This window comes from Oreochromis aureus, linkage group 23 (assembly GCF_013358895.1).
Source record: "Oreochromis aureus strain Israel breed Guangdong linkage group 23, ZZ_aureus, whole genome shotgun sequence".
In the NCBI taxonomy this organism is placed as follows: domain Eukaryota; kingdom Metazoa; phylum Chordata; class Actinopteri; order Cichliformes; family Cichlidae; genus Oreochromis; species Oreochromis aureus.
In genome coordinates this window covers 27,116,389-27,260,567 of record NC_052963.1, presented here as the reverse complement: position 1 = coordinate 27,260,567, position 144,179 = coordinate 27,116,389, and the positions used below count along the sequence as shown (strand labels likewise).

Below are 144,179 nucleotides of genomic sequence, written 5' to 3'. Positions count from 1 at the left end.
TTCATTTTAGCAATTATCTCTAGGGTTATAAATTATATTATGACCACCTTCCATTTAAATTCTCTCCACAGCCCAGAATTAGTCACAAGATGGGCTTCACCAACACCTCTTCCCAGGTGTCCTCTGAGATTTGAGTGCCAATCTCAGCTTCCCACCTCGCCTTAATATTCAGAGTTGCACTTGTATTGAAACTCATAAATGCGTTATAGAAATCACTAATCAATTTTGGGGAGGAATTAGTTTGATATATTTTTAGAAATATTTCCTCAATGGGTGAGGCTCCAAAATTTGCCTCCATTCTTTATGTTTTGTCAAAAAACTTCTTAGCTGCAAAAATCTAAAAAAGTCCGAAGAAGGAAGTTGAAACTGACCTCTCAGCTGTTCAAATGAACTCAGGTGCCCATTGTTAACAACATGACAAATTATTTGACCATGTTTTGAAGCCAGTGTCTTCCACAATAGGAACAAAACCCTGCAGGGAGGAAAGGCTTGATAAAATCGAAATTTCTTTTGGAAGACCAAATGATTGTTTGATTCTATGCCAAAGCTTTACTGTGACCCTTGTCCATTCCCCCATATGCACATTTTTAAGTGAAATGTTAGAAAAAAGCAGGGATTCCAATGATCTTTCGCATATTGTCTTCTCAATGTTTAGCCACTGAGTTTCAGACAGATCCCGTATCCATACAGTCAGGGGTCTCATCTGAGCTGCCCAGAAATAATATTTCAGATTTGGAACAGCCAATCCCCCCTGCAGTTTTGACAGTTTTAATGTTTGAAACTTGATCCTTGGACATATAAATAAATTTGGAAAAAATCTAAATTATCAAATGTAGAGTTGGGAACGTTTATAGGCAACATCTGAAAAAAGTATAAAAGTCTTGGTAATACATTCATACGTATACTCTCAATCTGACCCAGGAAAGACAGAGGTACGACTGTCCATCGCTCTAAATCTTTTTTTATGTTTGCAACTATAACTTCATAATTTACTTTAAACAAGTCTGATAATAAGTGAGGGATTTGAATTCTTAAATACTTGATACTTTTGTTTGGCCATTTAAAACCACTTTGATCCTTGAATGTTTGTGAGATATTTCCTCCTATATCCATAGCCAATGTTTTGTCAGTATTAACTTTATACCCAGAAAGGTAACCGTATTTGCTGATAATTTCTTTCAAATGAGGTACACTAACTGCAGGATTTTTAATGTATAAAAGTATGTCATCTGCATAGATGGACAATTTATGCTGTTCTCCATTAATTGAAAGGCCCTAAATTTCATGTGCATCTCTAATTAACTGCGCCAGAGGCTCAATACTTATATCGAACAGCAGGGGCAACAGTGAGCATCCGTCTACACCCACGTTCCAGTGGAAATCTGGATGATATTGTTCCATTTACCCGTACAGCCGCCATTGGGTTAGAGTAAAGAATCTGTGTCCATTTAATGAAGTTTGGCCCAAATTTAAATCTTTCAAGTGTTGGCCCAAGTTCTGCCACGACACTCTGTCAAATGCTTTTTGTGCATCCAAAGACAGAATCATTGTTTCTTCTTGTTTGGTCTTGTACAAAGACATTAAGTTCAGCTGTCTATGAACATTGTCCCCATAGTGCCTTCCTGCAATGAAACCCGTTTGATTTGGATTTATAACACGTGTAATAATTTTACTAACTCCTTTGGCTAAGGTTGTGGTGAGAATGTGCAAATCAGTATTGAGTAATGAAATTGGCCTGTATGATTGACAATTTGTGGGACCCTTGCCCTCTTTATGAATTACAGCAATTGTAGCATCATTCCAAGAAGGCGCCATAGTTCCAGTCTGCAGTGGTAAGCTTTTAGTAATAAGGGGGCAACTTTTTCCTTAAACTTTTTATAAAATTCATTAATAAAACCGTCGGGGCCAGGACTTTTTTTAGTGTAAAGGTTTGAAATCACAAGTAGAATTTCTTGTTCTTGAATTGGTTCATCTAACTCTTTTGCTACCGCTTCCGGCAGTGTTTTTAAATTGATCTTTTCTAAGAAATCAGATAGTGTATTGTCATCCTTACATGTATCTGAATTTTTATATAATGAGTCAAAAAAATTGGCAAAGCAATTTGGTTTGGTTTAGTAATTAGGGTGTGATTCGAGCTCAACTTTTGGATCATATGACAAGATTGCTGTTTCCTGAGTCTTATTGCCAGCAATCTACTAGCCCTACTACCTTGTTCATAATGCTTTTGTTCAATGTATCTTAAATTGCCCTCAATTCTTTCGTTAATTAAACTATTAAGCTCACTACGCAGCGCTTTAAGATTGGACAGCAAATTGGCTGTCTGTGCTTTTTTGTGTTGTTGGCCAGGCGGTGTGAATTTGGCCTCCAATTCACACCGCCTGGCCTCTCTCTTTTTTTTTTTCCTGGCACTTGCAAATTATATTATGCAACCTCTAATGTATGCCTTGGCACAATCCCAGAGAGTTAAGGGCGATATCTCCGGAGTTGTATTCAATTCTAAGTAAGTATTTAATTCAGTATGTATGAACTCACAAAAGTGGCTATCATTTAGGAGTGAGGCATTTAATCGCCAAAGTTTTAGTCTTGGTGTCAATCCTAAGTCCCATGAGAGTGATAGTGCATGGTCAGATAGTGTAATTGGTAAAATTTCAATATTGTTAATTCTATGTTCTTCTGTTTTGGAGGTAAAAAAGAAATCTATGCTGGAATAGGATGCATGTCTATGCGAGTAGACTCTAGGAAACCTATTTCTCCAAACATGAATTAGTCCCAACTCAGCTGTTAAGTATTTTAGAGCTTTACTCATGTGAGACGCATGACTTTTAGAACTTGGTTGTTTATCCATGTAAGGTGACAAGACACAGTTAAAATCACCTTCAAGCAGTAAAATACCAGAACACTTTCAAAGCACTACATTAAAAATTGTATGTATAAACTTTGGCTCATCCTCATTAGGGACATAAATATTGAAGAGAGAAACCAGTACTCCATCGATGGAGCCATTGCCCATAATATACCTTCCATCTGGGTCTTTATATGTAGTGAGTGGGGTGAAATTTATCTGTTTATGTACTAGGATAGCCACCCCTCTTTTCCTGCCAGATTTGTGAGATGAATAAAACACTTGCTGTGCCCATGACCTTTGTAGCTTGTCATGCTCAACATCAGTTAAATGCGTCTCCTGTCAAAAAAAGCTATATGACAATTCAAACTTTTTAGCTGACCTAGTATTTGTGGAGGCCTTTGACATTATAACTTATGACTTTAAGCAAATCCATCTTGACTGTTTAGAGTGAAGTTTGAGAGACATCTGGGAGGCATAAGTAATTTTGAACTCCATGCTGACCCGAGGTTTTTGCTTAGCATAGGACAAAACAAAAGGAACCATCAAACCAACAAACCAAAAACGAATATATAAAGCACCTTGTACAAGTTTTTTACCCACCAAATGATCCCCGGGAGAACAAGGGACCTGAACAGGGATAGCAACAACAAGACAAAAAGTCAACAAGTCCCCGAATGCAGCTAACTCAAGTTTAGATGTCTTCATATGAAATGATGAACTGAAGTTCGGGGAAAATTGCTGGGCGAGCAGTCTCAGTGCAACCAACAGATCTCAGTGCTGTCTGCTAGAACAATAGTGGAACTCAGGCCCTAAAAGACTTAGTTGCAATTAGGCACTGTGATGTAGCTTACTGACATAAAAAACTCCGAGTTACCTTCCACCTTGGTCCAGGAGATAAGACAGTCATAGTTCACCACCTGCTGGAGAAAGTATGTTTTCCTTGAGATAATCCATGGCTTTGGCAGCATCCAAAAAGTCTTTTTCAGCGTTGTTGTAAGTGACACAAAATCTGGCAGGGTAAAGGATGCCAAAGTGGACTCCTGATCTATCGTGGAATATCTTCCTCACGTCAGTGAAAGCCGCCCTGGCTTTCGCTACGCTGGCCGTGTAGTCGGGGAATATGGCAATTGCCCACATAGCAAGCAGATCTGGCCCGGATCTGGTATCAAGACAGCACTGCTGGCTGACTTCTGGCATGATAAGACGTATGTCATGCAGATATGGGCCAGGCCTGGCATAGGTGGCACTGTCTATATGATGGTATGCCACATCTGGTTCGATTGTGGTTTGGTTTATGTGGCCCAGGCTTATAGAAAACAGGTGTGGGCCAGATCTGGCATCAAGCTGGCACTTCTGACTGACTGGTGTCATGGCAGGGTGTATGTCAACCAGATGTGGGCCAGGTCTGGCAATGATGGCACTATTTATGTTCCTATTTTCCTATTTTAGTTAGAAGACCCAAATGTCATGTTGCAATGACATTTGGGTCATGTTTGGTAGCCAACGTTTAAAATGCAGGTTCGACAGGTTTATGAGTGTACACTTTATCCAAAACCTAGTAAGGATTTACTCATGTTCCCACATAGCAAAATTGGTATGGCCCAGATCTGGCCCACACAATGTGCTTACACATGGCCCACATACCGCAAAGAATGATGGCCCTTTGGTGGCCCAGATCTGGTTTACATACACTCTGCCATCACACCGGTCAGTCAGAAGTGCCAGCTTGATGCCGGATCCCAGCCAGACCTTTTTTCTATGGGCCTGGGCCACATAAACCAAACCATAATCGGGCCAGATATGGCATGCCATCACATAAACAGTGCCACCTATGCCAGGCCTGGCCCATATCTGGATGACATACGTCTTATCATGCCAGAAGTCAGCCAGCAGTGCCGGCTTGATACCAGATCTGGGCCAGACCTGCTTGCTATGTGGGTTTACCACTGGGTGGCTGCAGCTCAGGAGGTAGAGCAGGTCACCCATTGATCAGAAGGTTAGTGGTTCGATCCCTGGCTCCCCAAGTCTGAATGTGTATGAATGTCGTTAGGAAGCACTCAGTTTAGAGAAAGTGTGTGAATGTGGTATGTTGTATAGAGCACGTTGAGTAATCTGGGCGAATAGGAAAGTGCTGTGTAAGAATTGGTCCATTCACTGTCTGAACAGAGTTTCGTCATGTTACTTTTGCACTATTATGCACATGTTGTTATTACATGGCTTGATTATGGTACACATTAGGCTGACATCTGGGGCCAGAGCTGAAACTGTTCGGGGCCAGCAGTGTGTCTGCAACTGGCCTTGTGCTGGCCCATGTGTGGGCCACCTCTGGCAAAACTGATCTGGGCCACCAAAGGGCCGTCATTCTGTGTGGTATGTGGGCCATGTGTAAGGACATTGTGTGGGCCATACCAATTTTGCTATGTGGGTGGGTTTCCTTTGAAGAGTACTTTACCTCTGCGCGCTCTCCTGAGGATGTCCGCCGCATCTCCTTCGCTGTTTAATTTGGCAATGATAATGCGTGGAGTATCCCCGGGTCTCCACTGAGTCAGATTACGATGAGATCCTTCCACGCGGACCTCTCTGTTCAGCCGAAACACCTCTTTGAGGAGCGCAGAGTGAGCAGGATCCCTGGGTTTCAGCCACACCGGTAATCCAGATGTTTCCCCGTCTCATCCTTCCCTCTAAGTCTTCACATTTGTATTTAAGGGCTTTCACCTCTTTTGTGAGGGACTCCATCATCTCTTGTACAGCCACCGTTTTGTCAGACCAATTCGACAGACCCGCTTTGATATATTTCACATTAGCTTTCACCTGGTCCAGCTCGGCTCGGATAGCGTTAGTGTTGCTATTGATTTCTGCCTTCATGTCTTGCATATCCCTTTTCAGCGAGTCAAAGCTGTCAGCGAGAGCAGTCTTGACCTCCTCCTGGATGATGGCGGCGATATCTTGTCGCAAAGAGGTTAGAATATCCATCTTGAGGTCTGTCACATCCATTTAACAATCGAGGCCAACTTTGGCGTTTGACCTTTGTGTTGTCACAACTTTTACCCGCGGCTGCACTGGTCTTAGCAGTCGACGAAGCTTTGTATTTGTATTTCCGCAGATTTGCAGCCATAAACGCGACTTTCTTGAATTTGTATCCATAGGGACTTTGTTTAAGAACTTAAGACTGTCTTTAAGAGCAGATTGATAACTTAGGTGCCTATTTTTGATGCAATTTAAGCTGGAATGTTCAGCAGCTCTGAAGAAAGCGTGTTCACTCCATCACGCTCCCTACCGCCCCCCATAGTGAAGTTCTTTTGAAGTTCTTTTTGTTCTTATTCTGCATTTCTTAATTTTTCAAGGCATTAACACCAGATTTTTGTTTTGAATTTGAAAGTTTAAATACACGAAGTAAACACTGTGTGCCTCATAAACATGTTGTGCTTCATCATTTAATGGGACAATCATCTTCCTCACCGGAAGCTCTTCAGTGTGTTTCAGTGATGTTCACTGTGATGAGAAGTTTCAGTAAGCAGCTGAAAATGGACCCAAACATACAGCTACAAGAGGAGCTGCAGACATCTCATAAATATTAAAAACCAAGTTTTAAATGTTTTAATAACAATGAGTTTAGTTCGGAGTTTAGTTCAGACCTGCAGCAGCTTCCAGTCACAGTTTAAAAACTCAACTTCCCCTCTTTATGTTCTGCCAAATGTTTCAGCTGTGCTTCTGCTGTGTGATGAGTGCTGATGTCAGTGTGAGGGTGAAGTGATTCCCCTGATGGTCTGTTGACAGGTCTGAGTTGTGTATCGCTGTCTCTGAAGAGGAGAATCAGCAAGTATCAGGCAAACCTCCCTCCAGCTGGGACCAGTGAGAGGCTGGAGACTCCACAGGTAACTCAAAGTGTACAGGTGACCCTGCAGCTCCTGCTCATTGTTCTCCTTCAGTGCTACTTTGTCCTGTACTCAGTGCTGCTGTTGTGTTTCAGTATGAGGAGATCCAGCTCCCCCATCGGTCTGCTGCTACTACAGAGTGCATTTACTACAATGTTCAGCTTCCTCGCTCCACACTGCGTCGACGCTGACGGACACACCTGGACAGGTGGATGATACTTGCTGCATTCAGAACTGGTGGACAGTCAGTCTCATCAATGAAGACTTCCTGCTTCTCTATTTGACGACCATTTAAAGAAATACCTGTAAGATTAATTGACCTCAGATATGATCTGCTCTGCTTCTGAGCTGAGATGAACCCAAGAACGTGACCTTTGGCCAAACCTGCTTCAAAGTGCTTTCAAATTTGAGGTGGATAAGCCAGAAATCAAAACCACTGTAAAAACCTGATCATCTGTGAAGGACCCATGAATACCAAACCACATCTACAGGTTTAAGAACAATAGAGTATGTTTCCATTCAGACCATGTTTGTTTCAGGGAAGGTCAGGTGAAGCAAAACCTCACATTCCCACATTTATATACTAGCTGCAGGACTTCACTAACCTTTAAAGAACATGTAATCCATTCTTTGTGCACATTTTTAGGTTGATTCATTCATTCATTTGTGGTTTAGGAATTCAGATGTTGTTATATATTTCTACTCTCACCAGTGTTTTTATAGCAACACTGCAACTGTCAGGTTTCTTTACTTTGTTCTTTTAAATTTGTGTTTGTTTTAATCAGAAAATGTGGTTTGATGTACTTCTCTGTAACATTTAGTATAAACACATTAAACATGTGAGAACACCAATGCAGAGAAAACAAACCTGTCTGATGTTCTTTAAAGAAGAGTTTCACAATGTTCTGCTTCTACAGGCCTGTGTGGGCGTTCGTCGATTCAACTCTAATCAGAACTTTCATCACTCATTCTGAAAACAAACACCAGTGTTAAACTGTTTAAATTGTTTAAAACATTTTTATTGCTGTTCCTCTGTAGAATGCCACTTTCTTGTTTTCATATATTGTATGTTTTGCCCCACCCACAGGTGCAGTCACATACAGGGCATAAAGTGAACCAGAGATGCCCAACTGGCAAAAGTTTATTTCTCTACTCTGTGACCATTAGTGTTAACAACATCACCACAATTTACCTTTGCTGGATTTGTTTACTTAAAAAAGAAAAACTGCAAGCAGCTGAATTTGTGAAGGCCCACCATTAAAAACCTGTCAAGGCACAGCTTATGAGATCATGGTGAAACCTGCTGTCCATGGTCCTGAAATTATAACCTCAACATCAACTTTATTTATATTTTTATTTTCTGTAATATATCACAATATTTATATATTAGAGCTTCCTGTATTTTTTCTATATTTTGTAATATTTTATGTTGATATTTGACCTTGATGGTTACTGTTCTTACTGTCTTGAAGCAACTGTGACCACATAATTTCCTCTGAGATTAATGAAGTATTCTGATGATTTAATGTAATATTTTATTATGAAATTAATTAAATATTTATTTGAATGTAATGAAATCTTACTAAGGAAAAATGAGTTTTTCAAGTTTCTTTTAGATGTGGCTGCATTGATCAGAACAAAAGCAACAACAACATGATTATCAGGAGAGGATCCAAACTTAACGTCGCCTCCATTCTTCAGCCGTTTCTTTTTGAACCTCAAAACACAAACTGGAAAATTCCTGCAAACAAACAGCAAAAACTGAAGAGTTCCAGCAAGTTTTAGTTTTTATAGCATGACTACTTTGGCTGGAGGTCCGTCTCTGAGTTTACTGGAAATGCACACATCAGTGATCACTAAAGTTTCTGAGTTGACACTTCTTACATATCTTGTCACTGTTTGCTCTTTGTTAATTTTGACAGAGTGCTGACACGATGTGTTAATACTGGAAATTTCACCCATAATCTCTCACGCTTTCTTACTTTGAAAAATTCAATATTCACGTGTTTTTGCTATGAAACACACACAACTGTGGAGGCCTCTGACTTTAATTTGTCTAAGCAGCAGTTTCACACGGACGGCTTTCATAATGACGATGATGATCTAGCAGAGAGTAGCACCACATGTGGTTCTACTCTCCACATGTGGTATTACTAAGTCAAAAACGTACATAAAAATACGGTATGTGTCTAATTTAAAATAATTTATATAAATTTACATATTTATAGATTGTAGAACTGTAAATGAAGAAGTAGGTAAGTACCAGTTTAATTAAAAGCTATTAACTCCTCAGTAAACTTAAGGAAGTAACCGAAATAATCATAACCAGGGTTGTGGGTAGTTGAGTATTTTGGCAGCTCTGCCACTACAGTTATAGATTTAGCAGGACTTTTAGAGGGTTTGGTGATTGTTGATGCACCTTTGCAGAAGTACATTTTACCTAGTGCCACTTAGTTGAAGTTTAACTGCTATTTTAGAGAGAATACGTAATATTTGCAGTACTGTAGTATAAAAGTACTCATTGTAGTCATGTTGAAGTTTTTTTCTCAGCTGCTTTTACAATAAAGGTATCACTGTCCTCTTAGGCACAAACATGTTGTTCTATGAGTTGCTTCAGAGATCCAGCTCCCACCTTCATCTGCTGCTATGTGAGCGTTCACTCTCAAGTCCAGCTTCTTCGCTCCACACTGCATCAAAGCTGACAGACACACCACAGAATTTAAGACACATATACCAGAGCCAGAAGCTGCTGTGAAAACGTGTAAATATGTGTAGAGTTCAGTTTCATTTGTCACTTTTGAATGATCACAGCTTCAACATTACAACGAAATATGTTTGATGAGGGCAAAATTATAAAGTCACTCAGCATTTGAACATTTCTGAGAAGAAAAAAACACTAAGCTACAGTATCAGTGAAAGGGTCAGTAACAGTATTGCACATTGTACTACAGTAAGCTAAACAACAACAGTGAGACCACAAACAGTGTGGTGTGATTGGTTAAATGTTCCAGTTAAGGGACCACATTTACCAACATGCAGGCATCAGGGACCTGAATCCTGCAACTGTGCATTAAAATAAAGAGGCACAGATCATGAGCTTGTTTACAGCTTTGACTGCAGGATTGATTCTGCAGGTTTGCCTCTAAGATGGTTTAAGTTCCTCCTGAGCATATGCCCCACCTAGTGGTATCTTTAAGAAATGGCATAGAACACATAAAGTGTGGTGAAAAAAATATGACTGGGGTGTCCATGTTTTAGCTTGTTTAAAAATGTGAAGTAAACTTTAATGACCATAACTTATTAACTGTCTTTTTTATCTTTAAACCCATATTTATGTCTTAAACACACATTTTTAATCTTTTACACAAACTGGGTTAAAAAGTTTTTAAAAAGTTCTGTCGATATTTACAAAGACAGAGAGCAGCAATAAGATTGCATGCTAGAGATGAGATTTCAGAAACTGTGAGTTTTTTTCTTAAGGCATAACATAAATTCAATTTATTTCACATTTTAAAAAAAGGTTTTTGCAGCAACGTCCCGACAAACAACAGTGCCTTGTTGTGCTTGTTTATTTTGTTTCTTTTGGGGTTTTTTTTTTTTTTTCAGTTCGTTGGGTTAAGGCACTCTTGCACCAGGAGGCAGCTCCTTCCTCAGCTCCTCTAATGCACACTCACACTCGATGTCTGTCTCTGCTGTCACTATATTTAGGGAGGGAAAGTCATCAGTCACAGGACACACACACCACCTCGACGCCACCCCGAGAGCTCACTGTACCACCTCTCCACTGCAGCAGGCCAGAGACCACGCCGCTGCCACAGTCTTATTTTTGCACTTGATATGACAGCAGTTATTGCTATGTGGAGATTTAAGAGCATGTGCTAGAAGAGTGTGACATGTCTCTACTGTTATTAATTTATTTGTAATGTCAGATTAATATGTGGTAAAAACATATAGATTACAATCACTAAATTCTAAATTTGCTTGATGAACTCAGAGACGACCTGAAACTACAGGAGTCACATGGCTTCTGTACTATGGCGTTCAAATGGCTAAAACAGATGCAAAGAATGGAGGGATGATGATGTTGATATTTTCATGTTTTTGACTTGGTTTCATAATTTGTAAAATGTGTTGTTGTACATCTGAGGATGTTTTTACCTCATTTTAATAACTGTTAATGACCAGATTATCTTTTTGTTCTGACGCACAGTTTACTTTCTTTTTAACAAGACTGTATGTTATGTTTGTGCTTCTGCTGTCAAAGAAGAGCCCAGAAATCTCTAAAGAATTGTGAAATGTTTAAAGCTGACTGTCACGTATGTTTGTGGCATTGGAAGGTTACAGTATTCAGACCTCAGGTTCCTGTTTCTGCAGCAAGCTCCAAACACAAAGTTTGCATCATTGGATGTCAAATGAAAGAAAGAAAACAACCGAAAAACCACACAGAACAGAATAATGATGGTGCATTTCACCTGCTCTCAGATAAAGCCTGCAACAACAGACACCAAGAGGTACAAAATGATATTGTCTCCTCCACAATCCTACATGATCACATTCAGATATTTGCTCAGAGAGATTGCTTTGAGATATGTTTAAGTCTTTTGTTTGGAGGTTTTTCTCTTGAGGTCAATGGTAGTCCAGGATTTTCCCGTGAAGAAATTGTTGAACACAAGATAGAAACCTTTTGAACAACAAACCTTCAGACTTCATTTTCTTTGCTACAAAACACACAAAACTGTGGAAACCTCAGAATTTCATAAGACTGAGCAGCAGTTTTACATTTGTTTGCACATTTTCTGTGAACTCTATCAGCTCAGACACAGATCTGACACCATGTTCAAGTTTTAAAAGGGCTCAGTGTCATGTTTAACTGCTGCTTAGACTCAGGAAGCAGTTACTGTAAAATAAGAATAAGTTCACTCACTTCATAACAATGATTTATATGTGGTTTTACTGATGGTTAACACAGATGTACAAACACTTCAAAATACTGACACTGATCAAAACATAACCCAACATATTAAACATAAATATGTGGTAGTTGCCATGACTTATATGTGGTTTTACTAAGGTTTGATTGTGCTGAATTTCTCAATGCTGGAATGCTGAATACAAATAGAATAAATAAAAATAAATATGTTTAAGTTGACCAGTATAATGTATCAGAAAAAAGAATAACGGCGATTCTAATAACAAGTCTGACCTTGGTGTGTGTGTGGTGCAGGGTGGGGGTGAAGGGACACCCTGGAGCCACTAATCTCAGAGAATGTCTGACTTACAAAATGTATGCTGTAATAAAAGAAGCTGAATAAAATAAATACAAATAAATAAATGGTAATTGACAAACACAGTCACAAAAAGTAAAAGAAAATATTCCTCTGTATTTGACATATAGAAACAATGAATGTTCATGTGAAAATGTGCTGAGGACAAATCTGACTGACGTAGATTTACGTACACTAAGTGAAACATAAAGTGAATTTTATATCCATATGCTTTTGAATGTGAATTCTCTATGCCAAGAAACCCAGAAACAAGAAAATGTAATAAAGTGATTTTATGGTTTATAAGTTTAAACTTTGGAACTCCACATTTTCCAGCAGAGAAGCTTAAAGGATTGATCGCTGAACTGAGTTTGTCATTTTTGGCTTTCCATCTTCTCATTTTTGCCGTGTTAGATTCAGAAGGATTTTGATTTACATCATCCTTCCACTGGATGTCCGACTGCTCTTCTGTTGGGTGTTTATCATCAACACAGATCATGGGGATAAGTGCATCTTTAGGTCTGACTGTATTCATCCTTCCTCCAACCTCTCCTCACCAAAAATAAGAAATAACTCAGCATTAGCTCAGAGTAGGGTAGTTAGATCAGTATATTTTAAGTGATTTGATTGTTATATTGTGATTTTGACAATTTTATTTTATTTTTGCTTTGCTTGTGCTAAATTTCTTTATTAAAATTCCCTGTAATTAAAGTCAAATTGTAGACATTCCCTTTCAAACCTTTTGTGAAACCATAAAGGAAAAGTCTGAGTATTATTCTTTGTTGGTGCAAACACCATAATAATAATAATAATAAAGATAATCTTTCTTTGGAGCCTACTGTCCAGGCTACTGAAATCATCCCAGAAATAACAATCAATAGCGGAGCTGCTGTTAACAGGGGGAACTGATAGGATTTTTTAATCAGAGAGCTGAAACAGACTTCTTGTATAGAGGTTGTGTGTCCTGCAGATTAACAGTTTGAATCCAAAAAAATGCTCTTTTCCTAATTTTCACCAAGTAAGCTTGTGTTTAATTCAAAATCTCACCAAAAATAAAATTGAAACAAATTAAAAAGTGACAAAAAGCCAAAAATGTTGTAGACATGCTGTCGTAGGATGGCGTGCTTGTTGCTTTTATCATGTATAGTACACTTAGCATACTGTCACTTACATGAAGTTTCATTGCTAATGTAGTAAACATGTGCAAAAGTTGTGGTACAAAATGTAGTAGTCAAAGTAATCACTCTCATACTTGGAATGGAAGAGTCTCAGTGAGTATATTTGCAATGCTGTTTTTGGAGTAGATGTTGTGCTGATGTAAAGGTGTAAATATGGAGGTGAAGCAGTGTTTGAGTTACATGTTCTTCATTCATCTTACTGTTTGATTTCACCTGATGTTTGTTTCTCCTTTATAAAAGTTAGATTGCTGCACATGCAAATATTTGTCTGCAGTAACTGGCTAGAGACACAAGATGGAGCCACTGTATCAGCTCAGGCATTTATTTCAACTGCTGCAATCCTGTTCTTACTTTTGCTGAAACATTTACTGCTAGTACTGACGTCTGTGGCATTACAATCAGCGTGTCTTTTACTGCTGTTATTTTAAAGGCATCACTGTCTTCTTAGGTACAAACATGTTGTTGTATGAGTTGATGTGTTTACTCGAGTTTGCACTGGTGTGCCTAACTTTTTTTTCTTAGGTGCACCAGAACAAAAGTTAGGTGTACCCAAATTTTTCAACCACATCGCTTAACACCGCAGCTTTACATGTTCACTTTTTTTTTTAAATTGCTGTTCATACAGACAATATTGATTTGTAAATGATTAACATTGCTACAAGAAAGATAAGTTACCGTGTTTTTTGGACCATAAGGCGCACCGGATAAGAAGGCGCATTTGTCGACACGAAAAGTCAGAAAAGTCAAACTTTACTCAACTAATTCTTCTTGCTTCCTCCACTTCCGTACCATTGATCCATTAATGTTGAATTCTCTCACAGCTGCTTTATTCCCATGTTCTACTGCGTGACTGATAGAGTTTGAAATCAGTTTCGTAAGTATGTCTCTTAACAGGTACCATTTTGGGGTCCACACAGTACAGTAATATAATGTTGAAGCATGGTACGTATTACTCTGCGACATAGCTGGACTGGCCATTGTGATTTTTTTTTTTTTTTTACGGGCCAATAGGTTTTTTTTATTGTTGTTTTTGTAACGGTATAAACAATGAAAGGTGGTGGATTGGCCAGATGCTGGCTGATGTGTAAAAATAGCTCAGGTGTTTGGTGGTGGCTATGGTGGAGCTTCCACAGAGGCCAGCAGGTGGATGAAGGAAAGGGGAGGAAGGAGGAGGAGAGACCCGAGGCGGCCACCGGTCCGAGTGTCAGGTGAACTGAACTCCAGGTAAGAGGTTATGACCTGCAGTCTATCTGGGTCAGATATAAATCAAGTTTAGGTGTAGTCGCTCACTTTCACCAGAAAGAGGAAACCAGCAGATGTCGCGCTAAACAACAGCAGCACGTTTAAGATTGATCAGCTGTTGTTAATTTATTTAATATTAATTTCTAGTATCAGCTGATGTTTGCTGGAGCCACAGCTGTAAAGCTGCTGGTCATGATATCGGTTTGGTTATCTGGTGAGAGGGAAACATGCAGATGAAACCAGGAGATGTCCTTACTGAATCATCAGAGCTGAACAGGTGATGGAGAAACAGGTTTACCTTTTAGGTGACATGAATGAGTTGAAGGGAAGTTATGAACTGTTTCTGAGAGACAAATAACACCAGGATCCTTTTCTAAGTAGCTGACAGCTGGTAACTGTGCAGGGGCGGATCTAGCAAAGTTTTGCCAGGGGGTCAGGTAGGGCATTAACAGGGAAAGGGGGGCACAAAGAAATACTTTTCTTTCTTATTCTTATTTAAAATGTCTAACTTTTAATAAATAATTATCTGAATCTTACAACCAAAGTTTTCATCTGATTGGACCTGCATGAACAAACTTTCTGAACCCTTTATCATCTGCAACTGAAAATAGTTGTGGATGATTACTATACCTTTCTAATGTGACGTTGTTGTCCCCGGCTGTCTTTCTCTCTCTCTCTTTCCCTCGGGCTCTGTTCCTGTGCTGCTGCGAGTGTAACTACCGCCTCTCCCCCCTCTTCCCAGCGCAAAGCACAAGGCTCGCGTGCGGAGGCTCGAAGCGGAAAAAAGTGCGAGAGAGAGGGTGAGAGAAAGAAAAAAAAAAAACACGGCTCGTGTCATTCTCTTCAAAGAGCCAGCTCTAAGAGCCGTTTCGTTCGCGACCGACACATCACTAATTCAGTAGTCACGTTGCATAGCGTCCTTATAGGTTATTGTCTATTAGCTGCAACACATCTTTTCTCAGCTCCGGCAAGGCTGTGACCTTGCCCTACTCCCTTCTAGTAGATTTCCACTGGCAGCTAGTTCCCTGTCAGTAAGAACAAGTTCAGGTTTTGGAAGCTTTGTATTGATGATGTTTTACAATATTATAATGTTCTTCTTTCGTTTTGTTTTTCCAATTTAATTTTACTCAACATCCTGTTGTTTGGCTGACAGCTCAATTGGTAGGCCTAAAGGTCCTTCGATTAGCAGTGTGTAAGGAAAGCATTACAGAGTCATGGACCCCACTCTTTATGCCGATATTTTGTCATTTAAAACCAACAGAACCTTTTCCAGTGGGTTTTCCACCACACAAAAGTACAATTTTCGTCAAAAGGCAAAGAGCTTTGAGGTTGAAGGTGAGTTTGTCGAATGGTTTACGTCATTTTTAGCCTGCCACTGTTTGCCAGATTTGAGTTTAATTAACAGCTGCGCACAACAGCAAACCAAAGTAGGGCATCCTAGTTACGTCTCTTGGGGAATACATAATATTTGTCCTAAAACATGTATAGTGTGTTTTTTTAATTTTTTTTATCGTCAACTGACCAACGTCACTGCCATCACCAGGTGTGACAGTGTTGTAACTTGTACTGGATACGCGTTACAAGTCTACAGTGTTTAGTGAGACCAACAACATAATATTGCTTTCTTGTAATGTTGATACAAAGAAAAACACATTTTGCAAAAAAGTGAAAAACTAGAAACAGAAAAAAAGCAATTTGTATCATGATGTCCGGTCCACCAATTTATATCATCATGTTTTGAGCCGTGCTAATAATACAGGTTTTGGCAACACAACTGTGGCTCCCTGTACTGTAATTCATAATGAACTATGGTGTGTTATTCTGGAAATATTTATAATTAACCGTTAACTATTTGGTGTAGTACATTGATATGGGAATAAAATTTCTATTTAAACATACACATCATATGTTTTTGACCACGTTACAGTACTAGAATAATGCCACATTTATCAGTATATTATAGCTGATTAAAACTACTCATGTATTTCTTTGATTTCTTACAGATGGCGAGTTGTACTACATAAGGTACAAAGGCACAAATCACTGCATTAAGGCAAAAGTGCTGTGTGGGCCCAAAGAAGCCAATAAAGTGTTCCTTGACTTTCATGCCAGCAGTGGTGGTTCACACTGTGTGTGGCATCCCAGGCTAGCAGTGTCACAATTAAAAAGGAGGTGGAGTACACGCCAGTACAGGTAAACATTCTAGGTGTATTTTTTCCTGTAACTTTTTCTGGAAATAAGACAAACATTTATTAAAATTTTAAAGACTATATTGATAATAAGGAATTGCTTTCTGTGTTTGGAAGGTCACCCAGCCATTTGTGCTTTTTGGGATGGATCTGATTGGTCCACTAAAAATGACTTCAATTGGAAACCAGTTCATATGTGTATTTATTGATAACTTGAGAAAATGACCCCAAGCATATCAGTTGAAGTCAAAAAGTGCTGACGAGGTAACACAATACATTCTGAAATTCTTCTTTCAGTTTGAAGCACCGAAGTGCATTCTAACAGACCAAGGGAAGGAGTTTGTGAATGAAGTAAGTAAGAAACTACTAAAATGCAAATATGCTACTTGCAGTATAGGCAGGGCTCTAGAGTGCGACCAATTTGGTCGCAAATGCTACCAAATTTTTCAATGGTGCGACTAAAAAAAATATTTGGTCGCACTGTTCGGGTAACAAAAAAAAAAAAAAATCTCTGCAACTCTCCGTGTGGTCAACAACAGACACCTATCGTGGACTAAACCAATCAGAGATAGTCAGGGGCGGGACCTCTCTGATTGGCCGTGGTCCAGTTGAAAGTGCAGTTGGAAGAGAGAGGTGAGTAGCTTGAATAAAGCGACATCGATTCATTAAATCCTGAATTGACTTTTAAATATAAATGTATTTTGCCAGAAACACCAGATTCTCAGATTAAAGCTCACAAAACTATTTCAACAACCACCAAACAGCAAATGAGAGCAGGCACACGGACTCCACACAAAGACGTAAACACAGAGCGGACCCGACGCATCAGAATCAGCTTTCTCTTTCTCGGCTTTCTCACCCGATGGCACGTAGACAGACACACTGTCGGAGCTCACCGAGCCTGCCGTCCGCGCTGTGTTTACGTATTTTTGCGCTAATTCTGACCTGCAGGTTTTGTCTCTCCAACCAAAATTCACCGAGCCAGCAGCAAAAGAAGCAGCAAACTACGCTTCACATTTGATCAATGTCGTCATGAATTCCCTCTGACTTTTGCTGTTTTGCTTCCACCACGATAAAAATCACACGTCATGCACAGCTCTCTCTCTCTCTCTCTCTCTCTCTGTACTTCAAGAACAGTTTCCCGTCTCAAATCTGTGTTTTCTGCATTATTCATTCGCTTATTACCCACCAGTCTACCGTTGTTTACAGCGCTGTCGGCCGCTGTCTTTTTCTTATTTTTTTTCTTTTTTTCACTTAAATGACCTCGGACAAGAAAGCCTAATTTCTGCTGTTCAATACTGAAGAAATTTAAACTTTTTAAAATTATGCAAAATTGCAGAATATTGCAGAATATTTTTAAGGTTATCTGCTATAAAAAGCCAGACCAGAAAAATCTCCTTCATGTTTTTCTGTGTTTTATTCTCAGTTACTTTCACACAAAGGCATCTGCTGTGATGTTCACAATTCTGATGAAGTCTCACGTGTATCAGTACTGATAAATGATCAGAATTATAATATTTCTGACTGTCTGAGGCTAAGATGAATCGAATCAGGACTTTGAGAACCGGAATCGAATGGATTATAGAAATCAGTGATGATACCCAGCCCTAGTGAGCAGCCTAGGCCTGACAGAAGTGGATGTAGCTGTGGGTAATAAGAAAAGATGAAAAGAACTATTAATAACTTTTGTGTTAAGGCCTGATCTGTCTGAAATTCATAGCCAGCTCTGACACGGTGCCATCAATCTTTGAACGCTGAAAAAACAGCAGTGTATCCAGAAAACACATTATATGCTGCAATAAATGCACTGCCCAAGTGTCCCCTCTCCCCACTGCCTTTCAGCAGCAAACAGGTCGTCAGAGGAGCCAAGATGATGATTAAGTTGTTTGATGTGCAATTTCCCCCCAAAAAATGTGCACATGTAAAACTGCGGTGTTAAGTGATGCGGTTGAAAAATTTGAGTGCGCCTAACTTTTGTGCCGGTGCGCCCATGGCAAAAAGTTAGTCTAGAGCCCTCAGTATAGGTTACTTAGGTATAACTGAATTAACTGGCTAACACAGTGTCATCTTGTTTTACCAGTGTCATTTGATTATGTTTTTCTGAATACAGCTCAATAGAAATATTTGCAAAATCCTAAACATTCAAAGAAGCCTCTGTGCCCCATACCACCCACAGACAAATGGGTTGGTAGAGAGAATGAATGGGACCGTATAATGTTATTTACGCATTCCATATGTTTATATTTTTAATTTACTTTTCTATCATATCCTAATAATTGCTTTGTTATTTAATTTTGTAGAGCACTGTCCAAGTTGGGGAATAAAAAGCCAGAGGAATGGGACAACATTTGGACGCTGTCATGTTTGGCCTGAGAACCAAGTATTCACCTTTTTTTTTTAATGTTTGGTAGAGAGGCGAGGTACCTAGGGATGGGTATTGATAAGATTTTAACGATTCCGATTCCATTTTCGATTCTGTTTAACGATTCGATTCTTTATCGATTCTCTTATCGATTCTTGTTTTTAAAAAGGAGAACACTAAGGTCGATTAGCTTAGAACTGTTTTATATCTTCTCTTTCAACAAGATAGAAATTTAGGAGTAACATGGCCTTACAAACCCAACAGTGAGATCTTAAGAGATCCACAGCCTACGGCTCTTCAATGGGGTGTCACAGGGTCCCCGGGGAAAATTGTAAACGTAAAATAATAAAATAAATATTCTTCTGTAGCAATAACAAAGTATAACATAAATTATTCTGTAGCAATTACACAAGAATATCCAGTAATGTCCCTGCCTACAATTAAACACATTCACTTACCATCTGCTGTGGCAAATGGCTGCAAGGTTTTGACCACAAACTTAGTCACTGCTCGGTGACATTCGGGCCTGAAAAGAGACGCTACCGGTGGACTGCAGCGACAACTGCCAGCGAGCGCCAGCCAGACTCTGTCTGTCTGTCTCATCATGGTCACCTAAATGCACAATGGCAGGTTTTGTAATAAAGCAGATCGCGCTAACATAATATGCATTGTTAGTTGATTATTTACCTGCCGCATTAACGGAGATGACGTGCAAACGTTACCGCTGCTGCTGCTGGGTTGAGATTCACGAGTCCGGCGCGAATTAAAGACATTCATTTAAGTTCATCGCGTGTTTTGTGAGCAAATGCTTTTGCATATTCGTAGTGTTTCCTCCCTTAATGAAATATCTACTTTGCAAGTATTGCAAGTTGCCCTGTTGTCATCCGTTCTCGTAAAGCATAAACAAACTTTTAAGCGTTTGAGCTGCTTAGGCGCCGTGTTTCCTGCCAGGTACGCTCCGACGCTCCGCAACGTGGTGACGTCATTCGGGGCGACTGGAATCGATAAGGGAATCGTTTGCAAAAATGGCAAACGATTCCAAGGAATTGAAACAGTGGGAACCGGTTCTCAACAAGAACCGGTTTTCGATACCCATCCCTAGAGGTACCCCACTCAAATTCCAGATGAATACAGAGTGAGTTATTTTCAAAACCACTGTTGGATTAAATACATAAGATTTTGAATTTCTTACCTTGAAAATTTTTTTTAAGTTTTCATATAGTAACACATCATTTTCTACATTTTACAGGTGGACAGCAGTGTGGAGGACGTTTTGTCTGTTGAAGAGACAACAGAGGAAATTCTGAAGCTTGATGAAGTGCTTCAGACTGCTTTATCAAATAGCAAAACAACACAAGCAAAATATCATAAAAAAACAAAAGGCAGACCTATTCCAAATTTTCAAATGGACATGAAAGTGTGGAGGCTCAACATGAGGAGCCAGCAGAGGAAAGTGGACAAGTTAGATCCAAATTACCTTGGCCACTATATGATTATTTGTAACTCTAAACTCTAGTACTTCAACATTTGCTTGAATTTTAATGTTGTCTTTTCAAGGTTTGAAAAGTGCTTGAATTTCAGATGTGGTGCTTAAACGTGCTTGAAAGTGTAACTGTATTTCATTCACCACAAATAATTATGATGAGTGCGCTAACATACCTGTAGGCTGCTGTTTTAATGAGTGTTTGATTGAAAACAACAATGGCGGAGTTTGCGCTCTCTAGTCGCATGATAGGTGACTCCTAGTAAATAATTTTCCAGTATGCTATTTTTTAAAATTATGATTATTATTTTGCTAGCTTTCAAACTCGCTGGAGAAATGATTGAAATGCACTGAGTGTGATGCAGTATGGCAGCGCTATTATGAAATATGGACTTAGCTAACATTCCTTAGCAGTAATATGAGTTAATTTACTCAAGTGAAAGCTTTAAACATTAGCCCGATACATATGTAGCCAACTTAAGGATTAACCCTCTGGGGTCGACGGACCCAGAGTCTCCATTTCAACTTGGGTCGAACGTGCGGACTCCAAGCTATATAATGATGCCGTCATTCACCTCCTACATCGTTCCCTTGCTCACCTGGAGACCGCTGGGAGCACTGTGAGAATCATGTTCTTTGATTTTTCCAGTGCCTTCAACACTATTCTTCCCTCGGTTCTGAAGGACAAGCTGGAGAACTCTGGAGTGGACCATCACCTCACTACCTGGATTTTGGACTACCTCACCGACCAACCACAGTATGTGAGAACTCAGGGCTGTGTGTCGGATAGGGTCGTCTGCAGTACGAGGGAACGGTTCTGGCTCCGTTCCTCTTCACCATCTACACTGCAGACTTCTCCCACAACTCCACCCAGTGCTTCCTGCAGAAGTTCTCTGATGACTCTGCAATAGTCGGCCTCATCACTGATGGGGACGACAAAAGAGTGAGAGGACTGACTCAGGACTTTGTGGACTGGTGCCAGCTGAACTACCTCCAGATCAATGCCAGTAAAACCAAGGAGCTGGTGGTAGATTTCATGAGCACAAGCATCCTCCACTGCAACCACTGAACATCCAAGGTATGGACATTGAGGCTGTGGACAGCTACAGGTACCTTGTGTTCATCTGAACAACAAACTGGACTGGACTCATAACTCAGACGCCCTCTACAGGAAAGGGCAGAGCAGGCTGTACCTGCTGCGGAGACTCAGGTCGTTTGGAGTGTAGGGCCCACTCCTGAAGACCTTCTATGACTCTGTGGTGGCCTCAGCCATCTTCTATGGTGTGGTCTGCTGGGGAGGCAGCATCTCTGCTGGGGACAGGAAGAGACTGAACAGGCTGATCCGAAGGGCCAGCTCTGTTCTAGGATGCCCTCTGGACCCAGTGGAGGTGGTGAGTGACAGGAGAATGGCGGCTAAGCTGTCATCCCTGTTGGACAACATCTCCCACCCCATGCATGAGACTGTGACAGCACTGAGCAGCTCCTTCAGTGGGAGACTGCGGCACCCACGGTGTGGGACGGAGAGATTTCGCAGGTCTTTCCTCCCCACTGTTGTCAGACTCCACAATAAAGACTTTTGCAGCTGATCAAACACACACATCCACACATGTGCAATAGGACTGCTATATGTGGAATTCTTCTTCTGACGAAGTTGTGTTTTTATATTTTCCTACTCAGTTGTATATAGTATTTGTATTTCTATTTTATTCTATTGTATATATTATTTTATTTTATTGTATTTTATTGCATTCCAGTGTTTTCTAATTTCTGCTACATAACTTTGCACTTTTGCTGTAACAAAACAAATTTCCCACCTGTGGGACTAATAAAGGTCATCTTATCTTATCTTATCTTATATACCAGTTTTTAAATTGTTTTGATAGGTCACGTAAAACCGATGTTTTTGGGGGGGTTTTCTGAATAAAACAGTGGCGTTTACTCTGGGAAGAAACAATTAAAACAGCGTTTTCTAAGGAGTGCTAGCAAACACGCTTTGCTTGTGAGTGAAAAAAGAAAAAGAAAAAACACTCCTTCCCTATTGGTGGAAAAATGTACCATGTCGACCAATCAAAAAATGATATGGCAACATGTGGTATTTGGTTGTTTGGGAAGAGGGGGAAGTTTTAGGAGTGCCTGGCGAAAGAGAGAGAGAGAGTTTTGATGTTGTCTTGTGTAGTTAGTGTGTAGTGTAGTCGTTGTTTTGTTTTTCTGTGTCAGTTCTACTAGTGAACGTCACAGTTGCTGCAAAAAAGCCACCAAAGGCAGATTGCAGTGTAAACGCTGAGTGACACACCTGCTGTCAGACCTGCAGGTTTATCCCTGTGCTGTTCTCCTCTGTGTTATAGTGGACACAAACTATTTTTTGGAGTTGCATTAATAATTTGTGTGCCTTGTTATTTGATGCAGAACGCCTGATTGTTCTGTAAATAGTTTTAAATGGTTATATAAAAAACGTCTGAGCCTTGGCTGCATTTTTAGGTAAATAGTACCATGTAACTTTGTTGTTTACAAAACTTGTGCATATTTTTAAAAAATGTACAATTTCTATTTGCATTTCAAGTTATGAAAATGATTCATTAAACATGCTTGTGGTTTTTACTGTCCAAAATTATCACTTTCCAGTCGTATTTTAAATTTTGTCTAAATTTAGATAAACTGTGCTGATACAGTATGTCAAAATGAGAAAATAACAGATTGGCAGGATAAACAGTTTTTAAAGGTGAAATATAGAGGCCAAATCAAAAGTAGTCAAAAATGGCCAATTATACCCTGGACCCCAGAGGGTTAAAGGCTTAAAGCAAAGTCACCAAGTACTGTTTATATTTGTGTGTATTGCTGCGGCTTTTTTGAGTATTAACTTGGTGCCTTTGGGTGAAATAATGGTAATATGAGGGACCGATCCATATGGTCACAAAGAATAGCCACTTGTTTCTGTGCTACCAAAGTTCCCCGGCTTTCATTCAAAATGTGTTTATCGTCAGCACCGACACATCAAACTATTTAAACATTATAAATGTCTTCAAGCTCACACTGAGACAGTAGACACATTTACATGTGTATTTGTATATGAATATTTCATACTTTAAGGCTGCCTGTTTATTTAAGGGAGATGAACAAAATACATTGGAATTGTACATAATAATATCACAAATGATAAATTAAATAGATTTTAAGTAGATGCTTGTGCATTCTTAAAGTCTTATATGTTGAATTGAACTATGTGATCTGTTCAAAGCCTCTCAGTCAGTGCTGTTCTCCATGCCTGTCTGACTGTACATGATGTTATTAGCACAAACACTTTAAAGGTGATCATTTAGGACTTCAGAAATAATACAGATAGCAATGTAGTTAACAATAAAACAGTTAGTTTTATTGGGAATTAACTTAAAAAACAAAAAAAAAAAAACAGCAAACAAACATCTGTCTCCTATTTTTTGTCACACAGGAAAGAAGCATCAATATCTGACGAGAAGACTTATTTCTTTCTTTTTTTTTCTTTTTTTTTCAACAGGAGAAGAATATCTCTAACAAGTTGATTTGTTCACATTTTCACATCGTAATTTTTAAGTGAAATGTGCATTTTGAGTTTATACACTATATGCATATAAGGCGACCGTTTCCTTTTGCAGTATTTTTGTGTGGTGCGTTTTTCTATGTCTAACAAAAGGGGAACAAAGGTGTTTAAGTTCACCTAGGATGATTTGTTTCAGCACCACCACCCCCCGGGCGGCCGGGGGGTGGTGGTGCTGGAAAAGCTTGAAAAGAGACCTTGAAAGTGCTGAAAAAGTGCTTGAATTTGACCCTGAAAAAGGCGTATGAACCCTGCATTTAGGTGATCATACCTGGTGAGAAGAGAAGTGTTTTTCTAGACCCACTGGGTGAAAGGAAAAAGAACATCAAACACTGCCAGGACATTAAAAGATAAAGCAGTAGCACAGTAGCACAAAAACATTGCCAACTCAGACATTGAAATTTAAAGTTAACATAAAACTGTAGTAGTTGCAATGATCTTTAGAATAACCTATCTTGTGCATCCTCGTCTGGCATTTCGGAGTTGATGTATGTTGCCAAAAATATAAATACGCAGGCCAATCAGACAATCAATTTTAGAAAATATATTTTAAAAAATTCATTTCCACACGTGTTACTTTATTGTATCCAACAGTCTAGCTTACATATCACAAATTTGTCAATTACAAAAATCAGCTTTTCTTTTTGTTTCGCAGCACTGCATCTTCTGTGTATACATTATTTCAAAAATGACTTATGTAATTACATGTGTAAGTTGTTATTTTCTTCTTCTCAAATGTCATGCTTTCTTTCAACGTTTGTGGTAATTCAGTTCAATTCAATATAACAGCTGATGCTTTACACTTTAATGGTATTATTTGGTAGTAAATTTCATGTGTTGAAGCACTAATTTATATCTTGTTATTCTTTCAGCTTCTTCATGTGGAGGTCAACACATTGGATCATCTGCCTATATCTCACCTTATCCCTACATATTTCACGCCAACCCTCTGCATGTCCTGCATCATTACATCCATACATCTTTCTCTTTTTCTTCTGCGTTTCAGCTCCATTCTCATCATCCTTTGCTCAGTATGTTCACCATCCAAACCCTCTTACACTTGTATTGTTTCTCCACTTTTTTGTTTTTATTGTTTATAAAGCAAATTTAAAAACAAGTCATGTTGATAAAAACTGGTGTACAATAGAAAAAATGGACAAAAAATTAATTCACAGATTAGAATTAAGTCAAATGCACACATTAGACTTCTTGATTGAATCTGTGTAGAGCACATAAAGTAGCTTATGCAAGGGGCTGACGCCATTGCCAGCACATATACATGTATAGTGTGGGTCAACACCAACATGTAGTTACAATTTTAGGGCGGTGACATGGGGTTACACTGAAGTTCATGTCATATAGTTTCACAAGTCACTGCAGTTATGAAGTACCTGTGGCATAGAAATAACAAAAAAGTATAATTACACTCTCCAGTGGGGTCAACCATATTTGTTGCTGTGATATAGTCATTTCTAGTCCTGTCCATTCAGGGGACTCAAATTGAAATTCTTAGCATTTTCAGGTCTTCTATCTCCTGCATGGCCTTTCGTGTTTTTGTCAGTGCCACTATCTACAACCCATACATAACAGCCGGTCTTACTATCATCTTGTAAACCTTCACTTTCAATCTGCTATCCTTCTGTCACAAATCACCCCTGACACTTGTCTACGCCCACTCCACCATACCTGCACTCCCTTCTTCACCTGTCTTGTGCACTGTCTGTTGCTTTGGATGTTTAACCTCAGGTTAAACTCACACCTCTCCATCAATACCTCTACAGCTTACACCTGCCAAGCACTCATTCACACACACAAATTCTGTCTTGCTGCTACTAAACTCATTCGTCTTCACTCCATTGCATACATCCACCTCTCCAGGCTCTCTTGTAACCCATTTCTATTGTCTTTTTTACTATGTACTGTGTACATTTAAAGTCCCTATTCTGACCTCCACATTGATTGATGCATGTCTTTCTGTGACTGCCCCACTGGCTCACTCCCCCGGAACACATATAGCCCCTTCTCTTCCTCTGTTTTTTCACCCAACTCTAGCACATTCTCCACCTCCTGGTCAACAACACTGGTGTTGTTTTTGAATTTGGCCAAGATTTCTGCTGGATATCCTTCTCCTGGCTTGTACCAGTACCACACACCCACCTTGCATGTCTTGGTTTGACATGTAAATCGTTTATACAGAACAACTTGTTAATCCTTACTACATATCTGTCATGGTCTGACGACTCAGTGTTTTGTGTTTCTTTATAATATTTTATGTTCTTGCTTCCTCTGGTTATGTCTTTCGTTTGGATTTGCTATTTGTTAGGTTTCTGTTCTGTGCCTGCCCTGGTTTCACTTCTCTGTGTTCCCTCTGTCTGTCCATGATGTCATAGTGTCTGCTCGTGAATCTGTGTCTGTACAGTTCAGTGTCTACTCTGGGTTCCTTTGTCTGTTGTGTACTTCCTGTTTTACTTTGACAGTCTCTCGTCTGTGTGCGTCATGTTGTGTTTGCTCTCTTCCCTGTCTCATTATTATTAGTAGTATCAGCTGTGTTCCCTGTGTGCTCCTACATCCTTCATTAGCCTTCTGTGTATTTATGTCAGAGTCTCCCTCATTTTACACTGTGTGTTCTGTTTGCTAGCTTGCCCGCCTGTTTAGTTTGTTTTGTATTCTCAGTTTAGTTAGTTCGGTTGCTATCCAACAATAAAGCCATGTGTTTTGACTTTACGTCTGCCTCCGTGAGTCCTGCTTTTGGGTCTGCCATTTCCTGCCTGCCTTCACACAGCCATGACAATATCTCTTTCAGGTTTTTTATTAGACACAGAGGGCTTAATCTTTCAAGATGGGCATTCGACACACTGCCTCATCCTAAACAACAGGATGCAACTTCATGTGGGGCCTATGTATTGAAGGTGTGTTAGAGCATGACTGAAATAAACATAATCTTAGCATTTGAATAAAAGGCATTTAGAATCTCCAGCACTAAAGACCAGCTCTTGGACCATGAAAATAGCATATTGGATGTGCTAATTCATGACTCGACTTATATGAACAAATATATATGTTTGTTTTTTTTGTTTTTTTTAATTAATGTCATCCATTATACAAGCTATACTATAACTCTTCCTAGTAACATACTGGACTTCCATTTTCCTTGTGAACTGCCTCAATTCTTGGTGAGTGTTCTGATATCGAAAGTTATTTTAAGTTACTGTTTTCTTGGATTTGCTAAATGTTTAAATATGCGATTGTAACTCTCTGGTGCCACCTTAAAACCTGTAGTCGGTAGTAGGACATGATGTCGTCAGTAAACAGGAAGTAAGTCTGTGAATTAAGGAGAAGGCATGTGCAGCATGGTGGCCTTAGCCAGACAAATCCAGTGGCATCCACATACATCCTTTGCCTTTGGTAGCATTGTGGGTATGTACAAACTTGTTTTATATTTTGTGTGCATGTATAGACCACTTTCTTTCAAGTGGGTTCATTTTTCTGTGGGTTTGATGATGATGCAATCTTGTGCAGTTTACGCTGGCAATCGCTTGTGGAGCTAGTTGGGGGGCGAGCGACGGGCGAATTGGAGGCATTCATTTTAGCAAGACTTGTTAAAATCATAATTTGATGTTTGTATTTGAGTTAAAAAGGGAAGTAATTCATATGAACATTGCATGTCGACATATTAAAAAACTGGGTTAATATATTTTCTTCGTTATATATGTACATGGTGAATAAGTACAGTGATTATGTCTTGTACTGTTTGTTACAGTTTCACCTTTCCCTGTGTCAATAAACCTGTGAACCGGGAATCGTGTCGTCAGAGTCTTGATGTGGGGAAGGAGTTTAGCTGACTGCCCAACCATAGCAGAGGCAGTACAGTGAAACCACACTTCCTAGCGGGCAAGATAACGTGGAAATGCCGACAGATGGTAGGGAGACCATCATCACAATCAACTAATGGACAATTAGCACATCTAAGCAGAGATTCGCTAAGAAATTGTTTAGTCCAAGTCAGAAGAAACAACCATGTCAAAAACGCACTCGCACGCTCCTTCTGTTCACTCCTGTGCATCATCAACTGGGTCTGCTGCAGCCAAGGCACGAGCACGTGCAGAAGCAGCAAAGGCTCGTCTTTCTAATGCTGAGGAGGAAATAAACCTAAAACTAGAAAAGGCTAAATTGGAAGCCTCAATGCAAATGCTAGAATATAAGAAAGAAACTGCTGCAGCCATTGCGGAGGCAGAAGTGCTAGAAGCTGCAGCTGATATCAATAGTGAAAGACGTAGTTGTGACCTTGTACTAGATTCCGACCCTCTAGAAACTACTCAACGGACACAACAGTATGTTGCGAACCAAGGCAAAGTATCAGAGACAGAGCATCAGCAGCATGAAAGTGTTACGCCAATAAAATCAGAGCCATTCCCCAGCTCACATGGAGTTCAGATCTGTAAGGAAGAAGATGTTCACGAACCACGACAAGTAAGATTTGAACACAGTTCTGCTACTCCAACCCGGAATCTCGGATCTCAAAATGACTATAGTGGTGCATTTTCCTCAGCCTATCCCATTTCTCCTAACGCCAGCTATAGCAGCCCCAACTCAAATGATTTTGTGAGATATCTTGCACGCCGTGAACTTGTGTCTACAGGCTTACTTCAATTTAATGACAAGCCACAGAATTACAGAGCCTGGAAACGCTCATTTCTATCTGCAACCAGTGGCTTAGTTTTGACTGCGAGTGAAGAGATGGATCTTCTTTTAAAGTGGCTTGGCAAGGAGTCAAAAGAACACGCAGAGCAGATCAGAGCAATTCATGTCAATCATCCAGGAGCTAGGCTGGATATGATATGGGAAAGACTCCATAGAACCTACGGCTCAACAGAGGCAATAGAGGATTCTCTCTTCAAGCGCATTGACACATTTCCAAAGGTAGGAAATCGAGACTATGCTAAGTTAACAAAGTTGAGTGATCTTCTGATGGAACTTCTTTCGGCTAAGGATGAAGGAGACCTACCTGGACTTTCATTCCTTGACACAGCAAGAGGTGTCGTCCCAATCGTGCAGAAGCTCCCCTTTCGTCTGCAAGAAAAGTGGGCTTCAGCTGGTGCATCGTACAAACGGCGAGAACATGTGCCGTATCCGCCCTTTACCTTTTTTGTAGAGTTTGTTAGCCAGGAGGCTAGCATTGCCAACGATCCAAGCTTCAACTTCATCACTCAGACAGACATCAGCCCCAGGACTGAAAAGTTAGCATGGCAGCCAAACAAGCATAGAGCAATCTCAGTCTGTAAAACGGACGTATCCTCCAGAGCTAGTTCTGATTTTAGTAAGTTCTCATCAAAGCTTGATGATTGTGATAAAGCATGCCCCATTCATGGGAAACCACACCCATTACGCAAATGTCGTGCATTCAGAGAAAAACCGATTGAAGAGCGCAAGATGTTCTTGAAGGAGCACGATTTGTGTTTCAAATGCTGTTCAGCATCATCGCACCTTGCTAGGGATTGCAAGGTCAAAGTGCAGTGTTCTGAGTGCAAAAGTGAAAGGCACAACACAGCTCTACATCCAGGGCCTGCACCTTGGATAGAAGTGAAGGACCCTGCTCCAGACCATGGCGGGGAGGAAGTTGAAACTTTGCCTCAATCGGACATCACAGCCAAATGCACAAAGGTTTGCGGGGGAGATCTGATGGACCGATCCTGTTCCAAAATATGCCTCGTGAAGGTATATCCAGCTGGGAACAGAGAAAAAGCAGTGAAGCTGTATGCAATTTTGGATGAGCAAAGTAACAGGTCGTTAGTTCGCTCACAGTTTTTTGAAGTGTTTGGTGACAAAAGCCCAAGTGCGCCATACATACTGAGAACATGTGCAGGAGTAAAAGAATCATCAGGTAGGAGGGCAAGTGGCTATGAGCTGGAATCTCTTGATGGGACTGTCCGCATTCCATTACCCAGTCTCACAGAATGCAATGAAATTCCCAACAACAGGGATGAGATTCCAACCCCTGATGTCGCTCTTCATCATGCACATTTAAAGTCACTGGCACACCTTATCCCAGATCTGGACCCAAATGCCCAGATCATGCTTCTCTTAGGGCGGGACGTTATCAGAGTACATAAAGTCCGCAAACAGGTGAATGGTTCACACAACCAGCCCTATGCTCAGAAGTTAGATCTGGGGTGGGTTGTTGTGGGCAACGTGTGTCTCGGCAGTGTCCATAGGCCATCAGCAATCAGCTCCTTCTATACAAATACCACAGAGCTGCGAAGGCCATCTATCTTTAACCCATGCCCTAATGTGTTTTGTGTTAAAGAAAGGTACAGCGCCATCCAGGTTGCAGACCATCTTCCAACATGTTCTGAACAAGAGTCCACCTGCGATGTTGACCATCTTGGATGCAATGTGTTCAAGAGGACCAAAGAGGTTAACCAAGTTGCTCCTTCGATTCAGGACGCTTCATTCATGAAAATAATGAACGATGGACTACAGAAAGACACAAATAACAGCTGGGTAGCCCCTTTACCCTTCAAGAGCCCACGTCAGCAGCTTCCTAACAACAGGCCTCAGGCACTGAAGCTTCTCAAGTCTCTCATTCACAACTTTGAGAGGAAGCCTGAAATGAGGGAACACTTCCTTAGCTTCATGGAACAGATGTTCAAAACTGGTCATGCAGAGTTGGCTCCTCCGTTGGGTGAGGAGGAAGAGCGATGGTATTTACCAACATTCGGTGTGTACCATCCCAAGAAACCAAAGAAGATCAGAATAGTTTTTGACTCCAGTGCTCAATTCAATGGTGTGTCACTCAACGATGTGCTGTTGACGGGGCCTGACCTGAACAACACACTGCTGGGTGTATTGATTCGCTTTAGAAAGGAAGCTGTTGCATTCTCAGCAGACATAGAACAAATTTTCTACTCTTTCTTGGTCAGAGAAGAGGACAGAAACTTCTTGAGGTTTCTATGGTTCCGTGATAACGACCTCTCCAAAGATATCATGGACTACCGCATGACAGTCCACGTGTTCGGGAATAGCCCCTCGCCTGTAGTGGCTATTGTAGTGGCCTGCATCAATCCGTTCAGGTCAGTGAGTTCCATATTGACCCTGATGTAAAGCATTTTGTGATGCGAGACTTTTATGTAGATGATGGATTGAAGTCTCTGCCTACAGTTGAAGCAGCTATCAACTTGTTAAAGAAGACACAGGATGTCCTCTCCAGGTCTAACCTGAGGCTGCATAAGATCGCAGCAAACAAGAAGGAGGTCATGAGAGCCTTTCCTTCAAGAGACTATGCAAGTGACCTTAAAGATCTTGACCTTGATGCAGACACAGTACCGATGCAGCGCAGTCTCGGGCTCAACTGGAACCTTCAAACAGATTGCTTTGTCTTCAGTGTCTCCCAGGAGACAAAACCTTATACTCGCCGAGGAGTCTTATCTATCATTAACAGTCTCTACGACCCTCTTGGGTTTGTAGCACCAGTTGTAATACAAGGCAAGGCCATTCTGCGAGAGCTCACTGCTGAGAATGGTGACTGGGATGCGCCATTACCTCGAGACAAGGAGGAAGCTTGGACCTCGTGGAGAGCTTCACTGACAGAGTTGTCAAGTGTGATGATACCCAGACCCTACACTGAAACTTCACCATCGACAGCTGTCAACAGAGAATTGTGTGTTTTCTCTGACGCTTCAACAAAAGCTATTGCTGCAGTAGCATATCTTAGAGTCACAGACACTGCTGGAAAACATCATGTGGGGTTCGTCATGGGAAAGGCCAAGCTGCCACCTCATCCAGAGCACACAATCCCGAGATTAGAGCTCTGTGCAGCAGTACTGGCTGTTGAGTTGTCAGACCTGATCTCAGCAGAACTTGATCTTCAGCTTAATGCTGTGACTTATTACACAGATAGTAAGGTGGTTCTGGGCTACATTTGCAATGAGACCAGGCGTTTTTATGTGTACGTAAGTAATCGGGTCCTGCGCATTCGAAGATCCTCCAGTCCACGCCAGTGGCGCTACGTGGCCACAAACCAGAACCCTGCAGACCATGCAACACGTTCGGTTGCTGCGGGCACTTTAAAAGACACCAACTGGCTTAGTGGACCCAGGTTTCTGTCCAAACCAAAGCAAGACGTCCCTGACATCACCTTTGATCTTGTGGACCCAGGTTCGGATCCAGACATCCGACCGCTTGTGTCCACATTAAGCACTGCCACAGCATCCAAGCAACTTGGGTCCCAACGATTCGCCAAGTTTTCTTCGTGGCGGTCACTGAATCGTGCAATCACCCATCTGAAACATATTGCCAGTTGTTACAACATGATCACAACGAACAAACCTTGTAAGGGCTGGCATCTATGCAAGACAGGATTTAGTGTTGAGGAATCCACCCAAGCCTCAGACATCATCATTCGAACAGTCCAAGAAGAGGTTTATGGCGAGGAGATCAAATGTATCATAATACACAAAGAGGTTCCCAGAAGTAGTCCTCTGAAAAGTCTCGATCCCTTTATTGATGCACATGGCCTACTAAGAGTCGGAGGTCGTCTTCATTATTCAAGTCTTGCTCAGAGTGAGAAGACTCCTGTGATTATCCCAGGCAATCATCATATTGCAACCCTGCTCATTAGACAGTACCACGAACAAGTTCACCATCAAGGGCGTCTCTTTACGGAAGGGGCTGTCCGTGCAGCTGGGTTTTGGATAGTTGGTGGCAAGAGAAAAGTGAGCAGCATCATCTACCGATGTGTGACATGCAGAAGACTCAGAGCTCCAGTAAGCTGCCAAAAAATGGCCAGCCTTCCGGCAGATCGTCTCTCAACAGACCCTCCCTTCACAAATGTTGGCCTTGATGTGTTTGGTCCTTGGAGTGTTTCTGCACGCCGGACTAGAGGAGGCCTCTCACACAGCAAAAGGTGGGCCGTGATTTTCACATGTATGAGAGCCGTACATATCGAAGTCATAGAATCCCTCGACACATCCAGCTTTATCAGCGCATTGAGGCGGTTTCTAGCAGTTAGAGGGCCGGTCAAAAGTATTCGATCAGACAGAGGCACTAACTTTGTGGGTGCTTGTCAGGCCTTGAAGATACCTTCTAACATCGACCACAATGGTGTCAAGTCTTACCTATCAGCCCAAGGATGCTCTTGGACATTCAACCCTCCACATGCCTCCCACTTTGGTGGAACGTGGGAAAGGATGATTGGTCTGGCCAGGAGGATTCTTGACTCCATGTTCCTCCAGCTCAAGGGGCAGCTTACCCATGAAGTGTTGGTAACTTTCATGGCAGAAGTAGCAGGCATCATTAATGCCCGGCCTCTTGTTCCTGTAACAACTGACCCCGACAACTCATTCATTCTTACACCAGCTGCTCTTCTAACACAGAAGGTAAACTGTGTTCCTGCTCCTCCAGGAGACGAGGAACACAGTTCCTAAAGTTACACTGAAACCAAGCACACCATTGCTTTTCTTGTGACATTACCAATAAGTTTGATGTGTCACATGGCCCTCTTCCTATTGAAAAAACAAAAGTTGTATCCAAGATGGCCGACTTCTAAGTGGCCGCCATGGTCACCACCCATCTTGAGGAGTTTCCCCCCTCACATATACTAATGTGCCACAAACAGGATTTCAATATCACCAACCATTCCCATTTTATTACGGTGTATCCATATAAATGGCCCACCCTGTATGTCCCCTTGTGTAAGCCAGTTCTTGTCCTCTGAGTCAGTATGATATGTATTTCTTGTCTGTGTGTTTCATGTTAAGCCTCCCTTGTTGGTTCGTGTCGTGTCATCATGTTTGCTGTTCTATTTTGAAAATCTTGTGCTTCTTTGTTCAAAGTGTTTAATTTTACTCTTCTCCTGTGATGTCGTTATTTTCATTTAAGTTAGCCTTTTGCCCATGTGTTTCCACTTTCCCTGATCACCTCATGTCTGTATTTAAGACCTCTGTTTTCCTTTGTTTGCTGTCAGGTCATCTGTGTATATTACCTTCACGTCTCATCAAAATAGTCATTGTAGTCATTGTAATCGTGATAGTCATCTTAATTGGTTCAGAATTATCATAGTTTCATAATTAGTTTCCCAGTTTAGTTGTCGCTACTTTTCCGTCTTTGCTGGAGCTTTGTTCATGTTTACCAGCCTTAATAAAACCGCTTTCTTTTGGTTGTAGTCTCCACTCCGTCTCCTCCAGTGTCTCAACACTAACACTTAATATGAATGTCAAAAGGTTAATATGAATGCAATTTTTGGAAAAGCAAATGTTACTTCAAATAATGACTGCATTGTTACATATTTTATTCACAGTTTGCAGAGTGCATCTTGGATGATGTGCCAGTAAAGTTCAATAACTCAGCTTCAAGCATTGCAACCCTGAGACAAGAGATTGGCTTCTTGAGAATACAGTTATCATTACAAATATAAATTAAATGATAAACTAACTTTTAGCTTGAACGTGCTTGGAATATTTATATAGTATTGCTATAGTCTTATTATTTAGTCATGCAAACAGATTTAATGATTATTAAAAGTAAATTATTTGTTGTTCAAGATGACCTGACTGACCTGTGCTGTAACCCATTACTGTGGGAACCACGATGGTGTCAGCTGAAAAAAGGTCAGAAAAATAAATCACATAACAAAATGTAATTCACAGACCATGTAAACACTTCACTCGACTTACTGTAGTTGTAAGGCATGGTGGACTGCTTTATGATACCAGTCTTTTGCTACCTTTTACTTATTTGTATAACCATTTTAACATAATGCTTGTGTTTCTTTCTGTTGTTCAGATTGGCTGTGACATTTGCCCACAGTGGTACCACAGGAACTGTGACAAGAAGCCCCGCATGAGCAAAAAAGAAACAACATTTGTTTGTTAATCATGCCGGACAGAGGGTTGGGGTCTCGGGGTTTTGTTCTAGGGTTTGTAATTGCTTTGTGTCTTGTATCCAAATTTATTTATTTAGTTGTTTATTTATTCATTCATTTATTTATGTGTGTGTTGCTTTGTGTGTTTCAATAAATATTCCCAACGTTAGAGTTCAGCTTTGATTGCAACTGGTTTGTCGGATTATTCAATTATTTTGTGTCTCCTAATATGTTAACATTATGCTTACTGTAGGCAAATAATTTATTATACCCCTGTTTCTTTTCTGTTTTTTAGTTTAATTCCATTGGCTGTTTCTTATTTACTTTGATATAATTGTTATTGTTTTTTTTGATAGGGTTTCAATTAAAAGGTGCTGTATTGGAATGACATTTTAATCCTCTTGTGTTTTGTCTTTCCCACAAGTTTCACTTCCTGTAGAGTTACTTGGTATTTGTGGTTTGTCTAAAGGTGTTGCACACAATATAATCACCACCTGAAGTAGGAAGTGTAGAGCACTTCTGTGTCAGAGTCCATCAGAGCTGAGCTGCTTTCAGACGACTCCGTCTGTTGTGGACGCTGAAGCTGATCATGATTCTCCTGTGGATGATCCTGTTGGTGGTTCTACTCTGTGCAGAGGCCGAGAATGTGACCGAGGTCAGAGGAGAGCTGGGGACCAATGTCACTCTAAACTGCTCCAGTCAGACAACAGACACATACTGGTACATGGAGATCTACAGTCAGTTCAGAGCAGGTATCGGCCGCAGTTTTTCTTCAGCAGCTACCTACTGCTCTCCTGGTTTTGAAACCAAATTTTCAATCCTGGGAAACAAACTTGTGATTAAAAACTTCAGAGCAGAGGACTGCAGGCTTTACTTCTGTGGCATCAAGAGAGATGGCAGCATTCATTTTGTCGACACTTTCCACGTTGTCTCAGGTAAGTACAAAGTTGTTGTTTTTTTTACTGTAATGCTGAAAACTACAGAAGCACAAATATGTCCAAAGCTAAATTTCACACCTGAAGTCTCACAAGTTTGGCTACATAAGAGTTATGTTTCAGCGAAAGGAAGAAGTCATTAAATAGTATCAGCATGTCTGGATAACAACAAATTGTCCATTTTTGCACCAGTGACCCGTGGCCAGCATCTTATTTCCCAGGATCATGCTCTGTCTTGTAAACCTGAAAAAAAATCTTACACAAGAACAACTATGAGACTAACATGCATGTCTGAGACTGAAAGACGACATCATGTAGTTCCTAAAAACAAGTGTCTTCCTCGTGTTTTCCTAGTTACATTCTGTGTTTCAGTTTCAGGGATCGAACCAACCTTACGATTAGCAGGTGACCTGCTCTGCCTCCTGAGCTATAGCCACCCCGACTGTTTTAAGTGTCAGATAGGTCTAGACCTATCTGACACTGTATAACAGACTTCAAATGTCATACAGACCTCTGTGTTCTTACAACCAGGTCAATTTTGTTCCTTTAGTCAGTGTCTGAGAGGTCGTCACTGAAACTGAAGGCAGCTTGTTACAGTAACTTTGTACCTTTGTGAAACAAACAGCCCAACAGTCGCCCACACTTTGACGCTTCATAGGAACCAATTCGTTAAAAAGTGTTGACGGCTGGGCCAGTGCACAACTTTATTCTCAAACTTTTAAAATGCAGATCACAAACATCTTAATCTAATCAGCTGAAAAAGCCTCAGATGTCAGCTTGGAGTGCTTCTTTATTAGTTTCTTCATACACTCTAATTTCTTTGGCAATCTGTCTCTCTCTGCAGTCACTGACAGTAACCGCCCAGACCAGCAATCTAATAAGAATGTTAGATTGTTAGATGTTTCTTCAAACACACATGAATTTATTTTTCAGTCTTTCTCAATTTTCTTCTTCCAGATGTAACTGAAACAACTCCATCTGTCACAGTCACTGACAGTAACCGCCCAGACCAACAATCTAACAAGAATGCATTGCAGAGTCATCGTGTCGTTTTCATCTCTCTGAGCCTGAATGCTGCACTTGCTCTTGTGGTAATCTGTGAGTCTGTTTCTTTCTCTAAATCGTTGTGGTCTCTCTGCTCTTCTATTAATATCAGCACACCTCCACAGCATGCAACATCGTGGTGCATTTAGAGGTGCAGAAATGTGACCATCAGATCACATTTCAGAGAAGTAATGAAGCTATTTTTTGAAACATGTTTGAGCTCAAGTTAAAGATCTGCAAAAGATTTAGCTGGATTATTATTCTCATCACTCATAATCAGTAGTGTCCGTGCTGTGTGGATGCCGATGTCTACAATATGTTTTATGTAAAAAAATAAATTAGTGAAAAAATTACAATCAATATTTCACAACTACGGCTCTGATGATTACTACAAACTAATATAAACCACAATGATCTAAAATTGTTCTTTAGTGGTAGTTTTGTGGGGCCTAAACAGGTGTTTAACCTGTTGTAACTTAATTGGAGATTATGTAGTGCAATATCAGGAGCTGGACCACGCCTCCAAATACGCTCCTTCCGGTTCTCATCTACATAGGTTCCCCCAGTTCTGCAAGCTGTCATTCTCGTTTACGTGCCCTCCCCTCCCTCCCCTTTTCAATTCTTTAACTTCTTCATTTTTATTTAGTACATTGGGAACCTGCCAGGCCTGGGAGCCGTCGCCAGTCCCCTTCGAGGCCTTCCCCAAACGGCAGCTCAATTCATGTCCAAGCAATTCACCTTTACCTACTAAAACACTGTCAAACCTAAAATGAGGACACAGGCCCAGCTAGTGAAATACTTATTATGCTTTTCTTATTTTTCTTTAATGCATGAACACACATGTTCATATTAAAGGTGGAGCTGCAGAGATCTCATAAAAAACAAAAAACAAGTTTTAAATGCTTTAATAACAATGAATGATAGAAGCAACACTGTCGTGTGGGGACACTGAGGCGCTGCAGAGCCTGCTGGCTGAGGGAGAGTCAGAGGAAGGAACTTTTATAAACTTATCAGGTGTCACATTTTGGAGGAGGAGGAGCTGACTGAACTTCCCGAAGGCTGAAAGTTTCAGCTTTGCATGTAGTTCTTGTCTTTTATTTGGAGTGTGGGATATAAGCTCATGTTCTTTTAGAGTTTCACCTTCCAAAGCAGAGCAGCAGTTTGTTGTTTGTGTGGAAAGAGATCAGTGTTACTGTAAGTTAGAGCTCATACTTGTTTCTGATGAGTGAATAAACTGTGAATGGAAGCTGTTCAGACCTGCAGCAGCTTCCATTCACAGTTTAAAAACTCAACTTCCTCTCTTTATGTTCTGCCAAATATTTCAGCTGTGCTTCTGCTGTCCAGGTGTTGTGTCAGATATTGAAAGGTTTCTCTGCACAGTAGAGAAATGTGTTGTATGTGATGAGTGCTGATGTGAGTGTGAAGGTGAAGTGACTCACTCCCCTGATGGTCTGTTGGCAGGTCTGAGTTGTGTATGGCTGTCTCTGAAGAGGAGAATCAGCAAGTATCAGGCAAACCTCCCTCCAGCTGGGACCAGTGAGAGGCTGGAGACTCCACAGGTAACTCAAAGTGTACAGGTGACCCTGCAGCTCCTGCTCATTGTTCTCCTTCAGTGCTACTTTGTCCTGTACTCAGTGCTGCTGTTGTGTTTCAGTATGAGGAGATCCAGCTCCCCCGTCGATCTGCTGCTGCTGCTACAGAGTGCATTTACTACAACCTTCAGGTTCCTCACTTGACACTGCCTCAAAGCTGATGGACACACCTGGACAGGTGGATGATACCTGGTGGATTCAGATTTTGTAGACAGAGGTCAGTCTGATGACTCAGGACTTGCTGCTCTGCTCGTGGGAGGATTTCTTTCTTCCGGTCAAGAAAATCCACAAACTTGACAAACATCAGAAATGCAGTGAGATTAATTTCAGTCAGAAACAATCTGCTCTGCTTCTGAGCTCAGATGGACCCAAGAATGTGACAACCTTTAGCCAAACCTGCTTTAAGGTGGTTTAGGATTTAAGGTGGATATGCCAGAACTCAAAGCTGCTGTTAAAACCTTTAAATATTTATTTGTTCTTTTTATGTTTGCATCTGTTTAACAGTTTTTTTAGCTGTCTAGTTGTTTATGCTATTCTGAACACACAAATCCAGTTTCCATATAAACCAACACGATGATTCAAATGTGAACAGAGACAGAATGCAGTGATACATTCAAAGCTTAAGTAAGTCACGTTTATTTAAAGATTGGCTTTAACAGGCATCATGAAACCGCATGCTGGGAAAAATATAAAAACTATGAAAATATCTATAAAATATAATTTAAAAAACTGAGCTAATAGCAGCAAACAAACAAAACTGCATGTTCAGAATAGAAAAAACTGAACATAAAAACAATCATAACAAAAGAGTCCCAGTTCCAAAGCCTCTGTCCCCCCAGTTAGTCTGTGAGGGGCGATTAATACATTTTGAGCCTGCTATTGAAGACTGCAAGCAGCTGAGTGTTTAACAAGAAGTTGAGATGAATAGCCTGGAGATCATTCATTTAGGGCTCTTTATGCAAGTATGGGAATTGTAAAACCAATTCAAAAATTGTTAAGTTTTACATTTCTACCCTCACAAGCTCCAGGTGGTAACCAAGAGATCTAGAAGACCCAAATGGGCTTCCTCCAGAGGGTGTCTGGGTTTTCCCTTCAAGATACAGTCAGTGAATGACGCAGAGATGCTGCTCCTCCACATTGCATTGAGCTATCTGAGGTAGTTTGAGCATCTAACAAGGATTGCTCCTGGACACCTTCGAGGTGTGCTGAGAGGAGGCTCCTGAACCTACAAGAGCTAGGTGGCCGGGGAGAGGGTGGGAGGTCTGAGCATCTCTGCTTGTGTTATTTTTGGAGTATTGTTAACAATATATTGATTTTGCGGTCTTTGCAAATCATTGCATCCTGTCTTTATTTACATTTTTTCACTTTCATGGCTGAGCAGCCGGTGTGTTTAGGTCCACACTGCAAACACACCAGCTGCTCAGCCGTGACACACCCAGCTTCCAAACTTTTTTTCAGAATGGTGCTGTGTTTGCTTCAGAACATTTAAAATATATTTCTATGTGTGGCATTATTCATTTGATCTGTGAAACTACACTGGTGAGGAATGAACATGTAATCCAGTAAGTGTGAAGATTTTTTCTCTGATTGACGCATTCATCTTCGGTTTAGGCATTCAGAAGTTGTAGCCTCAGCTAGAAGTTCTCTCCAGTGTTAGAGGTGCAATTAAAACAACACTGTTACTGTCAGGTTGCTTTTCCTTTGTTTTTCTTACATTCAGTGTTTTCTTGTTTTGGAGTAGAAAATGTACGTTAATGTACTTTAATTACATGTGCTGTAATGTTTAGTGTTAACACATTAAACGTGACAACGCCACTGAAGAAAAACCAAATCTGTTTGGTGTTTTATTTTAAATAGTTTCATAAAGTTCTGCTTCTTGGGGGCTCTGTGGGTGTTTGTTGGTCACATTTGACTCAAAAACAAATCAGAACTTTGATCACACGTTCTGAAAACGACCACAAGTGATAAACTGAAAAAAAAAAAAAACGTTTTCATTGTTGCTCCTCTGTAGAATGCCAATTTCCTGTTTTCAGATATTATCACTATGTTAATCCCTTCCCATCTCCCACCAGTGCAAAACGCACAAGAAACCCCCTAGTATCTGCTGAGTGGAACAGCCAGAGCTGTCATGTTCATCTATATAAGAAGAGATGAGGCGAAAACATGCAGGTGGCAGAAAAGGAAACACATAATGATAAACAGCTTTTGTGGTTAGTTCAGATGCAACTTTGCAAACCTACACCCTGCTGCTGTGTTCCTTTTAGAGAGCAGAGGCTTTCTCCTTGCCACGCTTCCACGAAAAAAAAGGAAAAATTCTGTGCATATCCTAAGGCTCTTTTCCTGACGTTTGCCTGGGCTGGTGGCACTAATTATGCACGAGTCGTATGCACCATTCACTAGAGCTGGCTGCTCATACCTTTTAGGGCAAATCAGCTATTATCCTGCGTTGTATAGTGGCAGCACTTAAGGCAGCTCATGCTGGTTATTCAGCACTCAGTGGGAATAAATCAATATTGATCTTCAATTTGCAGGTCTGGGCCCTCAGTTCCTCCATGGGTATTTGATTTAGTTCTTGGTGCACTTCAGCATCCCCCCTTTGAGGTATCGAAGATGGTGATATGAAATGGCTTTCTCTCAAAACTGGGAAACTTCAGTTTTGAGAGATTGATTGGCCACTTCATGGGCTTTACAGAGGGGTGCTTCCCTCAGTCATTTGTGCAGCTGCGGTGTGGTTGTCTGTGTCCATGTTTTCCAGATTCTACCATCTTAATGTGGCAGCCAGTCCGTCCTTTGGGGAGCAGGTGCTGTGTGTGTCTTGGCAGTAGCTGAGACACACACAGAATATCATATTTCAGCGGTCCCCAACCTTTTTTGCGCCATGGACCGGTTTATGTCTGACAATATTTTCATGGACAGCCCTTTGAGGTGTTGCAGGTAAATACAACAAAATAAAACTAGTACTGGTACCAAAAAAAGGAAGACTTATTCATAACACACGGGAAAAAGACCCAGGGAAACAGAGTTAACGATAAAAACAATGAAAAACTAATGACAAAAACCGATAAAAATGCTGAAAACCATAAATTTCACACCCGAGCCTCAACTCTTGCGGCCCAGGACCGGCACCGGTCTGTGGCCCGGGGGTTGGGGACCTCTGTCATATTTTTCAATCATATTTAGCTGATGGCAAACACTAAAGGATCGATTTTAGGCCCTTTAATATTTAACTTGTACTGTATATTAAACACCTTCCGGTGGTGTGTGAGGAAATTCGCTTGTAAGCCAGTGACACAGTCATCTTCACATATCCGTGTGATGGTGAATAAGTAGCCAGGAAGCCATCTCATATTTTGGAAAAAGTTTCATCTTGGCTTATCCCTGATTCACACTGATTTTGCACTCAAAGCAACTTTGTCATTCACTTCACTAAGAAATACGGTGAGCGTGTGCCTAAATACTGTCATATTCTCTTATATAAACTATTGTATCTCCTGCTGGTCCCAGGTGAGTACTACAACATTAAAACCAACAAAATTCTTTACAATCAAACTTTAAAAGTCCTAGATAGGAATCCAATCTAATATTTCCATCCTTAGTAAATGTAATATTTTATGCTTTGAGAATTTAATTTGCTTTTCCGTTCGACTTTGTTGTCGTACTGTTGCCGTACACGTCCATGTCTCCTTGGTCTTAATTGACTATATTGATTGATGCTAGTCGTGCTTTGTATGGATCACCTGCAGATTATTTTCTTAGAAGCTTTCCCTCCATCGATTACTCGTACATTCTTATTTTGCTCCCCATGTGAACGGGTACAGAGGCTGTAGCTGCAGAACGCTCCTATTGGCCGATTACTATCAGAATTGAGCGATCAGTATGTAACTTTGGCTTGTCATGATCATTGCATTGCTTCTGCCACCTCCTTTTTTACTGTTAATGCTAATTTTAATTTGCATTACCAGAAGTCTGGGTCTCGGAAGGAGCCCAATGGCTTCACAGCAGAACTGCTAGTGCTTCTTTGAGCTACATTATACAAATGCTGCTGCTTTGCCTTTCCGCCCTTTTTTTTTTGCTTCACTTCATTAATGTTTTTTTCTGCATTTTTGTGCTTAAGGTGGAAATGTCTGTTGGCTAATTGGCTGTGCACTGTTAGCATTAGAGTTGGCTCTTTGTTTTAGGCACAAGCAACTTTGTGTGACCCAGAACATTTTATTTTTGTGTAATTACAAATATTCTTAGAGTATTAAAATATTGTTTGAGCAGTATGTATGAGGGATATATAGAAAACTGTTAATGTGTTTTAATCCATTGAGGTATTCATTTTAGAACAGTGTGTGCATGTTTTATAAATGGTTTATTTGCTCAAAGCTAAAGATTTATTTTGGAGGGGTTTTGTGCAGTTTGTTTCTGAATGACTGATTTGTAAAATCTTAAATTTGTGTCACCACTGGAGTAAGTCCCCCTTTTTATAGCTCCAGATCGCCAATTTATCTCTGCAATAGGATTAACTAGAGAGGGCGTATTTGATGTTGTGTGTTGGATATATTAATTACTTGTTTTTTTTATTCAGCAGGTGAAGGCCTAAGTCGAGGTGACTAGGTGCCTCCAAGTCGTTATTTAATCATCCCTGGTTTGAGCTGCACCTTAGAGCAAGTGTGTGTTTGTGTGTGTAAAAGCACGTTGGAATTGGTGTTTCTCTGAACTTGCTTTCATTTGCCATCCCATTCACCCACTGGTAAAAAGCTCATCTCTGGATAAATAAAAGACTTCACTTAAGCTTTCACACTCTCATGTTAGCTTAGAGTCAGGATTTATTTTGAATCAAATTGTGGAAAATATCAACAACCAGTTAAAGAGCAGTGTCATCTGTGCATAAACTGACTGCATGTATACAACAACATTATAACAATAAATTATGAGATCAAATAATTCGCTCTCTATTGCTAAGATGAACAGGTTTTGTTTTTCCAGAGAGCGATTTCTTCAGTTAAACTGTGGAGGAAGGTGATTTGATCTTTTGACAAGAGCAACATTGTGGTCAAGTGGTGGGAGGATGAACTGCCTGTTCTGTTGACAAAAATAAAATCACCTAAAACAAAATTAACACCTATAGCCTCAAAAGTGTTCCAGCAGCTGTGTGATATTTTTGCTGAGAGGAAAAGACTGCGTGTTTTTACAGCATTATATTATACTTTCCATATACATAAGCTGTGTAGAGATTATAGATATACTGGGTAAAGGATGCAATGTTAAAAATGTTGCTTTCATTTATCCTTTTTAAAACCCAGATATCAACAGCAGTGTCATCTGCATATAAATTGAGTCCATGAGTTTGGCATTATTACATGGTTTACTGCAAACTGGATAGAAAAAGAAAACTTCACAGTAGCAAAGATGGAGAGGTTTTCATGTAACAAAGAGCAGACATGGTTGTGCTACCTTTGAGCTGCACTGTGTGAGGGTGAGTTACAAAAGCTGTGGTGTGGTCGGGTGATAGACGGTTTAATAGTTACCAGGTGGGATTTTTCAGCCTTTGACTGCAGTAATGCTTTTGTTGGGCTTTTTTTTTTCATTTCAGAGAGCGGTGAATCAACACTGTGGTTATACTGATGAAAATATACAATGACTTCAACACCACAGAATAAAGCTGTAGAGCACTTTGTTTTCACAGCGTTTGTTTGACTAAAGCTGTCAAAGATCTTCTTAAAATGCATTAATCTCAGTTTTATTACATTTAAATGTAACTATTTGAAATATGCAAATGCAGCTCTAAAAATGAGTGTACAGCATAAACACAGTGCACCATACAGGATTTTAAAAGTAAGTTTGTGCAAGTGAAATATTTAATGAAATCCTCAAATGTGATCTTAAAGGGAGTTTATTTGGTGTGCTAGTATAAATATTAATAATAGTGATAAGGATAACCATAATAATATTAAAACATTAAAAAAATAGTTTTATTAAGATAAGGAGCTGGGGCTGTAGTTGTTCTAATATTTATATTCCAACCAGGAAAAGCAGCATTTCACAGATGTATAAATCCTATGATAATCACTGAGTGCTAAAAGTCAGCAAACATCTTTGTAAGTGAATTGAGGGTCATTTTATTTATACACAGTTGGCATTTTAAAAAAAGAAAAGAAAAAAAAACATCTGACAGAGAGCAGAGTGTGACTTCACAAGAAACATTCTGAAACCACATCCTCTTTCCCCCTCAGCCCTGAAGGAGGCTACAGACAGATGCAATCTGTTCTAAACTGGTTAGAGTTGGCACTGAACTCATTTAATCTTTATTTTTAATGTGTATTCAGTCATTTTTTTACTTAATTCCATGTTTTGTTTTATTGTTTTGGGTTGAAAATTTAAAGCCAAACACTCTTCAGTTTGTTTTTTCATGCATGAATCAGCAGCTGTCATCGCTGTCATGAGGTGAGAAACTTGCGTCTGCTTTTTAACCCAGAGGTCAGAGATGTCATCATGCAACTGAATCCTCCTAAATCCTCAGATGGAGACTTAGTTTTGCCTGTATAGCGTTGGTCCAGTTACATGGGCAGACTGTAATATGAATGTCATATGTTGTGTAACTAAATACACACTTACACTACTTTTATTGTCCAATGACCCATTATTGCTACAGAAATCTCAAAGGAGAAGATACCCCTAGGGTCTGTGAGAGCAGGGGCGGAAAAAGACCCTTTCTAAACGGATTTAATGGCACGAACAACGGAACGGTACCAACGATAAATAGATCAACCAGCATTGCTAATAATAGACCATCAATGATGGTAGGAAAGAAGCTGCAGAACTGCATTTGTGGCTGGTCAAAACTAACAACTAACATGGGCCTTAAAATCCACCAAAGCAGGAAGAAGTGCCTCAGCGAGCTGAGAAAGGGGCCTCGCATTGACACATACTTTTTAAGAAGTAAGTCAAATCAGTCAATTGAAGTCCAGAGGCAGGAGAATCCCCACAGTCCTCAGGGCATCAGCACCCCGTTCGAAGTTCATTGTCGTACAGACTCCCCCATAGTCTCCAGATTGGAACTCAGTCAAATCCAGCCAGTAGCAGTTCCCAGTCTAGAGCTTAGCCAGCCACACCCAATATTAGATTCTAGCTCAGGGCCCGGCCATTTATTATCAGCCCCTAGCTTGGAGTTTAGTCACCAACAGCTAGCAACACACTTGGGTATAGACAGTGTTGGGAAGGTTACTTTTAAAATGTATTCCATTACAGGTTACAGAATACATGCCCCAAAATGTATTCTGTAACGTATTCCATTACATTACTCAATGAGAGTAACGTATTCTGAATACGTTTATGATTACTTAATATATTATCATGCTTTTTACAACTACGTGAATGTACTATTGCTGTGTGATTTATTACTATTACTGAAGGTCCGCACCTCCGAACCGTAGTAAAGGGACCTCTGACTAATACGTCGGATTCTGTGTCGGGCTCGTAGCCGAAAAATAGCTTTACTTTGTTGTCTGGATCAACTTTGCTAGCGAGAGACAGAGAGATGCGTTGAAAGGCTGCTCCAACGGAACTTATTGTTTTCGGAGGAAAACACGAACACAGCGTACAGTCGAGTCTTAATAGCTTACTTACAGCTGGGCTCGTCAGGCACTCTTCTTGGCTGCAGTGGTTATTATTATATTTACATGCTTCCAGCTCCCGATTTTGCTCGATGACAGCTCGTACTTTTCCACTCTCCTTTTTCTCCCTCCCTCGCTCACAGACACATAACGTGTATGGCAGTCCATTCTCCCTGCAGCACGGACTACACTGCCCATGATGCTACATTCTTTAGAGCTATGCCTGTAGCATTCTGCCTATTAGCTTAGCACAACAACAACAACAAAAAGGCGCTCTCTCACCCAGGAAACACGCAGTCGCAGAGAGAAAGAGCGTTGCCCTGTAACCATGGCAACCGTAACGCTGCTGCCTGGAACAACAGAACGTAGCTGTCAAACAAAACCCAAACAGTCCTGACCCGCCACAATATCAAACAGGAAAGTACCGCCGTGTAATCCATTTATTTCAACAAAGTAACTGTATTCTAAATACCACCTTTTTAAACGGTAACTGTAACGGAATACAGTTACTCATATTTTGTATTTTAAATACGTAACGGCGGTACATGTATTCCGTTACTCCCCAACACTGGGTATAGCCAGCCACAAGCAACACTACGTTCCAGCCCAGAGCTCACCCAGAAACAGCCAACAGAATCTTTCAACACTGAGTCTAGCCAACCACTACCAGCAAGGGAAAGGAAGATGGAAGGCAGGAAAGATCAGATTCTGTGGCCCAGATCCAGTGAGAAAAGAGAGTGGGAAACCATTGACTCGGAACTGGCTCTTATACTAACGGACAAGGACCCTCTTCTACAGCAACCCATACAACTTTGCTAAGGGCCTTTTTGTTGAAGAGAAGAGCGGGTGCCTCAAAATGCCCATAAAAGACCTGGAAGATCATCTGAGGAAAACTTACTCTGATGATCAGAGGCATGAGCCAGTTACCATTCTGACTGATATGCCGCCTATCCAGGTACCTGAACACCAAATGGACATAAGACCACCAACATGGAGTGAAGTAGAGAAGGTAGTGAGGCAGGCAAGAGCAGCATCGGCCCCAGGACCTAATGGCATCTCATATAGGCTCTATAAAAACACCCCACGAGTCCTCAAATACCTGTGGAAGCTGATGAAGTTAGCGTGGCAGAAAGGAGTGATTCCAAAGGCTTGGTGAAGAGCAGGAGGTATTCTGATCCCTAAGGAGAAGAACTCCTCATCCATCAGCCAGTTTCGCCAGATCAGCCTGCTGAACGTAGAGGGAAAGATCTTCTTCAGTGTCTTGGCCCAAAGGCTATCTACTTTCCTGCAAAGAAACAACTATATTGACACATCAGTGCAGAAGGCCGGCATCCGGGGCTGGAGCATGCCAGCGTCATCTGGCACCAGATTCAAACTGCCAAGAATGAACGAAGAGACCTTCAAGTGGTCATTTTAGACCTTGCCAACGACTTTGGGTCAGTTCCGCACGAGGCCTTGTGGATGGCTTTCAACTATTTCAGCGTACCAAACCACATCACAGGACTGGTCAAGACCTACTTTCAGGATTTACAGTTTTGTGTGACAGCTGAGAACACCACCACAGCCTGGCAGCACCTGGAAATTGGAGTTATGGCTGGCTGCACGATTTCCCCTCTGGCATTTATCATGGCAATGGAGTTGGTCATGCGGGCATCCCGGTGGGTAGTGGGAGATGAGAGACTCAAGAGTGCCCTTCGCCTTCCTCCCATTAGGGCCTACATGGATGACATGACCATCATTACAACAACAAAACCATGTACTAGGCGATTGCTACAGAAGCTCCAGGAAAAAATAATGGGCAAGAATGGAGTTTAAGCCAAGTAAATCTCGCAGCATCTCCATTGTAAAAAGAAAGCTGACAGCTGAGCAATTCTATATCAGTGGAGAACCAATTCCAACAGTCTTAGAGAAGCCCAGAAAGAGCCTGTGACGGTGGTATAATGCAGACATCAATGATACATGGCAACTAGAACAACTAAGGCAGAACTTGGCTGATGACCTCAAGCGGATTAACAACACTGCACTCCCAGGGAAACTGAAGCTCTGGTGTTTCCAGTTTGGGTTATTACCCAAACTACTGTGGTCGTTGACAATGTACGAGGTCTCAGTCAATCATGCCAATCGACTAGAGAGGCTAGTGAGCTCCTACGTTAAGAAGTAGCTCGGACTTCCCAAATGCCTCAGCAGCGTTGGACTCTACAGCGACATGATACTGTCATTGCCTATCCCTAGCCTGGTTGAGGAGTTTAAATGTGCAAAAGTGAGGCTTGAGATATCACTCACGGACTCCCATAGTGAGAGGCACTGCTCCCACCCTAGCAACGGGGAGGAAGTGGACCCCAGCCACATCTGTGCTACAGGCGAAATCCGCTCTTCGGCATCGTGACGTGGTGGGTCACATCCAACTGGGCAGAGGAGGATTTGGTCTTGGCGCAATAACACCTAGGTGGCAACAGGCATCTGTAACCGAACGTCGAAAAATGGTGGTGGAGGAGGTGCGTCGACAGGAGGAAACAGCCAGACATGCCAGAGCTGTAGCGCTTGCCAAGCAGGGTTGCTGGGTGAATTGGGAGAGTGTGGAAAAGAGGAAACTCTCATGGAGTGAAATCTGGGGCATGGAGTCTAACGGACTAAGTTTCATCATCCGAGCGACATACGATGTGCTACCTTCCCCAATAAATCTGCAGCTGTGGTTTGGAAAGGACCCAGGCTGCCCCCTGTGTACAGTCCCAGCCACACTCAAGCACATCTTGGTTGGTTGTAGGACTAGCCTTACTCAGGGCAGATACACATTGAGGAAGCGTTTGAGCGTAAGAAGCTGCGGTATGCCAACTTGGCAGCTGAGGCAGAGGACAGAGGCTGGAAGATCAAGGTGCGCCCGGTGGAAGTGGGGTGCAGGGGCTTTGTTGCCAGCACAACAGCAAAGCTGCTTAGAGAGATTGGGATCAGAGGACAGGTGCAACGGCAGGCTATAAGAGAACTAGCTAACACTGCTGAGAGGACCAGTCACTGGCTATGGTTAAAAAGGGCTGACATCACTTGGGAAGCTAAGGCAGTCAGCTAACCGCAAGAGAAAAGAAATATTCCGCTCTTCTCCCCTCTGCTCTTCTTCCCTTTTCTGGGAGGCAGTGGGGAGGTAGAGCGTACAGCCCGATCCGGCGGGGTGGTGTGGGAAGCCAGATCAGGCGCCCCCCTTCCGGCTCTCCTCTCTGCTCTCTATCTTGTCCCTTTTGTCTTACTTCTCTCTATCACCTTTTCTAGCCCTTTGAAGAAGTTAGGCTCCATAAATGCTAAGTGACACACTCCAGGGCCTGATCAACCCTGGCAGGGCCTCCTTGGTGTCTAGTGATAATGGCCGAAACACCTGATGAATCAAAGGTCCACTACTGACGATGTGTCCCAAATTTTAAAATGATAAGCTAGATCAGATCTCTAATCCCTAAACCTAACCCAGGAAGGAAAATGGCAGATTAGCCTGGGTAAAAGATTAAAAGGGTAAAAAGATTATTCCTTTTAGCTATTGAACCTCTGGCAATAGCTGTTAGAACCAGTGGACAAATTCAAGGTGTTAGGATTGGTAGAAAGGAGCATAGAATTGCTTTATTTGCTGATGATGTCATATTATTTTTAAAGCAACTAAAAATTTCTGTGCCTGCTATAAAGGATTTAATAGATCAGTTTGGGGCCTTCTCAGGGTATAAAGTAAATGTAACAAAATCATCATTAATGTTACTTAAACAAGGGTATAATCCAAACGTAAGTCAGAATATATCTGGCTTTACTGTTAATTCTGAACTCACTTATCTGGGCATCAAAATAGTTCCTTCATTAAAAGATACGGTGGCAATTAACTATAATACAATTCTACTGAAAATTTCTAAAGATTTGGAGCGTTGGATAAGTTTACCACTATCTATTATTGGAAGGATAAGTGTTCTTAAAATGAATGTATTACCTAAACTGTTGTATGTGTTTCAAAATGTCCCACTGGCTCCTCCTGCTGGATTGTTTACCAAATTAGCATCATTAATCAGAGAGTTTATTTGGAACAAGAAGCATCCCCGCATTCGTTTGTCTTTGTTGTATCTTCCCTTTGATTCAGGGGGGTTGAAATGTCCCAATTTTCACTGGTACTATCTGGCTATTCAACTAAGGACAATAATGTTTTATTTTTCATCCCAAAATACCCCGTCTTGGGTGGGGATGGAAGCAAATTCTCTTAAAATGCCATTAAATTTGTATTTATACTCTGCACAGCCAAAACAGTTAAAGAAAGAAACAAATAATCCTATAGTCCAAAATATGATTGAAGTTTGGTTTACAATAAAAGAAATGATGAATATTAAGAATAATCTCTCTCAGTTTAGTCCTATTTGGGGAAATGCCTTATTTGTACCAGGAAACCTGGACGTAGGGTTCCAGGGTTGGGCAGAAAAAGGTGTTAAGAAAGTGGGTGATCTTTTTTGTGATGGAGTAATGGTTTCATTTGAGGATTTAGTTTCTAAATTTCAAATTCCCCAAAAACACTTTTTTAAGTATTTACAAATTAGAAGCTTCATTTCTTCCATGCAAAATCAGTCTGTCAACATTCCCCAGTTAAGTAAGTTAGAGGAGTTAATGGTGAAAAAAGGTGGTAATAAAGGTTTAATTTCAACATTCTATAACTGGATTGTATCTGCCTCTCTAGAAACATCAGTTTCTAAGTTGGTAGCTTGGAGAAAGGACCTAAATATCAATATTTCTGAGGAGACATGGAAGTTAATTTGCTTAAAATCACAAAAACTATCGATTAATAGTAACTTAAAGTTATTACAATACAATTGGATCATGCAATTATATATAACACCGGTGAAATTGAACAAATATAATAATAGAATTCCAGATACATGTTTTAAATGTGGAGAAGCCCGTGGAACATTTTTTTTTCACTGTATATGGAATGCAGAATTATCCGTGCATTTTGGCAGGAGGTGATGAACAAAATAAACCAAATTCTGAATAAAAAGATTGTTTTAGATGTAGAAATGTTGTTATTACATGTGTATTCTAAAAATCTTAAACTAAGAACCCATCAAATTGTGTTTATGGATTATTGTATATTACAGGCAAAACGTATGATTGCATTAAATTGGAAAAATTAGATCCTCCTGCTATTGGTGCTTGGATAAATTCTTTGGCACAGTGTATGGCAATGGAAAGGATAACGTATTTTCTAAAAGACAAGTTAACATATTTCGATGAAATTTGGAAGCCATTTAAAAATTTTATAAAAGAAGTAAACATCGGACAACTCCTGCAGGAATGTGGATAAGGAGAAAATGGTTTAGTATATGCTAGCTATTTTTTTTATTGTTCATGTCTTGAAGTTGTATAAATACCACATATTGTACAAATGTATATATATTCTATGTGTTTTGTTTTTTCTTTTATTGTTTTTTTTGTTTGTTGTAGGTTTGGTAGAGAGCAGGGTGGGAGGTGAGGGTGGGGGAAAGGGTTTCTATTACTGCAGCATATTACGGGGAAAACAAACCTTTGTATGCTGTTGCAAAAAGGAAGGAAAATGGCAGATTAGCCTGGGTAAAAGACTGAAAGTTGAGGCACACAATAATGCGTGCTGCTGGCAAAGTTTCTGGGCTGCCTTTCCTCATAACAGCCATCCCTCAAGAGTCTCTCCATCTACAGGGAGTGCAGAATTATTAGGCAAATGAGTATTTTGTCCACATCATCCTCTTCATGCATGTTGTCTTACTCCAAGCTGTATAGGCTCGAAAGCCTACTACCAATTAAGCATATTAGGTGATGTGCATCTCTGTAATGAGAAGGGGTGTGGTCTAATGACATCAACACCCTATATCAGGTGTGCATAATTATTAGGCAAATTCCTTTCCTTTGGCAAAATGGGTCAAAAGAAGGACTTGACAGGCTCAGAAAAGTCAAAAATAGTGAGATATCTTGCAGAGGGATGTAGCAGTCTTAAAACTGCAAAGCTTCTGAAGCGTGATCATCGAACAATCAAGCGTTTCATTCAAAATAGTCAACAGGGTCGCAAGAAGCGTGTGGAAAAACCAAGGCGCAAAATGAACATGAACATGAACATGGTTGTTGTTCAATAATAAAATTATTCCTCAAAAATACAACTTGCCTAATAATTCTGCACTCCCTGTAGTATTGGACACATTCATACAACTCTTAATACATCCTTTTTTTCCCACAGTACACTTGGGACTTATAAACAAGCAAGTTGTAAGATGCAACACAACAAGGATGCACAATAATAATAACTAAGAACATTTTTATCAATAGGGCACCCCACAAAGAACGAGATTCAGCACGTGCTGGACCTGAGAGCAAAATTCCAAATTTTGGGGAGGTTACCACGGGAGAATTTGCTCCAGGCTCAACAGCATCAGCAACACCTTTATAACAGAGGGGGTAGACTCAGGCAATTTCCACCGGGAGACAAAGTGCTTGTATTACTACCTTGTTCTAGCTCAAAGTTGCTCGCCAGGTGGCAAGGAGCCTTTGTGGTCATACGGCGAGTTGGGGACTGTGACTATGAGGTCACACAGTCAGACAGGGGAGGGGCCACGCAGATGTATCACCTCAACCTCCTGAAAGCTTGGAGAAAGGCTGAAACCGCTCCTCTGGTGAGCGTGGTTAAGACACTACCTGTGAAAAGTGACAATAAAACTCATAAACCTGATAGTGTGTTGGGTCTTTACAGTAACGTTTTTGAAGAGAGAGAGAGAGAGCAAGAGAGAGAGAGATATCCTCAGGACATCCTGTCCCTCATCTTTGAAGGGGCCCACAGACAACCTTAAATTAGATTTTTTTTTTTTTTTTTTATATGGGCAGAGCTCAATTGTGTAGTAATGTTGTTTATAAAAAGGTCAGATTATTACTAGACAACCCCAATCCCCACATGGAAACTTCAATTAAGGAGGTGATTAAATGGATGAAAATTCAGTAAAAAGGACTAGATGTTACAGTCCCTGATAATGCATTGCTTTACAGGGAGTGCAGAATTATTAGGCAAGTTGTATTTTTGAGGAATAATTTTATTATTGAACAACAACCATGTTCACAATGAACCCAAAAAACTCATTAATACCAAAGCTGAATGTTTTTGGAAGTAGTTTTTAGTTTTAGCTATTTTAGGGGGATATCTGTGTGTGCAGGTGACTATTACTGTGCATAATTATTAGGCAACTTAACAAAAAACAAATATATACCCATTTCAATTATTTATTTTTACCAGTGAAACCAATATAACATCTCCACATTCACAAATATACATTTCTGACATTCAAAAACAAAACAAAAACAAATCAGCGACCAATATAGCCACCTTTCTTTGCAAGGACACTCAAAAGCCTGCCATCCATGGATTCTGTCAGTGTTTTGATCTGTTCACCATCAACATTGCGTGCAGCAGCAACCACAGCCTCCCAGACACTGTTCAGAGAGGTGTACTGTTTTCCTCCTTGTAAATCTCACATTTGATGATGGACCACAGGTTCTCAATGGGGTTCAGATCAGGTGAACAAGGAGGCCATGTCATTAGTTTTTCTTCTTTTATACCCTTTCTTGCCAGCCACGCTGTGGAGTACTTGGACGCGCGTGTGATGGAGCATTGTCCTGCATGAAAATCATGTTTTTCTTGAAGGATGCAGACTTCTTCTTGTACCACTGCTTGAAGAAGGTGTCTTCCAGAAACTGGCAGTAGGACTGGGAGTTGAGCTTGACTCCATCCTCAACCCGAAAAGGCCCCACAAGCTCATCTTTGATGATACCGCCCAAACCAGTACTCCACCTCCACCTTGCTGGCGTCCTGAGTCGGACTGGAGCTCTCTGCCCTTTACCAATCCAGCCACGGGCCCATCCATCTGGCCCATCAAGACTCACTCTCATTTCATCAGTCCATAAAACCTTAGAAAAATCAGTCTTGAGATATTTCTTGGACCAGTCTTGACGTTTCAGCTTGTGTGTCTTGTTCAGTGGTGGTCGCCTTTCAGCCTTTCTTACCTCGGCCATGTCTCTGAGTATTGCACACCTTGTGCTTTTGGGCACTCCAGTGATGTTGCAGCTCTGAAATATGGCCAAACTGGTGGCAAGTGACATCTTGGCAGCTGCACGCTTGACTTTTCTCAGTTCATGGGCAGTTATTTTGCGCCTTGGTTTTTCCACACGCTTCTTGCGACCCTGTTGACTATTTTGAATGAAACGCTTGATTGTTCGATGATCACGCTTCAGAAGCTTTGCAATTTTAAGACTGCTGCATCCCTCTGCAAGATATCTCACTATTTTTGACTTTTCTGAGCCTGTCAAGTCCTTCTTTTGACCCATTTTGCCAAAGGAAAGGAAGTTGCCTAATAATTATGCACACCTGATATAGGGTGTTGATGTCATTAGACCACACCCCTTCTCATTACAGAGATGCACATCACCTAATATGCTTAATTGGTAGTAGGCTTTCGAGCCTATACAGCTTGGAGTAAGACAACATCCATGAAGAGGATGATGTGGACAAAATACTCATTTGCCTAATAATTCTGCACTCCCTGTATATTTCACACCTGAAATTTCTCATGTCCGGCTTTGTCAAAGTTTTCTGTCAACATTGGCTGAAAATTTCATGAACCTTGGTGGAAAGTTGGAATGAGCAGAAAGGGAGAACTCGGGATCATTGTATTAAAAACAGCTCACTATGTGTGTTGGAGGTGTTCATGTCAGGCAGTGATGTCGTGGTTAAAGGAAACTTCTGCTTTGGTACATTGGTGGGAACAAAAGGCTCCACCAAACACTCCCCTGTTCTGAATGGACAATTAAAAAGCCCTCACTGGTTTCTCCTCATTGCCACAGAGATAGAATCAGTGTGTCTAGATAACAACAAATTGTCCATTTTTCCACCGGTTTATGGGCAGAGTCTTATTTCCCAGGGTTATGGTGTCTCTTGTACACCTGAAAAAAGGTTACAACAGAACAACTGTGAGACTAATGTGATCCACACAAATATGTGGTCACAATTGTGAGTTAAGTGGCGTGATACATGGAGATGATTATGTATGTTTTATTTTGCTGGTTTATTGGTGTAATTTAAGTCCACAAAGTCATGTAAGTTCTCTGTTGCCAGGAGAGTGTATAACACTTTGGACAGTAGGGGGCAGCAGAGTGCTGTGGGAACTGAGTCGGGTGCATAGCTGCTGTAAGCTTCTCGCAAGACTGACCAGGCGAACGGCAGCGTGTCTCCTGTGTTCACTTTCGCTCCTGTTTTACAGGTCAGTAATGTGGTCAAAAACATAAAGAAATGCACAGCTGGACACTGTGATACTTAGTCTTTCATGACGGGTCTGTGATATGTGCATCTTTTCAGTGGAATAAGTTGCCTTATGCAATTAGAGAACTGGCTTCTATTCATAATTTTAAAAATCACTTAAAAGCCTATTTAGGTGGCTTTTAATTTATTGTAAATATTGTAAGAGGGCATTGTCATTTGTAATGGAAATTTGTGTATTTTGTCATAGTGTTATTGATACTTATATGCTTATATTTTCACAATTGTAAAACCTCACTGTGGATGTAAGAGCCAAATTGTGCAGATATTTTGCATCCACTTTATTGTCTAATATTTTATTTGATTGTATTTGATGGTTTGGGCCCCAGGAAGACTAGCAACCACTGTTGTGGAAGCTAATGGGGTTCCTTGTAAATAAACAAATAAACAAATATGTGATGTATTACACTGTCGCTATGTGAGCTGCTTTAGCTCTGTGGAATGACTTAGCTAGGCTGTATGCCTGGGTAACGCTAGCAGGCTGTTGCAACTGCGCTCGCCTCCATATAATAATAAGAAGCGCCCATCCGGCTGGGTTTACAGTTCCTGATAAACTTGCAGCTTTGTGTTCATGACAAATGTTTTGTATAACGTGTCTGTAAAGTGTTCCGAGCCGGCCTGAAGTCATGTGTAAACTTGCTGTTTCAATGTTAGAATCTAACTGGTCTGAAAAAGACATAAAGCAAAAGAGCTAATAAGAGTACAGCCAACAAAAATGCTGGCAAGGGCAAGAAGTGCAGTAAAGTTTAAGGGGGAGTTTCCATGATAAGACACTACCATGATGATGTGGATTATTTTCTTTATCTGTTTTATGGGAAAAGAGGTGTATTTGTCAGTTGTTTCATTCATTTCAACCTTTCGTTGTTTTATGCCAGTAGTGTGGATTAATAATGAAATGTACTGTTGGAAAACAAGCCATTTGAGGGAATGAGCAGTTATGGTGAAATTGAGTTACAAAAATAGTGGAGCAGATGTGCTTGTGCTGTATGAATAAATTCTGGCAAGACTGACCAGGTGAATGGCAGCGCGTCTCCTGTGTTCACTTTCTCTCCTGTTTTACAGGATCGTAATCTGGCTGCGCGCCCACCATAGCAGGGCCTGTAACACTAACATGCATGTCTGAGACTGAAAGACAACATCATGTAGTTTCTAAAAACAAGTGCCTTCCTCGTATGTTCCTAGTTACATTCTGTGTTTCAGTTTCAGGGATCAAACCAACCTTATGATTAGCAGGTGACCTGCTCTACCTTAGTGTCAGATAGGTCTAGACCTTGGAAAATAAAGAGACTTCAAGTGTTATACAGACCTCGGTGTTCTCTCTGTGTCACTGACACTGAAGGCAGCTTCTTACAGTAACTTTGTACCTTTGTGAAACACACAGCCCAACAATCATCCAACTTTGAAGCTTCAAAGGAACCGATTTGTTAAAAAGTGTTGACAGCTGAGCCAGTTAAAACTTTATTCTCAAACTTTTCTTAAAGTGCAGATCACAAATTTTTAAACTAATCAGCTGAAAAATCCTCAGACATGTGTTCACTGCTGTGTGGATGCTGGTGTCTACAATAAGTTACATGTGAAAAATAATTAGTAAAAAATGTAAAATTAATATTTCACAAATTCAGCTCCAGTGATTAGAAGAAACATATATAAATTACAAGAACTTGAAATTCTTTATTGTCAGTTTTGTGGAACCTAAAGAAAGGTCCTGTTGTAATGCATGAAAACCAGACGTTCCTATTAAAGGTGAAAATTTAAACTGTAGAAATCTCAATAATAATTAAAAAAAATCAAGTTTTAAATATTTTAATAACAATGAATGAAAGAAGTAATAATGTTGAGTGGGGAAAATGAGGCGCTGCAGAGCCTGCTGACTGAGAGAGAGTCAGAGGAAGCAACTTTTATAAACTTATCAGATGTCACATTTTGGAGGAGGAGGAGCTGACTGAACTTCCCAAAGGCTGAAAGCTCATGTTCTTTCAGAGTTTCACCTTCCAAAGCAGAGCAGCAGTTTGTTGTTTGTGTGGAAATAGATCAGTGTTACTGGAAATTAGAGCTAATTCTTGTTTCTGATCAGAGTTTAGTTCAGACCTGCAACAGCTTCCAGTCACAGTTTAAAAACTCAACTTCCTCTCTTTATGTTCGGCCAGATGTTTCAGCTGTGCTTCTGCTGTCCAGATGTTGAAAGATTTCTCTGCACAGTGGAGAAATGTGTTGTATGTGATGAATGCTGATCTGCTGCTATAGTGAGCGTTTACCCTCAAGTTCAGCTTCTTCCCTCCACACTGCCTCAAAGCTGATGGACACACCTGGACAGGTGGATGATACCTGCTGGATTCAGATGTGACAACGTTTAGCCAAACCTCCTTTGAGATGGTTCCAAATTTCAGACGGATAATCCAGAGCCAGAAGCTGTTGTGATAACTTGTAAATATGTGTACAGTTCAGTTTCATTTGTCCCTTTTGAATAAACACAGCATCAAGATTACAGTGAAACGTTTTTAACGAGAGCAAAATTCTAAAGTCACACTAAGCCGCAGTACCAGTGACTGTAAGGTCAGTAACAGTATTGCACATTGTACTATAGTAAGCTAAGAAACAACAGTGGGACCACAAACAGTACAATTTAATTGGTTAAATGTTCCAGTTAACTGACCACATTTACCAACGTGCTGTGCAAATGTTGCTCCCCTGGCCCGGCAGGCATCAGGGAGCTGAATCCTGCAACTGTGCATTAAAATAAAGACGCACAGATCATGAGCTTGTTTACAGCTTCAACTGCAGGATTTATTCTGCTTCCTCAACAAGGAAACACAAAGTCATCGATCACTTCGTCTTATAACCAGCAACTCATTGTAAGGTATCGCATGGCAGATGTTCATACGTTGCCAAGAAGTGTTTGAATAATCTCAGTGAGTGAATCACATGACCATTGTAACAATATCTGAACATTGGTTCACATTGGCCACGGTAAACAGTATTTGCTCAGCTTACACACACATATCACTTGCATCATCAAATACAAAACACTATAACTCACAGCAAGTGACTAGCAAACAGCCAATCATATAAACCCATTACTGAACCATGTTTGTATTGGTTACACCATTTTACAGCAACTTAAATGATTCATGAGCCTGATGAACTTTGATCTTACAAATACATTTGTCCTTCATTAGCATCACTACTGTGCTTGAAGCTCACTTTACACATTAGCAACAAGTCTGTTAGCCTAGCATAACCATGAGCCATGATTTGATTTTAAGCACAATACTTCACCATTACTCAGTTTCCAAAGTTATACTTTACTTTGACATGTTCACACATGTCTTATTGTTTCTACTGTATCACCTATGAGTCATTTTGAGGACTAGTAACCCACCTGTGTATTAAAATAAAAGGCGCAGATCACCAGCTTGTTTTACAATTTCAACTGCAGGATTTGTTCAACAGAATTGCCTCTAACAGTGTTTACATTCCTCCTGAGCACTATGCGCCACCTAGTGGTGTCTTTAAGTCTATAAAGTGTAGTGAGATAGCTGAATCAAATAATTAAAGATATTACAAACACACACAACATATCCATTTTTGAACTTGTTTAAAAACATGAAGTGAGCTGTATTTTACATAACTATTTAATTTCTAACTATTATTTTAATTCATATTTATGTCTTAAACACATTTTCAAACTGGGTTAAAAAGGTTTTTAAAGATTTCTGTCAATATTTACAAAGGCGAAGAGCAGTGATAAGATTGAAAGTGAGAGATGACAATTTAGAGACTGGGAGTTTCTTCCTTAAGGACATAAACAGGTAACATAAACAGCATGTATTTCAAGTTCAAAAAAGTCTTATTGTTTTGCACCTGATATGACAGCAGTTAAGGTTAATTGATTAATCCAAATTGCCCATAGGTGTGAATGTGGGAGTGAATGTGAGCGCGAATGGTTGTCTGTCTCTGTGTGTTAGCCCTGTGACAGACTGCCGACCTGTTCAGGGTGTACCCCGCCTCTCGCCCGATGACAGCTGGGATAGGCTCCCGCACCCCCCGCGACCCTGAAAAGCATAAGCGGAAGCGAATGGATGACAGCATCCATTCGCTTCCGCTTCCTGTCTCTACAGGCACGGTCCTGGCCTGTTTGGTGCCCTGGGCGAACACTACCACTGCCCTAGGCAACCGCCAGTGTTGCCCATATCAAAAACCGCTCTGCTGATGTTAATTTATTTGTAATGTCAGATAAAAATCAGATTACAATCACTAAATTCTGAATTTGCTTGATGAACTCAGAGACAACCTGAAACTACAGGAGTCTCGTGGCTTCTGTACGATTGCGTTCAAATAGCTAAAACAGATGGAAAGAATGGAGAGATGATGATGATGATGTTGGACACTATCCTGAAAATAATATCCTGCCTATTTTTTCATGTTGATGTTTTTGACTTCGTTTCATAGTCAAAAACATAAACATGGAGTTTCAGTAATGGAGAATAGAGTTTAGTTAATAAAGTTTTAAAACACTTTTTTATCTTAATATATTTTATTACACTCAGTGAAATATTACAATAATTAAGTGGAATCATTTCAGGAGCATGGACAGAGCACATAGTTTTCACCATGACCTCAAAATTCTGTGATATGCATCTGACAGCGTCGGCCGTGATCCTAATGAGGCGACAGATGGTCGAGGGGATCTCCTCCCAGATCTGTACCAGGGCATCACTGAGCTCATGGACAGGCTGAGGTCCGGTCCAACCGGGCAGTGTCAGATGGTCCTACAGGTGTTCTATTTCTCATAACCAGTGAGGCAGGCCACACTCACTGGTGAGAACTGTCCACATGACATTCGACACTTAATCCCTAAGGCCTGTGTCATGCAAAGGGGGAGTGTCCAAATGGGGGCGTGTCAAGGCATGTATCGTTCTTCTGGATATCATGTGAGCAAAGATAACTAAGAGACAGAGAGAGAGGAATAAAAGAAAGACAGAGAGAATGACAGAGATGCACAGGTGGACCAGTCAGTGGTAGCAAGTCCTTCATCCTCCAGGAACTGCCTCCATACTCTCACAGGGGAAATTGTGATGCAACAGGCTGAAACCAGGGACCACTGCTGCACTGTCAACTCTGATGGTGGGTCCAAGGATTTCATCCCGATATCTAATGGCAGCCAGGGTCTAATGGCATTCCCTATCCGTTAGAGGTCTGCGTGTCCCTCCATAGATATTCCTCCCCAGACCATCACTGAACAATGTAACAGGCAATAAACAAGTAAAACAATGTATCAGTCCGTAATATTCTCCATGGCTTATCCAGATCCTTTCACATCTGTCACATGTTCTTGGGTCCACCACTGCACAGGGTGACGGCCAAGTTCAAGTTCAACTCAATCCCTGCAACGTGTCCAAGTCCTGTGACCGCAAAAAAACCACAAATCAACACCATTCCACATCTAAATTTGCAAAGTTAAGCTGTGTTGCACGTTCTTTTTAGAGAGCAGAGGGTTTCTCCTGGCACCCCTTCCAAACTAATTGCACTGTCATTAGTTTTAATATTTAAGGCCTGTAGTCTCTGAGGTGTAGCTCTTGGGTTTTTTGCAGTTTCGCTGAGCATTCCAACGTCTGACATTGGGGTGAATTTGCTGAGAAGTTAGCTGTTTTGTGTTAACACACACATGAATGCTCCAAACCAACAAACTGCCAAAACTTCTGCTTTTATAAAGGCACTCATACTTAATGATGAACAGTTAATGGAGTATATTTGATCACCAGCACATCCTCTTAATTCCAATGGAAGCAGTAACGGTGTGTACTTAGTTTGTCGACATACTGCTTTTGTATGTACTTGAGTTTTGGTAAATAAATAATGACAGTGTAAAATGTGTTGTTGTACATCTGAGGTTGTATTTACCTCATTTTAATAACTGCTGGTGACCAGATTATCTTTTTGTCTTGATGCATAGTTTACTTTCTTTTTGACCAGGACTGTACGTTGTGTTTATGCTTCTGCTGTCAAAGAAAAGCCCAGAAATGTCTCGAGAATTGTGAAGTGTTTAAAGCTGACTGTCACGTATGTTTGTGGCATTGGAAGGTTACAGTATTCAGACCTCAGGTTCCTGTTTCTGCAGCAAGCTCCAACCACAAGGTTCGCATCACTGGATGTCAAATGAAAGAAAGAAAAAATAACCAAAAAACCACACAGACCAGAATAATGATGGTGCATTTCACCTGCTCTCAGATAAAGCCTGCAACAACAGACACCAAGAGGTACAAAATGATATTGTCTTCTCCACAATCCTACATGATCACATTCAGATATTTGCTCAGAGAGTTTACTTTGCGGTACTTTTAAGTCTTTTTTTGAAGGTTTTTGTCTTGAGGTCAATGGTAGTCCAGGATTTTCCCGTGAAGAAATTGTTGAACACAAGATAGAAACCTTTTCAACAAAGAGTCAATTATAAAAATGTTTAGGAACTGAGAGGCAAGTCTGTCAAAAGAGGAACTTTATTAGGGACCCAAAAGTAACACAAGTGGAATAAATGCAACACATGATCTCTCATCCTTTCTTACTTTAAAACCTTCAGACTTCATTTTCTTTGTTGAAATACACAAAACTGTGGAAACCTCAGAATTTCATTAGACTGAGCAGCAGTTTTACATTTGTTTGCACATTTTCTGTGAACTCTATCAGCTCAGACACAGATCTGACACCATGTGCAAGTTTAAAAAGGGCTCAGTGTCATTTTTAACTGCTGCTTGGACTCAGGAAGCAGTTACTGTAAAATAAGAATAACTTCACTCACTTCATAAGAATGATATATGTAGTTTTACTGATGGTTAACACAGATGTACAAACACTTGAAAATACTGACACTGATCAAAATATTACCCAACATATTAAACATAAATATGTGCCAGTTACCATGACTGGCACATATTTATGGTTTCACTAAGGTTTGATTGTGCTGAATTTCTCAATGCTGGCATGTTGAATATAAATAAAATAAATACAAATAAATATGTTTAAATTGACCAGTATAATGAATCAGAAAACAGAATAACAGCAATACTAATAACACCGAGAGTCTGACACTGGTGTGTGTGTGTGTGTGTGTGTGTGTGTGTGTGTGTGTGTGTGTGTGTGTGTGTGTGTGTGTGTGTGTGTGTGTGTGTGTGTGTGTGTGTGTGTGTGTGTGTGTGAGACACCCTGAAGCCACTAATCTCAGAGAATTTCTGACTTACAAAATGTATGATTTAATAAAAGGAACTAAATAAAATCAATACAAATAAATAAATGGTAATTAACAAACAGAGTTATAAAAGGTAATGAAAGTATTCCTCTGTATTTGACACAGAAACAGTCAATGTTCATGTGAAAATGTGCTGAGGACAAATCTGACTGAAGTAGTTATTACATACACTGAAAGTGGAGGTGAATTATATCCATATGTTTTTGAATGACTGTTTTCTATCTTAAGAACAACCAAAATGTAATGAAGTTATTTTAAGGTTTAAACTTTGTGTTAAATAATGTAAGTCAGATAGAGAGAGCTAGATAAGGTGTGGGTGGACATTGGAGGATTAAATGTCAACTACTTGATTGGATGACCAAATGTGAAGATGTGACATCCAACGGGAGCAGGCAGAGAAAGGGGGAGTGAATTCAGAAGGATTTTGTTTTATTAGTGCAAACAGCTCTTATAGGCTGCCCTAGCCATAATAATAATAAGGAGAATCCTTCCTTGGAGCCTGCAGTCCAGGCTACTGAAAACATACCACAAATAACAAGTGCGACAATTCAACCCTAACCCTACTGTTGACAAGTGGAATTGGTAGGATTTTTAAATCAGAGAGCTGAAACAGACTTCTTGTATAAGGGTTGTGGGTCCTGCAGATCAACAGGTTAAATAAAAAAAAAAAAGTATCTTTTCCTAAACCAAGTAAGTGGGAAAAAAGTCATGAATGCTGCAGACATGCTTTCAGAGGATGGCGTGTTTGTTGCTCTTGTTATGTATAGTACATTTAGCCTTCTGCCACTTACATGAAGTTTCATTGCTAATGTAGTAACAATGTGTAAAAGTTGTAATACAAAATGTAGTAGTCTCACTGAGTATATTTGCAATGCTGTTTTTGCAGTAGAGCTTGAACTGATGTAAAGGTGTAAATATGAAGGTGAAGCAGTGTTTGAGGGAGTTACATGTACTTCATTTATCTTACTGTGTGCTTTCACCTGATGTTTGTTTCTCTTTAATAAAAACTGGATTTCTACACATTCAAATATTTTTTCTGCAGTAATTCGTTAGAGACATAAGATGGAGCCACTGTATCAGCTCAGACTTGTTAAAGTGAGGTTGAGCTTTGGTTCTCCTGTTTATTTATTTCAACTATTGTAATCCTGTTCTGACTAAAACATGCACTACTAGTACTACATTTTCTGGCATTAGAATCAGTACATCTTTTACTGCTGATTCTTTAATGGTGTTAGTCTCCTTTGGGGTACAAACATGTTGTCATATGAGTTGCTGTGTGTACTCTGACAGTACCATCCATACCACCAAAATTCATCATTCAGGGGTAAAAACCACTAAAACATCAGTCTGAAAGCTCTGTGTCAGATTCCTGCTGCAGACTTCTGGCTGGAGGTAAAAAGGTTTGACTTCCTGTAGTTTCTTGGTATTTGTGGTTTGTCTAAAGGTGTCTCACACGACATAATCAGCGCCTGAAGTAGGAAGTGTAGAGCACTTCTGTGTCAGAGTCCATCAGAGCTGAGCTGCTTTCAGACGACTCCGTCTTGTTGTGGATGCTGAAGCTGATCATGGTTCTCCTGTGGATGATCCTGTTGGTGGTTCTACTCTGTGCAGAGGCCGAGAACGTGACCGAGGTCAGAGGAGAGCTGGGGACCAATGTCACTCTAACCTGCTCCAATCAGACATCAGAAACATACTGGTACATGGAGATCCACAGTCAGTTCAGAGCATGTATCGGCCGCAGTTTTTCTTCAGCAGACTCTACCTACTGCTCTCCTGGTTTTGAAACCAAATTTTCAATCCTGCAAAACAAACTTGTGATTAAAAACTTTACAGCAGAGGACTGCAGGCTTTACTTCTGTGGCATCAAGAGAGGAGGCAGCATTCATTTTGTGGAGACTTTCCGCTTTGTCTCAGGTAAGTACAAAGTTTGTACTTTAAAGCTGAAAATTGCAGAAGCGCAAATATGTCCACAGTTAAAATTCACACCTGAAGTCTCACAAGTTCGGCTTCATCGGAGTTGTGTTTTCAATGAAAGGAAGGAGTGAATAAATGTTGGTGCAGATCTGGATCATTGTATTAAAAACAGCTCACTATCTATGAGGTGTTCATGTCAGGCAGTGACCTCGTGGTTAAAGGAAGCTTCTGCTTTGGTACATTGGTGGGAACAAAAGGCTGCACCAAACACTCCCCTGTTCTGAATGGACAATTAAAAAGCCCTCACTGGTTTCTCCTCATTGTCACAGAGATAGAATCAGTATGTCTAGATAACAACAAATTGTCACCAGTGACCCGTTTATGGGCAGAGTCTTATTTCCCAGGGTCATGTTCTCTCTTGTACACCTGAAAATAAAAGTTTAGAACACCTGTGAGACTAGCATGCATGTCTGAGGCTGAAAGACAACATCATGTAGTTTCTAAAAATAAGAGTCTTCCTCGTGTTACGTTCTCCTAGTTACGTTCTGTGTTTCAGTTTTAGGGATCAAATCAACCTTACAATTAGCAGGTGACCTGCTTTACCTCAGTGTCAGATAGGTCTAGACCTTTGAAAATAAATAGACTTCAAGCGTCATACAGACCTCTGTGTTCTTACGACCAGGTCAATTTTGTTCCTTTAGTCAGTGTCTGAGAGGTCGTCACTGACACTGAAGGCAGCTTCTTACAGTATGGAAAACTTTTAAAATGCAGATCACAAACTTCTTGAACTAATCGGCTAAAAAGTCCTCAGACATGTAAGACATGTTTCTTCAAACACACGTTAATTTATTTTTCAGTCTTTCTCAATTTTCTTCTTCCAGATGTAACTGAAACAACTCCATCTGTCACAGTCACTGACAGTAACCGCCCAGACCAACAATCTAACAAGAATGCATTGCAGAGTGATCGTGTTGTTTTCATCTCTCTGAGCCTGAATGCTGCACTTGTTCTTGTGGTAATCTGTGAGTCTGTTTCTTTCTCTAAATCATTGTGGTCTCTCTGCTCTTCTATTAATATCAGCACACCTCCACAGCATGCAACATCGTGGTGCATTTAGAGGTGCAGAAATGTAACCATCAGATCACGTTTCAGAGAAGTAATGAAGCTATTTTTTGAAACATGTTTGAGCGCAAGTTAAAGATCTGCAAAAGATTTAGCTGGATTATTATTCTCATCACTCATAATCAGTAGTGTCCGTGCTGTGTGGATGCCGATGTCTACAATATGTTTTATGTAAAAAATAAATTAGTAAAAAAATTACAATCAATATTTCACAACTACGGCTCTGATGATTAGTAGAAACTGATATTAACTACAATGATCTAAAATTGTTCATTAGTAGTAGTTTTGGTGGACCTTTGGAGTCCTGTTGTATCTTAAATACTTATTACCTTTTCTTATTTTTCTTTAATGCATGAACACACATGTTCATATTAAAGGTGGAGCTGCAGAGATCTCATAAACATCAAAAAACAAGTTTTAAATGCTTTAATAACAATGAATGATAGAAGCAACACTTTCGTGTGGGGACACTGAGGAGCTGCAGAGCCTGCTGGCTGAGAGAGAGTCAGAGGAAGGAACTTTTATAAACTTATCAGGTGTCACATTTTGGGGGAGGAGGAGCTGACTGAACTTCCCGAAGGCTGAAAGTTTCAGCTTTGCATGTAGTTCTTGTCTTTTATTTGGAGTGTGGGATATAAGCTCATGTTCTTTTAGCGTTTCAGATGTGAGTGTGAAGGTGAAGTGACTCTCCTGATGGTCTGTTGGCAGGTCTGAGTTGTGTGTCGCTGTCTCTGAAGAGGAGAATCAGCAAGTATCAGGCACACCTCCCTCCAGCTGGGACCAGTGAGAGGCTGGAGACTCCACAGGTAACTCAAAGTGTACAGGTGACCCTGCAGCTCCTGCTCATTGTTCTCTTTCAGTGCTACTTTGTCCTGTACTCAGTGCTGCTGTTGTGTTTCAGTATGAGGAGATCCAGCTCCCCCGTCGATCTGCTGCTCCTGCTACAGAGAGCATTTACTACAAACTTCAGGTTCCTCACTTGACACTGCCTCAAAGCTGATGGACACACCTGGACAGGTGGATGATACCTGGTGGATTCAGATTTTGTGGACAGAGGTCAGTCTGATGACTCAGGACTTGCTGCTCTGCTCGTGGGAGGATTTCTTTCTTCCTGTCAAGAAAATCCACAAACTTGACAAACATCAGAAATGCAGTGAGATTAATTTCAGTCAGAAACAATCTGCTCTGCTTCTGAGCTCAGATGGACCCAAGAATGTGACAACCTTTAGCCAAACCTGTGTTAAGGTGGTTTAGGATTTAAGGTGGATATGCCAGAATTCAAAGCTGCTGTTAAAACCTTTAAATATTTATTTGTTCTGTCTATGTTTGCATCTGTTTAACAGTTTTTTTTAGCTGTCTAGTTGTTTATGCTATTCTGAACACAAATCCAGTTTCCATATAAACCAACACAATGATTCAAATGTGAACAGAGACAGAATGCAGTGATACATTCAAAGCTTAAGTAAGTCACGTTTGTTTAAAGATTGGCTTTAACAGGCATCATGAAACCGCATGCTGGGAAAAATGTAAAAACTATGAAAATATCTATAAAATATAATTTAAAAAACTGAGCTAATAGCAGCAAACAAACAAAACTGCATGTTCAGAATAGAAAAAACTGAACATAAAAACAATCATAACAAAAGAGTCCCAGTTCCAAAGCCTCTGTCCCCCCATGTAGTCTGTGAGGGGCGATTAATAGATTTTGAGCCTGGTATTGAAGACTGCAAGCAGCTGAGTGTTTAACAAGAAGTTGAGATGAATAGCCTGGAGATCATTCATTTGGGGCTCTTTATGTAAGTATGAGAATTGTAAAACCAACTCAAAAATTGTTAAGTTTTACATTTCTGCCCTCACAAGCTCCAGGTGGTAACCAAGAGATCTAGAAGACCCAAATGGGCTTCCTCCAGAGGGTGTCTGGGTTTTCCCTTCAAGATACAGTCAGTGAATGACGCAGAGATGCTGCTCCTCCACATTGGATGGAGCTGTCTGAGGTAGTTTGAAAATATGCTTCAGTGTACTTTAAATACATGTACTGTACTGTTTAGTGTTAACACATTAAACATGTGACAACACCAATGAAAAGAAACCAAATCTGTTTGGTGTTTTGTTTTATTTTAAATAGTTTCATAATGTTCTGCTTCTTGGGGGCTGTGTGGGTGTTTGTTGGTCACATTTGACTCAAAACCGAATCAGAACTTCAATCACACGTTCTGAAAACGACCACAAGTGATAAACTGCAAAAAAACGTTTTGATTGTTGCTGCTCTGTAGAATGCCAATTTCCTGTTTTCGGATATTATGAATACGTTAATCCCTTCCCACCTCCCACCAGTGCAAAACGCACAAGAAACCCCCTAGTATCTGCGGAGTGGAACAACCAGAGCTGTCATGTTCATCTATATAAGAAGAGATGAGGCAGAAACATATCCAGGTGGCAGAAAAGGAAACACATAATGATAAATGGCTTTTGTCATTGAAGTCTTGTGGTTAGTTCAGATGCAACTTTGCAAACCTACACCCTGCTGCTGTGTTCCTTTTAGAGAGCAGAGGCTTTCTCTTTGCCACGCTTCCAAGAAAAAAAAGGAAAAATTCTGTGCATATCCTAAGCACCATGTGGTGCAGATATAAATAAATAATAATAAAAAAGGAAATTGGAGTTCTGCGGTATGTGAAACATTAATTTTTTTCTAATCCTTCTAAATAAAACATATTTGCTGAGGCTCTCTATTGTGATAACTTTGTTACAAATTCCTATGCAGAGAGAAACATCTATTATTGAGCTATTAGTGGGTTAGCTTCCCACTAACTGTTTCCCTGGTCTTTATTCTCTGTGCTCTACATCTTCCCTCCATTCAAATGAAGCTGATCTTGACTTTTCCTCTTTGGCTGCACATGCTATGGTTTTCAGTAATCCCAGTGGAATGAAATGTTGTGGAAACTCTTGGAGTCAAAGGGATCTCCTGTCTCGAGCAAGTGAGATGCTGGTCACCCCTTCCCTACAGGTTTTAGACTAATGGCTTGGCCCCTAAAACGGAAAGGCTCTTTTCCCCAGGTTTGCCTGGGATGGTGGTGCAAATTATGCAAGATTCTCATGCACCATTCAGTAGAGCTGCCTGCTCATACCATTTAGGGCAAATCAGCTATTATCCTGTGGCAGCAATCAAGGCAGCACATGCTGGTTATTCAGCACTCAGTGGGAATAAATCAATATTGATCTTCTGGTTTCTTAAGAGTGCCAGTGGTTTACAATTTGCAGGTCTGGGCCCTCAGTTCCTCCATGGGTATTTGATTTAGTTCTTGGTGCACTTCAGCATCCCCCCTTTGCGCCTGTCAAAGATGGGAAACTTCAGTTTTGAGAGATTGGTTGGCCACTTCATCGCCTTTACAGAGAGGTGCTTCCCTCTCAGCCATTTATGCAGCTACGGTGTGGTTGTCTGTGTCCATGTTTTCCAGATTCTACCATCTTAATGTGTCAGCCACTGCGTCCTTTGGGGAGCAGGTGCAGAATATCATATTTTTCAATCATATTTAGCTGATGGCAATCACTGAGTCTGTACAATTGGATTGCCTTGTACTGTATATCAAACACCTTCCAATGGTGTGTGAGGAAATTAGCTTGTATGTCGATGACACAGTCATCTTCACGTATCCGTGTGATGGGGAATAAGTAGCCAGGAAGCTCATATTGCAGAAAAAGTTCCATCTTGGCTTATCCCTGACTCACACTGAATTTTGATAAAACCATAATAATGTCCTTTACAAGAGAACATCAGCATAGGTCTTTCCAAAACATCCATGTAAACAATTATAAAATAAACTATATTGTTAAACACTCAAGTGTCGCTTTAGATCCTACGCTGAACTTCAAGAGACACATTAAAAAGATGGGTAACACACTTAAATGTAATATAGTTACCTATACTTTTAGATAGGAAACCAATGTAATATTTCCATCCTTAATAAATTTAATATTTTAAACTGAGAATTTAATTTGCTTTTCTGATGTTCGAAAATTGTTCAAAATTGCACCCCCACCTCTCAAAAATGTTGTTCAGCTTTGCTCAGAACAAACACCCAGAGTTTTGAAATCAGTAATGTAGCAGTATAAATGTATTGTTTAATATTGCATTGTTAATTGCTGGTGTGTGCCCAGTGGCATTATTTGGTCATGTTGTTAGGTTATCTAAGCACCCTCACTTGCTTACCTGTTGCCGTATACATCCATGTCTCCAGTCACCTGACTTCCCTAGCTTTCACTGGTAGGAGTCACATACCTGGTGCTCCTTGGTCTTAATTGGCTATACTGATTGATGCTAGTCGTGCTTTTGAATGGATCACCTGCAGATTATTTTCTTAGAAGCTTTCCCTCCATCGATTACTCGTACATTCTTATTTTGCTCCCCATGTGAACGGGTACAGAGGCTGTAGCTGCAGAACGCTCCTACTGGCCGATTACTATCAGAATTGAGCGATCAGTATGTAACTTTGGCTTGTCATGATCTTTCAATTGCTTCTTTCACCGTATTTTTTACTGTTAATGCTAATTTTAATTTGCATTACCAGAAGTCTGGGTCTCGGTAGGCGTCCAATGGCTTCACAAAGTATACACACAGTTTCAAATCTATGCATACGCTCACTTAAATCTTTTAAGTCGTTTACGTCAATAAAAGCCCAAAATTACCATGATGTTTATGCTGACGATGAATGTACGTAAACCACTGACCACAACTGTAAGATGCATTTCTTTGCTGTGAAACACAAGTGGGAAGTTGTTCTAAACTAAACAGGGTCAAAAGTTTTATGTTTCTATTATACTAGTGCTGCATGGCGACGCTAAGCAGAAATTATTGAAGATGTGACCAATTTTAGACTTATCAGTCGCTGGACCCCGGGTTCTTGTCTAGATTGGTTCCTTTATTTATTATGACTTAATTCGCTGTAGGACGGTATTTAATGGTAATTGTGCTGTGGTCAGGTGGTGGGAGTAAAAAGCTCATCTCTGGATAAATAAAAGACTTCACTTAAGCTTTCACACTCTCATGTTAGCTTAGAGTCAGGATTTATTTTAAATCAAATTGTGAAAAATATCAACAACCAGTTAAAGAGCAGTGTCATCTGTGTATAAACTAACTGCATGTATACAACAACATTATAACAATAACATTATGAGATTAAATAATTCGCTCTCTATTGCTAAGATGAAAAGGTTTTGTTTTTCCAGAGAGCAATTTCTTCAGTTAAACTGTGGAGGAAGGTGATTTGATCTTTTGATAAGAGCAACATTGTGGTCAAGTGGTGGGAGGATGAACTGCCTGTTCTGTTGACAAAAATAAAATCACCTAAAACAAAATTAACACCTATAGCCTCACAAGTGTTCCAGCAGCTGTGTGATATTTTTGCTGAGAGGAAAAGACTGCGTGTTTTTACAGCATTATATTATACTTTCCATATACATAAGCTGTGTAGAGATTATAGATATATTGGGTAAAGGATGCAATGTTAAAAATGTTGCTTTCATTTATTGCATCCTTTTTAAAACCCAAATATCAACAGCAGTGTCACCTGCATATAAATTGAGTCAAACAGCAGACATTGTTGTGCTACCTTTGAGCTGCACTGTGTGAGGGTGAGTTACAAAAGCTGTGGTGTGGTCGGGTGATAGACAGTTTAATAGTTACCAGGTGGGATTTTTCAGCCTTTGACTGCAGTAATGCTTTTGTTGGGCTTTTTTTTTTCATTTCAGAGAGCGGTGAATCAACACTGTGGTCACACTGATGAAAATATACAATGACTTCAACACCATAGAATAAAGCTGCAGAGCACTTTGTTTTCACAGCGTTCGTTTGACTAAAGCTGTCAAAGATCTTCTTAAAATGCATTAATCTCAGTTTTTTAAACTTATCACATTTAAATATAACTATTTGAAATACGCAAATGCAGCTCTAAAAATGAGTGTACTCTTTACGAGTTCCAAACAGTAAAAGCAGCATTTCACAGATATATAAATCATATTATAATCACTCAGTACTAAAAGTCAGTAAACATCTTTGTAAGTGAACTGAGGGTCATTTCATTTATACACAGCATTTTTTTTTTAAAAAAGAAACAAAAACATCTGACAGAGAGCAGAGTGTGACTTCACAAGAAACATTCTGAAACCACATCCTCTTTCCCCCTCAGCCCTGAAGAAGGCTACAGACAGATGCAATCTGTTCTAAACTGGTTAGCACTGAACTCATCTTTATTTTTCAGGTGTATTCAGTCATTTTTTTTACTTAATTCCAGGTTTTGTTTTATTGTTTTGGGGGTTTCTTTAGTGTAATTAATTCAAAGTGGCTGAAAATTTAAAGCCAAACACTCTTCAGTTTGTTTTTTCATGCATGAATCAGCAGCTGTCATCGCTGTCATGAGGTGAGAAAACTTGCATCTGCTTTTTAACTCAGAGGTCAGAGATGTTGCAAGAGTCTCATGCACCATTCACTAGAGCTGCCTCCTAAATCCTCAGATGGAGACTTAGTTTTGCCTGTACAGCACTGTAAAAAAAATCCTAATATAAAAGTATTTTACTGTGTATTTTACAGTTTTGTTCTGTTCTTCTAGAATATCATTAAAGTTACGTAAATAGACTGATTTCACATTTCAAATGTAAATTAACGTAAAATCACTGTAATGTAATAAAATATAATTTCTTGTTTTTTAAATGTATCTGTCTGTACATATGCATATTTAGATTGTTAAAATACATTCACAAATGTATCATGATTTCACAAATATGTGTCCGTTATTTGAAAGATTGAACTGTTAAATTCAAATGTAATGCTATGGAAAAATATATAAAATGATTCTCATAAACTTTTTTTGACATCAAATAATTTTTATTATTATTGCTGTTCGGGGCGATCGTGGCTCAAGAGTTGGCAGTTCACCTTGTAATCAGAAGGTTGCCGGTTCAAGCCCCGGCTCGGACACTCTCGGGCGTGGTGTCCTTGGTCAAGACACTTCACCTACCGCCTACTGGTGATGGCCAGAGGGGCCGATGGTGCGATACGGCAGCCTCGCCTCTGTCAGTCTGTCCCAGGGCATGCAATCCATTATTATTTAAACCAACTGTTAACTGTATATTTCTGTACATTTAAGTATTACTATTCATATTGCCACATTCATTGACTTTGTTTGTAGGTAATTTGATTGTTTAATCACATTAACATGTTCCTAATTTAATGTTTAAAAGCACTTGAAAAAGGCAAAATCCCATGTAAAATTAGGGCAACAAACTGTATTGTCATTACTGAAAATAACCGTATTTTTATGAGAAAGTTATTTTCTGTTATTTTCTGGTATTATTTTGGCGCCCCAGCTGCCGGAATGTTACTGTTTTTCTAGGATTTTTTTTTTTAACAGTGAGCGTTGGTCCAGATACACGGGCAGACTGTCATATGTTGTCTAACTAAATGCACACTTACACTACTTTATTGTCCAATGTCTCATTTTCATCCATTTAACCACCTCCTTAATTGAAGTTTCTAGGTGGGGATTGGGGTTGTCTAGTAATAGCCTGACTTATAAACAACATTACTACACAATTAAAGTACAAAATATTCTTGAGCTCTGCCCATATTTAAAAAAAAAAAAAATCTAATTTAAAGTTGTCTGTGGGCTCCTTCAAAGATGAGGGACAGGATGTCCTGAGGAGGGGAGGTCTCTCTCTCTCCCTTCAAAAACGTTACTATAAACACACTGTCACGTTTATGAGTCTTATTGCCACTTTTCACAGGTAGTGTCTTAACCAGGCTCACCAGAGGAGCGGTTTTAGCCTGTCTCCAAGCTTTCAAGAGGTTGAGGTGATAGAGCTGCGTGGCCCCTCCCCTGTCAGACTGTGTGACCTCATAGTCAGTGATAGCTGCGTACACTTCAGTGAAATGGCCAGATGAGGTCCATGCCAATGCGCTCAAACGGGACCTCCATCAATGGGAGCAGGTGCAAAGGCGCTTTTGGTATGGCCGGCTGGTTAACAAGTTGTAGAAGTGCAGGTAGGTCCGCATGGCTTCAGGGCGCACCACATGACTTTAGCTTTCAGACAGATGGCCTCACATCTGACTCTAGAATACTTTGGTATGCAGAGGAGTTCACAGTTAACAAGCCCAAACCATCACACTTACACCACTATGATGACAGTTACTATGAGGTGTTTTTACACTGAAACTTGTACTGAAATCAATGTGTTTCCTGAAGTCATGTGGCTGTTCTATGAAAAAGTTGCTTGTCGCTTTCATCAACTACTAGATGGCATTGGAGAACACCCAGTATCTCGCAGTGGCGCCACAGACATCTCATTCAATTTCTCATGTAGTTGAGAATCACCAAATATGAAAATGAGCTGTGAAAATATTTGCGATGAGTTATGAAAATGGCAAAATTAGTGCTAAAATTTCATCTTCAGGTCAAAATGGTCAACTTCCTGTTGGATTTGGGTCAAAGATGGATGTTTTTTTATTTTTCTTTTATATGTGTGCACCAAATTTCCTCAAAATATGTGTCTGTAGTGCTGTAGACCCTTTTTGCATAACACATGTACAAAAACCAGACTTGACACGTGAAAAATTTCAGCAGTTTTCAAGGATGTTCAGTCCTCAAAAAGGTGATTCACTTGCTGAAATAATAATAAAAAGAAAAAGAAATGGAGCAGATACTATAGGGCCTCCCCAGTGCTCCTGCCCAAAGCAAACTAACCCTGATTTAAGTTCAGTTTAGTTTAGTTTATTTCAAACATAATCATTCACCAACATTGCATAATATCATTCCTTTCAGTTGTTTGAAAAGGAGTAGGCAGAAGTATATACTTATTTAGCCCTACCCCCATAGCTTACGGCTCAATCATTTCCTCATCATTCTATCTAAATTTGAACATCAAAAACTTATAGAAGTAATATAGGCATTGTATATGTATTTCCCCAAAACAAACAAAACAAAACAAAACACACAATAAAATTCAACTGAAACGAGGAAACATAACTTTCAAGCTAACTTAAAATGAAAATAATGGCAAGTGGATTGATTCTAGTATGGCTAGGGATGGGTATCGTTTAGGTTTTATCCCATACCGGTGCCAAACCGGTACTTTTGAAACGGTGCCGGTGCTTAAACGGTGCTCAAACCGGTGCTCAAACCGGTGCTTAAAGAATGGAAAAAACACAAACTTTGTCCAAAAACCTCTCATGTTTAACTGTTTTCCACTTTTTCTTTGGTCATTTTAGCCTTTTTAGCCAGGATGAAGGGAGTATCTGCCATCAAACAAGAAGACAGCCACATGTAACTACGACAGTGTTTGCTAGTTCACCTTACATGCATTAATGTAATAATGTGGTTAGCCTACTCAACGTAAATTACACACGAACAACATGAAGCTACTCACGCAGAGGAGAACGGCTGCTGCTGCCATCATCATCCGTCATCATTTCTGCTACGCTGGCAGGGCTAGGGGCCAGGACTCTACTCTTCGGGTTTTTGGGGGATGTTGCTAACTCCGGGTCCGATAACAGGCACCACACCCGCAGTAGATGTGCACGGTGTGAGGTCTCGCAGCAAGCTATCAAATAAGGCGCATTTCTCGGCTTTTAAAAAAACGCTATGTGTCGCCAGGTGTTTCATCGGATTTGAGGTGTTACCTCCTTTGACAGTATCACAGTATCAGCTTAAAGCACTTGTTGCAGGCTGCTGAGTTTGCATCTTTTGCTGTGAAGTACAGCCAGACTTTTGACCGCGTGGCCTTGGGCATTTTTAATCTGTAGCTCTGCTCTAAAAGAACGTACGTACCTGGCCCCGCTTACTATCCTCGGAAACGTAAAATCATTGGCTAGAATTGGCTCAGGGGAAAAAAAAGCACCGCAATAAAGCACCGAAATGTGAGCTGCTTTTCGGTCTGGTGGCACTTTCTACTCTATCTGAGCACTCAAAGCACTTTACACAACATGCTTTATTCACCCCCCATTCAAACAAGGACACTTTTCTATGCTTTCTGTCTAACATTCACACACAGAGTAACTAGGGGTTATCTTGCACAAGGATATTTGGCATACAGAGTGGATCGAATCACCAACCTTTAGTAGATGACCTGCTCTAACTCCTGACCTACAGAAACAAAAAACAAACAAGCATTTAAAGTAAAATGAAACTTTTTTTTTTTTTTTTTTTTTTTAAGTTTTAACTGTGGATGACGTGTCAGAACTTATGGCTCGTTAGTCCTGTAATACACTGCAACATTCTATAAATCCACTTGGGGGCGCTGTGGTGTTACAAAAGAAGCTGTGCAGCTCAAGTGAGCCCACAAGCAGAAGCAGAGTATCTTTAGTAGTGTTTGCAGTAAAAATATTGAACTAAAAGTAGTACTAGCATCAAAACGAGAAGTACATGTAGTGGGTGTAATACGTACTGCAGCTGTAGCAGTAGTAGAAATATCCAAAAGTTGATTCTGTTCATCTGGACGTAGCGTTTTCAGTGGGAGAAACGTTTCGTCACTCACTCACTTGGGGAAACCTGCAGTCAGCTGTGACTGAAGAAGTCACTTGGATGAGTGACGAAACGTTTCTCCCACAAAACGCTACGTCCAGATGAACAGAATCAACTTTTGGAGATTTACTTACCTGAATGATTGAGAATGCATCAAGAAGTAGTAGAAATACTTTTAAGATGGCAGATGCAGGACTACTCTTTCGGTTCATACAGTATTATTCCAATCACCCAGGAGCACAAGCACTAAGCGCACGTACTTTAGAGATTTAGAGAGTATAGAGAGTAGTATTAACGCTGTAGTATTATCACTAAGTGTGTAGCAGCTGTGGTACTCACACCAGCTTGATCTTGTTGTTTTTGTGAAACAGCAAAAATAACGGCAAAAATGCAAATAAACAAAACAGCTCTAAGTTGTATTAAAATTAAGTAAAAACAAATATGAAGCGTTTCACTAAGTACAGATCTGCATGAAGCCCATTGATAACAAGGGAAGTAAAGGTGTGAGACTGTCAAAATAAAAGCACTGTTTCTTTTGCGTGTTCATGATCAACTTAGTTTCTCTTCTTCCTGAAATAGGCTGTTCCTTTAACGTTGTTTATAATCATTTCTCATCTTAAAGACCTCAGAGTAATGTGATATCCTGACAGAGCACTTTGCTCTCAGACTGCTGGCTTGCTTCTGGTTCCTGAGCTTCTAGCGTCTTCAGCTTTCAGCTGTCTTATGGAACCAGTTCACAGTTTGACACTCTCTGCATTAAAAATTGGTTTAGGAAAGGTGTATTCCTGATAAAAAGGAGTTCATTCTCCTCACCTTTGTCAAGTGCTGTTCAAAGGGAATCATCTAATTGTTGTGTTTTTTTCTCTAATATTGCAGTATAAAGCATCCTGAACCCACTGCTGTTTAAATCATTGCTCTATAAATAAAACTGAATAAAATTAGCTGATCATAGATGGATACATCAGTGCAACGTATCCACAGTAGCTTAAAGTGTGATCGTGATAAACACTTTTTTTCATTATTAGACTGGTTCTTCGTCACCTTATGACCCAGCTTACATTTTCTTAACCATTTCAATTTCAGTTCACAGAAGGGCGGGAGCTTTAACTGTAGCTAACAAAATACACTTTGGTTCAACAGTAAAATTCTATGGTTAAAACTTTTTTTAAAAAAATATAAAAGCCAAGTGGACCAAACCACTGTGAGCCATTAGGCAAAGGAAAGTGGGGTAGTGGACTGTTTGAAATCAATCAATAGAAGAACTTTCACTGCATATTATGTAACATCCTAAAGTTATATTTACAATGTGCACTGAGGAGGGAAACACGGGTTTTATCTAGAAAGGATCTGCAGGGCCATAATTCCTGTCCATGGTTGCAATGCTGTAAGTGCAGTGTATATATAACAGAAAGTGATACAGGTGAATCTGTTTTTAACTCTTCTGTGACAACCTGCTAAAAACAGAACACTGGATCACTCAGGTGCAGGGTTTCAAACCACTCCTTCAGACTCAAAGCATTCTTGTTTGTCATCTAGTTTCTCGTCTGAAATATTGTTTAATTCTGTTGCTTGTGGGTTTTATTACCTTTATAGGTTGATTTTAATCATCTGTTTAAAAATAAGTTTCACTCTTCTGTGGATGGATCTCCTTGTTACTGGCTTCTCTTCTCATCACCTCATCAAACTTCAGTCAGACTTAAGGCTTTAATATTTTTTTGTCATTTTCACTCCTCTATTATTTTTCTTTTAGTTTGCTTTTATTCATCATGCTTATTCTTATTTGTTGTATTTAGATGTTTATGTCCGTCTGTTGCTTTTGTGATACATATGGACTAGAAAGTGCCTTATGGATAACAGATATTTTCTGCTCTGTGCTGGATTTTTTTAAAGAATTGTAATAATTAATATACTATGTGTATGCTGTTTCATTTGTATTTTATTTTTTATATACTTTTTAGATCTAAAGTTTTTATATCAAGGTTGCAGTGGATTTTATTTGTTGTTGTTGTTGTTGTTGTTTTTTGTTTTCATTCACAATGCAATAAAAGAAAAAATACCGAGGAATAAAATTGCCTCATGAATAAACACTTTTTTTCCAACTCTGTTACTTTCATGTGAAACTGGCACAAACGACACGGTTTGGTTTTATTTTGGAATCTCCCACCGGAACCGAAATTTGTTAATTGAGTTTAATTTGACAGTGGAGCGCGAGCTCGGCGGAGAAAGACGTAGAGAAAGAGAAAAAAAAAGGAAGAGAGGGAGGCCGTGTTCGCGTGGAGGAAAACAGAAAAGAGAGCGGCGGGTGGAGAGGAGGAGGAGGAGGAGGTGGAGGAAGAGCGGGATAAACCCAGCAGACGCACGGACGACGGGACGGCAAGGAAAGAAAAGAAAGGTGGAATAACCCGCGAGCTGCGCGTGAGGTGCCCGGAGGGATATTTTCTCCTTTTTTTTTTTTGTTTTGTTTTTTTTGTTTTGTTTGGGGGCTCAAAGTGTTTGGATCTGATCCGCTGCTGTTGTCGCTCCCAGCCGGGACTCCGCGGAGGTACACACAAACACACACACACGCACTCGGGCTCAGTCCGGTACCGGACGGCACGTGTGCAGGAAGGTGGGTGCGTGCCCAGGTGTGCGCGGTTGTCTGTGTGTTTGTGAGTGTGTGTGTGTACGTGTCTGCTGTTCGGGGTTAAATTTGGCGTTTTTCCAGCGGAGTTCTGCGCAGCACGGGACACCTTGTTTGTGACCTGTGCGTGCGCGTGCGCGCACCATGCGCGCGTGCTCTTTGTAATGACTTTGGAGCTTTTTTAAAAAAAAAAAAAATCTAGTTTTATTTTTAATTTAATTCTGGGAGCAAACCGAACCCCGCTGAGTGTGTGACAGCGTGTCCATGAGCGTGCGCGTGCGCGCACACGACCCCGTCCTGAGCCCGCACGCGGCGGATCGATGAGGAGGATGGATTTGTGGATTTATTTACCTTGATGGGATTTTTTTTTTTTTTTTTTCGTTTTAATCTCACCGGCTTGGAGCTGATGGATGTTCACTCGGAAGTAAGAAAAACTGGATCTTACAGCTCAGGAGAAGAACACGGTGAGTTTTAGAGTTATTTTTGATATAAAAACAGAGCGAAGTTTACAGTTAAACTTTTCTGTTAATCCTCTAATGTTCCACTGATGATTAACATGTCTGTATATAAGTTTGCACCAATAATCAGACACTGACGTCTTCATATTATCCTGCTTTTAATTCACTTTAAAACACTCAAATATTCCTCAGACTGAAGGAAATATTCTTTACATTGTTGATATAATTTTTTCCTGCAGTTTGGGAATTTTCCTGCTCATCTTCGACATTTTTTTTTATGACTTTTATTGCAGTTTTTGTCACATTCACAAGCGCAGAGAGCGCTATCTGCTGACCTGGTGCGTTTGTGTTTTATTTAAGGACAGCTTTTAGAGTTTTCTACATGTAAGAATTTGCTGCTTTTCTTGTGACCTTGTTATAACTTGTTATAGCCTTTTCAGAGCGTTCCACATTAAAGTTTCTGATGAAATCACTTGTGTGCTACCATCATTGCAGATGTGTGCTGTCCATGTTTTTGTGTCATACAATAGTGCTGTTCATTTAGTCGCCTCTCATTCGTGTAGTTTCCTTGTTACTTTGGAACATGTTAAGTAAACCTATGCTGCAGGTACGTCATAATGTACCTTCGCCCTAACCTGACATGCACCTCCCCAGAAATGTAAGTACACTTTGCGCGGAGACAGTTGGCTGCCGTTGTTTCCTCGTACACTTCCAGCTACTTCTTCTTCTGCTGTCATTTTTCAAATTGAGTGGAAGAGAATGGATCAACTAGAAGAGTGAAAGTTCACGACCAGCCTAGTGTTTTAGCACCCAAATTGCAGAGCAGCACTTGCTCACCACCTCAACTATAAATGCTCGCAATAGCAATGTCGTTGGCCATGTGGGAAGGATACACCTGGGCTCTAAGCAGAAGTAAAAGTCGTACATAATGGGGACATTATGGTTCAGCGTTGGAAGCTCGTTGACAGCCTGAGTGCAGACACAAACTGGCAGTCTACTGGCCAAAAGCTTCTGCTGTCAGGTGGGGGCAGCATCAAAAAAATGATAACACAGGTCTGTGGACGACTCTTGCTTGTGCACCAGCCAGCAACAGAGAACTACAGAGTGTTAAAAACAATGAAATCTGTGCGTTCTCATCCTACATTCTTTTGATATTTGATGGGGTTTTTGGGGGGGGGTTGTTGGCAGTTCTTCTGTTCTTAGTGAGCTCCAGTGTCGCTTCCCTTCCTTGTTCTGGAACACTTCAGCATTCGCACGACACGCAGCGTCATCCATGTTGAGCAGTTTTGATTTTGGTAAGAGTGCACGGGAGCACATTTGCAGTGGTCTCTGTACGCTCAAAAACCTCCCCAAGCTGACGCAACCACTGTAGCATAAATTAAAACTTAACCTGGGAATACCCGAGTGCGGCTGTTTCACACTTCAGTTCTGGCGCTGCTGCTGATCACCTCATCATGAATCCCGGGTGTGTACCTCTGAAGTCATACCTCTGGTTTGTCCTCGGTATGGCATTGAGTCTCATCAGGAGCCTTTCAAAATTGGAGAGTTTGGTCTGCAAAGCAGTTTTTGTACTGGAATTTAACCAGATTGTGTGATGCTGCTATTCTCTGTAAATAAAAAGTAGACCTTCCACTGTTTTAAGCAACATGGAGTGGAGAGCATGCACATTTTGTGTTTTATCCCAGGTAAAAATAACACCTTTGCTGCACAAAGCAAAAGAGGGCACACACAGGACCAGCACAAAGAATCCAGTCAATTTCCAGAATAAAAGAACATATGTGCACTGCTTACGAAGCATTCTTGGTATAATTGATGCAATGTAAAGGACAGAACGAAACCTCATCCACACCCAGTCTACTTCCTGGGTTACTCATGCCAGCCCCCAGGCTTAAGCAGGGGTTACACTCAGTTGCAGACCTGCATGTGGACACCTGCAGACACCACTGTGCAGAACATTCTTTGAAGTCCTGACGGACACGTGCAGAAGGTGGACTTCCGTACAGAGTCTCTGAGGACAAGTTTATACTCTAAAAAAATCGAAGACACAAGGAGGTCTGCAAAGAACCTTGTGCTCCCTACTTTATGGTGGAATTAAAGTCACTTGGACACAAGTGGACTTGAGCAGACTTACTGACCTGGAGTCTATAACACCCATGTATTTCTGGATATACAGCAGAATACTCTGGAGTTCATCTCAACCACTCAACATCATGAAAGACAGAGTCTTGTGTGTGTGTGTGTGTGTGTGTGTGTGTGTGTGTGTGTGTGTGTGTGTGTGTGTGTGTGTTTTTGGTTTTTTTTGTTAATGTAAATTGTATCAAGCTGTACAGAGCAGGAAGTTGTTCACAGAAAGAGTACAGAAAATCTGATGAAATTTAAAAGTAAAAGACCCCATGCAGACTGAATGCTCCTTCTGAAAGGCTCTTGGTGTAATTTGAAGGCATACAAAAAATAAAACAAGCTGATGGAACTAGGGATGCACCGATACCGATACTGGTATCGGGTATCGGTGCCGATACTGTAAAATGTGTGCGTACTCGTACTCGTAAAAGTTAACCGATACCATGAACCGATACTCATAATTCCCATGGACTTAAACGCCACGGTAACATAAGGTGTTCACAGTTGATGTTATGTGATGTAACTCTACCCTGAATATAATTTGCCCTGTAATATGTCGCAAGGTAAATACAGGTAATTAGAGCAATCAAACTGTTACGTTAATCATAAAAGTATTATTTTATGGTATGTAACTCTGAAGGAGTTAAAATATTTTCAGAGTTCTAATTTTCTGGAGGCCTGTGAAGGTAGCATAAAACGGGACCTTGCATGGGGAGATGCACGAGGTTAGCTGAACCAAAGTGAGAGACTCGACTAGTTTTACTGAGGTTAACCAGCACAAAAGAGTGTGTGACTAGAAAACTGACCGTGTGAGAGCTTCACAACAGAGTGTGGGTGAAGTGACTTTTTGTTTCAATGGTCGCACCACCGTGCTGTGTTTCCAGCTACGACCGCCGAGGCTACAGGCTAGCCCGGACTGCTTGGCTGCGCCTCGGAGGCAGCCGCTATGGACTGTCGGAGAGCTGGACAGTGACTCGCTAACGCGCTGTAGCAGAGACAGCATCGGGTCCGCAGGGAGTGGATTTAGTGTGGGACTGGTGAACGGCGATCTACCGATCAGCTGAACTGTAAGTCAGACTTTTGTGCTCTTACTGGGGAGAAGAGGATTTTTCTCCATCGTCCAGCGTGAGCAGCAAACAGGCCTGCAACAAGTGTGAATGTGAGTGTGTGTGGGGCCCAGGTGTGAATATTGTATGTTTAGTGGATTTATATAACGTGTTTTGGAGTGTATATTAGTGAGTCACTTACCAAAAGGTGATAACATAAGTTGGGTTGTTTAATATAATTTGAAAGGGAATTATGTCATTTATACAGTGTATTTCATTTGGTTAAGGAATTGGAATATCATTTGAGTTTAAAAAAGGGATGTGTTGTACAGTATTTGTCTCTGCCCTTACGTTCAGTAAACGTTTCGTTTGTGTTAAAGAGTTGTGTGGGGTCGTTTCTTTACTACTGGTTAAGTTTAACTTGTGTGTGGTAGAAGTATCGGTTTTTGTACTCGGTATCGGCAAGTACTCAGATCCAAGTATCGGTATCGGATCGGTTTGAAAAAATTGGTATCGTTGCATCCCTAGATGGAACAGTTCCCGAGGTGATGCACGCTTAGAGAGTAACTAAGTGTGCATCAGTGGGTTATTTTTAGTGTGGTTATTTTGACCTGTGGTAACAGCAGTGCACTTCCCCACAGGGTTGGTTAATTAGACAACCAAGTTATGAGAGTGCATTGTCTAATGATTTGTTTGCAGATGTTTCTTTTAGGTGATTTTTCCATTTTTGTTTTGCTAATTTAAAAGTATGACATCTGGTCAGTTTGAAAGCATAAACCTGAAAAGCACCATTAAAGCAGGCAGTAGCAGTTGGAGTTGGGCCGTCTTACACATAATCTTCCTGCCCTGATTCGAGTCTCTCTTTCAGTAAACACCAGCCAAGATGTCTTTAGAGTGCTGTCCAGTCAATTGGTGCTGAAAATTGAAATTAGCAATGTTAGAAATGGAAATTGAAATTGGAGTGTGTTTTTGAATGTGGATCATTTAATAGCTAAATTTTGTTTATACAGAGATGTTTAACCCAGGCATCCTTTTGTTCTATAATTTGCTGGGTTGGTCCTCTTGAAAACCAAAATAATTCCATGATTGCGATTGAGGAGAGTGGGGTTAATTTCTGATTGCTGATCAAATCTTCAGCTCATATGTTTTTCACAGAATCAAACTGGGGGGACAGGCTCAATTTTTGCCAGTTATAATACCAATACATCGGCCTTGGTTATTTACTGACACAGAGCATTGGCCAATATCAGCCTTAAATTAAGTGATGATGGAATTTTTTACCTGACCTCGGTGTTTGCCACAAGATTTGACTGGATTAATGTGAGTGGTTTAAAAGAAGCGACACCGTTCGATGGAGTGTGTCAACTTGCTTGCCCACAGTCTATGATTACGTCAAAACATTTCCAAACATGCAGCACTGTGAAAAATGATTGAGACACATCTCATGTCTTTATATTTTGCTTCCAAGCAACCAGACCTAGCAGCTGTAAGTTCTTCAGTCTTTGTGAAGCTCTTTCTTTGGACATTGGCTGCTTTTTCACTTATTTTCAGTCAGCGGGTTGTAACTGACCATTTTCAGAGGAAAGTCTTTTTTGTTGTTGTTGTTGCTGTTGTTGGTGTTGTTGTTAAGCCACTTAATGAAAAAAACAAGATTGAAATGCCACTGGTGTTGGGGATCTGAGTAACAACACCGCTGGCATTTCTGAGCATTACTGTGATCTGAAACCCACTGCAAGGCAGTAAAATCACACCTGGGTAAAAAAAACACACGAGGGAAAACAATCAGTCATGGATTGGCCTCCCCAGAGCCCCGACCAGTTGGAAAATTTGTCCAGTTACCCACAAATAAATTCAGTGTTTTACATTAGCTATAGTATCTTTGCTAGTTGTCAGGTCATCATAAGGTAAACTGGCAATACGTTAACTATCATCAGATGTGGCTATTTAGATTGAACAAACCGTGATGTTAAGCCTGCACCAGATTTCTTTGGCAAAGGGTTTGAGAACAATATCTCCCATAATCCCGTGCTTCTTTCCAACACCAGTAAGATATGTCGTATTGGTTGCTTTGGAGACCCCTAGTGGCAGAAATCACATGCTGTTTAATATTAAATGAGTCAGCGCGTCTTTATATCCCTGTTTGATTTTCTTCAGTGTCACGTTCTCAGAATATTTCTCTCAGCCCAGTGAATTATCTCTTGTTGTGTTCCTGCAATGACTCACGCTCTGAGTTTGCTGCGACACTTCAGTACTTCTTCCTAAATCATGTAAAACCCACAAGGCTCCCAGAGTGTAAAAATATCGCTTATGTAATGTGTCCAACCGTCTGCACTCGGATTACAGCCATAATTGCTGCGAGAGTTTATTTTTTAGAGTTTTTCAAAGTTTAAACTCATCTGAACATTTATTTTAGTCATTTTTATTTGTGTTTCGTTAATTAACTGATTATCTTTGTAGTTTTGATTTCTAAAGTTTCATTTTTCAGGCCTTGTCTGGTAGAGCTGTGCAATCAGCTAAATTTAATACTGTAATTCTGTCTTCATTTACTTATTAAAATAAGCCGGTTGAGATTATTCTACCACATTCTGTTTTGCAATAATACATTCCACCCATTCGGGAAAATGTAAAGGAAGAGAATGTGAAAGTCAGCTTCTCTCCCCCGTTGTGAGCTTTAGGTCAGCTCACAATGATTTAATTATTTATTTGTTTAGTTAGTCAATACAGCTTAATTATAATTAAAATTCAAGGAAATTTACTTAATTACAAAAGACAAGGCTTCTTCTTTTTTAAAAACAAGTCTTTAAGTAACTGTGATCGCAGTATTGACCAGAATAACTGTCATGATTTTTTTATTTTTTTTATTACCATAATCGAGCGTCACTATCTGAAGTCACATACACCAGTAATCAGTTTTAAAAACAATTAGGGAACCTTAATTGAAGTCACATATTTTGCTGAATTTCACAAAGATTTTCCTGGACTTTCAGCTGTTTCTTTTTTCTGGTCTTCATTCTGTCCTAATATTTCCAGACCTCCCACTGTGTTTCTGAAAAAGACTTCAGTGAAAGAAATCCAGTTTTGGGGGCAGAGTCATTCTCTTTGCAGCTACTCATTTAAATCTTGGGCAAAGTAGATTTTTGGCTACTTCTACACTAATCTGGATAAATTTGAAAACAGTGTTTTCGTCTAAAAATGCTCTGTGCCCACACAATCGTTTTCAAACGTTTTCATGCACACTGAAAACGTTTACGTTGCAGTACTGCGGATGCGTGAATCGTACGACGTTTCGACCTGCGTCATTTCCGTCTGCCGTTTATTTACTTTCCGGCTTTTTGAAACGTTGCGGCAAAATGGGAAAAGCACCGAGTTTTTTTAAATGGACTGACAATGAGGTGGAGTTGTTGCTGCGAGTAACACAAGAGTACAAAGTTGCTGAACAACAACTCTGAGTAAACATTCCGTCGTCTTTGAAGAAAAGCTATCTGAAGCATGTACACTGATATTAATTTTTAATAGGGCTGTCAAAATTGAGCGCAAACAAAATAACTGCTGTAAAATGCCATTGCCATCTTAGTTGAATTGGTCACATCACATGACTAAAATGTGATATCGTTTTTGAAAGGCTCCGTTTTCGCTGTCCACACTGTGATGTGAAAACGGCATTTTCAAATTTATCCACTTTGGAGAGTGTTTTTAAAAAGCTCAGTTTTCCTTGACCAAAAACGCCGTCTCAGTGTGGACGGAAGGCCAAAACAGAGAGAAAAAGATGCGTTTTTAAACAAAAACATATTAGTTTGGACATGGCCTTCATTTGATCCCATGCGGCTTTTTGTTATGCAGCTGTCATGCCTTTTTCTGTATTTCTTGCAATCCTGAGGTCAAAAAAAGCTCTTTCAGACTGCTTTGCACCAGGCATCGAAATCTAAAAAGATGAATGTGATCTTTAGATCCTGGTAGAATCGATTAATGAAAATCAATCCTTATGTTTAGCTATCGCGTTCAGTTTGAGGTTAAAACAGGAGGGTTAAAGATGATTTTAGCACCTTTTAAAGGGACTTTATTTCCTCCTTTCTCATTACCAGAGAGATTTCCCAGCGATCAGCAGGGCAGTCCAGATAAATCCAGGTTAAATAAACAGCGTTTTCCCTGCAGGGGTCATTAAAGTTTCATCTCAGTCTCTCGTCTCGTAAAATTAAAACAAAGCCGAGCGGAGAGCACGAAGGTAATGAATCCGTCCAGAAAATTGCAGCTCAGATTAGCCTCGGTGGCCAGCAGCACAGCTGGATCATCAGGAGTTTGAGAGAGGAGCTCCACGTGCAGCTGGCTGCAAACACAACAATCTGGAGCTGACGTTCGCAACTGTAACATCTACATCTGTGAGGGAATGAGAGGAGGGAGAGATTTTAGAGATGTTTCAAAACATATATGGGTAACTGAAGGCAGCTGAAAGAGGAAAGATACACTCACGCCATAACTAAAAATGTCTGAGTGGTTTAAGTTCATCTGAGCAGCAATTTAAATGTGCTTAGTTTGAAAGAGTAACTTATAAAGAGGAAGGAAGGATGAAGCTGCTCTGAAAAAGTCGTACATAAATGTCAAATGTGCATTTTGTTGTCATATGCTGCATTTTCTCGAGACTTTCTTTAAAAAATAGCTCCAATTTGGCTGGAAATATTACATAATATTTCTAAGAAAGGCTTGCAGTTTCCATTATCTTTGAGATTTTAACATCTAAGAGAAAATTATGTGGCTGAGAAATGCAAAGTAATTTTGGTGTTCATCAGATTTTCTCACAAAAGCAAACAGGGCTCTTGAAGATTCCAGGTATAACATCTTATTCAGAGAATCAGCTAGAATAGCTAATTCACAACAACATAAAAGCCTTGTTTTTCTTGTACTGTGTCACTCTTAACCCCTTAAAGCCTGAAATTTTTTAATATTGAGAATTTATTGAACCATCTGACAAATTAAAAAAAAAAAATTAATTACATTTTAATTTCCATAAATGACTTTTAATTTGTATCTTATTTACTAAATCTAGCATTTTTTCCTTAAAAATGTATTTTTTAATGTATGTGTGTAATTAGGTTTGGGTTTCGAGGGGAAAAATCACACTGATGATGCAGAAGTCTCAAAAGCGCATTAAAATGCTTAAATGTAAGGACATAGAAACCCAACCTTTTCCATTCACAATCCAGTGTACATAACTTGGATTCAGGTATCTGCTGATGCAGACCCCCTTAGGTCTAAGTCATCATTGTCTAAGTCACCCTCACCTGTGATGTAGCTTTTCATGGTGACTGAAATAATAAGATCACAGATATGGGAGGTAGAAATGGGCATTGAAGGCTATCTGGCTCTCCTTTGGAGATGCAGGCTGTGGAGTTCAATCATTCAGGCGGGGCTCGGAGCAGAGCTGCTGCACCTCCACATCAAAAGCAGCCAGCTGAGGTGGCTGAAGCATTTAATTAGGTTGCCTCCTGGACGCCTCCTATGTGAGGGGTTTGAGTATGTCCAACCAGAATGAAAACTCGGGGCAGACCCAGGACACACGTGAGATATTATACCTCTCAGCTGGCTTGGGAACGCCTTAGTGCCCTCCCAGGAGCGCTGGAGGAGGAGCATCTTTGTTGAGTCTGCTGCCCCTGTGATCTGGACCTGGACCTAGCAGCAGAAAAATTAATGATTACTTATAATGATTACTTTCTGTGTCTGCTGACTGCCAAGACTTTGGAGGGGGAAACGTGATATTTTCTGACAGTGTAGAATGAAGGTCATCTGTATTCTTCACTGTGAGGAAGAGGCTGGAAATCGTTTTTTTTTATCTCTGAAGCAACACCAGGCTGCACTAAAACACTGCTTTCCTAACTTGGTAAAGTTAGCTAATTCATTGTCACTGGTCAGATTTCAGCTCAGTGTGGGAGTCTTTACTGCTGGTATCGTGAGCCTTGTTAGTTTCTTCTTTCCCTGCTCTCCCTGTGATTGCACCTCCGCACACACAGAGTGGAGCAGATAGAAACTGGAGAAGAGAAACTGGAGAAGATCAGGTTAAAAACAACACTTTATGTTACTGGAAGTGCAATAAAAAGCTTCCCAACACTGGTATTTTTCAGTCTGTCCCGCTCACCTGACCCCAATGAAAAATTTGTTCAAACAAAAAATCTGTTAATGTAGCAGAGGTGAAATACTAGCAAACCCTAACAGACCCTCCTGCTGCTGATGCATTGTCACATATAGAGCAACAAAGAATTGAATAGATCAGTCAGTTTCAGTCATACTTGATCCACCCTTTTGAGTAAAGATCTACAGTCTACATAAAATCTCTAAAACATGAATAAAAAATAACTTCATCATCACTTCTAGCTACTCCCAGCACTATGGAGAATAAGAAAATTCATCGTGGAAAAGCTAAAAAGGATACAATTCTATTATTTTGTCAGACATTTCAATGAAAAGGTAAAGTGTCACTGATCATAGTCTTGTCTTTGAGTGTAAAAATAGTCCAAATCTAAGTTCATTGGTGGGTTGAATTGAAATCTACAAAGGCCCAGGTTTGTTTGCAGAGCCTTGAGTTTGACATGTGGGCCAACCAATAACATTTTAAGGTCTACTAGCATAATGCTAACAGCACTGCTACGGCTAGTTCAAGTTTGAGCTTCTGAAGTGTTGATGTAGATTTTATATTTTGCATTTCACCTGATTATGGGGACAAAGTCCTGAAGAAATTATAGAATAATTTGGATAAGAAACGATCTGGTGTGGTACATGGGAAAAAAAAGATTTTTAATATGTTTACTAGGAAAAAATATTAAAACTTGTTCGTTGGCTTATTGTACCCTATGTAAGTTTACTGTGCGTTTTGATGTTTTAGTATTTCAACATTTATAGACTAGTCACAGAGTTTTATTGGAAGATATTATAAATTTTATTTTACTTTAGAGTCTGTGACGTAGCCTGATCTTCAGTAAATGGTTACAAGAAATTCATGTGACACTACGACCTCTCAGAGAGGGGATGGTGGCTAATTTGGATGTCCAGTGAAGTTATTGAAGATCATGTCTTGCCCGATAAAGGCTTAAAGACGTCACAATGCTGCTGTCCCAATTGAGATATGGAAAATAATACATAGATAAGAGACGACCAAGAAAAATAAGGAGTATTTTTGTTAAAAACAGTTTTTTTATACTGTGAAAAGTAAATCATCATGTTTTTACGCACAAACTCAAAATACAGATCTAAAAAACATGAAAGAAAACTCTCTTCCTCTTCTGAGAATTTGGCTCAAATTGTGCCGATAAATTTTCCAGTGAGTAGATCCAGCTGTGTGGGCAACACATGACGTAACGCTTTCCCAGGCTAACGTGAACACTAATATCAAGTCTGAAGCAGCCACGATGTCCTCACTTTGACGGTTTTTGTACTGCAATGTGTGCACACAAGCATACAAAGACATGAACATACACACTCAAACGCACTTGTGCACACACAGACACACACACACATACGCACACAGCTGTCCTTCAGCGGTCTGGAGATAAGAGCCGTTATTGAAATCCCAGCTCCCTAACAGCCATCAATTACTCTGTGTGTGTGCGAGTGTGTGTGTGGCAGCTCGTCAGGCAGCTCTGTGCGTGTGTCTGCCGAGCAGCGCCGATACGTTTTCTCTCTCCGCTGGATTATGAGTTCCTCGGGAAAAGAGGCGACGTGCCTTATCAGTCCTCCGGCTGGGCGATAAAACACGTGCACGCGCACACACAGATGTCGAGCCTCGTTATGTGGCTGCAGACAGAGAGCGGCGTGTGTGTCTGCGAGTGTGTGTGCTTCACTGTCAGCGCAGCTGAAATGAAGCCCAAACCGTGCACCAGACTACACTGACTTTCCCTAACTCGTTTACATTTTTTAACCTTTTATGAGTGAAAGTACAATCAAATCATGAGGTGCAGGTGGGCTCACATTATTCAGCAGACATTTGGGCAACACTTCAGCTGCATGAACACAGCTTGCAGCTGTTTTGCAACCTTGACACCTTTACACCTTCACTTTTCAGCACAACCTGAACTCTTATAGGCACGCTTATAATTTCTTTCAGTAGCCTTTAGGAATAGTTCTCCAGGCTTCTTGAAGGACATTCAAAGCTCTTCTTTGGATGTTTCTGCCTTTTGTTCTGTTCTCTGTCAACATGATCCCACACTGTTTCAACAATGTTGAGGTCTGGGCTCTGGGGAGGCCAATCCATGACTGATAGGGTTCCATTGTATGTTTTTCTATCTAGGTATGTTTTTTTACTGCATTAACAGTATGTTTGGGATCATTGTCATGTTGAAAAATGAATGAAGCTGTTGCTAATCAGATGCTTTCCAAATTAAATTGCACTGTGGTTTAAAATCTCACAGTACTTTTCTGTGTTCATAATTCAGCAATTTTAACAAAGCTCCCGAACACCACTGGCTGAAATGCAGCCCCAAACCATGACAGAGCCTCCACCATGTTTTACAGATGGCTGTAGACACTGTTGGACCTCTTCTGTGCATACTGATGATGATTTGATCCTAAAAATATCAAACTTGGATTCATCACTCTATCAGACCTGTTACCACTGATTTTAAATCCAGTTCTTGTATAATTTGGCATACCTTAGCCCTTTCTCCCCATTTCCCTTTCTTAAGAATGGCTTCTTTCCTTCCACTGAAACCATTCTGATGAGGCTTCAGTGAACAGTAGATGAATTAGCTGAAGGTCCAGATGCATCTGGCAGGTCCTGTGTTGGGTCTTTTCTGGATTTTTTTGCTGTTTCTAAAGAACATAACTTTCAAATACTGTATATCTGCTGTAGGTAGTTTTTTTAATTATTTTTGTGATGTGCCACTTCGTATTTCGTCCTCCAATTGTCCAGTTTCCTCAAATTTTTGTAAGTACTCGCTGCACACCATGCTGAGATATCCCAAGCTTTCAGCTAATAGTTCTTTGGTAATCAACTTGTTGGTGCAGAAACGCTATTTTATGTCTATCAGACTGTTGTTTTTGGCATTTTACAAGATTCAGCTTCTTTCAAGATTCAGATGTTACAGCCATTCAATAAATGGGAAGAAATTATGTGTTTTCGTGACATGCTGCTACTAAACCAAAGACACAATTTAAGATGTGTGTGTTATGTGTTGACACAAAACTGGTTCAGCCCTTGAACCAGGTGCCTTTCTTCTGGAATGATTCATAGGTCAGTGTTAAGTGGGTAAACAAACTAAAAACACCCCTCTGAAAATGGTCAGGTACAAGGACTGAACTGAAAAACAATTGAACAAAAACAGCCAAAGAAAAACTTGGAGGATTGAAGGCTGTCTCAACACTCTGCACAGCACTGTAGCTCAGATGCATAAAAAAAATCTATTGACATTATTGTAGAATTTGGAACATTTGTCTTTTGATCAGAAAGTCACCTCTCTGACAGAGGTTTTCCCCTCTCTCCCCAACAGCTATGTTGTTGTGGTCCCCAGGTCTGCCTTCAGTAAGAGAATGTTGTTTATGCCTGTGCACCAAACAACAGTTCAGCGTACCCAGCCTTCTTAGAGTCATTGGGTGGAGTGCTGGAGAGTGCTACATCTACGGACTCTATTGTTCAACTCTCACATGGGCATTGATGGTTATGCCTTGAAGGGTGTGAATGAAAGGAATGGCCTGTCTGATCTGTACCCCTATTGGTGTTCTGTTATTGAACTTCTGTGCTAACCACAGCTTATCCATAATGAGGGTATTCATAAGTCCACATGGCACCTGTACACCCATCGGATCGATGACTGATTTTGTAATCATATCATCAGACCTGGAGCCATATTTCTTGGATACGTGGATAAAGAGAGGTGCTGAGCTGTCAACAGATCACCACCTGGTGTTTTACTCAACATTTTGGTTCTCAGATCTTCTTCAGATTAACTTGTGTATGAGTGTAACTGATTGAGCGCATTTAAAGTTTCAATACTGAAGAACTTTCAGTGAAATCTGACATGGACATGGACAAAAGCCTGATGTGAATAGAAAGCAAAATACATAGTTAAACCAGATGTTCCAGTACATTTTAAGCTTCCCATACAGGTGAAATGCTACTGACTTTTTTCACAACCCTCCAAACACCTGTGCTCACTTTATCAAAGTATCGTCTCCTCAGACCTTCATTAGGTTTGCTTTTGTACGACAGCAGCTGGAATGCTTCCAAACTTTATGCGAAGTTCTTACTTGAAAAGAAGGCAACAACTCCTGCCTGTTTGAACTCATGTTTTTCAGGCATTTGAACAAATTGCACAGCACTACAGATGAATAAATATCCATGACGATCTCTGGAGTTTTTATATTTAAAGCAGTTCTATGAATTCACTGATCTTTTACTTCACCAGCTTAATTAAAACACAGAGGTTAAAATTTGTGGCATTTTATGTGGTCAAAGAAGTGTGTGTAAAAGTGTGTGTAAAAGTGTGTACGACAAGTCAAACGGAGACTGTTTTCTGAAGTATCCCTGCTCTGGTTAAAAAGAAAGAAAGAAATGTAGTGAAAATGTCAAAGGAAATGATTTGTGTTACACAGTGAGACCTTTTTCTTTGCAGAAACCTCATGTGGTTTCAGTCTGACCTGCTCTCATGTGGTTTTTCTCTCCGTCTGCAGACATGGTGGGCTGAGCGGCGTCCTCGAGGCAGACGGCTCCGTCTGAAGCAGAAACCAGCGGAAGGCAGGCCCGCAGCATGGTGAGGTTAAAGTTCAGTTTCAAGTTTATTTTCCTCTGAGCTGTCTGAGCTTCACCTACAGACTGAGTTATAATCATTCCATGCAGAATGAAGTTGAAATGATGATGGAACTTTTTCAACTTAATGTAAGATTTTTAGAGAAAGTCTGAGTTTGGTATTCACAATAGATGGGAGACGGGAAACATAAATTACAGTGTTGGATAAGCAACAAAGATCCACTGGTCGATTGTTGTTCCCCTAGAAGGCTACTATAGCCAATATTTCCAAGAGTTGTCGTGACATGAAATAGCAGTCTGTGCCATGACCTCAGTGGTTTCAGAGTAACTGTTTGGCAGTTACTCTTTAGAAGTTAATTATTTATTGAGTTGAATTTTCAAGGAAGTTGACCACAATTACCAAAGTAAAACATCAAAAAACAAGAACAACAGTTGGTGATTTTAGATATATTTACAGATGCAAGCCAGCTTTTTCACATTAACAAAATCAAAAATTGCATATTTTCCCTCACACCTGAAAGGCTGATTGCATATTGTCTTCAGCACACCCGTGGGCGATGGGGATGCCCAGCTTTGTGAACACAGTAAGTCAAGTATAATTTTTAAATTGATGCCATAGATGCAGCTACTAAAATTCTCAGATGACTTGAAATATCGGTGACCTTGACCTCAACTTTAAGTTCGAGGTTACATGTTCTGAAAATCTTGTGAATGCAGCAACTCTTTCAGAGAAAGATCTGAACTTGTGGCATTGCTTTGTTGTTGTTTGTTGGTATATGTCTGTCGATGTCTGCGTACATCTCTACACTGTAGCACAGCTCAGCAACAAGCAAATATGTGCCGTTTAGAGTAGGGGTGGGTTTTAATAATCGATTCATCGATTAAAATCGATTCTGGCTTGGATAACGTGAAATCGATTCATTAAAATCCTGAATCGATTTTTTAATATAAATTTATTTTGCCCGAAACGCCAGAATCTCAGGTGAAACCTCACAAAATTTCAACAACCACCAAACAGCTAAGACAGTAAATGAGAGCAGGTACACGGATTCTGCACAAGGACGTAAACACACAGCACGGACCCGCGGATCAGAATCAGTGAGATGTCGCCTTTCTCACCCGACGGGCGCTGCAGCTTTAAGCGTATGCGCGCGTTCCCGCGGACGGCAATCACTTTCTGGCACAACAACTGCACGGACACGGTCGGTGCTGAAAGCCAACAGCTCGCTGATTGTGATGTTTCGGCGGGTAGCGCTTTGTGTTCACGCCCTTTTTGCGCTGATTCTAAAGCTGTTAGTTTTATCTCTCTCCAAACAATACTGACCGAACCAGCAGCAAAAGAAGATCCAAACTACGCTTCGTCATGAATTCCCTCTGACTTTTACTGTTTTGCTTCACCCACGATAAAATCACACTTCATGCACAGCTCTCTCTCTCTCTCTCTCTCTGTACTGTTTTCTGCATTATTCGCTTGCTTGTTACGCACAACTCTACTGTTGTTTACAGCGCTGTCGGCCGCTGTTTTTTCCTTTTTTTCGTTTTACATACTTCCGAAAAGAAAACCTAATTTCTGCCGTTCAATACTGAACAAATTTAAACTTTTTAAAATTATGCAAAATGCAAAACGCTTAGCCGTGTCTCTAATAAAACCGCTGTAACGTCAGAGGTAATGTTCATGTGTTGATTAATGGTTTTCTTTCGTTTTTGATGTACTGCAGATACATATTTTTATAAAATCCCAGGCCAGGAAAACCACCTTCATGTTTTTCTGTTTTATCTTCAGCTACTTTGACACAAAGGCATCTGCTGTGACGCTCACACTTTGATAAAGTCTTGCGTGTGTCAGCTTCCTTTTTATAGATACAAAAATATGTCAATGTACTGATCTGAATTATAATATTTCTGACTGTCAAAATTTCCCAGATTCAAATCGAATTTAATCGAATCGAATTGAATCGAATCGTGGATCGAATCGATTCGGGACCTTGTGAATCGGAAATGAATCGATTCTAGAAATCAGTGACGATACCCAGCCCTAGTTTAGAGCGCGTTTAATAAAAACAGCCAACCTTATCGGCAGAAAAAGGCTAGTCCAAAGTTTAGGCGCTACAACCTCAAGTGTGTTCACTAGGGGTGGGCGGTATAAACGGTATATGGTAGAAACGATATGAATTTGGCCAACGGTAGAGATTTTGACTGTACTGCTCTACCGCGATAGCGCATGTTGATGGTGTCATCAAGCTGCGCCTGTTTTGGTCGAAAGCATCGCAGCGGCTGCAAGCATGGGGAGGAGGAGGAGGTCATATGCACCTGGTTTGGGTTTAAGCAGTCGGATGTTAAGCAGAAAAATATAATCTGCAAATTATGCCTGGCGACAGTAATAGCGAAGAGACGAAGCACATTTTGGAATATGAGGAAAGCCAAGAACTGCGCTTCCTCCACTTTTGTACCATTGATTCATTAATGTTGAATTCTCTCGCAGCTGCTCTATTCCCATGTTGTTGCAGTATATTAATGACTAACCTCGTATTGTGGATGGATTATCTCAGTTGTTCTCGTGAGTTAAGTTTAGTCAGTTTACACCATCTTGCCATGTGATTGCATTTGTCCCTAATCATCAGGAACCCTCCCGTTAACTTTTATCATCCTCTGCTTTACTGTGTTTACATTATGCTAACATAGCTGTGTTGCTAGCAATCACATAGCACATCATTAAATGCCAGCTAGCCCAACTTCAGTAACCCTAAAAAAGTCACTGCTGTTTAGTTTTCTGTCTTCATTTATATTGGAAGTGACAGCAGAGCTGTACATTTTAATTTTTTCAGAAATCTCTCAGTCAGATGGAAACTAGCGAGCTAACATCCTGCTAACTTCTAACTCCATTAAATTTAATAAAATCTGTTTTCATGGATGCCTGGATGTTAAACTTAATTGTTACACCTAGTAAAGTAGCAATGCTGATAATTTTATTAAAGATGAAAGAATTTAGACAGTTTTTAACTCTCAGTTATGTTGTAGTGTTCGTTTGACTTTGGGACCTGAAGCGGACAGAGTTTTGGACCCAGATTACTCCGCGAGGCTCCTGACTACAGTAGCTGTAATGCTCTGACAATCCACCAAGCGGTGCGGCTTCGTATCTTACCAAAGTTTTACTAAAACATTTTTGACAGATTTTTGAGCGCCGTGTACCACATAAATTCGGTTTGAGGTCAGTAAGCACAACCAGAATTCATACCAAGGCTCGCAAAATTTCAAAATCTCTGGTAGCCCTTCGGGCAGGCACTCTTCAGTTTTTGGTAGCCCAAAAAAAATTTAAGTAGCCCGAATAAAAAAGAGAGCAATTTTTTAATGTTTTGTTTCCTTTACAATATTATACATTAAGGTATAATATTGTAACGGAAACAAAAATTAATCAGAAAGTTGTTAAAATACAAATCACAACAACTGTATAAAAATCACAGTCATCAACTCAAATACTTGGTTCTAATTGAACAGAAATTTCTATGAACTTGTAAAAACTGTGTACAACATGAATCAGTCTGTGTCAGATCCTGAATCTGAAATTTCCACTGAAGTCAAGGGTAAGGGGTGAGTGGAACCAAGATCGAAGCCATTTGCTTTTTGAAGTTTGCAAAGACTGCTAAATTTTGACAATGATAGTTCACTCTTTGCAACATAGTACGCTTTTGAAAGATTTTTCAGGACTTCTGCTTGTGCTTGGTTTATTTTTAGTATGTTTTTTGCAATTGCTGTTTGTTCTGGGAAAGATATTGCAGACTGAGCAATAATGCATTTCTTGCATTTCTCGTGGGTTCTGATGGGGTCTTTCTTAAAATTACTGGTCCCAGTTACAAAGGCGCTTGTCGACTCAAATGAAATGAAACTCACAACACACCTGGCAGAACATCATGTTATTTAGCTCGTCATATTCCAGCCACAGAAATTCTTTTGTCCATGAAACCAAAAAAGCTGAGCTTTCTTTTTGCCTCATAGTCTGATTTGTCATAACTTTTCCATTTTGTGGTAGGCTTTTATTTGGCTGTCCCTTCTTCACCCTGACCTGTCTTATTTGGCTCAGCAGAACTAAAATACCGGCGTAAATCCTGCTGCTTTTACACACGTACTTACATAACGGTCAGCGATTCTCTGCGCAATCAACCTCTCACATGTTTAAGCTTGCTGTGGGAGATTTCACTTGTTACGTTTGAATAGTAAGCTAATGAGTGATAAGACGATGTCAGAGGAATTGGTGCGCAATTAATCGTCACTCACCAATCAGTACTGCCGCTCTCTACACACCGTTCGCGCGATCCCAAAGTGAAAGTGAAAGCAAAAAACAAGCACAAATTCAAACGCGATTTCAATATGTCATATATTGACAGTGGCTCATCGATGCCAATGACATAATTACTCAGCTACATTTTCGAAAGAATGCAAAAGCATTGACATATATTTTCCCTTCCTATGATAGCCCGACGGGCAGGGCTGAGATAGATTCTGGTAGCCCGACTGGAAAAATCACTAGCCCCGGGACGTCGGGCTAGCGATTTTGCGAGCCCTGCATACATAAGGTGCACCGGATTATGAGGCGCACTGTCGATTTTTTAGAAAATTGAAGAATTTTAAGTGCACCATATAGTGCAGAAAATATGGTATACTGAAGAATAGAATATATCGCAATATATATCATTACTGCACATGCTTCAAATTATACCGCAATATGGATTTTAGGCCATATCCCCAGCCCTAGTGTTCACCTCTGGATTTAAAATAAGAACGTGGCACAGTTATAAGCACCACCTAATTTTTGCAACATTTCTGGGCCAACGGAAGAGGAAGGTTTGAGAAAGACATGAGCTATAGTGAGCTATAGTAATCAAGCCAGGAGAAAATTAAGATGTTAAATATCTAAAATAACTAAAATATCCAAATTATTGAATGACATTGGTCAGATAAGAATGAAAACCATTTAGAACAGTGACATTCTTGCCACCCCAATTCTGTAATCTGTTAATAAAACTAACATGTTAAACGGCTTCAAATGAGCCTAAAATGGAACTAAGGAACTAAAATGGAATATTATATTCTTATGCCCTCAGATAAAAGTAAATATATCATTAGTGATTTTCAGGTACGCTGTTTCAATGCTGTAGCTTCATCGGTTCGAGATTGGAATCTATCAAACACACTGTTTCCCTCAATCAGCTGAAGGAGAAGATGAGTGACAACTTTCACAAGGATTTTTGAAATTAATGGCAATTTGAAAATAGATCTGTTATCGTCTAACTATAATAAATAAATACCTGATTTACCTGGTTTAATTTTTGTTCCGAGCTGCTTTCTAACCCTGATTTTCCTTTAGCTACACTTTTCAGTCTTTACCATTCTCCTTTCTCGGTGCCTTAAAAAACAGAGCGAGTGAAGGATCTCTGCCTCCTCCTTCTCATCTCAGGCGGCAACCCAGCTGTCTGGATAATTTCCTAATGGCCCTGCGGCTGATAGCCAATCAGAGATGGTTCACCACGCCGTGTGACAGGAAATTCAATTAGGCTGCTTTTTTTCTTTCAATATTGCGCTCCCTGACTCTCTCTCTTTTTCTGCCATGCTTTCCCTTTGTCTCTTGCCCTCTCTTTGTTTATAGCATTTCCTCTTTCCTCCCTCTCTCTCTGGCTCTTCCCTCTCACCCCCTGCCTCCTCTCTTTTTTTCATCTCTCTGTTTCCTGGATCTGCCGAGAGAGAGAGTGAAAGAGTAGCTCCGGGCGTCGTATGCCATCCAGGAATACTAAAATAAATAAATAAAAGGAAAGAGTGCTCTTATTTTTCTCCATGACAGGAAAATGAAATCACAGGCTTTATGTCCTGCAGTTGAGATCCCCTAAATAGACAAAATTCTTTTTTCCTCTCTTCATTCCTGTTTGTCCTTGAAGGGCGAATTTAACCATGTGGTGCTTAACCATATATTTCAGAGTATGTACTGTACTAAAGGGAGAATAGCCTGCACTGCAGAGCCCACTAACATCCAGCTGACAGTGTCGGATACTTAGTCTTAAGAGTTCAGCAAAAGTCATATTGTAATTTCATGTCACAAAATGTCATATCATAAAACATAACCATTAAATGCACTGCGGAATCTCATATTGCAAAATGTCATATCATGAAAAGTTAAATCACAAAATGTCATCACAAAATATTGTATCAACTAAATGCTTCACAATGTGCTGCATCACATTGCAAAATGTCGTATGAAGAAATGGATCGCAAAATATTATAACATAAAATTTCATATCGCTAAATGTCATATCGAGAAAACCTTGTAATAAAAAGTTTTTAGTAGTTTAGAAGTGGTTTTTGGATCACTTAATTGTAGAAAACGTTAAGTTGATTAAAAGCTGCACACACAGACACTGTTTGCAGAAAGAATTTGTTTTGGCTTTTAAAAAAAAAGATAAGAAAAGAAAAAGAACTATTTCGTTTAGCAAAAATACCAAAAACTGTTTCCTGACTCAAATATAAAGATTTGCTAGTATTCTTAGCATTTTCTGTATCAATCTGAGAATCAGAAAGGATGTTGCCTTTTTTGTGCATGAAAGTTTTTCTGACTTTCTGTTAGTCAGAATTAATGATTATTGTAGAAAACAGTTCTTGAGGATTTTACAAAAGAATACAGTTATTCATTATTTTCTCTGACACTGTTACAGGTGGATGCCAGTGCAGCTCGCAGGATGAACCCGTTAGCTGCCCTTAGTATTGACCGCAATGCTCTGGTGGGGGAAAACCTTCGCCCCCATGGAGGAATTTTTTATCCTGGCATCCATCCTCTGTCTTCTGAGAAGCCCCAGGAGCCTGGTACCTCGCTGCCACTTGGCTATGATCTCCTGTATAAACCAGATGTATCCCTGCTTGAAGGCCAGAAATCTGCAAATGGATATGTTGGACTGTATAAAAACCCAGCACCAGGACTGCAGAAACCTTTACTTGTTCCTGCTGCAGGAGGTGATGGCTTGGGCTTGGACCGCAGAGTTGGATCCAGTGACAAACAGCCGGAGCTGGGCTTGAATGGTACCAGTAGCTTTCTTAGACTACCTTGGATCAGCCCCTATACCGATGCTACAATGTACCCCTTCCTGGACATGGCATACAAGGCCTCATTCCTGTCTCAGCAGCCACCCTTCATCCACCAACAGCTGGCATATCAATCTTTGTGTGCCTCTAGGCTTGGGAACAGCACGCCTGGAGAGGAGAGACTTTTCTACCTGCCTCCTTATTTACCGGCCCATATCTCTTCTCCACTAGGCCCTCCAATAAGGATTTCTACAGCCACCCCAGCTTCTACAGTACTTTCACCATTACCCCACTGCCAGGACAAGACATTGCAGGGTGTTGGTTCTCAGGTACATCAAGAACCCTCTGCCTTCAGCACCAGTCCTCAGATTCATCAGGAAACCCAAGCTCACGTTGTTCACCATACAGAGCGACAACATGAGAGTAGCAGCAGCAGTGGTGGAAAGTCCACTCAGACCACTTCTACCAAAAATACTCTGAGCAAAACTACTGGTGGAAATAGTAGCACCCATGTTTCCAGCTCAGCTGGTACTGATGCCTTAGAGTCATCCCCAGTTACCCTTCCTTCTTCCTCACTTCCAGCACCCCACCATCTCAGCAACAGTTCTGCAGAACTCCAAAAGTCCCTTAGCAGAAGCACTTCCTTATCCTCAACCTCACTTTCAGTGTGTCACCCTTTTTACATGAGCTCTGAGCGCTCCTCCCCTATACACTCAGGCAGCAGTAAAACCAAAGATGTCACCTCTGACTGCAGTAATAAAGAAAAGTGTATATCACCTGCAAAGACATCACTGGACAGAGTAGGACCTCATAAGGCTGCCAAAACCCCCAGAGAAAAACCTTTGGATTTGTCTGCTAAAGAGATGGAAGGGTTTCCAAGTGGATTCCCAACCAGATTAGAGGCCTTGGCCAAGTTGGGATATGTACCACCATCTCATTACAAGCTGTTAACCAGTCAAGACCAACAGCTCAAAGAGAGTTTAACCCGACCTGTTAGCACATCAGCTAAGACTCCAGATCATCCTGAAATGATCAGCACTACAGGCTCCAGCTGGGCTGCTCCAGGTCCTTCCTCTGCTGTCATCTCTGACCACAGCAGAGGCTCTCAGTCTATGAAAAACCGAAGTGTGGACAATACTCTTCACCAACAGCACCCTCCTGGCTCACCTGGCTCTAAGAGAGTTGAGTTAGCCAGTATTTCCAGTACTGCCTCAGGAGGGCAACCTTCTGCAGCATCTCCTTCTTTAAACACCAAAGTTGGGTGGCCACAAGTCCCACCTACTGACTCCGACAAAGTCCCTCCAAACAGCAAAGGGGAAACTCACTCTGGAAAGCAAATCTTAACTTCTTCTAAGCAAGAGGTTAAAGAGAGCCAGACTAAGCATCAGCAGCCATTTCGTTTGGAAAATGGAAATGGCTCCAGCCAGATGTATAGTGATTCCTATCTTCCTCCTGGCTTAGGTTATACTAATCGCTATGTCCCGTACTCAGTTGCAGAAAATATATCCATGCAGCGACTGTCAATAGCAAGTAAAGGACATGTTTACCCGCATCCACTATTACTCGGTAGCAGCAGCTTTTACTCATCTAACATTCCACCAAGACACGGCCTCCCATATGGAGTTCATTCATATCCAAATTCCCAAGAGATTACCTCAACTCCAGTTTCAAATTATTCAAGTCTTACAAGCAAAGAACAGCTGGAGATCAGGTCCAAGAGCCAGGATAAACTCTGGACTTCAGAAAAGTCAGATGTTGACAGCTCACGCACACGTGACAATGAGAAAGACAAGTCCAAGGCCTCAGGTAAAGGCCTGTCTGCCGTAAGAGATGATATAGTTTGCATTGACTTGGTGCATGATGAGGCAGAAGATGATTTTTCCACCAGTAATTGTGGCTCCACATCTACCAGAACAGAAGATTTCTCCAAACATGTACAAATCAAAGAAACAGAGCCAGGTCCTCCAAAAGGCATCCTTTCAACTCAAGGTACAGAGCAGAGACTAGTTTCACTATCCCACACTTCTCATCACACTTCTTCCTCACCTCCTCCTACTGGTCAGGAAAGCACAGTGGAAATCCCAGAGGAGGAGGAGGAAGAGGCAATTAGTCCATTACCAGATATCCCAGAGGAGGAGACAATGCGATGTGCCCGAACGTCTCCACAGCAGTTTTCTAGAAAATGTAAAACTGGAGCCTCTGCTGGTGCTGGGAATCAAACGTTGAATGCTACTGGTTGTGGGAAAAGTGTTACAAGTGAGGTTAGATCAGAAGTTTCAAGCAGTAAAAATATTCAACCTCAGCAAAGCCCTTCCAGAAACATAAGCTCTTTGGTTCCTGGAAGCAGAGAAAGTAGTTCTAGTGATTGTACTAGTTCAAACAACAGCATGGGAGTAGTCAGTACAATGAGCCCAAAGAGCTCAGCTCACCATGGCAGCACTCAATCAGAAAGTCCCGTTTACAGCAGTACGGGACAGAGTAGTCGAGGCTTCAGTCCTCCGGTTCCAGCATGCAGAAGTTTTAATTCCAGGCCATCACCTGGAGGAGCCATAAACTTCCGACCCCAACTATATGCCAACAGCAACCCGAGAGGCCCCTCATCAAGTAACGGAGATGCAAACAGTCCAAATTTTAGAAATTTTGTTGGGCCATGCTGCAGAAATCTGACTGTCAGGGCGCCAACTTTTGAACCCAAACTTTTCAGCAGCCCAACTCGTGAAAATGTTAACTCTATGCCTACAAGCTACAGGAGCAACAGCCCTCATGGTGAAAACTGCAATGCAGTACAATCAAATGCTAATCCCAGAGCTCCTGCATTTGGAAAGTTTAGTAGTCAGAGTTATGGAAGATCCCTCTCTAAGAGCCAGCCTTCTGGAAATTGCCAAACAGCCGGTGCAAGCAACACCCTCAGGGTTCCCACATATGGAAATAGTTTTACCCAGGGCCCAACCTGTCAACACCTTTCACCAACCAGTGAAGGTCTGAACACGATGCCAGCGGATCCAATGCTGGAGCTGTTAGTTAACAAAGACCTTTCCTCTACCATTAGCTGTGGAAATGAGAAGGAGTTCAACATGCAAGACTGCGTGGATCCTCTGGCAGATGAAGAGGATGGTCACAGCAAATCCCGTCTCTCTGGCCTCACCAAACGCATTGCCAATTCATCTGGCTACGTGGGAGACCGATTCAAATGTGTGACCACAGAGCTTTACGCTGACTCGAGCAAGCTGAGCAGAGAACAGAGAGCACTTCAGGTAAGGCATCATGTCCTCATCCCTTCGTTATTCAATGATGGTATGGTGAGACAGAGAGAGCAAATCAGATTTTCTTTGGTGGTCTGGTGTGCTATCATTACACCACTGCTGCCTGTTTGGGTTTGTTTTCTGATATTGATTTTTCAGCTTACTGTTCATTAAGGTAATTTAAGTCACACTCACTGAAAGGAAACAGACTCCCCATTCACTGAGGTCCAATTCCACAGTGTGAGGCTTCTTGTAAACATGGAAAAAGTATTTTAAACCAGGGTTACTTTTTAAAAAATAACATTATCTAATAAAGTCCTGGAGCAGGGAAATGCACAGGAGACTGAGAACATTTACCAAATAATAAGTTGTGCCTGAAAGAAGGTCATTTCAATAATTTCTTGTCCAGTTATAACATTACGATAACCCTAAAAAAATTGAGATTTCCTTACCTGGATGATTGAGCATGCATCAAAAACCCTTATCATGGGTTTTTATGAACATTCATATGTGGCTTAAAGTTGCTTTGACATTTTGGCTACAATATGGTTGGAATGCAGCTTTTAACTCAACTGTTGTGGTGTTTCTGGGTTTTATTAAGAAATTAAACATGAACATATGTGTCAGTTTTGCCTGCTGATGCACAGCCAAGGAGATATTTGTAGGAGGAAGCAGGAATTGGTTTTCTCTGAGAATGCGGTCCCTCACTAGCTTCCCACCTACAAATTATCTTTGGAAGTTGCAGGAGGAGTAAAAAGAGAATGCTGTGATTGTTGTGGCTACTACGTAGGAGGAGTGAATCTCAGCATATGCTGCAGACCGCTGGTCTTTGAGTTGCGGTTTTGATTTATCACCTGATTGTTCAATAAGAAAAAAACAAAACAACCACAGCATAGCATCAGCAGTTTTAAACGCCAATTGTGGAAGTGATGGACAGTTAAGGACATGAACATTTGGATAGAATCACAGTTTGCAGGTGTCTGAACAACTAAAACCCTCCGACTGAGTCTAAAGTTCATTTTCATTGTTGGTTGTTTCTTTTGCTTTCATGCACAGTCAAATCACTTAAATCCTGTTTATACAGGACTCAATGTACAAAAACTGAATGTAAATATGGGCTTATATGAGGTGGCTAATGAGTGAAAAATATTTTGAATTTATTCAATGATGTGGCAGTAACAGAGGAGGTAAGTAAGGCAGAAACAGTAAAATGTTGCTTTAAAAAGCAATTATAAGCCACAACCTTAAAGTTAGCCTCAGCTGATGGATTTTTGGTCTGCATTTAAAGAAATCAGCACTTTCAGCTGCGCTCACAGGGCCAGAGTGTATTGTTAATGCTTCTGTTTTTTTATTGTTAATCCTGATCATAGAGTGTTCAGATCTAATCCAACCATACAAAGAAAAACAACCTAGAATGTCAACAACAGACTTAGCAGACATAACATGGGATTTTAACGGTAAATCGGGAGAGGAGGTTTTTTTGAATCTGCAGTGAAGAGTGGTTGGATATGAGGAGGTATTTAGGAGGAGAACGGCTGCCTACTCCTCCTCTCTTTTTTTTTCTGCCTGCTGATATTTGGGGTCGAGCTGAGGTCGAGTTAGGATAACTCAGCGACTCTGTGGCTCCAGGCGACTGTTAACCTGATGGTTTTTTCCCCAAACTGGGAAGGAAGGAAGGAAGGAAGGAAGAAGTCTCTTTTGCGTTCTTTCTTCCTTTCTGTCTCTATTTTTATATGTTTATCTTGGCTTTTTCTATTTTTTCTCTTCATCTTTCTCTCTGAACATCATTTTTGCTTTCTGTTCTTTCTGGTCTTTGTTCCTCCTTCACCTCCTCCTCTTCATCCTCCTCTCAGTAGATGGAAGAGGATGAATTCAGTGTTTTGTTTTGGGTTTTTTTTCCTAAGAAGTCCTTCCTCCTGCAGTCCCAGATTAGCTTTGACTTCTTTAAATTTTTTGTTGTTATTTTTTCATTTACTGATGGAAGCTGCTAAATGAATAAATGAAGTACATTTCCAGACAGGCAGCTTTAGAAAGCCTATACTTTACATTACTGCTGATGTAAAGCTATTGAATTATTTTGGACACAAAATAAAATATTAGCTGTCTAAACTAACATGATGAATATTTCTTTAATTAACATGTTAGATTTCAGATATATATCCACATTCAGGCGAATAGATAGTGAGACGAAAGGTTGAGAGCAAAAAGCACCACACTTCTGTTAAATCTATTTGTTGTGGTTTTAGGTCTCTTTCTAGACATTTGTATCTTTTGTGGTTGTTTTGTATCTTTTTATGGACATTTTCCATCCTCTATCTTTTTCATCATTCTGGATCTCTTGAATGTCTTTTTGCATCTGCTTGTAGCCACTTTGTATCTTGTTACAGTCTTTATTCCATCTTTTCTTTGTGGCTACTTTCTAACTCTTTCTGTTATGGTCATTATACCGTCTTATGGTCATTTTCTTTTTGTGGTCCTTTTTATCTCGTTCTGTTCATTTTCTGTATCTTTGTAGTACTTTTTCATCTTTGTTGTCATTTTATATGTCCTCATGGTAATTCTGCCTTTTTTTTTATAAGGTTTTTGAATCTCTTCATTTTGTCATTGTGTCTTGTGGTCAATTTGCCTAAATTTGTCATCATTTGATGTCTCTTTGTTTTATGGTCATTTTCTGCCTTTTTGTGGTCCTTTTTCATCTCTGTGCTTTATCTCTCTTTGTCTTTGTTGTCATTTTATATCTTTTTTACATTTTGCCTTTCATTTTCATTTTTTTTATCTCTTTGTGATCATTTTGCATCGCTTTCTGATCATTTTCTGTCCATTTCATTTTGTGCCATTTTCTGGTCTTTTTTTATTTCTTTATGGTCATTTTTAACCTCTTTCTGTTGATTTTGTGTCTCTTTGTGTTCCTTTCTTCATTAATTACAGTGTTGAGTTTAGCATTAAACCAACAGGTCCACAAGGATACACAACAACTTCAGGGTCTTGTGTTTTCAGTAAAATTCTTTTAACTTTTTTTTTTTTCAGCTGACACTTGAAACCCAGACACCAGATAAACTAATTACACAATATTACATTTAGCCATTTACTGTTGCACATGCATGCTTATTGTTACACTGATTCTTCATGTTGGGCTCCATGTTTTCATGTGTTTTCCGGGTGATTCCTGTCCGTCTGTTTATTCCCTGATCAAAGCTGTTTGCTCAGTCAGTCGTGGCTCCTGAAGGAGGGTGCTGGTGATGCTCAAATTAACTCACATTTTTGCTCCTACGCCCCTGGGTGCTCTCAGCTCTGGGCGGCAGCGTTGGATGGATTTGTAGATCGTTTCACGGGCCATTAATTTTTAAAATGGGTTTGCGGTCAGGGCAGAGTGAGGTGAGTGACTAATACCAGGATGTCAGGCAGCGGATCAGGGGAGCAGGCACCAATGGTTAGTAAGGGCATAACCAGCCTGTAAAACCAAAGATGAGGCTTTCAGAAATGAGTGTGGTGCATCTTGGGATGTAAGCTGTAAACATGCATCTTCTTCTTTAGGATCATAACAAAATGTCTTTCAGACATGATTGGAGGTTTCTTGATTTGTTTAGATATCTTAGTTCAGGTAACAGAGCAGATAACAGGAGTGACAAATATTTAAAATCTGAAAGAAAATATCACGTGCTGGTGCCTACAGAATATCCTAAACAAGAGCATCTGAAAAGACATCGGTAACAGTGAATGGGGAGAGGCAGGCGATATTAAAATACTTAAGGAATATAAAGCGATTTTTGAGATGAGCACTGCAAGAAAGCTCGCCAATGGTTAGAATTTAAGCAATAAAGTAAGCCGAGGTCTCTTTTTTTATTATTAACATGGCCATGAAACTCTGTCTTTAAAAGAATCTCAAATGACAAATTGCTTTTAAGCACAGAAAAAAAACTATTAATCCCATTAATAGCTCTTTAAAGGCAATAAAAACTTTACATTACAGGACTTTATGTAATAATCAGTAAATAAGAAAATCTGATCATGTAAAGAAAATAAAATTTGGAGTTAAGTACTCACACAGCAGGCTCAGCAGATGCTGAAGCACATAGAGTGCAGAGCTTGCCAACTTTCTGAAGAGTCAGACCTCCAAACTTCATGTGACCTTCAGATTTGCTCAAGAACAGTGGCAGAGACCTTCATGGAATGGGTTTCCAAGTGGATGCAGTGGTGTAAAACACACTCCCACTGGACTCCAGAGCAGTGGAAAAGTGTTCTCTGGCGTGACAAATCAAACGGTCTGGCAATCTAATGGACAAGTCTGGGTTTGGTGGTTGCTAAGAGAACAGTACTTGTGTGACTGCACTGAAATAGAAAACGACCAAAACTGAGTCAAGCTGCATCGAATCAAGCCAAGTAGGCACTAGTGGAAAAGGACTTATTCGTTCCAGTGAAAGAAATGTCTTAATGCTTCAGCATACCAAGACATTTTAGACAACTGCATGCCCCCAATTTTGCAGGAACAGGTTGGTGATGCCTCCTTTCCTGTTCATGTTGGAACAGGAAAGGAGGCATCACCATCAGGAAACCTACCAAAAACCCACCCAATAGATTTTTTGCTAGGATTTCAGTGTTTTTCAAAGTCCTTATTCTGTATTTTGTAGTGACTCAAATAAAATTCTGTCACACAATACGCAGGGATAAAAATTTTGGTGACCATTAAGTTATGTACAGGTGACGTTAAACAAGCCCAAGTTGAGACAGACATATACATAAATATGATCACTGAACTATGATTTTATCAAAAAGAACTGTTAATCCATAGTTCAAATGAATGAATGAACTGATTTTAAAAACCCTAAATTCAAAATCATTGCGCTGAGTTTGAAAGTGTTAGAGGTGAAAGAGGTTAGATGAAGTTTAAAAAAACTAAAAATGAAAAGAGATGAACATGCTGAAAGGAGTTGAGGTGTAAATGCTAAAAGTTTCAAGCAAACTGTGATCCCAAAACCAATCTGACAGATTGTGAGGAGGAGAAGAACTGAGGGACTTTGTGTCGTTTGAAGCTTCCTGAAAGGAATCAAAGTGTGAGTGTACTTTAATTGGTCATAAATGATGGGTCACTAACAGCATATGCAGTTATTTTACAGAAATGCATTAAATTTGCTGCCTTTGGTTGATTGTTTGAAGGAAAGAAAGATTCTCCAAACTATGATGCTGTTTTCTGGACTTCATCCCAGCAGCACCTGTTCACTGTTTGTTTGGAGCAGCTTCACATATTTCTCTGCGTTTGTCTGTTGCAATGCCAGCAGGGAGTATTTTTTACCTTTCAAAGCAGCAGAGTCGAGGGGTCACAGAGCGACTTCTGAGTGTTTAGGATTTGTGGTGTGTTTGTGTTCTGAGGCAGTGAAATCATGAAGCTTCTCGAGGCTCCAGCTGCCACAGAGAAACAGAGGTGAGTACCTCTGGCTGACAGCTGCCGCCGCCTGTGAGGATCACTGAAAGTCCGGAGTTAGAGGCCGAGAAGGGAAGGTGATGGCGACCAAATGCTGATTCTTTTTTAGGGACCAATCCTACAAATATTGACTGAAAGAGGTCAAATACCAAATGTGAACAGGATCCAGTTCAAAAGCAGAAGCTCTTCTTTCTGAGAGCTGGAAGGTGACCCAAAATCTAAAAAGATTAAGATTTGTCAAGTAAACAAACCTCTAACCTCTAGCGGGCTCATTATGTTACCTGAACATCACTTGCGTAAATTTGTATACCAAGATGCACTTGTTTGTAGTTTCAGGGAAATACATTTTCCCTGAAACTGGTATTCAAATCATTTGCAGATGGCATCATTTAAAAGCAGATATATGGGCCTGTTGTGCTCATTTTCAGCACTGTGCTTTATTTTTGGACCCACTGCAGTAACTCTGAATGATAGTTCAGAATAATCCGCATGTATTGTATACTAGCCCCTTATGTATCTCCTCAGTTCACACTCCATATTACATGAACCATTTAGGGTCCTGTGTCTTAAAGCCCTCATTAAAAGTTCACTTTCTTCTGATTGGCCAGCTCATGGATGCTTGCCTGGGGCTAGCACCGAGTGCTCGTTAGCTGGTCAATATTGAAAGTACCACAGCTTTGGGTTCATAGGGATCACTTTTATTTTTAGTTACCTCATTTGAAACTCCTGAAATGTTTACATTTAATAATATGTATTACTGAAAACAAGGAAAACAGATCAAACCTGTGCTGTACTGGTTGTTTGGTTTTGTATATTCACATGGAAACAAAACAGTAACACTGCATGACTCCAGTTTTGATGGGCCTAAACCCCCGTCCACACAGGGTTTCAATCTGGTTGCCTAGGTAACCCGCTAACGTATTTACTACCCAGTCATATATTGGCGGTATCCTTAGCACTTATTGGTGTCCGCTTTAATTGTGTAACTTAATGAACAGTTTAACTCTAGACCAATCCAACGCCAGCAAATGTTTCCTTCATTATCACTAAAAGTCAATAAATGTCATTGACTTTCTTATGTCTCTGGTTGCCATGTTGCTTCACCGTGTGTGGATGATGCTTTACATTAAGAGCCCAGGGTTCTAAAAACTCAGGTATCAACTCATGCATGTACTGCATAAACTCTATGTAAAAGATTCTTTGTGACTCTACTTTTTAAAGCATCAACCTTACTTTAACGTTTACTTTGTTGCCATGTTGGTTTTCTGAAGCCAGAAATGACCATCTTTGGATGAGAAGGTCAAGTTGTAATTTTTCACCTCATACCAAGCGGTTTGTTTTGCAAGCTGCATCTACAGTCCGTATGGAAGCATCACACACACACAAACACAGATACCTTCAACTTAGTGTGAAGTAAAATCAAAAACTGGAGCTCAGTCTTCTTCTCTGTTAGTACAGTTAACCACACAGCGGCTGCATCATTGGTTAGATAGTCCAGGGGTCCCATTCAGGGACTCCAGATAGCTGAGCAGCTAGAGCCACCTGTGTCGCCACCCACCTGTCAGTCAAAGAGGCCACATCCCTAAGAAGGCAAACTTTGAGTACAGTTGTTAGAAAGGAGAACATTAGCTACAGAGACCAACACAGTCGTTGTATTAAGCTGTAAACAAGTTCATTTCATAAATGTGGACATTTATGAAATGAACTTTTTTTTATCTCCAGACTTTGCTGCTTGATCAATCTCAAAATTTTTAACTGGTCCTCTATCCTTCATTTTTTATTGAGCTCACTTGTTTTTTGTTTTTTTTCATGTGTTTGTTTGTTTCATTGAATAAGCTGCTGTCTCTTGGCTAAATCAATTATAATAAGTGGACTAATTAATGTACTGATCCATCCAGCTTTAGGAGTGCTGGTTGGTTTCTGGGGAAATAATAAATCTAAGATGTGTAATGAAGGTCAAGAGGGTCCAAACGCCTCCAGGCTAAAGCAACATGCTGACACTTTCTCGTGTTTCAGGCTCGACCGACGCAAACTCTCATATGTGCTTTTCTGTTTTTCTCAGCGTGCCATGCTTCGCTTCTCTGAGCTGGAGCTGAAAGAGAAAGAGGGAGACAGAGGAGGAGGAGGAGAAGGAGATGAAGAAGAAGTGGAGAAGGAGCTGGCAGAAGGCCAGCAGGGAGAAAAAGAAGAAAAAGAGGAGGAGGAGGGGGAGAAGAAGAAAGATGAGGCAGGTTGGGAACGCTGCCAGCAGAGTGAGGGGAGGCAAGGAGGGGGAGGAGGAAGAACTCCCACTGCAGCCGCTGCCGAGGCTCCGAGAGGTAAGAGGATTTCCGGAGAGTTCTGCAGGATGACGCACACACATGCACACGCACACAGACGCACATGCACATGCACACATCACAGACACACAAAGACATAAAAACACACGCCTTTTTTTTCCCCAGTTGATCTCACTCGCTTGAAGTCGCTCAATTTCTTTGTCTCTTTCTCTCCTTTTTGTGCTCTCTCTCCATCTGTGTGTGTGTGTGTCCGTTTGTGTGTGTGTATCTCACATACACGCACACATTTGAACTCTGGGTGCACTTCTCTCCTTTTAAACTGAGCGAACCGCTGCCCTCATTTTCTCTAGAAAGCCAAGCGTGCCCGTTCAGTCGCACACGCAAACCATCAGCGGTTTCTCTTCCACATTTTTAAAAGTAAAAGTTTTAAGCGCAGAGTCCCGATTTGTTTTGTTTCACGCTCAGTTCACGCTGCTAAAAACAAAAAAAGTCCCAACACGTTATTTCAGGATCATTCAGTAGGTGTTTTGAAGGTGGTCGGTTTTGGCTCGTTTCAATGAGTTTTTCAAACTAACCAAACAAGTCTGACTGTGATGATCCACTTTAAGTCATTTTTAACTTGAATTTCTAGCAGGTCACAGCTCCACAGGCTGAAATCTGAGACATTTTAAGGTTCAGTTGTGTTACTCATGGCTGGATTTTTATGTTGGATTTAAGAAATTTTAACCTACTGTCAGTTTTTTTTTTTTTTTTTTTTGCTTCAGATAATTCTACATATATAGCAGTTTATGTTATTTTGTTTGCAGTGTAAAATTACATGGGATTTTTACTTCTGTGTTAAAGCTGCACTGTAGATACATTGTAACCACACGCCCCTCTGAAACCCTACAACATATCCTAAAGTTCGTCTTTGTTAAAACGTAACTACACACTGCGCTGGTGCAGGCCCCGACTATTGTGATTGACCTGACCAGTGCCGTAGATTCCTCCTGAGCATTTTCAACATTTTAGCAGGTTTTTTTTACAATTTATTTATCGGTAAGAGTATAGTCATTGTCTCAATATAAAGACTCACATATGTAAGCAAAGTCCTAGAAGGAATGTACAAAGAAGTGAAAAAACCTACAAAAATCTTTAATAATTGGCAACGGTGTGAAGGAAAAACTCCTTTTCAATAGGAAAACACCGCCAGCAGAACCAGGCTCAGACCAGGACAGCCATCTACCCCAAATGGATAGGGGTGAGGAGAAGAAAAGTATGAATGCCGATAACAGTGTCAGACAGTTACAAAGGGAACGTGGTAGGCTCTGCAAAGGCTCTGCAAAACTGTGGTTGTGTTATAAGTATGGAGTGTTCTCCTTATCCACCAGCAACAAGTCTGACACTCTGAACAGGGAACTTATAAGCCCTTTAAGTGAGCCAGATACCCTATTCTCCCAAAGCACACTCGGACAGAACACCTGAGGAATGTAAGCAAATGTACGCTCGCAGCTTCAAGCATGTCACCCAGGAAAAACCCACATCAGCCAGAGCTTTAAGGACCTCAGGGCAAATATCATCCAGTCCCAGGGGCCTGCCAGAGAGGAGTGCTTTGAAAACTTCAGCAACCAACAACTTCTGCCCTTACAACCAAGTCCTCTACCTGATCCCCACTTCTTCCATAACCATGTATTTGCTTCAGCTACTGCTAGAGCAACTTTCCACTTGGTATGCTGGTAGTAGTCAGCTTCTTCCAGAGCCCCACAAGATAAGTTTGATAGGACTCATTTTTAACTTGTGGTGTCCCTAATTGGGTTTGGGGGTTTCTGCTACATAAAGCAACTACCACCTTGCTACAGACCCTAGCAACATAGAGGCAGACGTGGCCTGTTTGGACTCGGTGTTGCTGGTCTCTGATGTTCTGGTATGATTTGAAGATCTTCTGGACCACGACTTCTGCTAGACACGTACAATGTATCCTCCCTACACAACTGGGCACACCAGGCCTCTCCAGCATCCTCCTCCACCATTGTTACTTGATGCAAATCATCACCAGGTTGCAATCGGCTGTCAGCTCTTCTCCTGTCTTCATCCGAGGGGCCCAGCCATGCAAAGCCAATTATTCTATTACAGTATTGATTATCGATGTGCAGCCAAAGGTGTCTTGGTGCCGTGTGTATTGATGAACACTCGTATGCATGAACACCGTGTTTGTTTTGTACATCTGTGGTTAGCACAGAAGACCACTCATGTTCACATCTGCTGTTTCTCCAAATCTAACCCCTCCAGGTTTTACCGTCATCACCTATTGTGCGCTCTCCAGCACCCAACCCAAGAACTGTGTAAAGGTCAGGTACTCCTGACTGTTGTTTGACACACAAGTGAAACAATAGTCAGAGCTTGTTCCCTCACCCGCATAGGGAATAAAGGTGAACCTGCCCTTTGTAGCTGCTTCTCAGCCTTGGAAATCCCCTCTCCATTCCCTCTCTAGGAGATTGGTTTCAGAACCAGTGCAACATGTTGACGTGACCCCCACTATCTCCAGCCAGTATCTCTCAATCTGTCACACAAGTTCATTCTCATGCTTCTACAGAGCAAATAAATAAAAGACCGGTGAACATCTATATACTGTTGTGCTTTTACTGCCTTACTGCATTTTCAGTTTTGCTGGCTTTGTGAGAAAGGTGATACAGTTGTGCTTTTATTGCTTTATAGGCTATGTGGGATTACATTTTAGGATTAGGAGAAGCCAATGTTTGTTTGTTTTTTGGATGACTTATAAATATATCTGACTTTGTGACTGTGTAATAATCATTTCCTTGAATACAAACATTTTCCATTTGAATGATAGTGTTGCCTTACATATGGCAACTTTTTTGGGGGGGATTTTATGTCTGATTATTGCTGACCTCTGCTGCAAAAAAAGATTTTTAATGAAATCCTAAACTAATCAAAGGATCTCAGAAACATTGAAAGTATTTTTTGACAAAATTCAAATCAGCAACTTAAAAACTTTTCGGGAAAATCAAGAGTTGCTCAAATCTGCCGCTGCTGCTCTCAGGGCAGTTTTATTCTCTGTGTGCGTGCTAAGCGGCGGTCTTTAGTGCACGCAGCCAGACAACAACGTTTCCATGACGATTGCTTTGATGGCCCGTTGCCATAGCGCATAATGTGCCTGGAAGCAACGGGAAGCAGGGCAAGTCAGATGATTCAAAGAAGAGAGAGCATGGGAATATATGGAGGGAGAAAGATAGGGAGGCGGGATGATTAAAGAAAGGATGAAAGAAGAATAAAAAAGATGACAGAAGAGAGAAAGAAAGGAATGAGGTGAAGAAGAGAAAATGTGAAGATAAAGATGGAAAGAGTGAGCGAGAGACATAAAAGATGAGGGAGAGTATAAGGCGCCTGTCTTTGATCCGCTCAGCGGAAAAACAGAAAGCAGCTGTGTTTGTATTGCTCACTTTGTGAGGACTCAGCTTCCTTATGGGGACAAAAAACAAGCAAAAGGTAAATCAGGACACTTGAGGGTGAAGATGAGGTTAAGGCATAATTTTTCCCTGGTTTTTCAGAAGGTCCTGGATGCCATCTGGGTCGGTGGTGGTGGTCTCCAGGGGAAGATGAAAAATGTTTCAAATAAAATTATAAGAAAGCAGCTGGCTAAACCCCTGAAATTAAGCTGCAAGATGAAGGACTCCTCTGCTTGCAGCCTATAAATAAAGGAAGTTGGGCTAACATATGCTGTTAAATGATGAGGGCACACAGCTGTGTAGGTTTTGGTTCAGTCAAGAGCAACAAGAACACATATACTGTAATATCGCCTAAGTCTAACTTCCAGTTTTTAGTGCATGGTGTCAGTTGAGTTTTTTTAGATCAATTTACCAAGTCACATTTCGTAAGAGGCAGGTCATAAAATTTCCAAAGTAAAATGGCAAAAAACACCCCAGAAACAACTGGAAATAATACTAACCGACTGACAACAGTTGTCTCCAGTTGACCAACCTGAATGCATAGCTCTAACTGTCTTTGTCTTTGGTTGTAACTAATAATGCAAAGTCTGTTGGCACTGAATGCAACTATTTTCATTTGGCTTATGGAGTACCACCACAAATCTTAGCTGTTTGTTTTTTCTGTGCATTCTTCTTCTTCTTCTTTAAATCACTTATTGAAATCAGTGTCTTGAAACTATTACAAATTATGCCAATGTGTTTGGAGTAGTTAGTGTCTTACCTCAGTGGTTAAAAGGAGGTCATTTTAAGATTCAGGCCCTGTACATGAATAGTGGTGTTAAACTAAGGTGTACATTTTTTGTTTGTTTTTTTGTTTTTCATGCAGGTTTACACTCTCCCTGCCCTCACAACCACCTCCCTGTCTTGCCACTTTGTTGCAACTCCGACAACCTTCCCATCCCCAAGGAGAAGAATGATGGCTTTATGGAGAAAGAGAAAAAGAATGAACATGAAAGAGGAACTGGTCAGGAGAAAAAGACAGAGAACACTAGTTTTGGTTCACAGAACGAACAACAACAAAGGTTTTTCCCCCCATCCAGAGGACTGTTTCAGGGAAACACCTCCACCCTGATGTCCAGCCCAGGCCTCACAGGTTCGAATCTGAATATGGAGATAAGTCGGCGGCGTATCTTCAGCCTTGAGCCTTTCCATCAGAGCAGCATCATAAACAGCCGGCTGAAGAGAGGGAGGGAGGAGGACAGAGAGGAGGAGATGGAGGTGGAGGAGGGGACGGAAAATCTGAGCAAGAAAGCCAAATTCACAAACGGTAAGAATTCAGAAAGTCTTCATGTCTGTGATTTTGTGTTGGGATGCTGGATTCTTCTCCTACTGACTCACTGGTCTTGATTACAGAGGCATCTCTGGAAGACGTGAAGAAGCTGAAGGTCTGCATCGAGTTGAATGGCCTTCGGCTCAACAAGCCCCGCCTACCCGGGGAGTTCAACCAATGGCTTCCCACTGGCCAGAGATCAGCAGAGGCCAACAGGAAGTTCAGAACAGATGTCCCATCCATCAGGGCGAGGTCAGACATCAGCGAAGGCTGGTGTGAGCCCACGTTTATGAGGAGGGATGGCACGAGAGGTAAACCCTCAGATTTTGCTCTTTAAACTTTGCTTCATTTCTTGATTTTAAGCTTTTGGATTGACGCTTTGCCTCACAGTGATGATTCTACATGTATTCAGGATCGGACTAAAGAACAATAAAAAAATTTAATGTATTGTGAAACTGGAAACTAAAGAATAAAATGTGTTTAGACACGAGTAGAGACATATCTACAAGCTGACAGCCCATGTCAAGCCTCATGATGATTTGGACTTGTTTCACTAATTAAACCACACTTCTAACCCACGCTGCACGAGGCACACATTTCTGTGTCAGCGGCAGACCTCTAACAGCTTTTATTCTGAAGGCAGAGCTGTGGGTTCAGAGCAGAAAGCTCTGCTGCTGTTGCTGCTCGTGCTGATGAAATCTCTCTCTGCGTCTCTCTGCTGTCATCAGTCCTCCACCTCTCCATTTCCTCCTCCACCCCCTCTCATCTCTCCCTCACCGCTCTTTTTCCTCTTTCTGTGATTGCCGGAGCACATGAGTGGAATAACACCAACGACGTATGTGTATGTGAGCGTGTGTGTAAATCTGTGTGTGTATGAACCCGTGCGGCCTCGTGGCGTGCTAATAGCCGTCTAACATCTCCCAGATGGAGCTGTCACACTCGCAGTAATACATAGGGAATGTGTTAGCAGCCTCCTCCTCCTCGTCTTCTTGCTCTGTTTGTTGAAGGCTGCTCGGAGTGGCACTCGCAGTCTCTGCTTGTTCTCTTCAGGATGTCAAATTCACTTTAACTCAGACCAAATAAATCCAATTATATCCAAACTCGCCATTAGTGGTGGTGGTGGTATTGCTGCATCTGATTTACAAAGTCTCTGCTGATTTCATGCGCTTGCCTAAAATCTGCAAATTTATAACATGCTAATGATGCTAATAACAAGGTCTGTAAAGCTGTTACTTTTTAGGAGAAACAAGTTGAAATTATTGCAGACCAACACGTAATTAATTTAAATAAACTCAAATGCAGCACATTTGAATGCTGTAGGAACTTCATTTGTCAAGATGATACAATTAAAAGCATTTATTTAAATGTGATCCATTTAAATCAAAATAGGAATGGACCAAATGGAGCACCCTGTGGTACACCAGATTTATGAAATAATTTAGGTGTTTAATTTGAACACCCGTTGGGCGCTTGTGGTTACTTTTCTGCTCTTGTTGGAGTTTGCTGGGAGTGAACACAGTGTTAGCTCTGAGCAGTTGTTTAATATTTACCAAAGCATGCACTGCAGGGATTTTGCTCACACTGATTGTTTCTCTGTATGGATGAATCTGTAAATACTGAAGTTATGTCAGTTTTTGTTGTCCAGAAGATTAACTTTACCAATGACTAAAAGCACTTTGAAGATATATGCAAAGCCTTCTCAGATAAAGACATTGTCTAGATGGGAACATATGTTGCTCTAAACTTGTTTATTGCATTTAGCACTGATGGTCTAATATGCCACCATCCCATCAGAGACACAGGCTTTTGAACTGAGCACTGACAACAAGCCAGATGGTCCCCCTTCTTTTAGTCCAGAGGATGCTGTGTGCTCCATGTTTAAATAAAAACAAAAAACAATTTCAATGTGTCTGATCACAGAACAGTTTTCCATTTTGCCTCAATTTTAAATGAGCTCTCGCCCATTTCTGTATCATGTTCACATAAAGCTTCTTTGCACGATAGAGCTTTAACCTGCAATGGTGGATGGCACGGTGAACTCTGTTTATCCAGTTCTGGATGCGTTCCTGAGTCCATAAAGTGGTTTTCATGACAGAATTATCCCTGTTTTTAATGCAGTGCTTCCTGACAGCCCAAAGATCAGAAGCATTCATTACTGATTTTAAGCCTTTTTCCTCACACACAGAGATTCCTCCAAATTCAGTGAATCTTTTGATGATATTGTGTATGTTATATGAGGGATTTTCAACTCTTTTCAATTTTACATTAATAAACTATTAATAACTGCAATTCTTTACAGATTGGTGAAATATGCCTCTCATGGATGCTGTTTTTATACCCAGTCGTGTTAATGATATGTAGTCAGTTAACTTAATAACAATGCCCCTCCAACTGTTTCTTTATAGCACCAATGATTTTTCAGGCACTTCACAACTTTATTGACATGTCTTTCTGTCATTAAATTCGAAATAAACTAATATTGTTTTTATGAAAAATGCCTCATTCTAAACAAGACTCAAGCCATAAAAGAACTCCTGCATGTATGGGGTAACATGGAATCTGACTGGGCCATGATACTCAATTTAAGAAGCAGCCCGTAGGACAGTCATTGGTGCGAATCTTGGTGGTAACCTAAGAAACCACTAATGGTTGTTGGTGGTAATAGGAGCCATCAGGCTGTAGAAAGAGTACTTTCAAATTTTGTTGGGCCAGGGGACTCCTGAAAAACCACCAATACCTGGGGTTTAGAAAGGCTGCTGCTGTGACAAAAACAGAGGCTATACAGGACTTTTTGTTGGCCTCAAAGAGGTTCCAGCAAACCATTCAGAAACTCAGGAAGGGAAAGCAGGGCTTGGTATTTTTGGTCGGGGAGTTGCTGGTGCACATTGTGAATACTGCCATGTGGTGTAAGGGGTACTTTGAAAAGCTCCTTCCTTCCTGCAACAACACTGCTGTTGGTCAAGTTTACCAAAGGAAGCAGAGACTGAAAACTTGCTGAATATCTGGGCAAAAGTTTCCCCCTAAAAGCTCTAGAAATTGTTGGGCAGTCTTCACTGACACACCTTTTCAGGGATACATGAACATCTGGGACAGTACCTATGAGGTAGCTGGGAGAGATAGTGGTTCTCATTTGCAAAAAGGGTTCCCTCATATGTGATTCAATTGTCATAGTAACACACTGTTCAGCCTGTTGGAGAAAGCTGAAAAGGAAGCTTGGACCCTCTTTTCCTTCTCGAAAAAATTCCACCCTGGAACAGTGGAAAAGCTCTTTACCCATGGGATCATGGGAGTTTGACTATCAAGTCTGCATGTGTCTTATAAATGTGGAGAATATTTTTTTCCAGGTTCCCTGAGGTGAAGTAAGAGGTACTCTTAACTGTATAACTACAGGTTTCATGAGTCACAGTTACCTGTGGTTATACCTCAGTATAAGCAAGCCTTGACATAAAATCAAGCATGTCTTGGTGGGTGTTAAACTCCATAGAGGATGTCCCTTGTTGCCATTTCTGTTATTCATGGACAGGATATCAGGCATAGCTGGGAAGTGGAGAGTGTCCATTTTGGGAACTTCAGAATAGCATCTGATTTTTGCAGATGGTCTGGTTCTGTAGCCCTTAGAACATACTTTTGACACACGCTGGGACGTCTGCAGCAGAGTATGAAGCAGCTAGTATGAGTGTCAACATTTCTGGTCTGAGTCCATAATTCTCTGCAGGAAAAGAGCAGATAAGTTCTTCTATGATGCAGGAGAGTTGCTGCCCCAAGCAAAAGAGTTTATCTTGTTTATAGAGGATGATAATGTGGACCATGAGATTGACCAGTGCTGCATTCACAGCCACAGGGGAGTTGTACCAGACCAGACAACCAGACACCCTACCCTTATCTGGGATCTCTCTTTGAGGGTGTTTTCATACCTATAGTTTGTTTACTTTGGTCTGAATTAGTTGGTGAGTTTGTAACCTTGTAGCTTTTTCATGTGGTTTGGGTTGTTTTCACACAGAGAAAAATCAGAGTGAACTCCAAGTTAACCAAAATACATGACAATAAAATGCGTGAGAATGTTCAGTCCGCTCATTACCGAGATGTCTGGTTTGGGAGCAACAAAAGTAAATACAGGAAGACATTGCAGTCTTCTGAAGTATCCGAGAAGACTGAGAATTCATGTTCATCTCACAGCTAGTTGCTGGCCCGTACACAACTTTGTACATCATAGTACAATTCAGTATTCCAGAATGCAAAGCATACAAGTAAGATTTTTAGCTCAAACTTGCAACATACCAGGGTGCCGATTTGGCTCAGTCGGATGAACGAGCGACCATGTTCCGCATGGCTGAAAGCAGCCAGCCCGGGTTTGGGTCTGGCCCGTGGCCCTTTGCTGCATGTCATCCTCTCTCTCTTTCCCTCCGCTTTCCAGTCTATATTCACTGTATTTATCCAATAAAGCCAGTCAAAAAGGCCAAAAAAATATATTTAAAAAAACTTGCAACCTAAATGGTAACATTTCATTTGTAATTCTCTCATGCAAAGGGTCTCAGTGCTGCTGTTTTGGACCCAGTGCGATTACTGTGTTCACACCTGCACAAACAAACCGCGCCAAGGGGGAAAGCAGACTAAATATCAAAGTTGTGAAAACACCATGAGATACATTGGAGAGTTCAGATAATGGGAGGGAAATTGGAGCAGAGCCACTACTTCATCGTGTCAAAAGAAGTGAAAAGATGAAAAGCTCCAACTCTAAAAAGTTCTCATTGTAACCTGAAGCCAAGTGAGGAAGATACAAAGTGATAGAAACGCTCCGGTTGAATTCTATTCGTAAGGCTCTTCTTCTTCACTAGCTCAAGAAAAACCTTTGTTGGTCAATTTCATGACTTTTTAGACCTGGGGATAATGTCACCAGTTGTGACATTATTTATAGGCAACAGTGTGCTCTCCTAGTGAGTGTGGTCCTGGGCATTTGAAGGAAAATTACTATTTACGGTGTACTTTGAACTATATTGAAAGATAGCCATCTCCATTCTGTTCTATAAAGACTATATTCAATCCTAGTTTTATTCAGTTCACTGATCTTTACAGCTGAGATAATGGAACTTGGGGAACACTGTAGAATTTTCTTCCACGATCGATCGATATGCACAGTCGCACCTGAAAGCACCAGGTGTTTGCAAGAGGGGCGTGGCCAGTGATTCCAGATAATGATCATGTCATGCCTGAGAAAACAATGAATGCTGCAGTTTGATGATTAAAATGAGGAGCTGTTTTACTGCGACACATCCAGAGGGATTCGCACAGACACAAACACTTAGTATTAGCCCTGTATGTGTGTGGGTCTTTACATGTGTCTCTAATTTTGTGTGTCTGCACAAACTAGCTTCCAGTAAATGATAAATTCCTGTTTAGTAGCTTCACACATTCACGTGCGCCCTCATTATGTGCTGTATATGTTAATCCTATTCACAGAGAATGAGTACGTAGGTGAATAAAATGTGTGTGTGTCTGTGTGTGTGTGAGTTTGTGTGTGTCCAGGCTGATAAATAATTCAGCAGATGGAAGCGGCGTGACTCCCCGCCGGCTCTCAGAAACAACCTCTGGCTGTGTGTGTGTCTGTGTGCATGCGCGTGCGGTGGCGTTTACACATTAGCGGTTGTGTGTGTGTGTGTGAGCGTGTGAGACGGCACAGCATGTGTGTGTTTTTCTGTGTGAGTGTTTCCTCCAGGCGTCTGCAATGGAAAACATTGCAAGCACTCTCTCTCTCTCCTCCCCTCCCCCACTATTTGCTACCTCGTTCGCCCGTTCACTCGCTTGCACGCCTGCTTGCTCGCTGCTCCACTCAAGCGAGGAGGCTGTGTGTTTCTTTGTTCCTCTCTCACGCTCTCTCTTGCTCTGTCTCTTATTATCTAACCCGTCCCCGGCTGAAGGACAGACGGCGGCTCATTTTGGGCGATGAACAGAGTCTTCGCGCAAACAGGAGAATGATCACAAGCTGCAAGAAAAGTTTAAGTGTGTCGCACAAATTGGCCATTTTTAAGGTCACCCTGAGAACGTATTGACTCCGATTAACAGAATATAATTTTTAAGTGACGTCCACATTTAGGTTGGACATACGTTGACAGCTGGCAACTTGGATAAAAAATACCACTAACAGCTTAAGTGAACACAAAGCCATGGAACTAATTTTTCTATCATATCTGGTGTGATCTGTATTTTAAACTGTCCTTATTTTCATTCATAACTCTCTAACACAGCACTTCTAAGGGATATAATCATCCTTGATGTCCATCCAGCCTAAACCTCCATCAAGTCCCTGAGAAATCTTAGAACAAAGACATATTGTACTAAAATAAATTAACTGTGGTGTATCACATCTTTGGAAGTTCCGTTTTTCTAGCCACACCCAGGCCTGTTTACTGCCACACCTGTTCTCAATCAAGAAATAACTTAAATAGGACCCGTTTGACAAAGTGGAGTAGACCAAAAGATCCTCAAAAGCTAGACATCAAGCCATAATCCAAGGAAATTAATTCAGGAACAAATGAGAAAAGTAGATCTATCAGTCTGGAAAATATTATAAAGCCATTTCTAAAACTGTGGGACTCCAGTGAACCACAGTGAGAGCCATTATCCACAAATGGCGAAAGCATGGAACAGCGGTGAACCTTCCCAGGAGTGGCTGGCCAACCAAAATTACTCCAAGAGTGCAGTGAGGACTCATCCAAGAGGTCACAAAAGACCCCAGAACAACATCCAAAGAATTGCAGGCCTCAGTTAAAGTCACTGTTCATGGCTCCTCCATAAGAAACAAAATTCCTGGTTGATAGAACCAGGAATCTTGCTGTCTACAAAAACATCCTAAGAAGCGAATGTCCAGGCATCTGTTCATGATGCACTTCAGTCCATCTCTGAATGGCTTAAGAAGAACAAACTGAAGAATTTGGAGTGGCCTAGTCAAAGTCCTGAACTGAATCTGATTGAGATGCTGTTGCATGACCTTAAAAAGGTGGTTCATGCTCGAAAACGCTCCAGTTTGACTGAATTACAATAATTCTGCAAAGATGAGTAGGTCAAAAATTCCTTCACAGTGCTGTAAAAGACTCAGTTATGACAAACTGAATTGCAGTTGTCACTGCTAAGGGTGGCCTGACCAGTTATTAGGTTTAGGGGGCAATCACTTTTTCACACAGAGCCATGTAGTTTTGGATTTTTTTCCCCCTTAATAATAAACACCTTTGTTTAGAAACTGAATATTGTGTTTGCTTGTGTTATTGTTGTCTAATATTGAAATTTGTTTAATGATCTAAAAAAATTAAGTGTTACAAACATAAAAAAGGTAGGAGATCAGGAAGGGGCCAAACACTTTTTCACAATAACTCTAGGTCTTCAATGTGTTCTCTGTCAGAAACAAGCCATTCTGTCTCTTTAACCCCCATCCATCCATCCATTATCTCGGCTTATCTAAAGTCAGGTTGTGGTGGTTAGCATCTCCCTTAGAGATAAGATGAAGAATTCAGTCATTTGAGAGCAGCTCAGAATAGAGCCGCTACTCTTCCACAGCGAAAGGAGCCTATTGAGGTGGTTTGGACATCTGACAAGGATGCCTCCTGGGTGAGATATCCAAGCCATGTCCTACCGGGAGGAGGCCCTGAGGAAGACCCAGGACACACTGGAGGTTATATCGCTGTGCCGGCCTGGAGATGCCTTGGATGTTCCCCTGGAGAGAAGAGGATGTTGTAGTTTTGCCTACAAATTTGTTTCTAGAGATTACTGAATCCATAATATTTTCTCCTAGCATCATATAAATTGCACTTCAGGATTTAGTTTTATAAAACCTAAAATAGAATTAACAACCTCTGATTCAAGACTGAAATATCTGTTAGATTGATTGTGATAAAAAGTCATTCTTATCATGGATAAATTGGAATCACTGTGACCATCAGTGTCAGCATTTTAATGTAACTTTAATTAGTGACCAGATACCTGCAGGACATGCGTTCTATTCACAGCCAAAACAGTGATTTTACACCTCCTAACATGATGCTTTTAGTCGTTGTTTAAGTATTTCCACCACGATAAACAAGTTGATACCTGATGACTTTTTAAAAAATGTATTATTAATATCATTTGTAATTTTGAATCATTTCTGCCAGAATTTTGGCCAGAAACAATTCATCCCTGATTTGTCTTTTGTTTTTTCTTTCAGTTTTCCACATGGCCCCCCATCCGTCTTCTCCTACCCATCTACCCCGGCAACCATCCAGCTCTGTAAATCGGCAACCGACTCCCACATCTTTTGCCACCTTCACTTCCTTCCACCTTCAGGACAAGCATCAGAAGTTGAAGGAGAACCGCAAGGTGTCAAATTTCCTTCCTTCCTTGCCCTCTCTTCCACCCTCTTTCTCTTCATCACCTGACCCCCATCCATTCCGCTGCCCTGACGATGACCCAGACAAGCCGAAAGGCAAGCGTCCCTGCAAGACGAAACACACCGGAGGAGAAGCAGCAAAGGAGGAGGGACAAGACGAGGGTGGAAGTGATGAGGAAGAAAGGAACGGGAAGGTCAGTTTTTTGGGGGTTTTTTCACCTTATAAAATGTGATTTATTTATTATTTATTTAGAATGAATGGATTTTTGAAGGATACCCTGAATAGAACTGTGAGCAACTGAGAGAAAGTGCAAGAGGTCATCTGTGTATATGCTTATTTTATGTGCTCTATTTCTTCCGCTGCGTATTAGCAAGGGGATTACTGGCCACATCAAAAGAATAGAGGACAAGACCTCTGACTCATTTCCTCTTAAAAATATGAAAATAGAAAAGTGTGATTCATTTTATTTTGCCATCACACATAAAAATAATGAGACAGGCAGGCCACCTTAGATTTAAACTGCCACCCTTCAAATGCACACAAATGTGGAAAATTGAGTTTGTTTTTGTTTTTTTTTGTTTACTTAAATGCAGAAATGGTAACACATGCAAATGATGTGACTCAGAATGACTCAAACGCCCACACACTCACCCAGAGGGATGATGTCAAGAGGGAGCGCTTGTTTAACTCCTTGATATCATTTTATATCTGTAGTAATACACCACAGCTGAAGGTAAAATCTAAGTGTCTAAATCAGGTGCTCCTCTGTGGACCGAAAAGAAAAGGTCATCTGGAACAGTTGTTTTAAATTTGGTAAAACAATTCCAGGTCACAACACCCACCAAACTCTCTGGACAAAATGATCCCTATAGGTTTGAAACACGATGGCTAGAAGTCAAAGTCTATGAGATAAGTGTGAGACATCCTAACCCTCAAGAGAAGTCTAAGCTAAAATGCCCATAAAACCAGTAACCAGTTCAAGGTACCCATAAAACTGTCTTGATATAATGACAAAACCTAAACGAGTCGCACATGACTAAAACAAGATGGCAACAAGTCCAAGTAAAAGCATAATTTCTGCAGAAAGGGCCAGGACGGTTTTCCGGCACTCTATTTTTCTGTCTTGTTGTTTGTCCTCCCTCTCGTCTCTTTTCCGTCTCTGTTAATCGCTGCAATTATCGTCCTGATTGGAGCTCACTGGGAAAACTCAGCAGGGACGCATGTGTGTTTTTACTGTCTGCGTGTATGTGTGTGTGTGCATGCGCGTGTAATTCAATTCGCTGCAGATTAAACTGAAGGAGAGAGCGAGCGAAGGAAGGAGGGAGGATGGAGTGATTGAAGGTTATGAAGGAAGAATAATATTCTCTGCATGTACTGCCGGTGTGCGTGTGTGTGCTCATACTGTGTGTGTGCGGGCGGAGGATTGTGTCGTTTTGACAGCTGCTGCACCGGAGATTTCCTCCGGGCAGCGAGGACACAAACACACGCTCACACACGCACACACTTTCTCTCTCTTCTCGCTCAGCCCTCCTCCTCGTTGTTGGAGTCTGCTGCGCTAGAAAAAACACACACACGCACACACCTCCAGGGCAAAGCTCGCATCCTGTTTGCCGATGCGTGGCGGCAAGCGGCTTCGTTTGACAGACGCCTGCACACGCACATTACACACTCACACAAACACCCTGACACACACAAAAACATTAACACGCACACACCGTCTGGCTGCTAAGCGGTGGAGGCTGTTGCAGTGGCGTCAGCAGCTCAGCGCTGCATTTTCATCCAGCTCTACCTGCTTCTGATTTGATTAAAAGTACAGAATATATTTCTGTGTATTTAGGTTTGTTTCTGCTTAAATACAACAGAAAATACTTTTCATCAGTGGGAAAAGATCAAGAAAATGTCCTCTTAAATATCCATTTATTAAAGTGACCAATTAATTTTAATGTAAAAAAATTACTTCTGCCAATATTGTGAATGTTTAGTGTTTGTTGGTCATGGTTTTGTTTTTCATTAATCTGGCAGTTCTGCCACAGAGCTGCTGAGCGATGAACACTTGTCGAACTCACAGCCTTGAACCTTAATGTCAAAATAATTAACTCTTTGCAGGAGCCAGTATCCTCTGGTTGGCTGATAGTTGTGTAGGAGTAGTAATAATTGCATTGTTAGTTTAGATCTGATTTCCCAGTTTGCCGCTATATCCAGTTTACACTGCTGATACAAAAGAGAGAAGTCATCTTGCTTTTTCGACATTATGATCTGTAGTGAGAGTAGACATTAGAAGTAGTGAAAGTTGATGAGTTCAAATTCCTGGGGTCAACCATCCAAAGTAAAAGACAGTGCATAAGAAAGCTGAAGAAGAGAGTGCAGGGAGGGTGGAGTGGGTGGAGACAGGTGTGCGGGGTTATTTGTGACAGAAGGACAGCAGCAAGAGTGAAAGGGAATGTTTACAAGATGGTAGTAAGAATTGCTGTGATGTATGGTTTGGAGATGATGGCACTGACAAAAAGACAGGAGGCTGAGCTGAAGATGTTTAGATTTTAATTGACAAGATTAGAGACTGGACAAGATTAGAAATGAGTACATCTGCGATTGAGCTGCTGAGGTTGAGCATTCTGGAGACAGAGAAGCAAGGCTGAGATGGTTTGGACATGTCCAGAGGAGGGATAATGGATACATAGAGCAAAGGATGGAGATGGAGCTGCCAGGCAGGAAGAAAAGAGGAAAAGCTCAGAGAAGATTCATGGATGTAGTGAAAGAGGACAGAGGCAGAAGATTGGTGCAGCAAAAGAAGAGGCTAGAGGAAGACTGAGATGGAGGCAGACGATCCCTTAGGAGCAGCCTAAAGATGGAGACGAAGAAAATATCCAGCTGATTGGATCTGACTGTGCTTATGTCGAACAGCATGTGTTGGGGATTCATTTCTTGGCAGATATTGGGCCCCTTACTGGTAGGGCATTGTTTAAACACCATAGCCTACCTGAGAATTGGTGCTGGCCATATCCAACAGCAGGATAACACATCGTGTCTCAAAGCTCAGATCAGGTTTCAGATCAGGTTTTTTGAACATGATAGTGAGATCATTGTGCTCAAACTGCCTGCACAATCACCAGATCTTAATCCAATAGATCAGCTTTGTGGTGGAATGGGAAATTTCCATCATGGGTGTGGAGTTGAAAAATCTGCAGTAACTGTTTAATGCTATCATGTCAACATGGACCAAAATCTCCGAGGAATGTTTCCAGCACCTTGTTGAATCTGTGCCATGATCAATTAAGGCATCTGGATGCAAATTGGGGTCCAATCCAGTGAACTGGGTAATTAATTAGTTGGTGAGTGTGTAATCATACCAGAAGATTAGAAATTGTGACAATCAGGAAGATTCAAAAAGTACACAAAAAATGTCAGATGTTGCATGTTCTCTTAGCAAAATGAGTACAGTATAGTAAGTCAAATAAGCTAAAATTGGTAGATGGTAGTATGTACAACCAGTCCCAAACAAGCCAAAGACCAAATCCACTGCTGTCTAAAGCCTGGTCCAAAGTCAAACTCAGAATCAGTCCAAAACCAAACTAATTTTTTTTTTTCGAAAATTAGTCCAGACCGTGTCCAAAACCAGTTTGAAACCAGGATCCCAAGATCAAATTTGCAACCAGTCCACTACACACTCTGGAACAATTCCAAAACAACTGTAAATCTATTCTAAACCCAGAAACCAGTCCAACGTCGAAATCACAATTTGTTTAAAATCAGTCCAATACTGTACATGTTCAAAAGTCTAAAAGTAGTAAAATAAGCTCAAAACCAGTTCCAATATTTAGTCCAAAACAGATTAAAACCCTTTCAAAACCAGTTGAAAACCAAGTTAAAATCTATATAACAGTGGTCCAAAAAACCTTATAAATACCACCTTAAAACTAATAACATATTAACCAAATGTGAAGCCAGAACCCTGAGCTCAAAAAATTATCTAATTTTATGAGATGATGTGAAAGAATTCACACAGGAACTGCAGCAAGTTCTCCAAGTCCAAAAAGTTGTGCAGAGAACTGATCATCAAGAACACAAGAGGACCTGAAATGACACCACGTGGAACCCCACACAAGAAAAAAGACGTTACTAATCCTGCTAAAGCTTTTCTTTGTTGTGCGTTAGAGTCAAAGTGTGATCCTGAGTGGCAACAACGCACAACAACACGCCTGAAGAAACAAGATAAAGAGGAAACACATGAAGGGGAACAGTGGGAGAGGGGCGAGAGAGGCATGCCAACACCAGGGAGAGGGAGAGAGAATCCTAATTTGTTCCTCCTTTGCTCTGTCTTTTACTTTAAGACAAACCATCACTCCCTCCTCCTCTTCCTCCTTCTCCTCCTCCATTTCCTCCTGAGCTTTCTGTCATCAGCCTCAGGCTTCACACACACACTCACAAAGGAAAACACACACACACACACACAAATCACACGAAAACAGAGTCGCGGGAGCAGAGGTGGTGACAGTGCTATTTTCAACCGAGCCTGAAAAAGTAGGGCTGTGCGTGTGTGCGTGTGTGCTTTCGAGGGGGGGAGGGGGGGATGTGGCAATGACAGATGTAGAAAGAAAGTGAGCACATGTTTTTGTGTGTGTTTAATTGTTTTGTGGGTAAAAAAAAACCCCTCAAGCACGTTAATCACTTTAAATGTCACTTTTTTTCCCCTCCAAACACACACACAGGTCGCTCTGTCAGACTCATCTCGCTCGCCCACTCATCGACCTCCTTCCCCACAACACACCCACAACACCCGTCCCGTCCCTCCAGAGGTGCGCCGGCTCATTGTGAACAAAAACGCCGGAGAGACGCTGCTACAGCGAGCTGCCCGGCTGGGATACGAGGTAATAAAATGCAGACACACACACGCGCACAGGTGTACAGAGAGGTGGGTAACAGTTATAAATTAGGCAGTCACAACTGTTGGTTATAGGGGCAAATTTGATTGACTTTAGTTCAGTTTGTAACATTTTGGTCCATTTTTTATGGCGGCCATTTTTGGCTAGTTTCCCTCAAGGACAATTTAGTCCATTTTCCCCTTGAGAGGTATTTTAGTCCAGTTCCCCTCCATCAGTGTGCCCGTGTGTATGTGGCAAGTAAACTGCATGTTTCATGTCTTGCAGTGTAAAAAGCACTTTAAGGATAGTTAAGTGTAAAGAGGTACAACTGGTGCCTTTACCATCCTAGGCGTTCCTCTTTGAGCGGGGGCTCTGGCAGTGGTTGAAGCAAAAACTGAAGCTTGATGAAACCATTGAACAACACTTCTGGTCAGCATTGATTCTGGCAACCCATCAGGCGACTCTGGAGAATTTGTTTCCTGTTCATGTGTAGTTTCCTGTTTATGTGGAGGGGGTGGAGTGCTGCTGTCCTCAGCTGTGGATATGGTTGGAAAGGAATAATTTGAGGATCCCCTGAAACCCACTGACACGTCATCCACAGAGGAAGCAGTCTGGGGAGGATGACTCACACATTTCTGTCATTAAAGTCTCTGAAGTAATTCAAAAGCTGTTTATTGGACTGACTGGGGTAGAGGTTTCTCTTCTTAAGAAAGGCGACCGGAGGATGTTCTCCTTCAGCAGGATCCCACTCCTCAGTTTCTCTGAGAAGGTCTATATCAGGGCATATAGAGGGCAATCTCAAGGTGAGATTTCACCTATTGGTCAGTCCTCAACTTTAGGTGGAAAGATGCAGTTTTCATCCTCGTTGTGGACTTGGAGAAAGTACTCAGCCATGTGCCTTGAGGTGTCCCGTGGGGAGGGATTCAAGGGTATGTGGTATTGGGCTTGTTGTCACAGGATATTTGGGTCCTGTACAGCCGCAGTGGTTGGTGGTCTTAGACTTTTGTCTCTGCTTTTGCACATTGTGTGGTTTTGTTGGATTTACTGAGCCATGACCTCTAGCTCACACTGAGGTGGTGTGCAGCCGAGTGTGAAGTGGCTGGAATGATAATTAGCACATTCAATTCTGAGGTTCTCAGCTGGAAAAGGATGAAGCCCACTCCAGGATGACAGCAAGTTTCACATGAAGTAAAGCTGATAACTTTGTTCAGATGTTCATAATTGAGGGAAGATTCGAGCGAGACATTGACAGAGAGATTGGTGAAGATGCTGTAGATTTACTGGTTGATTTGCCCTCAAACATAAACATGAGCTGTGGGTAGTGACCACAAGAAAGCTCATCAAAAAGAGCCAGCTGAAGATGCCTCCTTGGTGAGATGTTCAACTGGTAGGAGACCCAGGACATGTTGGAGAGATTAGGTCTGTTGGCTGATTTGGAAATGCCTTGCTGTCCCTGTTGTCTGAAGAATTGGCATCTTTGCTTAAACTGCTGCCTCTCTTACATGAAAATCTGAGTCCAGTTTTCCACTCTGACATAATAGTTTAGTTTTCCAGTCCAGTTATTCTTTGTCATATTTTTATCCAACTGTCTTCAGTGGTTTTTTAAAATGTCATTCTCATCAGTAAATTCAGTTCTGATTATAAATTCTAAGAACAAGCACAAAACATGACTGAATTAATGGCTTCTGGATTGTTGCATCAAAATGCTTTAAAAATAAATGTTTTTTTGCCTTTTTGATGTCAGGCTAAAAGAAAATCTTTTATTTTTTTGGATTTTAGTTTGACATTATGAACATCAGACATTTACACTGAAATACACTTGGACGTTTTCCCACATTCATCCATTCATCCTCCTCCGCTGAGCATTGTTCTGCCTCACTCACTCTTTTTCATAGCGGAGATCATTAATTCACACTCCTCCTCTCGCCTTCCTTGAACTTTAATCCCTCGCTTCCAGATGAAAAAGATTAGAGAGAGACTTGCTTCCCATCCTTTCACATCCCCTCTCTCTCCCTCTCTCTCTAATTGAATTAGCCCTCGGCTCACCACTCACTCATTCCCCTTTTTCCCTGGTTTGATTCATTTTTCATAAAAATGAAGTCTCACCTCCATTTAAACACAAACTAAAATGCACGTGTGTACCAATCTACAGCAACAATATTTTCAAATTACCAAAGCAATAATTGGATCAGAAAGGAACAGTTAAAAGAGATCAAAATCAGCCCCTGGTCTCGTTATTGCAAGTGCAGAAATTGTGAAAAAGTGTGTAAAGAGTCTCAGCTTTTCTTTGCCGCATTTCAGAGCAGCAACAGTTGATCAAGAAGATGACTGCAGTTAATAATCAAAGCAAAAAACTGATGCTTTCATGTTCTCAAATGTGAAATTTTGCTGCAAAGTGAATGGGTTTTTCTTTTCTTTTCTTTTTGCTGATTGTGCAAAAAATGAAAATACTCATCAGATGCAGAACCATTTTGAAACACTGCATGACCAGGAAAAAAAACTCAGACAGTGTAATATTATGTTGGACCATGTTTAGCTTTGATGACAACACAAGTGCATCATGGCATCGTTTCAATAAGCTTCAGTCCAGTATTGCATAATTTTTCACCAGGATTGTGTACACATGAACAGATGATGAGTAAGACTGTTGTATAAAGACTTCTACAGCACATCCCAAAGATTCTCAGTAGGGTTAAGGACTGAACTCTGTGCCGGCCAAATCATGTGTAAAAAGATAAATAAAATAAAAAATGATGTCACATGCTCCCTGAAACACTCAGTTTGAGCCCGATGAATCCTGCCATTGTTTTCTGGGAAGATGCCCGCACCATCAGGGGAAAAAACTGTTGATTATTCAGTCCGATAGTCAGCTGACATCATTTTTTGTGCACATAATGTCACAGAACCTCGACCTGACCAACTGATGCAACCACAGATAATATTGTTGCCCACTTAGATTTGTACATTAGGCGTCAGGCATGATGGGTGCCTCACTTCATCCACCTCTCATCCTACCTTTATGCACCCATACCTAAATCTGGCTAAATCTGAACTCATCAAACGCCATGACATTTTCCACTGCTTGAGAGTCCGGTCTATGTATGTCCCCTAGCAAACTGAAGCCTTTTTTCTGATTAACGTCATGATAACTGGTTTTCTTAAAGTTATCTACACGATTTTTAGTCCCGTTCCCTTGACTTCTTGGTTTTCCTTCATCATCAGAATGCCAAGAAAACCAGCCAACTACCAAAATTACCTCTAAATGATGCTGAACTGATGATTAATGAAGTTGTTTATTTTTATTGTTGTTATTATTTTTAACATTAAACATCTGATTCAGAAAAGCCTGATAAAAATATCCACCTGCTAGTAAATATATGTTGTAAACTATTGTTGGAAGCAGGCTGATATTTCTGTCCTGCTTTCCTTGCTGTCATTTCAGGTAACATCAACTTGAATCTGTGACATTATGTTACAAACATCACAGCACTTTTTTTGTTATTTCACTCAAATTCATTCAGTGGGCTTGAAAATTAGTTTGGGTTTTTTGTTTTGTTTTGGGGGATTTTCAGGGTTTGTCACACACACATTCACATGGTGTGAATATTTCATGCTCTGTGTGACGACTCCTGTCAGGGCTCATAGGTGTCGCCTAGCTTCTTGCTCTCTTGCTCTCTCTCTCTCATTGAGGTGCAGCGGTGAAGCTAATGAGCTCAGTTTGCATATGAAGCCGTCATCCATCATCGCATACACACACACATTAACACACAGGTTTCTGTGCACACAAATAGAAGAACAGAAAGAGTGAGGCTTTAATTATATTCTTAAGGTGGAACTGCTCTTTGCTTGTAACATGACGTTTCCATGTTGGTATGTTCTCCATATAGTGTGGGAATATTAAAGCCCCGTGAAACAAAAGTGTGACTTTAAGGGCTACTATATATTTTTTAGAGCTAAGGACAAGGTGGTTGAGGTAGTTGGTTTTATTGTTTGTATAGATGACTGTATCATCTACATAGAGACAAATAAATATTACCACATTTTTTAACCCAACAAAACGTTGTTTATCTGATCACTTTTTTTGTTTGTTTGTGTTGATATATATTTAGTCCTGTGGAATTCCTGCAGAAGGTCAAGTGGGATGTGTAAGAGGAGGGGGGAAGTCAGCATGAGTAAAGAGTGGAAATGAAATTCACAATAAGTCAATTTTATATGTAGTTTATTAATAAACTCTTTTCTTTATTTTGGAAATAATATTAGGCATTCTCTTGCTTTTTATCATTTTTTTCTCTCCTGGATTTCAGTAACTTCTTGTGGTCGGTTGCTGATTGGTTCCAGCAACAGTGCACGATGTTTGTGGATTGATAACATATGGTGCAGCCAATAGAATTAATATTCCCATGATGGATTAAAGTCACATTCAGGGAAGATGGATTAAGTACCTGAATGTTGAGACATTTCTAGATTTTTTGTACAATTTGTAGTTATCATTTGCACTTTTAACTTGGGGACATCTTTTAAAGACAAGTTTGTGAACATTTCTGGTGGCACTGGTTGGTAAATGTAGCCAAAAATTACCTCTTTCTAAAACCAGAGTTACTACTGGTGGTCATGTTTGGCTAAGTATGGCCTCAGTCACGCAGACCTAGAAACCAGCCAGAAACCCACTGGTCACTAAGGGAAAATCTGTATTTCCTGAATGGTTGGCAAGTACTTACTGGCAGTAACTAGGTAAAATTAGTCATAAGGTGGTATTTGATGCTGAACTAAAAACCTCTTTGAAATGGCTTTGTTCACTGGCAGATTGCTGCAGTCTGCAAATACCTACCAGCTACTTGCCAAATAATAGTGAAACCTAAAAAAGCGCAAAGCAAAACAGAAATGGCAAACATTCACCTTCAAGGTAATAGTTAAGCCTTAGAACTGCAACCAGCACAATTTAACAACTTTTACTTGCAGCTAGTCCTCATTTGTGGTTTGTATCAAACTTTGTGTTTGTAGACAAATCACCATTTTCCATGCAAACTGAAGGGGACTATGGCAGTCTACTAGAAAGTTTTTGATGCAGCATCCTTTTTAAAACAAATTTCATGTGGTGACTACCATCAGCCCTGAGCAACCACACAACAACTGGCAAGAAAATACACTTTTTTTCCCCTTGTGACCTGTGGTTTCCAGAGTATCACTGACTGGGCTGTATTCACAGAGGTCTCAAGGCTTGTGTGACTGCAGCCTGACATAGCATCTTGTGTGTATAGCCAAAATTGTACACATTGGACTATTGCAGAAGGATTACAACATTAGAATGAATGCAAGATGAAAAGTTGTTCATATTCTGTGTTGGGTTTGTGACAGGAGGGAAAATTTACTGTGGTCTCAATTTGTTTCCACATTTGCAGGAGGTGGTCTTGTATTGTCTCGAGCGGCGAATCTGTGATGTCAACCATAGAGACAATGCTGGGTACTGTGCCCTACATGAGGCCTGTGCCCGTGGCTGGCTGGGCATTGTACGCCACTTGGTGGAGCATGGAGCCAATGTCAACTGCAGTGCTCAGGATGGAACCAGGTACCGTGCATCAAAGGAGATTTCTGCATTTGTTAGATTAAAATATAATATTAAAGTGTAAGTATGAGTTCTTGCACAGGTTTCCTGGATGTTTGAATCCTATCCACTATTGGTAATTCATAAAAGATGTGTAAATGGGGACAAAGCTGAAACTGAGGTCTTGAAAAATCATATGGACTTACAGCAAACGTAAAGGTTTTGCAGACTTAATCACATTTGAACCAAATTTGAGAAATGAATAACCTTTATAAATTTAGAAATTGCTATTATTGTTTGTCCATGTGAATACAGAGTCAGAAGTGTTTTAGATGCCTTATTATGTTTGAGCTAGTCCAAGAACTCAAATCCAGTTCAGATTCACATCTTATTATCTACCTTATCTAAATTAAATAAGGTTATATGAATATAATGGGTTATGTGTCTTCTTCCAGTGAGCACATTAATATTAGAACCTGTTAAGCATAAAATAAAGTAATTTAAAGTCAGGTAGCAACAGCTGCTGCTGAAACAGGTAAAAAAAAAAAGTCCTTCAAGTGATGAGGATAGATTCAGTCTCTCTTTCTTCTTTTCTCATCAGGCCACTTCACGACGCCGTGGAAAACGACCACGTGGAGGTGGTGCGCTTCCTGTTGGCCTGTGGCGCTGACCCTACTCTGACCTCCTACTCAGGACGAGCACCAATCAACATGACCCACAGTGCTGCCATGGAAACCTTTCTGGAGGGTAGGACAATAAGGAGAAGGAAGAACATTTGTGTGTGCTGTCTGTTAACTGTTGCTGGTTTTTACACATAAATCAAGTGCTGCTGATGATAATGTTTTGACATCTGTCACTTTCTTATCTGGTCAGATGGACTTAAGTTTTCAGAGCCATTAATTGACTAAAAGTTTTAGGTGGCAGTGACAGTCTCAGGTCTTCTTCATGCATACTCTGCCAGTTATGGTTATGGAGCATCACTACACGGACATTTTCACATGCTCAGGTCTGGACTCTGGCTGAGTTCGTGTCCAAGATTGTGATGAATTTTTCGTAAAGCCAGGCAGTATTCTTCAGTTTGTTTTTGTCTTAAAATGTAGACCTAAACCCTGAGATCGTTTGCCCTCCTGAAAAGGTTTTCAGGATCGCTGTGTATATTTCTAAATGTATCTTTTCTCAGCCCCGGTCACCAAAAACCATTCTTTCAGCATGATACTACCACCTCCATGCTTCACTGTGGGGATGTAGCTATTAGTAAGAAATGGCTTCATCTTGTTCCACCAATGTAAGGTTTTCTATAAACGATTATCAAGTCAGAATTTCTTTGCTGAGAGACATAACAGAGCCACAGAGTGGCGTCCTGAAACAGGAACTACTGTAGATGAATCGATAAGGTGCACTAAGACCACATATGTTGTCTTTTCTTGCTTTTTTCTGGTCACAGTCAAGAACCTACATTTCTGAAAGGCTTGCCTTTTTGAAGGGACCTCATGAAGCATTCAGGCTCCCAGCTGTCAACACTCAGATCCACAAAACAGGATAAAACCATCAACTGTCCCACTCGCTCCCACTTTCTGTCCCGATGCGCTATGGCCGCAGCGCATCGGGCCGGCTTCGCCGTGTTTACAAAAGTCATTAAAATTCACACATAAAAAGTCCTTTGTCCTCCGAAGAAAAATGAACAAAAGAAAGTGGAAAAAACAACGAATTAAACATATCGTGAGAGCGAGAAAAACAGTGGAGTAAACAAGGAGGAAACAGAAAGGAAAGCGATGCAGCCTGAGTGTGTGTGTTTCTGTGTGTTTGTGTGTGCGCTCGCCAGCCTGTCTGATTACCATTCCCTGCCTCTATTTGTTCTCTCTCTCTCCATCTCCCTTTTTTCCCTCTCTCTCTCTCCAGAGGGGTTTAATGAGGCTTGGCTGCTGAATCCCAGAACAGCTTACTGCTACACACACAGACACACACACACACACACTTCTGCCAGCATCCGTCTACTCAGCGCCAAGCGCCGCGGCGACGAGCCGGCACCGTCTGAACACAAACACTCATCTTCTTCTTCCCGTCTTTCACTGTGGCTCTGTGTGTGCGAGTCTGTGTGTGCGAGTCTGTGTGTGCATCTCTGTGTGTGCATGTCTATGTGTGTGCGTCTGTGTGTGGCTCTATTGTTTTCATCTCGCTGCCTTCATCCTCTCTGATTGGTCGGCTCTTTGATCAGCCACAAAAGCCACTGACTCTGCCGCTCTCTCCCTGCAGACTATCTCTCTGACCTCCAGGGAAGGTCGGAGGGCGATCCGGGAATCTACTGGGAATTTTACGGCAGCTCAGTCTGCGGTTAGTTTACACACAAACACACACACACACGTGCACACACATACACACCAATGACATCGTCAGAGGAGAAAGGCAGGAAGGCTGGGAAAGATAAATAATTTAGGATTAAAGGAATTGCATGGCCTGCAGCTAAAGACAAAAGTTAGATGAAAAGAAATGCAGTTGAACTTTTGGTAAAAAGAAAAAAAAAAATCCAGGGACTCGGAAAAAATCAGGACAAAAGGAAGCTTTGATAAACCAGCCAGGACTGAAGAAACCACAGCAAACTCAATTACAGCTGATGGAACTACAACAAAACTGGTTAGAGCTAACCTCTAAACCAGTTATGAGTAAAGGCACTGCCATGAATTTAATTAGGAATATATAATTACCATTAACCCAACTGCAATGACAAGAACTGCCATTACACCACTCATAACTACTAAACCTGTGTGTAATGATTCCAACTCTAATCGAAGACACTGATACTGAAAACATTTGCATTTATCGATATTTCGATAAACAGTTAAATGAGAACTAAGTGGAAATACAAGAGCAGCACTTTGTTTAACTACAACTAAAGAAATGAGCTCTTTGTCCAGTAACAATTGAACTGAAGTTTAGGATAGGACTAAGAAATTTAAACTGAAGGTTTGGGGCTCGAAAATTAATGGTCTTTGGAAAGTTACAATTAAAGAATTAAGACCACGTGGTATTGAAGAAATGAGAGCAACAAGAATTTAGGCCTATTGAACGAGAAATAAAGAGATTAGGACTAAAATGAGGTCTGATGGAACTGGAACAAAACAAATTAGAATACACAAAATTGTGCTAATAGAACAAGACTGAGTAAATGAACAAGGACAACTGTGGTTAAAGAAATTAGGTCTAAACAAATTTGTACTAATGCAGCTATGACTACTGAAAGATGCAACACTAATGAACTGTTAGTGTTAACCTTGAAACTGGTTGGTAAGTGATTGCTGGTAGTCTCTATGCAAAATTGGTCGTAAAGAGATGCGTTGCTGCACCAAAATCTTGCGATTGCTTTGATTGTTGGAAGATTCCCACAGTTGCCAAGTTTGCATGGCGAATGCCAACTTATCTGCAAATACAAACTCTTTAAAAAGCAATAGAAAAACTATAAAAAGTATAAACTAGAAACAGAATGTTTGTCTTCAGTGTAAAAGTTGAGCTTTTTAAAGATATTGGTTTTTACGTTGAAGTCAAACATCAGCCATTTTCAATTTATGTCACACTTCTTCAGGTTTCACTATGGCTCAGTGAGCAGTAGACAGCTGTTTGCCGACAAGTCAGCATCAACCGTGGAAATCACAGGCGACCAAGGAAAACTGCTAGCTCCCAGAGCATTTACAAGGAGGCCATTGGTGCAACACCCTCTTTGTGTTTACCTAGTGACTGGTGCTTGGTAGTGACTGGTCTCTAGTCCTGTGTCACTAAGGACTAATCTAACGAATCAGGATTACACTCAATGGAATTAAAGGAACTCACAATAGGGAAAGAAACCCGGACTAAAACTAGGACTAGTGCAGAAAAGGACCTTCGATGATGATTTTTATGTGTTGTTTTGAACTCTTGTTTGTGCAGAGCCATCCAGTGAAGAAGGTGTATATAATATCCTTGCTGATCCACCGGGACCAGAGGAGGAGGAAGAAGATGAAGAAGAGGAGGAGGATGAGGAGCAACGTGCTAGGAGGGAAGTGTTTGAGTTTGAACTCTCTGACCGACCGTTGCTTCCCTGCTACAACATCCAGGTGTCGCTTTCCCAAGGGTAAGTGTAAAATACCCACTGTCCTTATGTCCCTCATAGAAGCTTTCAGAACCAGAACTTACAGGTCAAAAACAGGAGCAAGTATGCTCAGAATATCAACTTAAGAATCTAATAATGAGGACACATTTAATAGAGCAAGAGTTTAGGTAGCTTTTTCCACCAGCACAGTATACTTCTCCATGCAGAGCCAGCTCTGGCTTGATGCCTTTGACATCAACCTGCATTTTGACAGCTCTGAGAACCGAACATTACATATAAAGGTGGGAAAATATCCATGGGAACAACGAACTGCGGGTTGCAGCTGTGCGCCTTTTGTGGTGTCATGCTCATGCCAGCTTTTTGGTGCTGGCACCAGATCTTGTTGGTGGAAATGAAATAAATGTTTCCTTAGTGGGCACCTGCAGCTCATTGTTGGAAAAGAGGTAAATGACATGAAAGACTAAACCTTGTTAGAACAATGCGAGGTGGATATAGAGGATAAAATCTGATGGGCCTAAAAGATGGAGAAAAGGGACAAACGTCAGACTTTGTTGCCGTAAAAGATCTTGGACTCAAGGATGTAGATTAAACACATCGGAACAGCGGAAACAGAAAGTTGGATCGACTGTATTAGAATTAACAGGCATTAGAATGGGATTAGGATTAGTGGTGCTCCTGATTAACTATTACTGTAGGTACTAGGTGGATAAAACAAATTGGACCTCGACAAACTAGTGTCTGGGACAAAAGACGTAAAAAATAAAAAATATACATACATATGATAAATATATATGCATGTGTAACCATGGAGGATGTCTATATAAAATAGCCTAGTCTTTTCTAACTAAAACAACATGTATAGGGATAAGCAGAGGAACTCAAATATAAGGAACAAGGGCTTTCAAATACCTAAACTTATTAGTGTAAACCTAGGTCAAAAAATCTGTATGACAAAAGGGGCTAAGAATACTAAAGGGCTTGTATTTAGCTCTACAAAAGAGCTAAAGTCATTTGGACTAAAACAACAATATTAAGTTATAGCCCCAATGGAACTGGCACTGTGACCACAACAAAGACTAAATATTTTAAGGTAAATGAACTAGAATGAAAGGCCTAGAAGTACTACAGGACCCCTGGGTCAAGGAATTAGAACTGAGGAAATAGGATAAACAAAAGGGCCATGAGTGTGTTAGGGTTATGATTAAAAGATCCAGGCCAAGATCAAGAAGGCTAGGATGAGAAGAACCAGGGCTAAATCTAAAAGGACTAAAGGATCTAAGACAAAAGCCAAAGCGAGATGAACGAGAACTTAAAATGTATGTGTTAAACAAACAAGGATCGAACAGGCTAAAACAACATGTACCGTAGGAAATTGAACTAGAACTAAATTCAGGACTGAATGTTAGAATTAAAGGACAAAGGACAATGACTACAAGAGGTAAAGAAAACAGAAAGTATATTTGGTAGTAAAGGTACTAAGAGGACTAAGGACAAAAAATATGTAGGTTAAAGGAACTGGGACTAACCCATTGTATAACCAAAAGGACTTGGGCTAAAAGAAACACCAAATATTAAGTTTAAGGACTACATAGTACAGGAGAACTGGGCTTAACGAACTCAAACTAAAGCAGCAGGGTTAAGTAAGTCTAACCTGAGATTAAAAAAAAAGACCAAAGATTAATATATTAATAATATTGGGGCTACAGAACTAGGACAAACACACTGGGACTAAATTAGGGCTACAGGCACTAATTCTAAAAGACCAAGGGCTAGAGGAAATAGTGCTAAATGGATGTGACTAAAGAAAGAGGGACTAGCAAATACCCCACCTGTGTACACACTTTGTGTTTCTTATTCACACTCATTTTATCTTCTTCACACTCACACATTCCTCCTCAGTGTTGTTCTAACACGTCTTTTCACACTCGCACACACTCAGACACCAATTAAGGTGGCGGAAAGCAGCTCGGAAAGGAAAGAAGGGAGGGAGGGAGAATGGATGAAGGGTGGTGCGAGAAGGAGAGAAAAAAGATCCTCGGCGGAGGAGAGGGAGGACAGACGGAGAGGTCGTTAACGAGGATTGCATCGCCGTGGCGACGCGGCTAATTGGCTTCCACTCCGTCTTCCTCCCCTGTCGCTTTTCTCCGCCTCTCTCTTTCTCTTCTCCGCTCACTCTCTTTTTTCCTCTCTGCCGTCTGATGTTGTATTAATGGCTCTTCCTGGATACAAGGCCACCGGGCAGCGACACACATTTCACCGAGCTGTTTAAAATTCAGGCAGCAACTGGCTTTAAAGCAACATGTGGCCTTGTCCACGGCACTGAACGTGTGTGTGTGTGTGTGTGTGTGTGTGTGTGTGTGTGTGTGTGTGTTAATCTGCCCTTGACACGCGCACACATTGACAGACATTGTGAATCAATAACAGCTCCATTGATGTTTTCAGCTGCTACAGCAGAATATATAAAAGAGGAGCTGTCTCCTTCTTTTCTCCTCCCACCTTCCTCTTCCCTCTTTGGCATCTGTGGAAGCCAAATTTAAAATTTTGCCTCAGCTGAATATATAATATATAATCTGTCAAGCACCACTGCAGTCATTATACAGCAGCCCAAAGTGTTCAATATTAAATTAAGGCCTCGAGCAGCAATGATTGGGTGAGGGGTTTTATTATGGGCAATGCAGACCTCTTCAAACCTGAAGTCTTATTTTTTCAATGTACACTATGCGGCAGTAGAGAACACTCACTAATATGTCACGACTGGATTGTTGGTTTCACGGGTGGCACTGTCAAGATAGGGCCCTTTGGAACTGCAGTAGAATTCATTTCACTTTTAGTGGTTTCAGTTGTAGTGATTACTGGCCAATCAGGATGCATTGGGAGACTGTGTCAATGTAAAAAATTGCACAATAGTGACACATTAAAATCAACTTGCTTACTTGTTTACCAAGTAAACATTGGTAACAGATTTACCAATAAAACGTTTGGTAAAAAGTTTTGACATGATAGCGTACCATGGAAAAGTATCGAGACACCCCTGAATTGTCTTGATGCATGCTCAATTATTCCAGGTAAGAAAATCCCAATAGGTTGATTCTGTTCATCTGGGCGTAGCGTTTTCAGTGGGAGTGGGGGTATAAAATGTTTAACGGGTTACTGTTTATAAGGTTGGGGAAACCTGCAGTCAGCTGAGACTGAAGAAGTCACGTGGATGAGTGATGAAAAGTTTCTCCCACTGAAAACACTATGTCCAGATGAACAGGATCAACCGTTTGGCACCCCTGAATTGTTATTATTTTGCTCCAAGAGGCCAAATGCACTGGGACAAAATTAGGGCTACAAGCACTAATCTCACTCAAGTTGTCCAAATCATAGGAATCTGTTCAATGTGTTGAAAAAATAAAATAAAAAAAATAAATTGGTCTTTAAAAATATTGACATCGAACTTATCACTGTATGAGCCTTTTAAAACACACCATTTGAAATTGATCTGTACGTTTCCCCTTCTTGTTTCCTCCAGTCCCAGGAACTGGCTCCTTCTTGCAGATGTGTTGGGTCGCCTTCGGATGACTTCTCGGTCCTTTCGCCGCCTCTTCCCACAGCTCAACGTCCAGTCCATCCCTGAAGATGAGTTCTACCGGCAGGCATCCCTGTCACAGCTCCTGACAGGTCCTGATGAACAGGAGCTGGCCTCCTTCAGGCCAGATGTCAAAGACCCTCTGGAGCTGGTGGAGGCCACACCCGAGCTGGCTGGCATGCTAGGCTCTTCAGTGGAGTTTGTGGATAGTCGCTGGGACTCGCTGGAAGCTTCGCCACCACCAACTCCCTCTCCACCACATTCACCAAGACCGCTGCAGCGTGTTCCACCACCATTATCCCCAGAGCAACATGGACCAGATGCTGGTCCTAAGGTGGGAAATGTGGTGCTGAGCCAGACTGAGTCCAGAGGTCAGGGATTTAAAAACCTGGGATATTCTACTCCAGCAGAAAAGGCAGAAACTAAACTAGATCCCAGCATATGGGAATCACAAAAGCAAGGAATTAAAATTGCTGTGGGACCTTCAACCACTAAGCCAAACATGACATTGAATGCTAGCCTGTGGGAACCACAAACACAGCGTTCTAAGAATCCTCACGTCATGGGTTCTGCTACTCCGGACTCTAAGATGGACTCAAGCCTGTGGGAACAACCGCAGCAAGGCAATAAAACAGTCCAAATCAGTTCGGTCAAATCTGATGTGATGGCTGGGACTAGCATGTGGGACCCACAGCGACTACGAAGTCGAAATCCTGGGAATTCTGATGCCAAATTGGACACAGCAGTATTAGAAACACCACGACTTCGGAATAAGAACATTGGGAATTCCACTCCCACTCATTCAAATGGTGCAGTGGATGCTAGTGTGTGGAAACGGGAAAATCAAGGAAACAAAAGCAGCAGGGTTTTGGATTCTACAAACCCACCTGCTGCAGTTGACTGTAGTGCTTGGGAACCCCAGCGGCTGCGAAGTAAGAATGCTGGGATCTCTGGCCCTGCAAAGTCGGATGTCAGGGTGGATGCCACCACATGGGAATGTCAAGGAATAAAGAGAATGGGCAGCAACAGCGGAGCACCAAAAAGAGAGGCTAATCCCTGTGACACCCAAGGTGAATGCACTAAGAACATAAAGATGGACCCTGCTTGGCAGAGGAACTTGACGAATGTTAGAGTTCATATCAGGGACTTGGGAATGAAAGTTGGCACTGTTCCAAGAGACTTAAAGAAAGAGCCGGGTAAAGTGGTTGGGAAGGGTGCCAGGATCAAAGGGAAGTCATGAAATGACAAAACACCAGGAAATTTGAAGAGACATATCCTGACAGAAATAAACTGAGAAGCATTCCAACATACATGTAAAAACATTGTAAATTAATATCTGGACATTGGAAAGACAGTTAACTCTGTGGCAAGACTGTACCAGTATTAAATGTGTGTTATATGTAAACTGTAAATAGTCTTTGTTTGTTTGGGGGTTTTGTTTGTTTTTTAATTTATGAGCACAGAATTGACGGATCATTTTTTTCTTTGTAAATGCAGTCTGGTGTAAATACAATGGCATTCCTGTTGACATGCTAAGATTGTTGGTTCACGTCTGGGAAGCTGTTTGTTACCTTTGTGTGTAATTTTGTATTCAGCATCCTGTTGGCTTTTGTCACCAATCTATTACTGTCCAATAAATATGAGGAAAGAAAACAAATGAGTTAACTGTCTGAATTATCCTGAGCAAACTGGCAAGACTTGAGTTTATATACTCATTTTTACAGTCATGTAAAAAAGAAAATTTGCACAGGATTTTGTAATCCTGTGCAAATTAGGTACACCTCATGATCCAGTAGCTTGTAGAACCACCTTCAGTAGCAATAACTTGATGTAGTCTTTGTTATGTATAACTTTATCATTCTCTTTTATCTTTGTTGAGTACTATTG

At 40.7% G+C, this 144,179-nt stretch overlaps 3 protein-coding genes and 1 long non-coding RNA gene across 8 annotated transcripts in view; all 4 read left to right on the top strand.

Annotated features, from left to right (window-relative positions):
• LOC120436432 overlaps positions 1 to 7,651 on the top strand; it is a 9,391-nt gene extending 1,740 nt beyond the window's left edge. Inside the window, exons 3-4 of the mRNA XM_039607440.1 lie at positions 6,623 to 6,720; positions 6,816 to 7,651. Coding sequence (XP_039463374.1) covers positions 6,623 to 6,720; positions 6,816 to 6,911 — 194 coding nt within the window. The 3' untranslated portion in view covers positions 6,912 to 7,651. The remainder of the gene's footprint in view (positions 1 to 6,622; positions 6,721 to 6,815) is intronic.
• A 9,524-nt stretch (positions 7,652 to 17,175) lies between these two features.
• Positions 17,176 to 20,597, top strand: LOC120436082. Its single transcript, XR_005610118.1, has 3 exons — positions 17,176 to 17,226; positions 18,894 to 18,973; positions 20,205 to 20,597. It is a non-coding gene; the product is annotated as an uncharacterized LOC120436082 (long non-coding RNA).
• A 43,526-nt stretch (positions 20,598 to 64,123) lies between these two features.
• Positions 64,124 to 67,790, top strand: LOC120436414. The gene is made up of 4 exons (XM_039607420.1): positions 64,124 to 64,524; positions 65,406 to 65,546; positions 66,355 to 66,452; positions 66,548 to 67,790. Exons 1-4 carry the CDS (start codon positions 64,161 to 64,163, stop codon positions 66,644 to 66,646), a joined length of 702 nt encoding a protein of 233 aa, XP_039463354.1. The 5' UTR covers positions 64,124 to 64,160; the 3' UTR covers positions 66,647 to 67,790.
• Positions 67,791 to 78,409: 10,619 nt separating this feature from the next.
• Positions 78,410 to 143,943, top strand: LOC116325035 (BCL-6 corepressor-like). 5 transcript variants are annotated; one of them, XM_039607218.1, is made up of 14 exons: positions 78,410 to 78,696; positions 79,178 to 79,238; positions 93,050 to 93,129; positions 99,824 to 103,441; positions 110,911 to 111,166; positions 115,439 to 115,879; positions 115,966 to 116,193; positions 124,077 to 124,432; positions 128,946 to 129,104; positions 134,498 to 134,664; positions 135,242 to 135,387; positions 136,894 to 136,971; positions 138,559 to 138,742; positions 142,236 to 143,943. In XM_039607218.1, the coding sequence occupies exons 3-14, from the start codon at positions 93,127 to 93,129 to the stop codon at positions 143,530 to 143,532; spliced, it is 6,933 nt and encodes a 2,310-aa protein (XP_039463152.1). In that variant the 5' UTR covers positions 78,410 to 78,696; positions 79,178 to 79,238; positions 93,050 to 93,126; the 3' UTR covers positions 143,533 to 143,943. The 5 variants fall into 5 exon arrangements, with proteins under 5 accessions (XP_039463152.1, XP_039463153.1, XP_039463151.1 ...); XM_039607219.1 differs by lacking the exon at positions 79,178 to 79,238; XM_039607217.1 differs by having other exon boundaries at positions 78,410 to 79,238.
• Positions 143,944 to 144,179: the final 236 nt, after the last annotated feature.

Bases quoted from the DNA above. Each gene is read 5' to 3' on its own strand.
- LOC120436414 (XM_039607420.1), top strand. From the start codon at position 64,161: ATGCTGAAGCTGATCATGGTTCTCCTGTGGATGATCCTGTTGGTGGTT. The intron at 65,547-66,354 runs GTGAGTCTGTTT...GTCTGTTGGCAG, and splicing joins ACTTGTTCTTGTGGTAATCT to GTCTGAGTTGTGTGTCGCTG. The intron at 66,453-66,547 runs GTAACTCAAAGT...GTTGTGTTTCAG, and splicing joins AGAGGCTGGAGACTCCACAG to TATGAGGAGATCCAGCTCCC.
- LOC116325035 (XM_039607219.1), top strand. The intron at 124,433-128,945 runs GTCAGTTTTTTG...ACACACACACAG, and splicing joins AGGAAGAAAGGAACGGGAAG to GTCGCTCTGTCAGACTCATC. The intron at 136,972-138,558 runs GTTAGTTTACAC...TTGTTTGTGCAG, and splicing joins TTACGGCAGCTCAGTCTGCG to AGCCATCCAGTGAAGAAGGT.